We start from the raw sequence: 141,875 nt of genomic DNA, 5'->3' as shown, positions 1-141,875 counted from the left end.
AAATGAAAATGTTATGTATTATTTTTATTGGACTCAGAGGTTCCCCAGTCCTCAGTCAGGGTCCTGCTGCATTAGCACTGCACAAACACAGGGCTCAAGAGCTTACAGCGACTGTAAGAAGAGCGAACGAAGGAAACCACTTAGATCCCGGCACAGTCTGAATACTCTGCTAAGAAGCACCTTCAGGACTTGTAGCTGGGAAAGCCATACACATGTGGTTTAACCCAACAAGAAGGAGGGGCGGCCTGATGAGTCCAGGAGCTGCATTTTTCTTCAGCAGCATCAGTGCCAGCTAGGTGCAGGGGACGGCCAGTGACTGCCAAACAGGCTGTTTAAGAGGCCTGCTCTGAGGCACCACGTGCTTCACGTATTGCTTCTTGCTTTTATTCTAGGGGCTCGGGGAGTTTGGTCACCGGCTGTTACTGCTGGATCTGCCATCAGCTGCTGCAGCCCTGGCCTCCTGGGAAAGGCTTTCTAATGAGGATGAGGCCTCGGGGCTCTGATGTGGAACAGAGGCTGCTGTTGGAGAACTAAGGAGATAAGATCAATAGGAAATGCAGATTTGCAACATATTAGAAACATGACAGCTTCCACGCACACCCTGAGGAAAGGATTTTAACTCTCTTAAAGGAGTGGCAGAAAGCCTATGTCTCATGTATATACATTTATATAAGTGTGTGCCTAGCAGTAAGAAGCAACCCGCCACCTCACCTCTAAAATATTTGCTGAGGATCACAGAAACCTTTGTGGAGTTGGTTGGGCTATTTAAACAGCTTCATTTTCTATTTTCCTGCAGCAGAACCGGGCTGTCCCCATTCACACCGAGAGGAGCCTCAGGTTGCAGTGTGTGGGGGAGGGTAACACAGCCAGTGGCTGCAAGCTGCAATAGCCAGGTGCAAACAAGGAGCAGACTACAGGCTTTTAGCAGCCAGGATAAGTGACTGCTGAAAGTGCTCACAGAAGGATGGGAGGAAGCAGGTATCACTCGAATCCTGCAGTTCAAGAGTAGAACTTCTAAATTGTCACTAAACTTCAGCCACACACTGCTCAAGCTTATCAAGTAAAACCTGAAGCGAGGCTCCTGGACTGACCAGAGCACTATGATAGCCCCTCCTGGGTTGTGAGAACTGTGTACATTGCTGTGATGCACTAGAAACACTGTAAGGAGTAATTTGGGTGTTGGCATCACATCACCTGGTCTGCAGACACCTGCTTTCCAGCTGCCTGCAAGGAAGGGCTGGGGCAGCCCAGTTCTGCAAGGAGCCCAAGCCAGTCCAGCATTTGCTTTGGGGTATTAACAGTGGCTGATGCAGGAGTGATTATGTTATTAGCAGCAAAGGAACTAACAGCTTGTTCTGTGCAGCATGCATGAGGCTGTGCTGCTGGCAATACCAGCTCTTGGCCAGTCACCAGCGCTGCGCCTTACCCTTGGCAGGCCCCCTGCACACATCTGTCACTTTCTCTTGCAAGGGCTGCTGTGATGTGTCCTGCGGCCCTGGAGGCTGAATGCTAAATGCATCAGACAGTGCATTTGCTGCTAAAAATATCACCAAGCAATTTGCCTTAGAAAGGAGAATGTTCCCCCTGGTTGGCAGTTAGACAACTTTGCCCTGACTGCCCCAGCCAGAGATGCATTGTGAAGTCCTTTTGCAAGGCCATTTCAAGTATTACAGCATGATAATGTTGGCAGCAAGGTTTGATCTTCTGCAGAATGGAAGATGTGGGTGCTAAACCCTCGCACAGGGCAGCTGAGGCAACAGTGGCATTCCTATAGCAGGTTGATGTGTGTGAACACCAGTACAGCTTTAAGCATGTACATCAAAGTGTATGATATTAAATGGGCTCTCAGACTTCAAGCTCTATTCTTTAGGAATGATTACAACTGAGGAAATGGCAAATTAAATCCCCGTTTATTCATCACATTACTGTATTGTCATCTCTTTTCTCCTAAATATGTAATAATTGCAATACGCAGTACTTGGTAGTGTTTTTCATCCAGCATTTCAGAGCACTTTGATGAAGCACCGTATCATAGCTAAGAAGTTGGGCCAGCAATACATCCTCTCAGTTAATCATTAATGAGCTTGGAGTGCATGATATAGAAAGGCTAAAAATAACATTATGTGGGTATAATGCATAGGCTTGATAATACACATAGAAATAATCTTGCTCTCCACCTGACAAAGAACAAGTGCAGCACACCTTCCTGCAGCCTCAGCACTTTCCATCTCTCAAAATCAACCTGGCAAAAGCTGCGCTTGTCAGGGGAATTTGGGAGAACTTCCTGTTCTTGTAACCCTTTAGATACCAGCTGAATGTTGAGGCAGTTTTTTACCTGCAACACTCCCCTAAAACAGCAGCACAGCCCAAACACCCTGCAAAATAAGAAGCACGGAAAACACAAGCTCCACAATTCTCCATTACCAAAATGTTCATTTAATGGATGTGAAATACCTCATTGTATCATTTTTAAGTTAGGCTTTTGTTTGTTTAGGAGCTTGATGCAGAGCTCCACCTTGACAATCCAGCTTTCATTACCAAGATGAAGGCAAAATTAATGAACAAATTAACTCACAGATGCACTGAAACTATTCTTCACCTTGATTCTCAGCCCCCAGTCAGATATAAATCCTCAGCCCTGAATTAATTATACTTAATGTTCTCCTCTAATTGGGCTGGAGCTTATCTCCTTCTGCAGGAGCAGCAGCATCCAGGGTATAGTGCACTCACCCACCTCAAGAAAAATTACTGGCATGGTAAGCGGTGAGCTGAGGGACTGGGGAGGTGTGCTCTTGGTGGAGTAGTTAATGTTTGATGGACAGGTGATGGAGTAGGCTAATATTTGAACCTTTGGAGATTTAACTTCAAACACCCGCCGGGATTTGAGTCAACTCTGATCTGTTCTGGCATTTGCCACGTCAAAGGACTTCTACACAACAGAGCAGATTTCAGCCAGGCTGGCAGTCTCACCAGCCATCCCCACCAGGCTTGTAGAGGGCATCGTGTTCCCAGTGACCTGACAGTCCTGTCCCAAAGAACAGCTGAGTGGCCCAGGTGTGCTGCGACAGGGTGAGCACAGCGAGTTGACTCCAGCAAGTGGAAAAGGGTCAGATTCAGCAACACTGGGAATGAGCTTTGGCATTCCTGAGGTCCTGCTTGAGTGCTCTGTTTCTAAACTATCGTTTTTCTCTGGTCAGAGGAAGCTGTGGTCTGAAATGAGAGACTTGAAAAAGGAGCCTACAAGAGATCTGGAGAGGGATTCTTTATCGGGGACTGCAGGGATTGGACAAGGGGTAATGTCTTTATCATAAAACAGGGAAATGCCTTCTCAGTTTTACAGCCTTCTTGCCAGCCTGTGACAGGAGGGTGTGCCAACTTGCCGACTCCTTGCTCTCCTCTTAACATTTTCTGTGCATGGAGAAACTTCCAGGATGCACAGAGGATTAGTAGAGGGACCTCTTGCAGAGTACACAGTGGGAACACTGACAGAAAAGATTCCAGAAGTAAAGCTGAAACCGCAGGGTGGTTTGTGCTAGGGTGAAAATGTGGAGTTTGGGGATTTTAGTGCCCTCGCTGTGATGCTGCACTTAGTTGTGGTTTACTTAAAGAGCAGCGTATGACCCATGTGTACCTTGTCACATTCAAAAGATCTCATATGAAAAGCTGGATGCCCTCAATCGTAGCCAGTCCCTGGGGACTGTCACAATGCTGAGCTGCATGAATTAAATAGCTGAGAGCAAAGCCCACGGCTCCTCTGACACAGCCTCAACCCTGCCAAGAGTGTGAGGCTGCTCCAGCCCTGTCCTCTCTATATGTCCCAATGGGACCAGACCTTTATAGTGGGACTCATCTCTCCAGTGACTCCAGAGAAACTATAGTTGTTTAAATCAACACCGTATCTGGCCTGTTGTCTTAAATCTCCCACCCAGACTTGGTTTTACAGATGCTCAGGGTCGCAGCAGAGTCCTCATCTATCAGAGTCAGGTTGCTCCTCTCTTCTCTTAAATCAGACAGGCCCAACCAAAGGCAGCGTTTCTGTGGAAGGCTCTGTAGGCTAGTGCCCTTCTCTTCCCTTCTAATTCTTCATTAGAATACGTAAGTGATTTAACTGAATAGAGGCTGGTGTTCCCCTCTCCAAAGGAAAGGGGTGTTGTCAGATGAGGGGACAATGGCACAGGTGGATTTGTCTGTATCTGATCCAGGGCAAATATTTATCTCCCTTTCTTTTTCTGCACCTCTCACGCATGGCAGCCAGAGGCAGAACCTCCCCTGGCCTCTGGGCGGCGGGGAGGCATTATTGTCCCCACTTTACAGGCTCACAACTGGAGCAAAGGTGACTTAATCTCAAGTTTGGGAAAGCCGACGGTACCTTTATCACTGCATCCAGGGGACTTTGGTCAGGAGCAGGCAGAGCAAATAGCTGCTATGGGCTGCCTGCATCACCCCGTGTCCTCCCATGGAGGCTGGCCCGAGTGCCAGACCCATACTGGGGAGGTGCTGGCAAGGTGCGTGAAAGAGTGTCTGCAAAAGGAGAAAACTGATGTTAGCCTTTTATTGCAAAACAACAGGCTACAGCCACTCTTTTTTTTCTCATAATAATAATAATAATGCATTACGTCAGGTTACTCGGTAGTTTTCACTAATCCATGAGACATGCACTGCTGACCTCTGAGGTAATTTTGGATCAACCTCAAGCCAAATAAAGGCAGATTTGTGGCTGCAGGTGAGAGATCCTCTGAAAAACCATAAATGTAACCACAATGTCCTCTGGTTTTATTTGAACTCAGCCTGGCCTTCGTCAGCTTTCTTGGCACTGGTCCAGAAATAAGCCAACTTAATGATTTAAAGGCATTACACTGTGACATGATGTAACCCAGCACACGATGGTGGTTTTGTGAAGGCAGCAAGTAGCATGTACTACAGGCATCCAACCGTGGGACGCCTCTCTTGGATGACACCTCACTCCTTGGAGAACGGCCATGGTTTGACTGGAGCTGCTCATGGCACGGATGCGTCCATGAAGAGGGTCATAGGCAGGGTAGAAAATGCCACTGTGATATGGTACATCTTATTTTCTTCTTCCTGAAGAGAGAGCAACATTTTTTTGGGGTTTGGTGGATGAAAGAAGAAGGCAAGGGAGGAAGGAGACAGTCCTGTGAGGGCAGCGACAGTGCCCATCTTACTCTATGACGTGACAGATCAGGTTCCCATAGAGCAGCGTGCTCCTTCAGCAGCAGTGGCCCTAATGGCTAGGCTCTGCCTGGAATTTCCCATCACTTCCTCAGTCACCACTACCTGGGCTCATTAGGTAAATCTGCTAGGGGTAAACTTATCCCCACTGTAATCCCTTTTCTGAGTAAGGTCTGAGCCCCTGCCTTAATCTTGAGCCTATACAGAAAATATTTCCCAGCCTGTTATGACTACAGATCTGTCTGAGCTGTAATAAATCAGTGCAGCTCCAGTGGAGTAATGCAAAGCTTGAGGGAATGCCAGTGGGATGGATAGAAAAGGCTGGCCCAGTATTCCTTTAGCAGACATTAATTGCTGCCAGCAATGGGAAAGGGAACATCAGCCATGCTGGGATGGTGCTGCTTGCAGCACAGGCTGAAGCTAATGCCTGAAGGGGAACAACTTTTTTACATGGTCTACTAGTGATAGGGCAAGGGGGGGAATGACTTTAAAATATAAGAGAGGAGATGTAGGTCAGATGTTAGGAAAAGCACAGGCTGCCCAGAGAAGGCTGTGGATGCCCCATCCCTGAGGGCATTCAAGGCCAAGGTGAATGGGACCTTGGGCGGTCTGATCTGATGGTTGACAGCTCTCCCCATGGCAGTGGGGTTGGATCTACAAAGATGAGCAAGGGCAGAGCACACAGCCAGCCACAAACCCAGCGCTGTCCTGTGACTGCTTTCCCTGACATGCTCACTGCTTTTGTTCAGGCTGATCATGCAGAGTCTTCTGGCTGCTTCTCTACCAGTGCCTTATGCCTTATGGGTTCAAAGCAACTTAGTACTTCATGTGATGTGAAAGATTTGGCTCCCTACTCAATGAGTTTCCACATCAGCTTAATCCACTAAGATCCGTTGTCCCTAGACCTCCTTCCTGATGGCCACAGCCTTTCAGTGTGAGGTGTCACACTGAGGGGAGCCAGAGCTGCCTGAGGAACTCTTGGAGCCTTGAGTAGATTTCTGCTGGAAATATCTCTGGGTTAAAAAGGTGTTAGACTCTCTCAGAAGTGCTCTCTCCATCTGCTTTTTCATGTAAAAACAGGAGGTGCCAGAATCTGCTGAGAGGCCTATGGAGAAGCAGTCAGGAAACATCACTGCTGTTGTCCCCCCCAGGCTCCAGCCCAGACAGTGTTTTGCAGATGTGGAATCATGAGCACTGCCATAAACATTTCAGGACCCACCTGCCAAATAGTTCTGGAGTTATCTATTGAGAACAAACCTGCATAAATGTCAAGGGAAAGAAAAATCAGGGAGATAAATCCTCATTTTGTGGGTGGGTGCAGTGGATTTGTTCATTCCATCTAGTCTGTGATGCGCACAGACTCTCATCTTCACACTCTCCTACAAACTCAGTCATTTTCTTAGCTAGATGAAGCATAAATTACAGGAATATGAAACACACACACATGCTGTTATTCTTTTTTGCAGTGTCTCTTCCTCTCACACAAGGGGGAGTTAAAACAGATGCACACACAGATTTCCTTTCTCTAATTTCTGTGGTTTTAGGCCCAGTTGTGTCACCCACAGCCCTCACTGGAGATTAGCCTTGCTCTGGGAGCTATGCTACATTACTTTAACATCTGGGACAAGACCATCAGGACCAGTGGATTATTTACACATACACATACACCTCTCTCATCCCAGCATGGCCAACAACAAAGAAAGAGTAATAGCAGCTGAGAGGAGCAGCTGGCTACAGGAGGGTTTCTGTATCCTCACTAAGATGATGACCCCATTGCTCTCACATTGATTTCACTCTGGTGCCCCCTTTCCTTGAAGTAGTTACTGAATTATGGAAATATTTTGAATCTAGGACCATAAGCAGGCAGATGGCCACCTCCAAGAACCCAGCCCCTTCAGGAGCTCCTCTTACCTAACGTAGAGAGCTCTTTTCCTCTGCATAATCCTCATTAGCTCATTTCACCTGTGCTATTAATCACAACCAACTAATCATCATGCTGGTAACGGCTGGAGGGAACTGGACCCTTTAATCTTTTGGAGCTTGGGTTTGCTCATCCATGAAGCTGTCCCTCTTGAGAGCACCCTTCTGCAGCCCTTCCTCTGGGAGATCTCGTGCTGTGCTGAGGGTCAGTGCAAGGCTCGGGCTGGAGGGAGGGAGCCCACATGTGGGGATTTAAATGGGCAATGAATAAATTCCTTTCATTATTTCATTTATCTCAGTGAGAAGACCTGAGATTCTTTGATCACAACTTCAGTGGCTCACAACCTGCTGGGCAAAGAAATAGGAAAGTACAACCTATGCTGCATCAGGGACACTGCTAGTGCTGTAATTAAAAGATAGGTCAGTACAGCTACATTAGCTATGGGAATATGGGAAAAACACATCAACACTGTTCCTGCTGTTAGTATATTTATCCAAACACTACATCTCACTGTTTATATAACTTATCTCAGTCAAGGAATGGATTTGGACCATACCACCCTGACATATGGATTTTATTTGCTAGAATGGGGATGCATTTTTTCTGGGGTAGCCCAGAAAACTTACTACAGACAAGCCCTCTGGCTGCTGGCTTTATCGTCTGGAGAATGGTCTCAATGTACACACACATCCTTACCCATAAGAGAGGCCATCCTGTGAGGAGGAGGATGGTAAAGAAAGTGTCTGTGAACCATTTCCAGCACCAAGGGTTCAGTCTGATGTTAAAGACTTGCCATTCTATAGCTGGCTGGCTCTTACTTCTGCCACCTCCAAGGGATGCTTGAAAGCTGCCCAGCCTGGGCAGGAAACCTGCCCTACCACAACCTCTGTTTTAGTAACAACTAAAGGAGAAAGAAAAAGGAAAAAAAGGAAAAGAAAAAGTAACAGGAGAGCTCTGTTTTAGCCCCATCTCTGTCTGCCACTGATTCCTATGAGATTTTGGGCAAGGTAGGGAGCTTCTTTGCATCTTTGTCTTCCTTGTTTGTGTAGCATGGGATAATATTTCCCATTCTCACAAGACTATGATCATAATGAATTAGCATTTGAAAAGTGCTTTGAAATGGAAGATACTTTTGGAAAACTGAAGTATTATTACTGGATTGAGTGAGTGGCTCACAAGGTAGGGAAGCATTTCACCATTTCTCTTCTTTTTCCCTGGGGGTGGAATTGCCTGGAGAGTCTTATGATTTCTTCAGATTTATTCATTATTCAAGCATTTGGTACATATTAGGTAACTAAAACAGACCCAAATTTGGATATTTACCCCATGAAATATTGGATATATGAAATGCAAGGCAAATAAATCACCTGACACTGGGTTTCTTCCCCTACTGGCACCAACTCTTCTGGCATCACTGCCAGAAGATGGGCATCTAAAAGCTGTTTTCCATTACTCTTTACACAGGATTCTGAAAAGCACTCCAGCTTTGCCAGTAAAACAAACTATCACAAGAGTCTCCAGCAAGCAATGCAAGGGCCCTGGACAAGGCTGAAACTTGTGGTATTCACTTGTGGTCTCATGATTAATCCTGCTAAGGTAAGTGGAACTGCTCCTCAGCAGAATCAGGCAGGCACGTAAATGCCCGACTGAAAATAGTTCCCAATTATTATTTCATCAACCCAAGTGCTCTTGTGCTCTATTCCAGTAAATTCCTGCATGTTGTTGTACTGTCTTCCCCTGTATGCTCTTAATGCTGACTGCTGCTGAGCTCTGATTGGAAGAACACCACCTCTGTGATCCATGAAATGCATGTTAGTCAACAAAAAATGTATTTCCTATTCCAAGAAACCTCCAGTAAATTTGAAAAAAATAATAATTATGGGGAATATTTTGAAAGCAGTGTTGGAGTGGCCGCACTTTTCTCCATATCTTCCATTAGCTCCAGCTAGAATTGCTCATCTGCCCTGGGCATCGTGCTCTGAATATCACCTCTGAAAGGAGTACATGCTGGACATGGACATCCCCAAAGGTGTTCAAGGCCAGGCTGGATGGGGCCTTGAGCAACCTGAACTAGTGGCCACTTTAGTGGTTGGCAACCCTGCCCATGGCAGGTGGGTTGGAACGTTGAGGTCCCTTCCAACCCAAACCATTCTATGATTCTATGAGATAGTCAATCATCTAGATGACCTGCAGATCCCTGCCTGCTTGGATATGTACCCCTGTTGTCCTCTGAGGCCTAGGGCATAATCTCCACTCTAAACAGACCTGAGGGAAGTCCTACAGTTGCAACCTGCATCCTGCACTTGTGCAGTGCCAGGTGGGGAAGTGAAAAGAGGAAGACAGAGGTCAGGACCCTGGACCATTTACTGTGATAGTATACAAAGTAACTGCTCCAGATTTCAAATCCCGATGCTTTGATTTCTAAAATAAATGACTTTTAAAAAGGAGCCCTGAGAAATGGCTGCACACACAAGGGGAGATGAAAGCCATGGAGCACTGTTCCACAGCTACCTGTATGGACTGCCCTACATTCATGGGCCATTTCATAGCATAGGTAAACAAGATCCTCCTTAGCTACCCGATTAACAAGTGCCTGTCCATGCATAGAATAATGCACAATGTGGCAAATCCAGCTCCTGGCTCAGGCCCCCACTGTTGATGCATGTTCTCACCACCCACCCCTCTGGTCTTTGTCTCCTTTCCTCAACAATGTGATTCTGAAGGATTTCCATAGAGTTAGCATGTCTGTCTGCTGAACTGTATCTAGGATTATTGGTAGGAAAGCTGCTTCTGTTCCAAAGTGAGGAAGGGCAAAAGCAAGACTCCTCTGTGCCATAGCAATGGGGTCTACCAAGCGAAGAGATACAGTACTCACTTCAGAACAGATGATTCTGAGGCATGTTATCATCTTTATGTTTTGAGACTGTTTCTGCAATATTCTCAAGGGAGGAGGGTGCTGCTAAGTGCAACACTAAAGCTACACAATCTCTGGTCCAAGGAAGTGCTGGAGTTTCTTTAAAGAGGAAAGGCAATGTTAGTTGCTGTTAATGATGGTGTGCCTCTGTGAGTGGCAGCCCTGGGAGGTGCCGGCCACTCTAAGTCATCTGTACCAACTCACACCTGCTTGGAGCAGCTGGCATAGCACAGGGACACCATGTGGCTCCCATCACAAGTGTCATCAATGAAACCTTTCTTTTATTATGCTTTGTGCTGCCTGACATCAAAACTGAGCCCCTGCAGAATGTACTTTCTGCTAAAGTCACCTAACAACGCTGCAGTTGGATGGGCAGCACTGTGAAGGCCAAAGCTGTGCCATGTCTGAGGCAGCTCCATGCTTATTTATGCCAGCATCTCATCTTCATGACTGCTTCCTCATACTTTAGCCTCAGAGACAGACAGTCTCAGTTTAAACCTTTTGCTCCTCTTCTCCTCTAATTGGTGGTTTGGGTTGTATGTGCTAGGGCGTTTTTTCTCCCCTTTCCTTACAAAGCTCACTCCCATGAGCGGTGATAGGAGTACAAGCCTGTGTTATACATGGGAGACCCAGCTGCTCACTGTTAATGTTTAATGACAGCTCAGCAAGCTGTCTCAGACCCCATTTCAACTGGTCGTGTTTCATGCAAACTGTTTTCAGCAAACACTGTAAATCTGCAGAGTATTAAGCTGTTCAGAAATGCTGGGCCAGACTTAGAGGAGACTAGAGAAAGCTTGCTGTGACTTACCTCATCCAAAGCTTTTCTACATCCAGACTTAATATCTTTTGCATATGCCAAACTCTCTGCGTGATGCTCCGGTAACAAACAAGTTGAGCATCCAACGACCTGCACCAAAGGGTCAGTGCTGAGCAGGACTCCCACACAGGATGCTTTTCTGTCAGTATTGTCCTGTATGAGAAGCGGTGTCAGATGATTTCCAAGAATAAATTAATGTGCTCCATAATGTTAGGCCAATTGATATCAGCAGAGAATTCAGACAGCTAATTTTCTCTAATTTCCCTCTGACTCCTGAGAACATTTCCTGCCCTCATCCTTCTGACAGTCCTGTGGTTCTCCTCCAAGCATCTAACCAGGGGAGAGACAAATCTAGATATGATGTTCAACAAGCTCAGAGCTTACAGTCTTACAGATATGATCTAAGGGACTCAAATGATCTGGTATGACTTAAATGCTCATCAGAGGAATGGTAGGTCAGCTTGGCTAAGAATATGAACCTTAAGACCAAACAGCCTTCATTTAAATCCCATTATGGCTGTAGAGATATCACAGATCCAGGAAATTCTGATGTCCCCACCCTCCACACCCACCTTAACCAAGGACTGTTGATTTTCTGTTGATGTTACTGCTGCTCACAGTCAAGAGTGCAGCCTCTAACTGAGAGCAATTATGAGTATTCTGAAGAACACACAAGATTTGGTCCTGGATGCCTCGATGTTCTGTGAAGACCTTGAAAGACATTTAGAAGGTTGTTGCTCTTGCTGTGGGAGTGAGGTGAGCTTGTACAAAGGTTTAGAAAACTCTGTGTGCACAGCAGTGGGCTTGCTGCAGCGGAAATGCATTGCAAGGGGCCAAGTCAGCACAAAAACAACATGGAGCAAAAGGCTACCCAAGCTGTGGGGACAAGTTTAAACACTTTCCCTTCTATTTTCCCCATTTTGAGACTTCTAAATGCCTGCCGAGACATACTCCATCCATAACCAGAGGGGAGCTGAGAGCTGTCAATATGAATATCGCAGGCAAAAGGTCAATGACAAGCCCCGCTCTGACAGGCTCTCTGCAATCACAGGCAAAGAAAGGATTTGGAGGCTGGTTCTGTGGGGCTGCTTCTGCAGGTGATAGTGTTAATACATACTATTGCCCTCCAAATGAAGGTGCCAGCCCCTGCTGAGGATGCTTCCTGAGCTGGTGTGGAGGTTCTTGGCTACTCACTGCAAACTTCCAACCCACTGCACAGTGCTCGGGGTGGTGCCACTTCCAGCCTTCTTCTCCCTTCCGCAGATCCTGTTTGAAAGCATCCCTGTCACAGGAAGGAGATGCTCTCCATTGAGCTAAGGAGGGTTGTCAGCAGCCACTGTAAGTAACCATAATAATCTGTAAGGTTGTGTGCAGCTCTGATGTGCAAATGGGATTTTGAGAAGCTTCACTAACAGGATAACGCAGGCAGTGTTTAAGCGGAGTTTCAAACTGATCGTAATGCTTCACTTGACAAATGTCTGGTTTTGAACATTTCTAAGCCTTCAGGGCTTTAAATAGGGAATGTCAGTCTCCTGCAGAATAAATCCTCAATATTTTGGGCTTTTGCTTAGGGAGAGGAAAAAAGTACAGAAATCTAAGCGGAGAAGAAGCCAAGAAGAATCTCTTATTTTATTGCTTTCATAGTACACCACCACATACCATTTATTTTCCCTCAGAAGCTGGGGGCATATCTTCTTTAAATATTTACCTACTTTCTAGGGGCATGTGTGCACTGTACTCACCGTGCTGACTTGTACAGTAGATGTATCCACCTTACTTTTGATTTAATACACCTAATATAGCCAGTATCTAATATCAGGCTAATAAAACCAAGGTCTAATAGCTACAGCAGGAGGTCAGGGCAGCATGTAACTACCCTGGAGAATATCTTGTAGCTCTGTGCTGCACTGCAAGCCCTGCAGTGGTTTCAGGGACCAACAGGCTGCACTGGGTATGGAACTTTGTCAAGGGAATATTTTTGGCCACATAGATTACTAATTCCATTTGGAAATGGAGTTGAGTCTCCTAGATCTCCCTCTGTCTTCACATTCACCAGTTCTGTTCTCAGTAATGACACTGCCTTGCTTTGTGTGGACTCACTTACACCAGCCCCTCTCTCAGCTTTCCTCTGTAGGAAGTGGAAAGAAGCAGAAGCCCACGGGGGTGTGAGGGTCTGAGCATTTGCATTGGCACAACTGGAAGCTGCAAGAGAAGTGTAAATTATTCTGCATTATAATGGCCCCATCCCTTCACCTCCTCTTTCCCTGAGGACAGGTCTAGCATGACCAAACTTCCTGCCTACTGATGTTTTCTCTATTCTCTGTAGCGCTTTGTCTGTGCTCTGCTGCATTTTTCCACCTCCTTTCCCCAGCAGCCAGCTCTACGCATGTACTCCAAGCACACTCTCTGCTGGAGCAGCATGTGTCCCTGCCCTCCCTGCTGCCCTCCTGCTGGCTGCTCTTGCTGCTAGACACTCCTTCCACATCTCTGGGGAATACTCAGCACTTTGCTGTCTACACGCCTCATGGAGCTGCATGGCAGATGCCCAGCAAACAGACTCAGGCTGCCCACATCCAGAGCTCTCTACAGCACTGCTGCAGTGAGTAGCATTACCCTCACAGCTCAGTTACCAGCACTTCACTCCCCTGAAGCAGGAGGTGAGGATTTCCATGAGCCTCTAATTGACTTCGGGGAAGTATTTCCCATTTTCGGTGGTTTCCCTGAAATTTAAGAGCTTATTCATTTAGCTATTTATGAAATAAGACTTGAGTGCTCTTGGGAAATTTGCCTGCAGTCTCTTCCCAGAATTTACAGTGGATTCGTCTGAGTTGTCTTTAGATGTGAGTGACATCTACATGTGAGCCAGACACCCTGGGCTCAGTTTACAGAGATAAACAGGCATTTGCAGGAAACAATCCATCTTATCATACGGTACAGAGAACAACCCAATAGCCCAAAGCAATCACAAAATGACTGCTTTCCTCCATAAACTATAAATTCAATCTAGAAAACCAGCTCAGTCCTTGACATAGATTGAAGGATTCAGTTGCCTACTGCTTTTTTAACCACCCTACCTTATTTCAGACATTCACATGGGCAGGTCTTTATATATTTATATCTGTAGGAAATAAATGTCTTTCTGGTTTGTCACCTGGATACCAAGCAAAAAAAATCTCAAAGTGCTCAAAAAGCATCATTTTTAGACAACCTTCCCTCTCATACATACGTTGTCTGTCTATATTTGCTCAGGGAATTCCAGCCCTACAGAAGCAGATGGAAAAGTTCTGCTTTGGAATCTTTACGCTCCTGAATAATTTTCCTTTCATTCTTCATCATGACTTTCCTGAGCAAGTCTGAAAACAAAACTACAGTTTTTGTTTTGTAATCTTTCCCGATCTCTGGCAGTCTTTTCCTTAATGCTGCACACCCCCTCCTACTCACGTACCTCTCCTTGCTCTTCTTTGTTCAGACACACAACTGACTCCTAACATTTTCTACAGACTTTCAGTTGGTCCTCTTGCATTTGTGCACTGCTTGCTCAGCAAGTGTTGTACAAACATTTGAGCCTCGGCTGCAGAAGACTTGTTCTTCTTTTGGTCCCATCTCTGGGCTGTGAGATGTCATCCCATGACCATTAATGCCGGTGGCTTTCGGAGCAGGTGTTTCAACCTACTGTAGAGTGTTCAGAATCTAACGTGCTTCCTGTTATCAGCAGGATGACAGTTGCTGGTTTTGGGGTAGCTACAGTAATTTCCCTCCATCACACCAGAATATATATCTCCTGTTTCTTAATGTAAATGGTCTGCTTGCTATAGCTGAAAAGAGATAACTGGGGCCACAATGCTACATGACAAACAGTTGATTTTATTAAAAAGAAAATAAATCAAGTGAGTTCCATGGAAACTGCCAGAGTAATGTGCGGGGATATCATTCAGGTTCTGCAGATAACCACCCCTACCAGGAAATGTATGCAAGATGTCACGTTACAAGTGTTACATCATCGGGGAAAAATCTCAATGGTTGATCATAGCCCCAGGGGGATGTCAGTGCTCCCAGCTTCTGTGCAGAGAGTAGTCTTAGAGAAATTAACTCTTTCCTAAGTGATACGCACCACAAGACCTTACCAGTGTTCCATCCACTTTGCCTAAAAATAGTCATCTCTTTCTTACTTCCTATCTTTGTCTGTCATTCCAGTCATAAGTGACATGATTTTGCAGACAGTTGTCTGTCACACTTCTGTGTCACATAGGACTTTTTCTCCTCCATTTCACTACCGGGTTTTTGCTAGATGCTTGATGTTCATCACAAACCATTCCCACAGAAGGCAGTAAATGTTATCCACTGAATACAAAGCAGACAGTTTCTCTGTTGTCCAGAGTGCAGCCCTTTGTCTTACATGGTGAAATGTTCCCTGTGCATCACCAAAAAGACCCATCTGTGGTAATGCCCAAGGCAATGTGAACATGCCTCTGTTCTGAGGGGAGCAATTGTAAAACAGATTGTAAAACAGCAAGCTATGCTGGTTACTGCTGATGCTAAGGGACTGTTGCCACAGGGATCAGCACCTGGGCAGAGCATCCTGGAGAGGAAATCCCCCTTTGTCCTAAGGGGGGGTTGCAGAATTGGCTGTGCCTTTCCTCACGTTTCCACAGACTCCAGGCAATGTACAACCTCATTAAAATGTATTTTTTCAAGTCGGGAGGACAGTGAATAGAATATACTTTCTTTTATTCAGTAATATTTTGTACACAAAAACACCGTTCTCAGGCCTCAGCAGGTGCCAAAGCTTCTGAGCTGTTCTCTATACTGGAATTCTGTGTGTTGTGCCTGAAAGCTGAAGTCCAAACACTTCCTGTTTTTAATGGACTCACTATCCCATTGAAAGTTCACCTGTGCCCCAGGCCAGCCTCACACAGGGCAGAAGGAGGACAAGAGTCCCTATAACATCTTCCCTTCTATCTGTTATTTTTCCCCATTTGTTTTGCATCCCTCTTTGCTCTCTTGGCCACAAATTACTAAGCAACTTATTTCACTGTATTCCCTTTTTTCCCTATTGCATAACTATGCTGCTCTATCTCTCTGTCTCTCCAGGCTCTCCATGCTGTCTATTCCACAGGCAGCATGGTCCACCTCCCTCCTTATATACACTATCTTCAATTTGTAATCTGGGTACAGAAAGGCACCTCTGTCTGTTACTCAACCATGCACTGGCCCTATTTCTGCCCTTGTATTTACACTGGGATGTCCAGTGATGTTGGGCATAGATGTTGTGCATACGTGTTCTAGAGATCTTCCTCCTCTCCTCTCCTCTCCTCTCCTCTCCTCTCCTCTCCTCTCCTCTCCTCTCCTCTCCTCTCCTCTCCTCTCCTCTCCTCTCCTCTCCTCTCCTCTCCTCTCCTCTCCTCTCCTCTCCTCTCCTCTCCTCTCCTCTCCTCTCCTCTCCTCTCCTCTCCTCTCCTCTCCTCTCCTCTCCTCTCCTCTCCTCTCCTATCTCCCCTTCCTTTCTTCCTGTTTCTCTCTCCTCTCTTTCTCTCCTTCCTCTTCTCCTTCTCTCTTCCTTTCACATTCAAGTATTTTGTTCTCTTTGTGCTATTCAGCCCCACAGTCTCCAAACAAGTGACTCCCCTCCAGAGGAACTGAAGTCCCCTCAGCACAAAGTATATACTGTGCTGCCCCTGAATGTCTCAATTCAGAAAGCTTTGAGCTCCCATTGTTTGCAGTTCACAGAGTTCACCTGCATTTTAGTCTCCTCATCTATTAAAGAAAACAAAGTGGAGAGGAGAGAGAAGGAGAAATACGGCTGTAAAAGCAGCAGTTGCTCAGAGAGCCCTCATGCTCCTGGTACCAGTTGTGGTCCAATCAATCAGTCCTGAATAGCCCACTGGAGAATAACTGCTCAACATACCCAAATTTATTTTCTTTAATAACAGAATCTGCCTGTGACCCCATGCGTATTGCTGACACAAAGTAAGGCCCATTCAAGCCTTGCTTCCTGCTGTGTGCCAAGCAATGGAGCATCATCCTCTTGTTTCCTGCATACAGCAGCTTTAAATCACTGCTGGTCACTTCTGCCTGCGAGAAGCCTGGTGAGACCTAAGCAGCAAGACTGATATCGAAAGCAAAGGTAAAGAGAAACCACAGCTATAGGGCAGGGCTGCTTTGTGGATAGAGTCTCAGGATGCATTATGTCCTATGTAACATGTTTACAGTAAAATGCGATCCTTCCTGCAGGGACGTTAAGAAGTTCATCTGAGAAATGTGGAGGGGTGGGTTTGAGGAATTTCTGGAGAAGGAATGCTGCCCAACCCTCAATGTTCAGCTATAAGGCAGGTATTTGAAAGGTAAATGAAAGATCTTTAAAGAGTAGATTAATATTTGTTAGAGCTGAGAAAAACAACAAAAATCCTGTTATTTGTATTAAATATATATACACATATATATACTTCACTGTGGAAGTGAAGTTCAGATAGTTCACACTAAGATCTATCCCTGGCATACAGGTTCCCTTCCCCAGCAAGATCTTGAGTGTACTTGGGAGCTTCATCTCTCTTCAGTTGCATGTCTTGAAGCTGGGCCAAGTCAGGGAGCTCAGGTGTCCCTCAGCCCTGTCTGAGTGTTACCCTCTGCACAAAGCCAGTGGTGTCCCTACTAAGCCTCCCAAATTGCAGGAATGACCCCACAGAGCAAAGTTCTCACCCACCAAGAGATGACCTGCTGTCTCTGGGACAAAAGGACGGAGCTGGGCAAGAGCAGGAGTGAAGAGGTGGAATGGGACAAGCTGGAGCACAGGGACGGAAAGCCCGTGTAGAGGCTGCACTTGTGGCCTGTAGGTATGTCAGGTATTTCCAGGTGAGGCCATGCGGTTGTCAGCTGGACTGCACTCATGCCCTGGCTGACCATGTGGGAACTCTGCCTCCACTAAGTCCCTACCTGCCTCTGTCCCCAGGGTTTGCTCTTGATGAGCAGTAGGGCATGAGGGAAAAGGAAAGGAGAGAGATGGTGAAAAAGGTTAATGTGCATCTGGCCCTTATCTTGCTGCAGGGCTGGGATGAGCTGAGTCATCTGTCCTGCACCGTTTAGGCTGGGCACACCCCACTGATGGCTGAACATCCTCAGCAACTGCTACTACTGAGCAACTACTACCAACTACTGAGCAGGTAGACTTGTTCACCAGGACCTCTTGTTCTGAATGAGGCTCAAAACACATCAGTAACTGTCTTGTGATGGCCAGGACAGTGCCCACCATCACCTAATTGCAGCAAGAAGAAATGACATGGGAGATAGAATGGTATTAATGAAGTACCATCAGCACATGGAGCACTAGAAGCATCATTTTGGCAGGGGAATCCAAGACACAGGAGGGCTGCAGGCATCACGCTCACCTGGCAGGGCTACTGCTGAAACCCATGGGTCTGTCTGTGGGGATGGTCTATCCATTGGGACAGCCTATCTTTCAATGACATATGGAACAATTAACGGACTTCCAGCTAAAAAATTGGCACTGGCTGCAGACAAATGTGTTTTTCCAGTCATTATCATGTTTGCACTTGGATGTAATCCAAAGTGTGTAAACCTTCCTGGGGACATTAATAGGCTTTTTATTGCCTGTCCCTCAGTATGGCGGGAGACTAGAGGCTGATGCTGTTTGGCTTTTCATAAGCTTGCCTGGTCTCATAATCTCATGTGAAAATTATCTGGCACGAGTTCTGCAAGTCAGAATAGCAAAAGTATAATTAATTCCCTGTGTGAAATGAAAACAGCCAGTTTTCCACAGAATCAGCTTGAACATCAACAAGTCATGGAAGTAATATGCAAAGAGCAGATGAAATTTGCACACAGATAGCAAATCTACAGTATTTTTACAGGGCAGCATTTTTTTTTTTCACATGCAGCTGGATAAAAATGTCAATGGAGTTCTGAAGCACTTTTCATTCCCTTTATGTATTCAGCTAAAAAGAGCCTATAAAGACAGTCTCTGATCAGTATCTTAATGCAAGGAATTCATAGAGCGTATATGCTCGTGTAATGTTATTCGTTTTTTTCTAGACACTACCATTTTGCAGACAGGTTCTGTTCAGATAGTATAGAATGGAAATTATTTTTCTCTAACCAAGGATTGAGAGTTAAGACATGTCTGAAACACAAGGCCATCCTTTCTACTACCAAGGTTTTCTGTCCCCATAGCAGATTAGGTGAGTTTGTGTCTTCATTCCTACCTTGTGCTAACTCCCACGTTACTCTTCAAGGGCTGAGGCCTTGAGCATGAACTGCACCTGATAAATGAACTCCAATAGCTCTAACAGAGCTCTTCATTCTTCTTTGACCCCCCCACAATACCCACCAGTCAGCACAGTTGAGCTGGCCTGGAGACCTGCTTGTACATCTGCAAACCAGCCAAAATGTCCCTGTGGGTTAATTCTACTACTCTACAGGTCCAATAACGTAATTTGGAGAAGATGTGTTTCCAAAGGAAAACCTGAGTTGTTCACATGCTGGAGAAGTCAGGCTTCATTGCTGCTCATAATAAGTAGTGTTGAAAAGTACCTTTCATGTCTCCATCTGGTTGTTTTGCTACAGGTGAGTTGTAACACAATCAAGAGTTATGCTCTGATAGTGCCAAAGACAACTTGTCCCTATTAACTGGGCTCTGGTGAGTATCCAGAACAGATGTTACAGATACATGTCTCACCTCTCTGAAATTCTTTCGACACTTCCTTCTGCATTCTGGGATAGTGGTGAAATTCAATATTAGCACTGCCATTAAAAAAGCAAGTATGTGGTTAACAGTGAAATGAATGTCTATTTTTCCTGTCTCTATACATTGGATAATATATAGGTAGCACAGGTATACGATCTACATGTATAAATGTAAATTCTTGGGAGCAATCACCACATTGTATATTACAAAAACAGTGTTGGTATTTGCAGTGTAGTTCTATGTGACAAAGTAAGCCAGCAATTTCAAAAGAAGCAGTCTACTGAGGAGAGCATATGGTGAATAATTATTTTGCTTTCCTCTGTCTGCACATTGGCTTGTAATTGGGAATAGGAGAAATAGAAATCTATCCTTGTTCTTTACCCATTTCTGTTTTGCACTTCATGTATCTTAGAAGTTTCCTTGGATCAAGAACTGCTTCTTCTGCCTCTTCTTGCTGAACAGTTCTTAGTGAAAGGTCATGATATAGCTCCTCGTGTGTGTAAAATGTAGCAGAAATATGAAAGCAAAGATCAAAGGCAGTTCTGTTCCTCAGATATCTTCCCTGACCCTTTAAACTGGAGAGGTGCAGAATGAATAATAAGGAGCAGACTCTGCCATCAATTATGCAGAGTAAAATCCAGAGCAAGTTGTTGTAAATCAAGTTACTTCAGAGTTACACAGCGTAACTGGGAGCAGATTTGGGACCTGAGTCTGCAGGCCAAAGAATCAAACTGCAAGAGGGAAATCCCATCTCCCTCTCTCTCCACTTCACCCGAACTCCCAGGCTCTTCAAATAAGCAGCCCCATCTGCCTGCTTTGAAAAGCACACAACACTAAGGCTGTCCTAATCTGCCCAGCTAGAGCAATCCCACTTTCAAGCACAGCTAAATGGATCACAGATAGATAAGGGTTTTTATTTAATTAATGTGGCAACATGTGGCCTAAAAGAACAAAACAACATCAGCAGCTATAAAAGGTGGAGGGAAAAGGCTTGAATTGTCTGAATGCAAAGCTTACTGGGAGAGCAATAAAAGCAATAGACCCAGTGCTGAGTCAAAGGTGTCAGGACCAAATTTAGATAATTTATTACCTATTTATTGTGTCTCTTCTCCTTCTCTTCCCATTACATGATGCTTCTCCCCTTTATACAAGCCTTAATCTTACTAAATATTTGCAAATTGGCACCGCATCCGATCAAAACAACAGAGGGGGAATGAGCAAAATGATCCAAGCCATGATATACTTCTTATTGCAGAGATAGCGTTTCACAAGATTAAAGGGGATTTTCTAGGCAATGGAGACAAATCCAGCACCAGCTTTCTTGAGCAAACGTCACAGATGCTTCGCTTGTTAACATGCGGCACTGAAAACAAAGGAGATGATCTCTAGCTGTAGGTCTCCCTGTTCATTGCAGGGGAATGAGGTTAGATGGCCTTTAAAAGTCCCTTCCAATTCAAATGATTCTATGATGCTATTTCAGTTATTACATATTTTCCCACTCGACCCTTCAAGTGTTCATTTTTGAAAGGCATCATGTGCTGGCTGCTGAGGCCCGGGGAAGTCAATGTAACAGTATTTGAAGCAGAAACTCCAGCCCGATGGCAGCACCTGAGGAAATGATCAACTGCAGAGACCAATCTGAGGAGTAACACCAGGAACCAGGGCGAGAAAAGGAGAAGGGGGAGAAAAAAAAGCAGCCCCATATCCCTCTGTCATGGGAATTTTATGGGCCACAAGTCCCAAGAAACTCCATTCTGGTCCACCCACTGAGATAAAGCTATTTGTAAACACCAGATTGTGCTATCTTTCTTGCCACCCTGATTGCTAATTAATCAGAAACAGAAGTGCCTGGCTGAGAAATACAAAGTGTGTGTGGGGGGAAATGAATGGAAGCTTGCCCAATAACTGCTGTCCCCAGTTAGGAAACAGTCCTCTGAAACCAACAGAATGCACAGCAAAGCAAAAGGGGGCTTGCAAGACTCCAGGATATATAACTGCTGAATTCCAATTAGCTCTTATACTATTTATTACAGAAATTACAATTGTTGAGACTGAGAAGAGCCCCAGGGCTGTAGCCCTGACCCTGCCCACCAGCACTTTCATTTCTCTTGCTGTGCTTCCCTCTCCTTCGTGGTCTTCCGGGTCTGAAGTACAGGTCAAATTTCAAGCCTCGTAAATGTTAAGGCTCTCAGCTGTACACTAAAGGGATGCAAAGTGCCCATAAGAAAGCTGCCATGATGCATGGCGGCTTTCTTACAGGTTTGCTTTGAACTGTCGCTGATCAATGAGGATCCATGGCCGCTTCCTGGCCTGCCAGGCCTGGTTCGCACCAAAAAGCTTAACCAGCAAAGGCGGCCTCCAGTCAGAGCAACCTGGTCCTAATTAGAACTGATCTGTTGCACTTTAAAGGGGTTTAGTGGCTGCTTTAACTAAGCCTTCAAACGAAGAACTCCAAAAATCTGGACTGGATCCCAAACAATAACAGTGCTTATCAAGGCGTCTTTCTGTCATCAAGCCTGTCAAATGCCTCCTGTCCATCTCTCAGCATTATTTTGACGCTGCTGCTCCCAAAAGCACTGACCGCAAAAGTTGCTGCTTTGGATTCAGGAGCGTAAAATGCCTGATAACATCTACAGGCTACACCTCACATCCTTACAGTAAGCCCCAGCATGACAAGGGGGAGTTTGGCCTATGTAAAAATGATATTAGAGTCCAACCGCTTTCTTCCTTTGCGCTTTTCCCAGTAAAGGTAGAGGCTATAAAATATCATACTCTCTACCTAGCCTGGAGTAACAGTATATTGTGTCCCTATGCACTGAAGTCAAGCAATAACAGATGTATACTGTTGAAAGCCTGGGATCACAACCCTTCAAAATACAAAGAATACTACAAGGTCATTACAGATGTTATATGTGCACACGTGCCTTTCACATCCACATGCAGTGTGGGAACACATTCAGAGTCATTTGGATAAAATCTACTGTGTTTCCATTCTGACTGGGTGAATCTTCTATTCTGGACACAACAAGTTTGGAGCTGCACTTTAAAGGACGTGGAGACCCCTTCTCAAAGCACTTAGGCAATAGAACAGTATTTTGGACTAATGCACAGGTAGCTCAAGAACAAGGGCATGTAATGACAAGATGAGGGGAAATGGCTTTAAACTGGAGAAGCGGAGAGTAGATTTAGACTAGATATTAGGAAGAAATTCTTTACTGTGAAGGCGATGAGACACTGGAAAGGGGTTGCCCAGAAAGGTTGCGAATGTCCCCTCCCTGGAAGCATTCAAGGCCAGGCTGGATGGAGCTTTGAGCAACCTGGACTAGTGGGAGGTGTCCATGCCTATAGGAGGGGGGTTGGAACCAGATGATTTTAAAGGTCTCTTCCAATCCAAACTGTTCTACGATACTATGATTCTATGATCAACTGCTATTCACCTTAACTTAGAGTATCCTGAATGGTGGTCACATTGAAATGAATGCGAGCTCGATTTAAAACAAAGAAAAGTATTTATTTAAGCAGTGGGTTTGGGATCTCTGTTCTGGTTGGCTGCAGTAACCTCAAGGTTTTAGGCAAAAATGTAGTAACAGTGTTAAGCAGATCTGTAAGGGAGGACTAGGCAAGGGTGTACTTTTCTCACACAGCTGCAGTCCTGAGGCGGTGGATTAAAACAGACAAAAACAAACAAACAAACAAAAGAGGTAAAAAAAAAATAATCAAATAATGTTTTCCCGTTCCTTAGCATTTTCTGCTTGAATCCCTGTGTGTCTTCTCGGATGTCACCAGCCCAGGCTTTGGTCTCTTTCTATGTTAGCCAGACTAGATAAACATACGTGCTGCTAGAGCTGTTTTCAGGAACTCCTTCCTCTCTCTCTGCAATCTCTTATCTTCCAGAGGAGATTGCCAGGGGGCACTTCAAAGCACTTTGAAGATGGCCAGGGCTCTGCCTGTAGCTGAGCAGATGCGGAGCCCTCACCCTAAGATGTCAACAGCGGCTGCGTGCAGGCATGCAGTGCTGCCTTATCGCCGCTCCAGGCAGGGACTTTACCCCCATGCCATCACGATCCAGTCTTCAGTCTGTGCAATATGCTGCCCGTTTTTCCCCAAATTCATCCACTTTGATTGTGGAAGATTACGAAAATGAGAGGAAAGAAAAAGGAGCAGTTTTTCTCAGCTCAGAGGAATAGCAAAGCCTGAAGCCTGCTGAGTTTATAATTAAAATGTGGAAAGGCCATGACAAAGCTCAAAAGATGCAAGAATGTGATACAGGGAGCATAAAAATGCTGAGCACCAGGCTTCAGGCAAAGCGCTGTTTTGAATTAAAAATAAATGAGAAAATTGCCTATAGAGAAGGGAGTGCGGGGGGAGAGGCAGCCGTGGAAGGAGAAGATGAGTGGGGAGTGGTTGTTCCAATGCTGCCTTCAGAGAAATCCTCTTCCTCCACCAAAGGAATGCAGGCTGCCCAGGGAGGTAGTGAAGTCACAGTCCCTGGAGGTGTTGAAGAAATGTGTGGCACTGAGGGACATTGTTAGTGGGCATGGTGGGGGTGGGCTGATGGTTGGACTAGGTGATCTTAGTAGTCTTTTCCAACCTTAATGACTCTATGACTCTAAGCTACAGCAAGGCAGGGATTGCATTAATCAACAGATGAAGCTTGTCCTCTGAAATGACACTTCTTTTGCCCCCAGATAGTAAGCCCAGAACCAAACATGTTGAGGAGGCACAAATGCTTGGTAATGCTCTTGCCCACACTGCTGGTATCTGATGGATGCCTGCTCTGGACCCCTCTGCTCCAAGCTGAGGAGCCAGCAAGACTCTGGGGGCAGGAGTCATCCCTGCAGATCAGCTGAGCTGCCCCTCACACTTCCTCCCTACAGTCCCCTTGCTGATTTAAAAAGCATACTTGCCAAGCTTTACACCTATTATTTTCATATACATCACTGATTTATTCTTCCTGCTAAAACAGAGTCAGGAAATAAATCAGTAACATTGAAGAATGCTGCCTCAGACGGTAAAATTTGTTGCATTACACAACTGTTTGCTCCTTCATTTATACCACAGAGAACTGTGCTAAATGAGTAATGAACATCCCTAATCATATTACATCTTCCCACTCTCTGAAAGCAGTGTCAAAAGCTTAATCTTCTGGAGGTCCTGTTGGGTCTTGGGGCCCTGCTGTTGGCTTGAAAAACATCCTGCAAGAGCAAATGCAAAAACATTAACTACGTTAGGACAGCAGGGCCGCAGGATGCCAAAAATCCACATCATCCCATTTCCTGGCTCAAACCTGCACAGACACTTGGGGAAAGAATGTAGGAATGGAGTAAATACAGAGTGATTTTTCCCCACAGTGTGCAGCAGTATTTCCTCCCAGCTTCCAGCAACCCACAGCATTGGGACTTCCTAAAGAAAAGATTCTATTTTTGTACCTACCAGCCCTCACTGAGGCTGTTCATTTCCTCACACATTTGTCTAATTGGGCTTTTAATCTACTTGCACCTAATGCAAGTCAAAGTAGTTTCTATCACTCCACATTGCCTCTTCATCAGCTCTTCCCAGTCTTATGATGCCTTACTCATTCCTGAACAGCTATTTTCTTCCTCTTCCCATCCTGCTGCATGACAGGGCAGCACTGAAGGCAGGAGGAGCTGGCAGAGGCCTCTTCTGCACAAACATGTGAGCACGTGGTGCTCCGTTGCGTGGGACTCACATGCTGAAGTGATGTTCCATGCTTAAGTGTAATGCAGATGACAATATTGGGTCAGCCTCACGTGGCCACAGCAGGCCACCTCCTGCAGCAGTCTCTGCCTCTCTGCAGCCAGCAACTGATGTCTAGGAAGGAAAGAAAAAAGCAAAGAGTGCAGCCAGGTTTCCTCAGAGATCCTCTCTCCCACCTAGGTCTGAATGACCATTTGTCACATCCCAGCTTAACTTGACACTCAGTCATACCCTAGAGGTGTCCAATCCACAAAATACATAAGAAAATAATGGTAAAAATGAAGCATATTTCCATGCAAGGATAAATCTTTTTTTTTTATGAAAAAAAAGAACCAAAAATCTGCCTTTGGGAACCACCACCCACTATGAAGTGGCAGCAATTTGTGTTTCTGGAAAACTTCTTGTACAGCAGGCACACTTCAGCACAATCGGCCACAGCTGCCATCTCATCCCATAGCTCACATCAGGCAGTGGAGTCTTTTGATCACAGCAGTACATGCACAACATCACTCAGGTATCGAGGATGACTTGAGCTGGCTTGGCCTTTTCTGGAGCTAAGAATGGGAAATCACCAGGCTGCACAGCAAGTAGAAACACACCACAGCTCTTATGCATGGAGTCTTGGCTGTGGGCCCTCAGTAGGACAAGGTAGGATACAGGATGGGATGGAAAAGGCTCCAAGAAGAGGGAACTGGCTCTGCTCATCCAAAACACCCTCTCTGGCATCACCAGTGCAATAGGAGCAGGAAAGGTCATGCTGGTCTGAGTGTTCCCAGTGGGGCACATGCAAGATGCCCACATGCATCCCCCCTTCGCCATGGGCAGCATAGGCAGACACACACACGGATCAGCATTTATTTCCAAATACCTCATTTATATCATTCTCACATGAAATATTTCTTTCAGAATATAGCTGACATTTAGGTTTTGTTTTTTTTTTCATAAGGCACATCAGATTAGACTACATAGAGACATCTTCCCCCCACTTGCGATCATAAAATACTGGCGATTTTAACAGTAATAATTCTAAAACCTAGACCCTGTGCAGCCCCTCATAGAGCAGTATTCATAGTTATTAGACCTCAGTTTACATACACCTAGTAAAAGGCTGTAACAAGCCGTATATACATCACATCTTCAGAAACAGTCACAGCTGGCTACATTTAAAAGTAACGCTACTCCCAACTATGAAACAGGCTGCTTATAAAATATAACCTACTGCTTCCAGTATGGCGTGATACAAAGCAGTATGACCTTGTAGAAGGAATAGTGTTGTTTTTGCAAGTGGGAGTTGCTCAGAACTTAGCCTGTCTCCATCCAAACTCCACATTTTTGATCAGCTGAGACCATTATACAGGGAAGCAAAGCACCCAGGAGAAACCTGGCTTTAAGATTTGCTCCAAAGATGACATTATGACTGCAGGTCTGAAATCTTGTCAATGCATTAGAATAATATAAAGGCTCAGATGTTAACTTCATGACCAGTAAACATTAAACTATTATGAACCAGATGCAACCAGAGTCAATGCATCCAGCTTCTGTGCTATGGAAACTGCTTTTCCAGGCTGTTCCAGTGCAGAAGCCAACACATTCTTACTGAATCAGGCCCTATGTAAAGATTTCCATTCCATTTTCAAGTTTTCAGCCACGGAATGTTGCCCGCTTCATACTCATTTTGCTGTAGTGGAGGAAAAAATATTGCCTGTGGATTTTGTGCCAATACAACCTAGAATCCATTTATGTAGTGTCATTTTCTTTAATGGGCCAGGAGGTAAACTGCGGTCAGCTTTATCAGTTCAAATGGCTTCCACAGTTCCTCTCTATATCAGGCATTGATTCATTTATGATGAGAAAGGGTTGTGGCTTCCTGCAATCGCAGTTTAGTTTAAGACTATGAAAAAAGGTCACTTTAAGGCTATAGCCAAAGGGAAAACAGGAGAAAAAAAAAGGAAAAGAAGAATAGAATCTGATCTTGAAATACCTGGGAAAGAGTAAAAAAGTAGTCGGGGCCATAAAAAGACAGACAGACAGCACAGACTAAATGCCCTCTGCAGAAAAAGTTAAAATACCATTCTTGCAGAGTCATGTTATTCTTCCAGTCTCTCAAACCCACAGGGACTGAAATTAGGCTTAGCCCAGTAGGAATAGGATTTAGTCAGAGGGTGGGTCGCACACAGCTCGGCATTACCTTGATCACTCAGCTACATTTTAGGCACATTTAACCTGCTGGACTGATCTGGGGAAACGTTTGTCAGTTGCATTTTCAGTGTGGCCTCAGCCCATTTCCCCAGCATGAGTTTGGACAAGATTCGACCATAAGCAACTGTTGTTTTTAGGAGGGAAACATTAACCTGGTTGAAAACAGCGTAATAAAGAGGACACAGCAGCCTCAGTCGCTGGAGTCTGATCTGTTATCGCCTCGATCTGCCTGCTTTGTTGTTTGTTTAGCAGCCTGAAAGGTAAGGAGAGGCATTCTGAAACTCTTGGCTGTAGACTTTAAAACCAACCAGATGCATTTTGCATGGTGCTACACAGATATTTGTTACATCTTGTAAAAAAAAAAAAAAAAAAAAGTAATAATAATAAAAAAAAAAAGGTTAAAAAAAAAAACCACCCAACCAACCCCACAGCATTTACATTCCTTTCTGCTGAAATAGACCAACTGTCATCACGTCCACACAAAGAGAGAAACCCACTGCCATCCCAAGCAGTGAGCTCAGTAACGCTCCTCAGCTTCCTTGTGACACCCTGGGCAGGAGGGGAAGAGGACAGAAATGACCCTCGAGTCGGGAGGTGACAAATGAGATGTCAGTGCTGTAACATATCAGGTTCCCTCACAGCATGCTGAAGGTATATATGTGACCTTTCCAACCATAGCATTTGCGTATAGATTACACCTCTCGCATACCCATTTTAAAGCGATCCCTAAGACTGTTGGTTTGGGAAGACGTGGAGGAGAGAGCAGGAGTGGGTTTCTTTAAAGCTAGAAAGGTCCGTTAGGAGGCACAGTGTTATTTTCCCTTTAACCGTCCATGTACACAGCTCTACATTTCTACAATCCTCCTGCGCAGCCCTTGCAGCGAAAGGCTCCCGTCTGTTCCTCCCCATCAGGTACACAGGGTAAGACAAGAAGTCGAATCCTTTGGACAAATCCTTATAGCTTCACAGACACGTGGTGCACTTCTTCCGCAATGAAAGATTTTAGTCACAAAATTCAACGCCAGATCTGATTTATAGCCATGATTTAACTACAAATCCTTCTGCCATCCTCGCGAGGGCAACGGAGATACCAAGTAGCAACATATACACATACATACAGACCTAAGCTACACACCTGGGACAACACAGAATGAGATTTCAGCTAATATAGCCTCTATTTGATTTCCTCAGAGCAGCACTCGGGTCCTCGCAACTTCTATACAAAACAGCAGTATTTTTTCCACCAGGATTTGGAGAGGTTTTTCATCTTGTCTGGAGTCCTACACTTGGATTTCTTTGGTTGCTGTTGGGTATCTGAGTACTGAATTCCAGCCACAATGGCCGCATCAAAGACCTCCTTGAGGTTTTTCTGAGTCAAAGCCGAGCACTCGATGTAGGATGCAGCTTTTATTTCCTCAGCACAGAGCTTTGCGGCCTCCTCTGGGACTGGCTTCTCCTTGCACTTGTCCAGCTCAATGAGCACCTTGACGTCCTCCCGGAGGTCCGACTGCGTCCCCACCAGAATGATGGGCGCCTTGGGGCAGTGACATCGGATCTCAGGGACCCACTTCTCACTGACGTTCTGGAAGGATGAAGGGCTGACAACGCTGAAGCACAGCAGGAAGATGTCTGTGTTGGTGTAGCACAGCGGCCTCAGCTTGTCAAACTCATCCTGTACAGAACAACAATGTGTTAGCACATAACAAACAGTGTAGGCCGCAAAACGACCCCAGCTTCAACCCTTGTCCTCTGGGGAGACCACAGTACCAGAACATGAGCCCAATTGCAAACCCTAGGCCCGGCCCTGCCTAGCCACAAGCTCCCATCTGGATGAGCTTTCCTAATGCTGCAGCTTTAGGTGTTTATGTATTTCCTTTGCTACTTCCACATCAGCCCTATTTCAGACCAAAAAAGGACCAGCAGAGCCACAGAGAGCAATGAAGCTAAAAAGGAAGGTATGGGAGGTTAAAGGTACACAGACCTCCGAGGTGCTGTCCTGCCTGTATACCCAGATGAGAGCACAGCAGACAAGTGGCAGCAAGCACACACCAGGCCGGAAACATTTTGAAACCAGCACTACTTAACAACATCCTACAGGAGAGGCAATAATTTCCCTGCCTTTGTGCCCGGGGACTTAAATCCTGATGGCAGCAACAGCGAATCACAATGCACGGGCTTAACATGCCAATGGCATGGAATAAGAGCTTTACCTTTCCCTCCCACCCATGCCACATCAAACAAACTGCAGAGAGGCCTCCCGGTGCTATCTTTTTTTTTTCCCCCCCTCCTCTCCCCTTTCCTCTTTTTGTTAGAGGAAACTCCCAACAAAGCAAGGCCCTTCTGCTGCTTCAGGAGGTTGTAGCAAGAAAGCCAAGCATCTGAAGGTAATAAAGGAGCAAAGAATGCAGCAAGAAGCAGAGGGTTAACTAACTGCACACAGCCCTTGATGCTGACAGCAGGATGAAAGCAGGGTAACACCAGCAGCCTGAGCAGGTAGGATTTGCCTCTACCAAGTGACATTTTAATTAAAATGGACATGTTCTCAAAAGCTCTGAATTTAAAGCGCAGAGAACAAACGCGGCTGAAGACATTTCTCCAACACCAGCATTTAATTGCAAGTCGTGTGTTCATTTTCAAGATGGGAAATTCTGCTTTAAAGCCCGTGAGGGCCCAGGATATGCAGCTTAAAGCTCGCTGGAAGCCTCACAAGTCTCGTTCTACTTGAATGAATTTCTTCCAGCAGCAACTCCGAGAGAGACAGCAATTTATAAAACAAGAGTCAAGACAGCAAGCTTCATTAGCTCTGCTGATTCCCTGATTAAGGCTCACAGGAGTGCGGGTTCTCACCATTTGACTGGAGGAGCCCTGTGCTCACTGAGCTGCAGCACTGAAGGACGGGGCCATTTGCAGCGAGGCATCTCACCACCTAACTGCCTCTTCCTGCAACGTGAGAAACCTCAGCAGCGCTGGATTCAATGGGCTTGAAAGCCAAACCCAGATCTTAAGGGTTCCTGCCCAGAAGGAACGGCACCCTTTATGTTCCAAGTGCACTCCTGTGGCTTCAATGGCAGGTACACAGACTGCAGGGCTCTGTACCTCTTCAGGCTGCCGACACTGAAATAGCTGGAATTTCACTCTGCTTGGAGTGCTCTTTCAGCTGCAGATTCCAGCAGCAATCTCACCTAGCCAGGTGTATTTTACTCAGGATGACTAATGCTGTAGAAACTCCCCCTGTTCCAGGGCACTTGGACAGCCCAACACCAGAACCATTCTGTAGCAGTGAAGGTAAGCAGACTAGCTGGCACCACCTGGCCTGGGCTCTATACCCACAGGCTGTCACCGCACAGGTGGCATCACCTGCACACTCTGCTTATGAGCACACACAGGGATCCACCCTGGCATCACACCAAGGGACACCTGATGCTACTACCTGCAGAAGGCAGGTAATAACCTGCTTGCAGGTTTTCAGGTTGGGTTTGTAGGGCAGACGGAAGCCCTACACTGCTACCAGGACTGCGCGGCCCTCTAAAGTCCTTCCTTAAGTAGGGCACCTGCTTGCAGAGCACCTAACTAGGTTTGTGTGCTAAGGCCGCTGAGATTCATCCATGTGGCTTTGGGGATGCCACAGACCTGGATCTACAAAGCAGATCACGAAACCAGTTCCCATCTCCTTCAGAAACAAGTTAAGTAGCAAAAAACTTCAAGCTATGAGGGGCTCAAACAGTACCGCATGTTTTTATGGCACACACAGGCCAAGAACATGCAGAGAACACAAGAGATGGGGGCTCTAGTCAGGCAAACGAGGAGCTGGTGAGCTCAGAAGAGACAGCACTTCATAGTAGATGGGAATTGAAAGCGCGAAGTCTCCACGGATGCCACCAAATGGTATTTTCTTTCTCCCTCAAGTCCCTTTAACAGCACAGTTCCACCTCTCCATACCTACAGCTATGAACGTGTAAACGTCTGTGCTCCAAACAAAGTAATCCTCATTTCCGTGGTTATTTAACTAAGAAAATGAAGGCGGTGATAACTGCTCTCAGGGAATACCAGGTGGCCTTCCAGACCCCGGGGTCACCACCGGGGCCGCTTTGCGTGACCTCTTCCCCAGGGACCTCCCCGTTCCCTCCTGCTGTCACTGGGTTTGGTGGCTTCACTGACCTGCCCGGCTGTGTCGCAGAGCTGCAGTCGCACCGGCTTGCCATCCACAGACACCACGGCTAGAGGGAGACAGGAGGGGGAAAGAAAAGCGTGTTGAGTTCAACTTGCACATTTTCCTTTAGGAAAAAAAAAAAAAAAAAAAAAAAAAAAAGGAAAGGAGAGATACGGTCTCTGTCTTCACAGCCTTTCCTTTCGCTTAGGCTGGATGTAACAGCTCACAGGGCTGGAGCCGGGTCTAGCACCAGCTACCAGGCACGCAGAAGCCCTGTGGACTCTCTGCTTCATAGCCCCGCTCTGTGCCTTTCCCTGCTGTAGGGGCCTTATTCCACGATCCTTTTACGCGTTCTCAAGCACACAGAGCCCCCGCCGGGCCGAAGGCACACGGAGTGGAGCCTCACCCTCCGCAGCCGCCTCTGGCCGGGTAGAACCACACATGTCCGGCGTCCCTCGAGGGGGACGAAACTCCAGCCCTGCTATCTCCCTATTCAAGCCGCTCCGCTGTAACGTGCCGGCCGCGGGCACCCCGGGAACAACCCCCCCCACCACGCCGCCGCTGCCCCGCGGTCCCGCTTACCGGAGAAGTTGTCGAAGGCGGTGGGGATGTACTCGGTGGGGTACCCGTTGGTGGTGTAGCTCACCACCAGGCTCGTCTTCCCCACGGCGCCGTCCCCCACCAACACGCACTTGATGCTGCGCCGCGGCTCGGCTCCGGCCCCCGCCCCGCTCCCCGCCGAGGTCCCGGCTCCGCTCCCCGCCGCCCGGCAGCGGCCGCCCAACGCCGCCCCCAGCGCCGCCGCCGCCCGCCCGCTGCGCACCCTGCGCGGGGGAACCGGCGGCACCTCGCAGCCGCCCGGCACCGGCTTGCTGATGTAGCCCGCCTCGCCCTCCTGCTGCGGCGGCATCCGAACGGCGCCGCGCGGTACCGCCGGCCGGGAGGCGGCGCGCGGCGCGGGGCCGCCGGCCGGGGAGCGGCGGGGAGCGGAGACGGCGGCGACGGGAGAGCGGTGCGGAGCAGCCGCGGGTCGGCAGGAGCGGCGCGGCCGCCGCGAAGCCAGCACCGGTGGAGCGGGCGCTTCCCGGGGGAGGGAGAGAGGGCGAGCGGCTCCTACAGCGCTGCCGGCGACGAGACCCCGGCTGGCCGGGCCGTGCTGTGCTGTGCTGTGCTGTGCTGTGCTGCGCTCGCCTCGCCCCGCGCTACCAAGTCCGAACCTCCAGCCCCGCTCCGCCGCGTGACATAGCGCCGAGTGGGGAGGAGCCGCGCGGTGCGGCCGGACCCAGCCCGGCAGGCGGCGCCACGGCACCCGCTCCGCCCGCACGACGGCTGCGGCTGCCGGTAGGGGCGGCGGGAGTCACCATTGGATGGAGCGGAGGGGGTGCGCCGCCTGCACCGTCGGGGCCGCCCGCTGTCCGCTGCCTGGTGCGTCCCTTGAGTTATAGTGATGCTGCTGCCAGCCCTCGTGGGGTGCCTGAGAGCACCTGCTGTGTGCTGTGCTGTGCTGTGCTGTGCTGTGCTGTGCTGTGCTGTGCTGTGCTGGGCAGGGCTGGGCAGGGCTGAGCCGCAGCTGCAGCCTGGGCTATCAACTCACTTCCACTCTGAAGAGATTGAAGAAGAGTTGAACTCTAATTACATCCCAGCTGTATTTTGTCTTAGCGTCCCACACACCGTGCATGCTGTTGGTGCTATGAAGTGGTACGCCATGCTGGAAAGTGCTGAACATCACTTTGAACCAGCTTTGTAGCCCTCCTCTGGACATTGAGGCCCTGGAACGCGTCCAGAGGAGGGCTACGAAGCTGGTGAGGGGTCTGGAGCACAGGCCTTATGAGGAGCGGCTGAGGGAGCTGGGACTGTTCAGCCTGGAGAAGAGGAGGCTCAGGGGAGACCTTATTGCTCTCTGTAACTTCCTGAAGGGAGGTTGTAGTGAGCTGGGGGTTGGCCTCTTCTCTCGTGTAATCGGTGATAGAACTAGAGGGAATGGTTTTAAGCTGCGTCAGGGGAGATTCAGGCTGGACATTAGGAAGTGTTACTTTTCAGAAAGGGTAGTCAGGCACTGGAATGCACTGCCCAGGGAGGTGGTGGAGTCACCGACCATGGGAGTGTTCAAGAAACGTCTGGATGTTGTGTTGATGAATATGATTTAGCCGGGAAGTATTGGTAATGGTTGGACTAGATGATCTGGTAGGTCTTTTCCAACCTTGATAATTCTGTGATTCTGTGATTCTGAATGGTGTCGAAGGATGATGTGAAAAAGCTCTTCGCTGCAAACACTGCAAGTGATAAATGCCATGTGTGCATTTTCGAACACCTTCGGTGGCCAAAAACAGTTGATGTATTGGTTAGATAACTACAACTGTCCACATTGTTCCTGCACTGGCAGGGCGGGAGCAGCCTGGGAGCTGCATATCTGTGCTATACTGTAATGCGCCCTGCCAGATACAGTAGCCCTTTGTATGAGAGGATGATCTAAGCTGTTGTTATGCAGGGGGGGTTCCCACCCACACCCTAGCAGCAAGCTGGGGCAACCCCAACAGTGGTGCCATCCTGCATGGAGGATGCTCTGAGTGACAGCCACTGTCCCCAAAGCTGTCAGCCCAGCTCTACAGTGTGCACCCATCTTGCAGGTTGGAACACAGCTGTTTTCAGAGCTGAGCTGTGGGATAATGAAGCTTAGTTCCATGCATGTCACTGGTGTGCTGCTGGCTGTCCCAGGGCTGATCTATTATCAGCTCCCGCTCTATCATACGTGCTTGTGTTAGTCGAATACTATTCTTTGAGGAAAATGACAGAGAGAGGAAATTATTTTATCAAGACGTGAAGTAGGTCATTGTTATATCCTGGCTTATCATTTTCCCTGTGATACAAAGAATCTGAACGGGGTGCTGGCCTTGTAGAATGAAAGCTTTCTCTTTTTTTTTTCCTTCCTGCAGAAACTTGACAAGCCTGACACGGAGCAAGGCAGTGGGTATGACGTGATGCAGTGCTGCTGGTGCAGGGCAGGGTACAGCCTGCTACATGGGGCCGTCACCAGGCACCCACTCTTTGCTTTTCCAGCAAGCCCACAGCTGGAAATATATATTATATATATTATATATATATTTGCCGGGGCTTTTTTTAAAGAACATGTTCATCACTGATGATATAAACCTCAAGCAAGTTTTCACTACCTGGGGAAAGGGCTCAGGAACCAGCACACATTATTAACACAGTAATCTCCCCCTGCCCCTCCAACAGAGTTCAGATTGAGAAGGCACTAACATGAACTCAAAGAAATGGATTGTTGAAGTCAACCTGTAAGCAAAATAAAACTAAACAAAGCAGAATTGCTTCGAGCCTCTCAAGTCCCTAATTAATTCAGAAAACAAATTAACTCTTGCCTCCTATCTGCAGTACCTCTGCAGGGGAGTCGCTGTGGGAGGCGATCCCTTTATCTCACTTTTAACATCCTTTTCAGCCCATCTCAGACCACAGCTGCTGGCGGGCACTGTGTGCCCTGAGCACTGTATGGCAGTCACCAATCTGCCCATCCTAGAGCTCCTCATGGCTCAGGGCTGGCCCACAGCCTGGAGCACAGGGATGGAGCTCTGCTGCAGGGATGTGTCCTTGTGCTTCTGCTCACAAGAGATTTTTACATGCTATTTTTGCCTCGGAGTTGCAGAGACAATCTTGAGTGAGGCAGTTAACCCCAAGGCCTAGGCTGAACATCTCAGAAGGGAGGGAAGAAAGAGGAGAGGAAAGTAGAGGAGAGGCTTTGGCAGCATGCCTCATGTTGGGGCATCCCGAGATGGGCCACGCACACTCTATGTGGGCCAACATCTCAGAAGGAGGACAGCACCTTCCTCCTGGGGAGCCTCTGCCAGCAGGGCTGGAAGGTGAGGGGCAGAAAGACCCTCCTGCCCTAACTGTCTTCTTCTGCACTCACAGGCTGTTTGCCTGTAAAGTCTGAGAAGTGATGGTTGCTCCATGTGTTATCTGTTCTGGAGCCAGCCCCAGCCTCTTGGTGTCAAACTTGGATGATTCCCTTGGGCAGGGCTGAAAAGACTTTTTCTTTTCCACTTTTAAAGATCTTCTCTGAAAGCAGTTGCTAGGATCTTTTTGGTGAGAATTAAATACTTGGAACAATCCAGCACAAGCTTCAGTTTTTTCTGGAAGTGAATAGAGCAAACTTCCCTATGAGCTGCCCTACTTTACAGCACAGAAGTGCACCACAGGACAGCTTCCACAGCCTCACAATGGAAGGAGCAATAGCTTCTCCATGCTGTGTGGCAAAGCAAAGGCAGCAAAGTAAATGCCAGGATTCACTGGGTGCAGAGCAAACAGCTCATTAACCTCCACATTCAAAGCCTACCCTACCCTGCTCTGGTGCTTGTAGGTGGAGCTCTCAGGTGCCTACCGGTGTCCGGCCCAAGTCCAGCTGCCTCCAGCCTCTCAGCTGCCATAGGTATGTGCAATCAGATATGGAAGCCAGCTGCTATGTGCGTTATTTTTTCCTTTCAAGCTTCCTTACTCTATCTAAAATGCTACAATCTTCCACAGCTTTCAGGTTCTCTGTGCCTTTGAAAAAGAGTGCCAGAGCAAGAACAAAAAAGGCTGCAGCTCCCCAGCTCCAAGAGCAGAGAAGAGGGGTCTTCACCCTGGGATGACCTAGAAGCTTTGAACACCAGACACTGTTAGTTGTAAATGCAAGCCAGTACAATGTACTCGAGATTTCCCGTTGCAGTAAAGGCACTGGGAGCAAGAGATGGATGGGTTGCCAGCTGTATCAGTATGATAAGACAAGCAAGGACACAAGAGCTTTCATTTGGAAGCAGATTGAAACCTCTGCAGTGACACAGGGCAAATGAGCACATAAGCCACACATGGAACTCTGAGCAAGGCACCATGGGCAAATGTTTCTTATCTTTAGCTGACGTCAATAGGAATAGCAGCAAAGTGTTTCCTACAGAGCAGGGGGAGAAAGTCCAGAAGATTTTTCATCTTGTTTTATAAAATGTTACTGCTGTCCTTGGAAGCTTTTCTTTGACTATGAGCAGACAGAATCACCCAGCAAGTTCTCCCAGAGATCTGCTTGCTTGTATGGGTTTAACAGTGCCATGCCTGCAGGAATTCTGCCTGCCATCTCTGCTGCATCCCAAGGGCAGCCTGGGAAGTACAGCCTGTCAAGCAGCACAAAATGCAGCTGTGATAATTACCCCACTTGCTCTGATGCCATGTGGAACAGGACTCTGGGAAGGGCAGGGTGTGGTGATGTGGGGCTCCCTGCAAGATGATGCTCCCCACAGCCGCCTCCCCATTTCCCAGAGCTCCTGCTCCTTCAGCAGTCCTTCTTCTTTTAAATTATTTTGATGATAAGAGGTAGGTGACCCAGCAGCAAAAACACTGCCCATCAGCCAGGACAGATCAGGGGAGGCTTTCTCTCCCTGAAATACCAGAGGAATAAGCCTATGCTCCTGCAAAGTGGGAGTTGTACCCAAACCACAGGGAGCTGTCCTGAGCCTCCCAAAATATTGCCCAGCCTACCCTTAACATCTGCCTGCTGTTTTGGGGCTGTATTTGCAGAGCAGGGCCTCACACAGACAGCCTGGGCTGCATACAGACTCAGTGGGTCTTGCTGCTGTGAGCAATGGTGTAAGCCTGGTGTAAGAACAGCCGATCCCAGAGGCCAGCCTGCCAGGGGGGAACAAAGAGATGGTTATAGGCTTGGACAGAAAAAATAAGGAAACGAAAAAGAAAAGAGAACAAAGAGCCATTGACAAGAGGCACAAATAAGGTAGGTCTTAAGTGTCATTCCCCATCTGATAAAACAAAAATGTCCAGAGCGACAATTAAGAAAAAAAAAAAACAAACCCTTGCAGGATTAAATATCTGTTTGGCTCTATGCACTGACTGTACTCAGAGCTCTTTTTTCTTTCGTGCTCAGTTATCTTTCCTCTCACTTCATATGGAGCTTCATGTGTGGACGATGCAGGCCTGTGTTTCGGGAGCTGCATTTGTGGAACCTGCACTTCCAGGAGCCTGGAGCAAAGCAAAACAGCAACATGGATGCCAAGGAAAGGGGAACGTACTTAGGCTGACCCTATAAGGTGCACCAAAGTTATAGGGATGAGAGTTTGAGGAGGACTCAAAGTCAGAGACAACTCCAACAAGGGGTTAAAGGTGGCAAGACAGTACTGAATAAAAGATACACAGCAGGAAAGGACAGGAGTGGGGGGCACCACTGTGGGCTGCTTGGGGCAGACAGAAGAGGACCAGGGTGGTTGGTGGCCATCAGGCAGCAAGGAGAAGGACAGGGCCCCTCACTGGGCTGTGAGCGGTGGGGGGTTGCATGCAATTTGGCTTTACCATGCCAAGGAGAAGGGGAATAATCCATTCTCCACAGAACATGGAGGTAAATAAGGCAAGAAATAATGAGATTAAATTGCAGCAAGGGAAGCTCAATACAGCTGTCAAGAAAAACTTCCTAATGGTAAGGACAGCTGCATATTGCAATTGCCTCCTGGGGCCATGGCATCTCCACCAGAGTGAGACGCATGGGGCTGTCAGGAACAGCTGGGTACAACTGCACGTGTTTCTATGGAGCAGGGATGTGCTGGAGCTTCTTGACAGTTTCTCTTCCAACCACGCTTGTGGGAAACAATTGAAGGAGTGCCAAGCTCAGTGGCACTGCAGTGATTTCCATTGGTGATAGAAAGAAAGCTTGGCAAGCCTACGATGCACTTCAGTACTCTTTCTCTCTAATCATAGTATCTGTTTGCATGGCAGTAGGTGTACCTGCTCAATATTCCTTTCTCCGTGCACTCCCCTGACCTTCTCTTCTCACCATGCAGATCACCAGTGTGTCCCTGAAGAGCAGGATACAATGTCTTCCTGGGAACACACCTGAGAAAACAGGAATTTGAAGGTCAATAAGTAAAAAATGTGGGGTGTTTTATCTTCTTCCTTTTCTTTTTTAATATATATATAAATAGGACCTGAATTCTGCAAACCTACAAGTGGTTTACTTCACTGTTAACCCAAGGGTAAACATCTTCACACTTAAGGCCTGCCTCCTCTGACTGGAGCTCCCCGATTAAAAGGTCTGTGCTTCTGTATAGGATGTACTTCAAAAACCAAATGACAATAAGAAGTTCTCCTACTTAAGCAAGGCACTATTTCACTTCTTTCACCACAACCATAGGAAAATGGTGGTGCTAAATACACTTTGGGATCAAAGCCCCGTTAAGCAGAACAGATTCTCTGCACCAAACTGACAGGCTTCTTGCAGATTTGTTGCTATGGTGCTATTGCCTTGAGAAATTAAAATATCCCTCATCAGCCTCCATGGGAGCCTACCCAGAAAAGTAACCACCACAAATCAGTAGAACACTGTTTTGGCTGCGGTCACCGAGCAGTTAATTTGTTTTAAGCTTTAATCATCCTTAACTTCATGTTTGGCTGTTAACCCACCAACTGATCATTAACCGCATGTAATGAATGACTGATTTCTAAAGGATTGTTCCGAAGTAAGTTGTTTTTTCATTTGTTGCCGAACGACTTTAATATCTCCCATCAGCACATGGGCGACCTATTGATTCCTCCGTAAGAATCTGAGGTGAAGCAGGGAGGTACTTGCAGGTTATCAGCCTGTAAACAGGCTGCTCAGAGCTGATAAACTTGCTGGGGCTGCATCCCGCTTTCCAATTTCACTCAAACCCTTCACAGAGGCAGGAGTAACCTGGCTGTGCTGTTGTGGGTCACAGCTGGAGGTCTTTAATCAACATTCCCAGTGAAACCAGCAGGAGTTTGGTTGGCCTGAAAACCAAATAAAGATTTTTCTGGTATTTACTTTGGTGCTTGTCCCTTTCATAGTAGTACAGCTGGTTATGGGTGAATGTGATGTTGCTGTAGAAATGATCAAATGTCAATTGGACTTCTATTTTTTTTCTCTCCCCAGTTTTAAAATGCCTACAGCTGAAATGTGGCAACTCATTTAGGCTGTTTAGAGGCATCTGCTGGTAAATGAAAGGACGTAAGCTAAGTCTTCTGAATTACAGTCCCTATGGTCAGCCATGAGACCATCCTCCTCTCCCATCTTAAGGTCTGTAAGGCACAAGAAGCTGACTGGCTCACTGAGAAGTGAGCATTTATAATGGTGTTTTCTTTATTCAAATGATTTCTGCTATTTAAGTGATCTTACTTTCAAGTGAACAACAAAAAACCCAGTGTGAAAGTATTGAAATGCAATGTTTCTATTGACTCCCACTGCTATTTTTGTTGTTTGCCCGCAAACATTTTCCATGGTTTCAGTTTTCAGCTCCTTTTTGTGACCGTAAGGGTATTCCTTCCATTTCAAGTGCCTTCTATTTGCAGAAAACAGCAAGCAGATACTTGTGCCTGAGCAGAAAACGGGGTGAAGCTCCAGCTAAGACAGGCCATGGAAACACCAGGAAAACATTCCTAGTGCATCACCACCTGGTGCTGTGGCTTCAGTGCACAGCAGGGCTCTGCTGTGGGTTGTTCAGCCCAAGCATGCCATGGGCCTCCTGTGAGGAGCTGCCCCAGCAGGACAAGAAAAAAGGATAAGAGTAGGCTGAGAACTGGAGGGATGATCATTTTTTTTCTACGTACATTTATTGAATTTTCCAGTTGCAGAAATGCAATCAAGTCAATTCACAGTCAGCAGGAAGAATGTTCTGGTGTAACAAAAGCACAAGGTTTCCAGCAATCATTTCTACTGCTAAAGTCTTGCAGAAAAATATCTGTTACCATGCATAGGGAGGGAATGTTCCTGATGGGGACAAAGCTCCCAGCAAAGTCCTGGGTTGTAGCTCTGGGACCAAGGAGATGCAGAGGCTGCCACTGCTGCTGCCACTGCTGCTTTTAACCATGCTGTGTCCTGCATCGCGGTGGGACCAGCAATGCACCAGTGACTTCTGCTGCACTGTGTACATTTGTAAAGCTGTCTCCTCAGACTATACCATGTGCACGCCAGAAAGAGTTTTCCAGATCCCAGTGAGCTCCTAGTTCTGCCAGCAGATTTGATATGAGGGCCTTAGACATCAAGCCTGAGTACAGGGACAGCCACCTCTGTGCTCACAGTTATCATTGCTTCTGAGGGCAGTGGCCACAATAAAGCCCAGATGTCTAAGCAGCAGCACTGCCAGCAGCCCTGAGCCAAGATGTGGAGAAGCCTGGTTTGCGAGGTGCTGAGTGTGGGGCTGCTGGGCTAATGAGCAGCTCTGCTGGCCTGCAGGGCTGGTGAGAGGCTGGACATGGGATGCGGGAGTGAGAGCATCTCCGGGTGCAGGATGTGGTGTGCAAAGCAGGGATGCGAGATGCGGGCTGCAGGATGAAGGGGTGTGGGGATTTCGGGACGCGAGGATGCAGGTTACGGGTAAGCAGGGGTGTAAGGCTGGAGCGATGGCGAGGTGGAGGACGGATTACGGCGGCGGCGGCCGCCCTCTGCTGTCAGTGCGGCCGCGGTGCCGGTGGCTGCGAGGCCGGGACTCCTCCGGGAGCTGCCCCGGTGCCACCCGCTGTGCCCCAGGTCGGCACCCGCTGCTGCGGAGCCGCCCCCCTTCTGGCCCGCGACAGCAGCTCCCCGCCCGCCGTCTCCCTGCTGCGGCCCGATTTTGCAAGATGCTGACGGATCGTTGTGGGTTTGGGTTTTTTTTCTTCTTCCCCCCCCCCCCCCCCCCCTTTGTTTGTGTCAACACTTGGCGACAATGGAGCGCGCATTTTCCGTGCGAGCTGTCCCGCGGTGCCGTCGGGTTACTGATTTATCCCATTAGTCACAGCTTAGAGGTCAGAGTAGCACATTCAGGGGCTATTTGTCCACTAGCTGGAGTCACTCACTGCTGACAAAACCGCCCTCATTTCCAGCTCCCTGCGGCTGTGTGAGAATCAGAGCTGCGAGTAGGAAGAGCGCCCAGAGCCCCCTGCGCCCCTTTTGCCAACTGCATCCCGAATAAGGCAGCACAGCGAACCTGTGCCTACAGGCAGCTCCGTGTTGTTCCATGGATCTTTAATTTTCATCCATTTTTAAAAAAATTATTATTATTTGCAGAGCCTGATATTTTCTAGCAGAGGTGTAAACCATCTGTCATGAATTGAAGGCAACTGACAACAGGGTTGATTTTCTTAGCTGCCTTTCCCCTACAGATAACCCAGAGGTCCCCCCAGGGCCTGCAGACAATAGGTTGCAAACTGTTGGCATTGATAGATAGGCTTCCTCCCCCTCCGTACAGCCTGGAAAAGTGCTTGCCTGTCTTGTTACTTAAACAAATCAAACGTTCCAACCCCAAACAATGCTAGAGCTAATAATGGAAACAGGGACTGCTTTAGGGTTTGAGTCTCCTGCTTCCTGGTCCTTTCCATTCCCACCCCTCTGCTCCATCCAGCACTGAGATTGCATTCCATTTAATTATGAAGTGTGTGAATATGTGTGGCGAAGAATTACAGAAATCATTCCAAAGATAACACCGTCTTGAACTGTGGCATTGATGCAGGATTTGAGCTGGCAAGGTGGGGAATTAGTCATCTACAGCAGCAGCAACTACAAAACACCGTATACCTTTCCCTCACCTGGCTGACTCCATAAATGATCAGCTCCCAGGGATGGGATCCAGTCATGGGAAGAACCATGGCTGCAGCAACAGTGTGAATACAGAAATACAGAAGCAGGGACACGTTTACTGCTGCAGGCTCCTAGAGGCAAGCTTGGCTTACAGCTCCGGCACCCGTGTGCCAAGGTACTTGTGGTTCAGACGTGCTAAAACCTTTGCACCACAAAATACTGGATCTGTTTTGAGGGTGAGAAAGCATCTGGCTAGCAAACTAGCTATGGATGTTTGGGCCTGGCTCTGTTAAAAACCTTGTTTCTTTCAGAATATTGGAAGTAACAAAAACTGCCTGCAGTAAAATACCTGATAAACCTTTCCTCCTCTATAGAGAGCGTAAATGCATGTAATTTTCCAATTAGCTCTTGCTCTGAGCAATTATGTTGATCAAATAATTGAATAAGTGACAGGAATGTGAATTCTGGAGACAGTTAATTTCCTTCATCTGCCAGTTTATAGCTAGACTTGCATGAACACATAAACCAGGCTAACGTGTTATTTATAACTTTGGAAGAACAATTATAACAGGCATGAAGAGCTATGCTTTTGGTGTGCAGAGAGGAAGGTTTCTGCTAGTAAATTACAATAATAGCATAAAAAGTGAGTTTGCTGTTTATAGCCAGAATGTGGGACAGGAAGGATGCAGGGCTTGCTGATGAAACAGTGAGTAAGGTCAGAGGCAGTTCTAGCAGGACTGGAAGTGGTGCTGATAATAATAATAGTACAGGGCAGAGAGGCAACTAAAGCCTTACTGTCACGTTTAGTGATAGACGGCATTTGTGCCGCCCTAGGGACTGTCAGCACAGCTCCACCTCCTATAGGCACAAAAGCACAAGCTACACATGGGAGCTTTCTTCAGAAGTATCTTTTATAAAAAGAGTTAGGAAAATGACATGTTTGTTTTTCTTCTTAAAGCTATCTTTAGATTGTCTTAACCACTTGTACCTTTTATCTGAAGCCCCTGTAGCAATCTGGCCTTCCATCCAAAAGGAACTAATTAGCAGAGACATACAGTAATAAAAGTAGCACGCAGGCATGAGCTGCTGCCTCCCAGGGAGCATTACCTGGATAAGCCCTACGCTGGCTGCAAAGAGGAAAATTGTGCAATTAATTGCTTCCTGATTAAAGGCATTTGCAGTCTGGCCCTTACATCTTCAAGGCCTAAAAACAGGCACCAAGGTTAATCTGGAGTTTGCCCACAGTCGTCAGAAGACCTGGCCTCAGACTGCAGCTATTGGTGCTGTAATTTTGGTTTGAGAATAAACACTTCCCTGTCTGGGCATATTATGCCCTAAGCTGAGTCTTCAGAAAGTCAAAACTAAGGGGCAACCGAAGGTCTTGTGTGTGTTTAACTAAATTTCTAAGCCAGTTTGGTTAAAGTAGCACCATTCTTCTGTGGGGACAAGATCCTAGGGGAATTAATTTCCTGGGCTGTGAAGCAGAAGAGGCAAAACTCCCCTGGATGCTTCAAGCTGGGAGGCTATTTAAATGGTAATAAACATCAGGGCAAATCAAGAAATGACCAGTGATTACAGACACAGCAGGAGAGGGGCTGTCCTGTGTGAAGGGGCCAGGCCATGGGTAGGCCTGCTGCCTGCTGCACCCTAACAAGATGGGGCCCATCCTCAGAGAGGCCCGAGACCTGCTGCCATGGGAGCTGCTGGGTCTGCAGGCCGGTTGATATGCAGGGAAGCCATCATGGGAAAACCAAAGGGCAAAACAAGGGTATTTTAGTGCACAAAATTCCATTCTTGATGCCTCCTGGGAAGCTGCAATGCTGGTGATTTATGGATCCTAATGCTCCTGCTGGAGAAGAGCTTTGTTTGGCAACGCAGTTTTTTACGCTTGAGTTAGGGTGTCACAGGGAATACACACTTTGTTTGCTTGCATTCTGCTGTTGCCCCAGTATTGCCCCACCATCACTTCTTTGCTAGCTGCCTTTGTGATATTCAGCAGAAATATGCTGATCTTCCAAGCAAGAAAAACATCTTAATATCTAATTAGCTCCGAGTAGAGGAGTGGGCCTGTCAAGCTCAGGGTAAAATGTTACACTCTTAACCATGCACTTAAGCACCTTGCTGGATGGAAGTTTGAGCAACAAAGGTGGCAGGGCTTCTTTGAGAACTCCCAGCCCTCCTCTCCACATACCCAGTATTAGTGAGAGCAGCAGGGTGTTGGGTGGCCTGAATTATGGAAGGCTGATGTACAGAGAGCAATTTAACATGTGATTTGGCAACCTTCCTCTACAAAACCAATCTGGCACCTCTGCAGGAGAAGTTACATCGCAGGGAAGGAAAACAATCATACAATTGTTTGTGGGGGGAAAAATAATATAAAAATGAGCAGAACGCAGAACAGGAGCTGCTTATCAGAGACTCAGATTTTGGGAGGAAAATGCCCTGAATCCTGTGGAAGGAAGGGTCCTCTGCAGAGCTTCAAGTGCACTTCTGACAGCCCCATCCCACAGGAGCTGGGGCAGGGAGCTGGGCCCCTTCCTCTTGTGAAAACAAGGCCTGGAGAGCTGAAAATGAACGTTAACAGGAGTCCCCAGAGTGCAGCAGGGCTTTGAAGCTGTAATTAAACAGACTTGGTCTTAACAATCTGACTGGCACGGGCAGTTGTGTGTGAACTGTGATTTTATAAACAGGAGGAATTACTCAGAGTCCAGACAATCAAAGCTTGGAAGCGTCTGAGGTGGGTTTTTCCCTCACCTCACAGTCAGACCAAGTGCCATCTGAAGTTCAGATCTCAGTTTTGCCCAAGCCTGCAGGTGTTTACATCTGCATGCCTTATATTGCACCTCCACAAGAACTTGGATTTTATCTTGTCTAGGGAGCAGCTGCATGACTTATTTTTTAATGACTAGAAATGATCCTTAATTAAAGCATTTATAAGAACTTCCCCAAAAGCCGTGAAGTAAATTTGACCTTTCCTCCCTAGTCCACCTCCCTGTGCAGTGCTTTCAACAATCACCTGCACCATTTAGCACATCAAAATGAGATTTCCTACAGCTGTGGGGTCAAATTGTCCTTTGGGTAATCTAAGCCCATATTTAAGAATCCAGATCCTGCTATTACATGAAGGGAATTGTATCTTTCCCTTCTTACACGTTGTTAGCTCTTGTCCTGATCTATTAGTGCAAATAGAGCACAACTGAATCTGCTTGCATTAACCATCAGATGCCAGTTATGGTCTGCTCACTAATGCGGAGCTCATGTGAGACACCCACTGGTAATCATGTGCCATCACAGCTCTCTTCAAGTAGTTCAGGGAGCAGATTCTCTTAATCCTCCCAATATAATTTTCTGCTTGGTTGTGAAGCAGGATGTTCTGCACATGGGAGGGAATTTAATCATGATCCAGGGATAGTATAGGGAGGGAGAGAGGATAGACAACACAGAGGTACAGAACAGTGATCCAAAATTGTCAGAGTTATCCCATCCGGTCATGTAAACTGGGAAATGTTGTTCAGTGGCCAGTGCAATCCAGGCCTCCTGGTATCATTTGCTCTCTGCTGTGTCAAACTGAGGATATCTGCAGCAGAGAATCTTGCTTAAGCTGTAGCCCTGAAGTCAAGGATTATATCATGGGGTATGCTGCAATCGTTTGAAGTTTCATTAGCAAAGTTTCCTAAATACCCAAGAAAAAAATTGCTCTCTTTGTTATTGTGGTGGCTCAAGAAAATTCTCATCTATTACACAAGTTAGCATCAATTGTGTTATAAAGGGCTTACGTTTATTTCCAAGGTAGTGCAGATTTAATGCTCACGTCTACCCATGGCACGCTAAGTTTCAAGTGATAAAACTCCACCTAGTGAAAAGATGGGGCTTACTGCAACATTCAGGCTGAGAGTGTAATAATGGAAAAGTTATCTCTGGAAGGTAGCAAGCCTCACAACATTACACACTCCCAGTGACTGACCTGAAGATCTTCAGTATCACTGAAGATTTATTAATGGACGTGATCTTTGAACCAGGCCCTTAATATAACATCCTTGTTCTGATGATGATCTAAGAACAGAAATAAATCAGTGCTGTCATATGTCCCAAAAGTTTTAATATATGGTTCCCACTGTTCAGAAAAGCTATTGCATAAAGTTCTAATACATAAATTTGCCTGAATAATGATTAAAAAATATACATACACTGCCATTTTGTCAGTGCAGCTAAAGGAAACCACATTTTATATGTAAATCCCTCATAGGGAAACAAACCAAACAAAAAGCTTAGCAAAACTTCAGCTCTCTTCCCCAGATCAACAGAAGTGCTATTGCATTATTTAATGGTTACTGCAGATTTCCATTTGAATCACGCTGCTTCCACAGGTGAACAGCGCAGGAAAAGAAAAGTGCCGTTTCAAATTGCTGTATGCAAATCCAAAATGTATTTATTACACAATGACTCTCAGCACGTGCTGGCACTATCTGTTAACTGAATTAACATACAAAGTGGGTTTAATGCTATTTACACTTCATTTTCCTTAAGCCAATGTTTTTCTTTCATTATGACTTTAGAATAGATTCACAAGTCTCAAAATATCAGCGCTCCTTAGTTTATAGAACTCAAACTTGTGTGCATTGCTGGCAGGCACATGAATATAACTTTTGAGCACCCAAACAAAAGGCCAGATACCCCGATCCATTAAAGCCAACATCCACGTACGCCTACTGCTTTATGATGGCAACAGATTATCAGAAGGACGTGCATGCCTTTAATAGACTGATTAAGGGAATGGTGATAAGGACATAACAAAGAACAAGAGAATGAAAACTAGCCACCGAGGCAAAAACTGCATTAAGAAGGCCTGCAAAATGAAGGGGAAGAAGCTGTGCAGCTTAGAAGGCGATGCTGATAGCCTTCTAAAGACAGTATTTGCATGAGCCTTATTTCAGGTTCACAAATACAGCCCAAGATAGGCATCACCAATCCAAACCAAAAAGTATTTGAGTGGCACAAACACCATCTACATTCAAGTTCTCAATCAAATGCAGTCCTCGTGTGTTCTGTAAAAAAGATTGTTCTACTTGGTTGGTTATTGCTGTATTACAGGAGGGTTACAATATGCATTTTGTAGATCATATAGTTCACAAAAACCCCTATAGCCAGTGTCTTTATCCTCTGCTGCTTCTATAGGGCAAAACTAGAGTTCTGTTCCTTCCAAATGAAACAGTATCTTCATTAAGACCCCCTCCCTGACTTGAACGTTTCAAGAGCATTTATGGCTCTGTGCTGTGGTTTCTACCTGCAGGTAATGCTATCAAACAAAGCTGATGTGAAAACCCATGTTGTTTATCTCCACTGCTGAGTCACATCTAATGGTGGATGTGCCTCACCAAATACCACACCCTGGGAGTGTTTCAGCACTTCCCTTCTACCAGAGCACTGCCTTAAAAAAAGAACGCACACAATGATGTGACAAGAAGTGATCTTTTCCTGCTCAACAAAGTACATGTATTTCAGATTTTTCACGGACATTTGGCCAAAAATTGTACATCATAATACTTCCCGAGTCACAAGCACTACGTTAACCATTCTTACAGGATATGCTGTACAAGGACACGTGATCTCAATTGCTACCTCTCACTTTCCTGCACCCACCCCCCCAAAAAAAAGAAGTGTTGAACCCTTGAAGCCCTTGATTGTAACTTCATTCTCTGCAATCCTGCAACCAGACTTCCACATTTTCTAGGAACTCAAAAAACCCATTTGGTTCATATATGCAATGTACAACATTTTCACTAAGTGCTTTCACACCCCATTCATAAGAACTGCTCGTTCACACCACAGAGGTGGTACTTTCTGGATTTATACGCATCAACCTTGAAGCATTTCTGAGATCCTGTAGCTGCTTGGCTGGCTTTCCAACTCCCTCCTCAAATCTTTTTTCCACAACAGGAAGGACAGTTTCATAAAGGAAGGATGCATTCTGCCTAATGAATGCTTTCTTCTCAGGGTCCTGTTCACACCGTAAACTGTAATCAACATGCTGGACCGCCACTAGGATGATTTCCACAAGGCTTTCCAAAAGAACCATATGCAGCTCTGGAAAGTAAAGCTTTAACGCTTCCTCCAAGAAGGCCATAGTCTGCTTAGTGAAAGCTACTACAGTGTAGCTAAGGTTGACCCAGCAGTCATCACCAGTGTATTGGTCAAAACTGCCTACGCCGCAGCTCTTCATCTCCTCCCTGAGTTTCCCCAGAGCCTCCGGAGTCATCAGGTTCATCCTTCTCCACATCTCCTCAGAGTTGCGGTGCTTGGTGGCCTCGATGATGATATCCTTGTAGCTCTGCAAAGCACCTTTGATATCCTTTACCAGAAGGGCGTGGATGATGAAGGTGAGATCCAGTCCAATGTCACTGAGCTGCTTGCAGTGCTCTTTAGCTACCTTGGGTATTAAGGAAAAACAAAGTGTAAGTTGGTAAGTTGGGTAAACACAGCAAATATAAAGGGGGCGTGCATCAGAAAGCAGGGATAGGTTAGTCCTGGTTCAGTTCTGCCTCACGAAACTACTTATTACTGAGAAAGTTAAAAGCAAATTAAGGACGAACATATTCTGCATTTCTGGTAAGGGCAGGGTTTTTCTCACTGTGTATTTTCATCTTAATGTTTTGTTGGTTAAACTTAAGAAAAATAAACCAATTCCAAATGAATACGAACAGTTTAATTCAGAAAACCCTTCCAGAGCTGCACTCAGTCAACTATGCTGGGGTTAGAAATGAAGATCTACAAGCTTTGTTCAGGCCACCATGGGCACTCTTACCTTCACGCACTCCGCTGCAGTTGACAAGCTCTCCTTACTGTCAAACACTTGCTTACTAAAGGCATCCACAAACATCCTCATGGAAGAGCGGGCCCACACAACGAAGGCAGAGTAGCAGCCGTTGTTGCCAGCGAAGTCTGTCTCAAACTCTCTGGCCGTCTCTAGGAGGCTGGTGAAAAAGACGTGGCAGAGTTTATGGATGTAAAGCAGCGTGGCACCTTCAATGCGCAGCTGTCTGATGGCCGTGTGCACCGCGGCCGCCCGGTTCTTCAGGAAGAGCTCACACGCCTTGGTGGACTGGCCCAAGCGAATGAGCTGGGACACGGCTCGGCGCGTGGCCCGTGGTCCTCCTCGCAGCGAGCGGTCCGGAGACAGCTCAAAGACCAGTACATCCGTAAGCTGCCGGACCCGCTCATCCACCTTGGCCCGCAACTCCTTCACGGGCTGGCTCACAGGCTTGTCTCCCAAGTACTCGTTGAGTTTATCGAGCAGGTCCACAGCCCCTTCAAAATCCCGCTGAGCGATGCAAACGTCCAGGTCCTCCGGCAGCTCCTGGATCCACTCAAGCGAGAGGTCGACCACCTCCTCCTCAACGGAGGGCTCTTCTTCCTCCTCGTCCTCCTCCTCGAAGGGGTTGGTGGACTCGGGAGGCGTCGGGGCGGGCCGGGGCAGGGCCTCCTGCTCCAGGCGTCGCTTCTCGCTCAGGGCTCGGTTGCGCTTGGTCTCCTCCAGCACTTCCAGCCACTCCTTCTTGATCTTGGCGTTCTCGGCCTGGAAGATGCGGCTCTCGGGGAACATGAGCAGCTTGAACATGTCCTTCATGGGCGGGTTGTCCTTGACGTTGACCACGGCCAGCCCTTCGAGGGGGTACAGGGCATCATAGCGGTAGGCACCGCGGCGGTTGGGCAGCGCGGTGGCCACCAGCAGACAGTCGTTCATCAGGAAGGCGTGCACCCGCTGGATCTGCGCCATGTGGTCGGCATCGTACTCCAGCAGGTCGCCGTTGTACACCAGGTACTTGCCGGGGCTCTCGGGCAGCAGGTCGCGGCATCCCTCCACTTTCTCCAGCAGGGTGGTGAGCGTCCGCTGCCGGCCCTCCTCGCTGGCCGCGGCCTCCTTGGCCGACAGCGGCAGGAAGGGGTCGGCGGCGGCGGCGGCGCGGCGGGCGCCCAGGGCGGGGTCGTCGCGGTCGGCTTGGAGGAGCAGGGCCTGAGTGACGGCCTCCATGATGCCCTTCTGCTCGGTGAGGATGTGGCTGAGCTGGTACATCTCGCTCTCCAAGTAGCTGATCTCTCTCGCCGTCTCGATGAACTGCCGGTAATTCTGGTAGACGTTGCGCTTCAAGCTCTGCGCCGTCTCTTCTTGCAGCGCTTGGATGCGCTGCCGGTGCTCCTGCAGATCCCGGTCTCCATCCGACTGCTGCGACAGCTGCTTCACGTACTCCGCCGCCGCGAAGCCCCCCGACTCCAGCTGCCGCCGCAGCCGGCTGCCACCGCCGCCCTCCCCCAGCGCCAGCGCCATGCTCACACACACCGACACCGACACCGACACCGACACCGACACCGACACCGACACCGACACCGACACCGACACCGACACCTTGGGAGGAGGAAGGGGCGGGCGGGGAAGCGCGGCGCACAATGAGTGCGTCAGTGCGGGGTGTGCATGCGCAGCTCAACGGAGCTGGTTGGCGCAGTCATGGCCGCACGGGGAGTGATGGCGGGTGTGGAACGAGAGTGGCAGCAGGAGGAGGATGACTTCGCTCTGGCGCTGCAGCTCCAGGAGCTGTGGGAGGCGGAGGAGGAGGCGGCGACGGCTCGTGTAGAGGCCTCGCCGGACCCCTTGTCCCTCCGTCCGCTGTCGGTGGTGGATGAAGCCTGGGAGCTGCTGGATCCCAGCCCCGACGTGCACGGCCTGTTCGTGCAGTTCAACCAGGCGCTCTTCTGGGGGCGGCTGGCGGCCGTGGAGGTGTCGTGGAGCCCGCGCATGACCCTGTACGACATGGGGGGGTGAGGGGGAAGGCGGGGCTGGGAACCCCCGGGTGCTGCTGATGGGGTTCTGCACCCTCCTCTCATTGGGAGGGGCTGCTCAGTATTGAGCCGTGCTGTGACAGTTCTCAGCTGACTATACATAATAAGAGCATCGCTTACGATGTTTTGTTCCCTGGTCTCTTTCAGCTGCGCTGGAGTGTGTAAATACGAAGGGAACAGCGGGATGTGTTCTATCCGCCTGAGTGAGCCGCTCCTGAAGTTAAGGCCGAGGAAGGACCTGGTTGAGGTACACGAAGGCTGCTGACATATCCAAACTGGAACTGTTCAATGGAACAGGCTGCCCAGGGAGGTGGTGGAGTCTCCTTCTCTGGAGATATTCAAGGCCCGCCTGGACACCTGCCTGTGTGACATGGTGTAGGGAGCCTGCTTTGGCAGGGGGGTTGGACTCGATGATCTCTAGAGGTCCCTTCCAACCCCTACAATTCTGTGATTCTGTGAAACATGAAACAGATGGCACCTCACCTCCCACATCTTATGTTTCATACTGGAGTTCATACATATGGTGACTCAGATATTATGAATGCTCAGGTTTGCTTAATGAACAGAGGTGCTGTAATTTCAGCCTCCTTACATGTAGCTCTTTGTTCGTGGGGGTGTGACCTCCTTAGAGGTCTGACGAGCTTCAGGATTGTTTCTTCTTATTGCAAGGACACTCAGCATTGCACTGGAGTAGAATTAACAACTTCACACATAGAATAATTATTGTGGACCATCACTCAGTGTTATATGGAAGCAGAGTTAATGATCTCACAGGTAGAATAAATGTTGTGTTTTTATGACGTATAAAGATGAGATCAGTGCAGAGATGAATGAAAAAGATAAAACATTTCAAGCTTAGTTTTTAAATTACATGTAATGCTTACCCTGGAGCACGTCCCCTATGAGGACAGGCTGAGGGAGTTGGGCTTGTTTAACCTGGAGAAGAGAAGGTTGCGGGGTGACCTCATTGCAGCCTTTCAATACCTGAAGGGAACTTATTCCCAGGAGGGGAGTAAACTCTTCGAAAGGGCTGATAATAGCAGGACACGGGGAAATGGTTTTAAGTTAAAAGAGGGAAGATTTAGGTTGGATGTTAGGGGGAAGTTCTTCACTACGAGAGTGGTTAGGCCCTGGAACAGGCTGCCCAGGGAGGCTGTGGATGCCCCGTCCTTGGAGGTGTTCAAGACCAGGTTGGACGGGGCCCTGGGCAACCTGATCTAGTAAATGTGTATGTTTGGTGGCCTTGCCAGGCAGGGGGGTTGGAACTACATGATCCTTGAGGTCCCTTCCAACCCGGGTCATTCTGTGATTCTGTGTGATTCTGTTCTGTGATTCTGTAATGCTCTTCCATTAATAACTGATGATTTTCATTGTTTCAGACACTGTTGCATGAGATGATCCATGCTCTGCTTTTTGTTACTAACAACGACAGAGATCGTGAGTCTCACGGGCCGGAGTTCTGCAAACACATGCGTCGCATTAATCGTTTGACTGGAGCCAATGTCACAGTAAGCAAAGTTCACTTGATGTAAAATATATATATATATAGTCATGAATATATAGTAAGAATTCTTCTGATTGATTGGAGCTTGTTGTATCTTTTTGTTAACACTTAGATCTATCATAATTTTCATGACGAGGTAGATTCGTACCGGCAGCACTGGTGGCGATGCAACGGCCCCTGTCAGTATAGAAAACCTTATTTTGGGTATGTGAAACGTTCAATGAATAGAGCACCCTCTGCACGAGACTTTTGGTGGGCTGAGCATCAAGAGAAATGCGGAGGTACGTTCACAAAAGTGAAAGAACCTGAGAACTTCTCTAAGAAACACAAGGAGAAAACAGAGGCAGGAAAACCTCAGGATTCCAAGTCAACCAACAGAGGTATTTAAAATCATTTATTTCTTTGTTTTCCCAACTGTTCTTATCCAAACAGTCCCTTGAACTAACATCATGATGTGAGCTTTGTATTGAATATTACTATTAAGTAGGAAAGAACAGGGCCTATTTTGTTAATTTCCAGGCTTCTCAACTGAATTGTTCATGAGGTTTATTCTGCTGCGGTGTTTTCAAGCTGAAGATTTTCTCACGTAAATTGGTGGTTTATTTTTATATATGAAAAAAGTTGTTAGATTTTTGTGTTTTCTTCTTCTTTGCAGGCCTGGTCCACTTGGGTGATAAGAAAGATCCAAAGCCTTTTAGTGGGAAGGGGTATCGACTGGGAGGAGCAGGCAGTGGACTCTCAGAGAAAAGCTTAACGTTCAGCAGCAGTGTTAAAAACAGCGAGAGCTGTGATTCGCAGCATCGTTGGGCAGGAAGCACAGTGCCAAGACCTAAAAATGAGATCAAGTTTGAGAAATCACCCCGTCACGATACCTTCTTTCCTCTCTTTAGCGGTGATGCTAGTGAGAAAATGAACTTAGCTTCAAAGCGGGAGTTCCCCAAGCTCTCTGTTGCTAATACAAAAGCGTACAAGAATGTTAATGGGTCGCCTGTTAAAATTGCTCCTGTTGTGGAGGAAAACTCAAAACAAGGTTCTGCAAAAGGCAAGAGGGTTTTGCCACCATCCTTTAACAGGTCACCGAAACAAGTTTGTTTTCAGCCGACTGCAGCAGCTCAGGCTCCATCTGAGAAGAAAAGTGTGGGAAATACAGTGCAGCAATGGCCGAGAAAGGAAGACAAAGTGACCTTTGAAAGCTATTTTGTAAGAAAGAACAGTGATGGGACTTTAAATGCACCTACGAAAACTGAAGCTGAATCCGCAGTGTGCTCCCCAAGATCCAGCGCTGCTGAAAGGCAGGAAAAAAACGTCAGTTGTCCTGTGTGCCAGACTGAGGTTTTGGAGTCTAAAATAAACGAGCACCTCGATTCTTGTCTTGTTTGATCACGGGAATACTCCTGGAGGGCTGAAAGAGGAATAATAAAACTGCATGTTTTTAAGGCAGTTTTTAACATGAAGATGTTCTAAATCCTGCTGACTTATCTTTGTTCCTTGTACTATCATGTGTTGGTTTTAATGTATTTTTGGCTGTTCTTAACCACCCGTAAGAGAAAAGAATTGCTTTACTTACTGCATCAGAGTTAAAGAGCAGGTATCTTTAGAACAGCAAGTACTTTGTTTAAGCCATCACTGCACATTCAGGTGGTCCTTCTCTTCTGTGACCTCAGGAATATATAAATAAGAGAATCTCAAGGGCTTTCATTGAAGGTGGGAGAAGCATAGGCACCAAAAGCATAGTAAACGATCCATGTTAAGCCTGACATGGGTTCGTGGAACAGGAAAAGAGAAACTCCAGAAGCTCAGTAAGGATGCTAAGAAATCAAAGCATGCTTAGAAGATGAGAGGGCTCTAAGTTTAAGGGCTCAACTTCAAAAGAGTTAAAATAAGCTTTGTTTTCAGAAGGATTTGAAAGTCGGCCTTGCTGTTAAAAGGGTGGGCAAATGCAGGCTAATGATGCTCAGTATTCTGCGTGCCTTTTGGCCAGGGGACCCAGCTGGCCTTCCAGCCACTTTTTTGCACAAACTCATTGAGAGTTCACTATTTTGAATGCTGCGGTTATTAAGTACATGAGTAACTACCCTGCATCGTGTTGACGTTGGGAAATAGAAGTTATGAGCAGTGTTGGTAGTAGTGTTGGTAAAGACTGTTATTGGCCGCGTCCTAAAAGCTTCCTCTTACTCCACTGAAAGTATTTAAGTGGTCAAACAATTAATGGCTCGATTACTTAAGTATAAAACTGGTTATAAATATTTTTGCTAAAAGAAGAAATATACTTTTTCATATGACATTGCTACACCAACGTTCAATGGCTACGTTAGCCATAGGTGCACATATATTTGCCTTTAAATTATTTGTAGTTCTTTTCTAAGACTAGGAAATAAACTGATGTGGGATAGAAGCTGCTAAGAGATGGGCTTGCTCTTAAAATACTGGTATATTTTAAGATGTTGACACTAAGGTTGTTTAAAGTGGATCTGATTGTACTTACATGTTCTAAATAAACTGGTTCTGAACTCTATGTTTTCAGTAAGCCTGGTTTTCATATGGCATCGTGGCCATCTTACATTATTAGTTGGTGCTTATGCTTATGTTTCCAGTCGCAGTCTAATTTAAAACCTCCTTTCTATATCAACACTTTTCCATCTTACATTTCCCTCTAAAAACAGATATTGCCAAATACGTGTTGCACTGACCTCTGCCATCTCCACTCTACGTTTAATACAGTTTCACTTTGGATCCACCCTCCTTGATTTTTCTCTTCCCTCGGCTGATCAGCCCCAGGTCTCTCAGCCTCTGTTGTGTATTCGTACATGTTATAAACAGAACCACCAGGTGAGAGGCCTTTTGGAATTCCCCAACAGGCCGTTAGATGGCACTCCTTACACTTGAGGAATGCTTATTTCACCCTTCCTAACCTGTGTGGGGGAAAGGCAAGAGTGGACTTGGTACGACCTTATCCCACCTCCACCAGTGCTCCAGGCTGAGGGCAGAGCCACTGCCGAGGTGGAGGAAGAAGGGTAGGGGTAGGTCTGCAACCAAGTGAGAGCTGAGAAGCAAGATCTTCAACTAACTGGCTCTCCTGTGTGTGTTTGGCATCTCTGCAGGACTTGGAAGATGACACAAGAGCTCCGTCTTCTAGCTCGGGGTTCAGTGAATAACAACAAAGGTGTCCTTTCATGGTGTACATGTACCGTGTCTCTTGCATACACTGCAACAAAAAGTCTGATTCTGTGTCATAATTTGGCATTAGCGCAGCTAAGGGAAGGAAGGGCAGAGCTGTAAGGAGCCAGAGAGGCTTAGAAAGCACAAAATGCTTCTGCTCCTTTATCTGAGCTTTGGGGGGTGTGACAAGCTCAGGAAAGGGGAGGTGTGCCACAAGTGTCAGAGATTAAAAAAAAATAAAGAGAGAAATAGTCCGTGGCCTTAATCCCTTGTTTCCTTTCTAGCTTCTGCCAGGCCAGGCTGTTTAAGACTAGATTAGGTCACTAAGAAGGTGCAGCAGCTTGGCCTGAATACCTCCCCCTGCCCCAGTCATCCCCTATCACTGCTGCCATCTCAGTTGTGTTTTTGCCCTGAAGTCTGAGAGCCGTAACCTCGTATGCTGGGTAACGCAGAATGGATGAAGGTGCAAGAAGAAACAAGCTGAGTATCTGGCTTCCCTGTCGCCCAGATTGGAAGCAATGAGTACTTCTTTCTTTAAATGACATCAACTTTTGGGCCATCGTTTGTATACTACAGCTACAGGTCAGCTACAGGTCCTCCGTGCCCTGACAGTTTCTTACTGCCCTTACCTTCCTGTTTGGTTTCCTTCTCTCATGGTGTCACCACCCAGTCAATGCATCGGAGGCTCCAGGAGGAGCCAGGCAAGTGACCCCACCACCTCCCTGTGCAGCCTGTGCCACTGCCTCACTGCTCTTTCTGAGAAGAAATGTTCCCTAATATTCAACCTGAATCTCAATGTAAGGCTGATACCTGTCACCCCAAAGCATTCCAAGCAGTAGGTGATGCCGTGATTTGGAGCATTTTTGGAAGGTGTTTTGGACACCAACACTCCCCAGAAAGAACAAGGAGACCTGAATTTGGAGGAGGATGTCTAAAGTTCCCCTAGTCCAGGTTTTCTTCTAATCCTTTTTCAGGCAGAACTCTCCTAGGCCAGATGAAACTGCAGACATTGAGCCGCTCATAGAGCTGTGGTCAGGCTGTGTCCAACCTGGAGCAGATCCCAAGAGAGATGCTGCTCTGGCTTCCTCAGGAAGGGTGGAGGAGTGGAGGTCTCTGCTGCTGGGCAAGCGTCTTCGGCACTGGGTTGTTATACAATGCCAAGCCCCTTGGCTTTGTGTTTCTCTGCTCCTCCATCCCATCCCAGGTAACACTGACACAGCAAGGCGAAGCTGCCTTATCTAAACAGCTTCCACTACCTTATCAAGTACCAACAACACAACCAAAAAGCACGTCCTTCGGCTGCCGTAAGCTGAAGCAGATCAGGCTCCTTTGGGCTACTGACAACGCTAGGGGGACCCAGCTGCTCGCTGTTCCCCCCCCGGCTCTGCACGAGGTTTCCGAGGTATTTCTGCATTCCTGCTACGTGCGCCGCAGATAAGAGCTCATGTGGGCAGGTTTGCTGAGTCACGGATGAAAACGATCGGGCAGGGGAAAAAAAAGCCCAGCACTTTGTGCTTCTATGGCCTCGTGTAAGTCTAATTTGTACTGCAAAATACATTCCCTCGCTGGGTATTTCATACCTGAAGTTGTATATAGCACAAAAATTTAGGTCCGAGGAGTTAATTGACTCTGGTTTGGGCTCGTTCGTTAAAATGTGACTGCAGAACACGTGCCCATCGTTATGTCATAGCTGGGGAAAGGACCGAAGGGAAAGTAAATATGCCTCATGTGGCAGCTGAAACCTTGCCATCAGCACATCTTGTCTGCAGGAACGGCGTCCGCTGGCCTCTCATCCCATAAAACACATCCTATTATCATTACACAAGGCCCTGAGGCCCTTTACCAAATATTAGCGGTGTCCTGTACCGCATTTGCCTCAGAGAAATGGCTTCTCTTCAATGTCTGAAGATGCTCAAACAAAAAGAGGTCTCCTGAAATACCTCTGAGCTGCAGTAACTCATGCCATGTTGTACAGCAGGTAGGTTAGGAGCTCTCCTGAAGAACACACAAACTACCACCAATAGAAACGTAATCCCAAGCTGTGCTTTTAATAAGAGGAAAAAGCTCCCTGAAGTCCACATCTGGAAGGCAGACAAGGAAACAGCTCAAGTAAAATGTTCGTATCTCTTATCTTCAGACATTAAAGTATGTTGTTTCGCAACAGCACCCATGAAGAGAAAGGCAGATGGGATGAATCAGCAATTGCCTTTCCAGAGGCAAACATGCAGCACATCCTCTTATCTCGTTTCTCTCCCATGGAGACACCTATAACATCTTTGTGTGGTTATGTTCCGTGTTCCCCACACCCACCCCACACGTTTTATTTTGGTCTCATACTTCAGTCTCTTCCTGCCCTGTTTTACCATTTCTAATTCAACCCTTCCTTCCTCCTTGTCCTGCTGTGGACTTGAGTTGGTGCTCTGCACCTCATCTGCTCCTTCCATTTTTAGAGCCAACTCTGAGTACTGATTCACACATGGGAGCTCTGGGCTCGTGGCTTGCTTTGCTCAGGAAGCGATACATGTGTTGTATATTCACTCCTCTTCAGAGCTACGCAGAAAAGCATGATGGAGCTGAGTAAATGGCAGCAAGTCAACAAAGCAAACCCTTTAGAACTGGCTTTGTACTGTACAGCAGAGGACCTTGAACCTGCTTCTGCCAGCTGCCCTCCCCTCCCACCAGCCAGGGGCACAAGCTCAGCAGAGCTTATACCTCATGGCCAGCAGACCTTCAGCAGTGATGTAAGGCCTCAAACAGGCTTTGATGCAGTTGCAGCAATCACTCGCATTCAAGCTTTGTTCACGTTCCCCAAAAAAGGTTAAATATTTCGTATGAATGCCCCAAGTTTCTGCAGATCCACCCCCACCCCCAGAAAAGCAGATGAGAGCCAAACCCAAGCGAGTCACAGGAAGTTCTTCAAAGTCTTGGCCACCAAGTACTCACTCCCATGAGGCATTTGCAAGCACACTCAGCCATCTGCATGCCTACAGGCAAAGGACACATGCTCGGTTTCCGGGTTTCTCAGATTTTGTGCTTGCCTTTGACATTCAGCAATCTCCCCTCTTCTTCAAAGCATTCAGCAGGCACTGAAGTGGTACTTCCCAGTCCGATTGTACTTATCAGTGTGACTTAAAGAGATTTGGTCCTTCCACCCCTGACCTCAAGGCGGTCAGTGCAGCCAGATGTTTTGCATAAGATATTTGCCTCCAGCACTTGGGCTGTCGGCTCGCTTCCTGTCTGATTTGCAAGTGGCTTTCTTTTGAGCAACAGCCAAAAGAGCCTTCATCGTTCCTTGGTGCAGAATTTGACTTTGCTATGCAAACTGATTCCTCTGCACATTCTGCTCAACAGTGTGATCTTTAAACGTCACATCCATCCTGGGTGGCTGTGAGCGCTACAAGCCTTCTTCCACATTCAGCACAACTATGAGGCCCAATGATACGCATGACAGGGTCCTGGAGGAACTGGCTGACGTAGTCACCAAGCCACTCTCCTTCATATTTGAAAAGTCATGGCTGTTACACAAAGTCCCCAGTGATTAGAAAAAGGGAGAGACATCACTCATTTTTATGAAAGGCAAACATGGAGAACTACAGGCCAGTAAGCATAACCTCTGTGCCTGGGAAGATCATGGAACAGATCCTTCTGCAAGAGATGCTAAGGCACACAGTATGTGAATGCAGCCAAGACAACTAGCATGGTTTCACCAAGGGCAGATCAGCGGCCTCCTCTGATGGAGCAATGGCTTCAGTAGACAAGGGAAAGGCAACTGCTGTCACATGCCTGTGCTTGTGCAAGGCCTCTGACATGGTCCCAAACCACATCACTATCTCTAAGTTGGAGAGAAACAGATTTGAATGATGGCCTATTTGGTGGATAAATAATTGGTTGGACCACCTTAGCCAGAGGGGCTGCTGTCAACAGCTCCATGACCAAGTGGAGGCCGATCACAAGTGGTGTCCTGCAGGGGTCTATCTTGAGACAAAAACACTTCAGCATCTCTATCAGTGACACAGACGGTGCCATTGAGCGTACCCTCAGCAAGTCTGCTGGTGAAATCACACAGTGATGCAGCTGACACAACAGAAGGGTTGCCATTGCCAGCAACCTGGACAGGCTCAAGAATTGGAAACAGAAACCTAATAAGGATCAACAAGGCCAAGTGCAAGGTGTTGCAACTGGGTAGAGGCAATCCCAGATTTAGGCAATCCCAGATTTGCATACTGGGAAGAGAATTCATTTAGAGCAGCCCTGCACAAAAGCGCTTGAAAGTCCTGGCGAGCAGCATGAACGAGTGGGTGGCAGCACTGCCCAGGGGAGGGAGGTTGGAACTCACTGATCTTTAAGGTTCTTTCCAACACAAGCCATTCTTCGATTTGATTATTCTTATGATAAATCCTTTCTGAAGCAGATTTACGTGTAGCGTTTCTCACACGTATCAGAAAGTGGTGAAAAAATAAGGAGCGCCTCTATGCAGGTCATCAACCAGTTTAAACTCAGTGCTGTTTTTGATGGAGAAAATGATGAGAGAAAAAAGATCATGGCACCCACACAACGAAGACAGTTCGGAAAGAAACAGATCCTTCTCCAGAGTAAAAGTGGCTCTGGTTTAAAGCAGAAACCCCACATGCCCTGCTTTGTCAGGGGCATTTATAAATTAGTTACTACAGCGGTTTCTAAAAGTTACAAAGATCACAAATAACCACATTGTTTTCAAGAACCTTTATACATCATCTTCTTTTAATTAGATTAGCTTTACAAGCAACTTGAGAGCTCTTTCATAATGAACACTGCTTTTCAAATTACACAACTTTATAGGCAACCTGTAAATGAATCCTGAATTTCTTTGCCTGCTATAGATAGAGGTCTCATATTTTACAGCCGGCTAACATCATGAATAAAAATAGCATTATGAAGCTTTGTCTTTAACCAGGACTAGACACGTACAGATCAAAAGACAGTTTAAAAAATGTTTTTAAAACAAGGAGCTGCTTGGTGATGCTCGAGATTGAAGATTTGACCGACATGAAATTAAGAGTTTCTAAAGGACACTGAAGAAATGGCTGACCTGATTTGTTGACCCTATGGTAATGACTTACACAGAACGCAAAATTAAGCACTTTTTAAACCCGTCTGGCAAGCACAAACCTACAATGTGATCAGAATTTGATACGTCGTATAACAGCGGAAGTTTGAATTACAGAGGGTCTGAAATGAGTTTAAAGGCTTATGCTGTACATTTCTAAATTAAAACCAACCGAACCTCCATTAAAGAAGTATTAAAGATGAAGTAAAAGAGGTGACTTTTTCGCTTCTTTCATTGATAGCCTAAATGCGCTGCAGACCAGACAGTAACGAAGATTTGCACTCCTTGGCCAGGTTGGCAGAGGCACTTACAGTAAAGGTATCCTATCTGTTTGAATTTTTCTCTGGGAAGAAACGAGGAAAGAGGAAGAAAATTGCAAAGGGCAAGAACGTGTTAAAGAAAAGGCGAAATCAAAACCAAACTGGGATTTCCATTGGTTCTCCTAAATGATATACCGGTACTGAATTTTTTCCCCCTTCTGTCAGTTTGTTACTAAACAATTAGCTTTTTTTTTTTCATGTTTTACATGAACAATAGTAATCTTTTTAATAAAAAATTACTGAGCTTTCCATAGAAAAGGTCTCTAATTGAATACAAACTATACAGATGCTAAAATTGTCACAAGTTGTAGTATATACAGAAATATTTCTGTACACTCACATTGTTTTGGCTAAGTAAGGAAATAAGGGACAGGTAGAAAACTGCAGTGGGTTAGTTGATCAACCCCCTAACTCCTATATATATGAATGCAGTCTTTTATAGGTTTGCTTTTGTTTTCTGAAGCTTTTAAAGCTCAGAGGAAAAAAGAAAAAAAGAAAACAGTGTCCAAACCATCTATCTCTCAAAAATTAAAACACCTAAATTCCTGCATGTCACTTTTATTCTGTGATGTCCCCTTCTCCATAAAAAAAAAAAGAAAAGAAAAAGAAGAAAGCAAAGGTTTTCTTACTAAATGTGTGTCTCAGTGCTGATCAGAGGCAAGTGCCTATCTGGGGAAATCCTTCAGCACAGTGAGAATCCAAAGATGTACTGCAGAAGGAGCCTACAGTGATGCGCTTCACCTTCAGTGTGCTGAACATTTCCTTGACACTATATGGTAGATCAAGGTGTCAACTTACTGAAAGGCTGCATGGGACAGCAACGTTTGGAAAGGACAAGTTTTTGTTTTTTCAGAGTGAGTTCTAGATAGTCTATTAACTTACATACAAAGGAAAGGGGGATGGCGAGTATTCTTTAGAAAAGGGAGAAAGCTCAAAATTCCTGTCAAGTACATAAGGAGGTTCTGGGTACCTCTAATAGCCTAGGAAAGCCCTTGTATGTTCTCGTAACTTGATGGTATTCACCAGGTCCCCAAAGCCAATGACAGCAACCGATAGTGTCGAGTTCACTTAGTGCCAGTCACTTAAAAACAGAACAAAACAAAAAACAGAGACCGAAACTTCCCCTCTGTGGATTCAACGCACAAAACCACAAGCTGAATGTTACTAATAGCAAGATATTGATTTGCTTCTGTTAATAAGGTTCAAGAGGACACAGTCAAAAAAAAAAACAAAACAACAATACAGCAGCAATCTTTAAAAGTTAAGATTAGTGTGAGATATGATATAAAACAATCAGGTTTTTAGCTGGTAATTAAAGTGCTCCTTCTCTGACTTAAGGTGTAAAGAAAATTAAAGTGATTATCAGTTACTGGCAACCCTTACGTTAGGTCTTTCATGGCAGAGGAGAACAGTATGAACAGTTTTACAAAAATAGATTCATGTTATTTTGGAGAATACTGTAGATTTTTTTTTTTCTTTTTTTTTCCTGTTTTTCTTTTTTTTTTTTTTTTTTAAGACTCAATTTTGATAAACTGTACCTGGTCGTACAAAAATTACCCAAAATTCAAACTTTGACCATATAAAAAAAGGAGTGATTAATTCGATTCAGCTGGATGACAGGTCTGGCAAAATATAAGGATGAACAAATTCTATGTAGGGCACTTGATTATGTCCAGATGCATATGTTGCTCCTTACTGATTGCTTATCTTCTTCACATAAGCAGTCACAGGCCTGGAGTGACAATCACATAGTACAATGCTTCAGCAGTCAAAAAAATCTTCTATTTGATGCAACATGGAAACACTGTATGCTTCTTTATTAAAACGTTGGTTTGTTGTTGATTTTCCTTTACCTTGTTATTCACATTCAAAAGTTAACAGATAGCATCAAGGTTTCTCAGGGAGAATAGCAAGAGGAGTGGCTAAAACAAAGGCTTATAAAACGCCTTTCCCAACCGAGTCAGAAGGTTTATTAAGTTCAACCCTCACACCTTTTTCACCTGCAGAAAGATAAAAAGGAATTGAGTATTATTTTTTAGCATTTATCAAAGTAAGGTCTACAGAACTGCCACACCACTTTCTAGCTTAGTTGTAAGAGAATCTTCAAACCCAGTATATACAATCCATTCAAACACATATTTCTGTGCACCTGCTCTGCATGCTGTGCTCTGGAAAGCCAGTAAGTTGTGGTTACTTGCCATCTCTGAAAGCATTAATTTAATTGGCTGCTGAACAAAAAGCTGGATGCTTCCTGTCACGTGTGTAGTTTTGAAATTAATTACCTCAACCTTCACAAAACTATAAGAACAGCCTTTTAAGAACTTAAGAGCAGGTCCACTATTCTGACTCAGAATATCCACAGTCTGTGGGTATTTATCTTTGAAAAGAAACACTGAAGGATTCTTTAAAATGCAACATCCCACTTGACTCATTGCTAACCATAATAATAATGATTCACCTCTTCTGTCCTAACAATTATCCTGAGTAACCTAAATGCACCCTATGAAAACACTAGCAGACAATATTCCATATCCATTGGAATTTCACATATACTTGCATAGCTTTAGCCAAAAACTGCAATTTTAACTGCGAATAAAACTGCGATTGGGATAAATAGGAATAACTGGGTAATAGCAATCTATTCTAGAGCAAACTAATAGGAAAATTAAAGCTTCCTTCTTCCTTCCTGATCCCTGCAGCTGAAGGGGGTGGACAATGTAGAGAGAAGGAGCACAGTCCCTGCTCATCCTAGCCATTTCCAGCAGCCAAAGCTGCATGGAGACAAACCAAATGGCTCTGACTGTTCTCCAGTAGCTTTATAAAGGCACAGGGTCACGTGTGTGTGACGTGAAGGCTGACTTCCAGTGCCGACACACTTCCCACAGAGCCCCGTGGGGCTGGGCACGCGTCACCAGCATTCCTGATAGCCTGGGAGTGCCACCGCCACCCCAAACTCACCACGACCCCTGCCCCTTGGTTTCTTGTCCTTCCCTGCAAGCCAGGCAGGAGTAGTATTTCTCTGACTGCTCCCAAAAGGCACTGAGCCACAAGCACACCACAGGCAGTGGAATTGCAGTCCAAATAGTACAGAAGTGCTCCAGGCACTGAAAATCTGTGAACAAAATCTGATTTGGAAGTGGCTATGTGTCCAAAAATCAGCATCTTCAGAGCATTCAGCGAAGCCATTGTGAGACATGTACTGCACCTGCAGTACACCTGACTGTGCTTTGTCTTTACCACAGCAAGCACAAAATCGTGATGCATTTACAAGTAGGCCAAACGTCCCAAACCATTTCTCATTATAACGTTAATTTGAACAGGAAAATTAGATCAGCTTCCTCTTGAGGGAGAAGTCAGAAAAGGAAAACAGATGCCTGATACGTGGAATTGAAAATGGAGGAAGTCACTCCATTCTTTGATTGCAGATTTTAATTTTAGGTTTTTGTTTCTCCGACACTGAGACTTTAGTCAAGTCAGATCACCATATTCCATCAGAAGTATTTACACGGCGCCCAGTCCTGTGGTGCATTTATTAACCACCACTCCTACCAGAGCGACACAGGCAGGGAGAGGCTGCATCCCCCATTTGAAAAGCCTGACCAGCCTCAGGTCCCAGAGGAAGTGTGTGCAGAACAAGGAGCTGACCTGGATTTCCCAAGTCATGGGCTAGCAGCTTAGCCACTGGATCACAGTCTCTATAAAGCCTGACTAGATGACTTATGCCTTGTTTTTTCCCCCCTTATTGTGTAGAAGGTGGGCTGAGGACATCAGGTTGGAGCGCTCAGCTGTTCTTCCATAGAAAAAAAACTAGCCAACCAAAGAACAAGAGATATTAACAAGAGTTTACCTGTTAGATATTTTACTTTAGCTCGTGCTCTTTCATCTGCGTCAAAATACCACACTGTTATTGCGTACCTAGGGAAAGGGATAAAAAATAATAACAACTGAAAAATTCCTGAACTGTAAGGAAAAACATTACAGTGAAGCACTTAACATGAAACTCAATGAGACCACACTTCTGCAGTTCAGCAGAAGAAAGCTTTCATGAAGGGAAAGCAAGCAGTACGCACTGTCTGCTAGTAAGCATTGTCTGAATAGCCGCTGAAAGGTTGATGCTGACACTGTAAGTACTTTTTCCCCCAGTGAGTTGCTATTACGTTTCTTGCCCAGAAACTGGGCAATCACTCTGCCCCATGACCTCATCTTTAGCTTTACTCGGTCAAGTCCATTGCTGAGTCACAGAGCAAGAAATTGTTTTTGGACATTTGCCATAAGGGAAAATTAACTGCCCCTTCTTACACAGCTCCTCTGTTTTTCCACTGCCCACAGAGGATTTAAGTATGAAACGCCAGCTATTGAGAAAAGACATTAAGAAGCTTTAGTAAATGGCATTTCACCCTGTGCTCAGAGCACAGAAGGGGGAAGGGAGAGCACTGCAGCCTTGGGAAAGGCTCCGAGTAAGAGGACATACAGACTGCACTTTCAAATTACTTCTTGCAGAGGTGCTTGCTTTATCTCAGAGCCCCAGTTAATGTTCACTGCTATGTGTGCAACAGGAAGTTTGGACCAACAACTCCAATGACTTATCTATTAACACAATCTGGCAGCGTTTACTCAAGATGTCAGGCAGCAAATGAATGTACATTTAGCATCACCATCTCCCCTAAACAATAACAAAAGGGTTTTCAGGTTCCATCTGTGACTCAAACTGGGAAAACCCCTTATAGTACTCTAAAGAATAATAAGAGATTCATGTACCAATATATAAACTCAGCAGCACAGCAGAAGCCTTATCAGCCATTCAAATAAAAGAAAGAACAAAATTTTTGCTGTACTGCAACCAGAAGTTGACATCCAAAGACCCACCTAGGATCAGGTCATAATTCATAATTGCATCCTCATTGGGATTCCCTCACCTTTGCTAAAAGTAGCATCATGCAACATATCCGAGCCCATCAGTCCTACCTTGTAGCAAATGCTGGCTGTACTTCATGAGGGTTGCGGCGATCAGACCAGAAGAATAAAAGTCTATCAAACTTGGGTTCAATGTCAGCAAATTGGGCTTTACCTTCTGGAAATATCCGAAGGATGCCTCCACTTACCTACAAATTCGATATTTAAAACCAATGCGTTAAGTACGTAACAAGACATTATTTTCAAAGTACCAAATATCATGTACAAAAATATTTCAGAGGCATGGAGCTGAAATTAAAGCCTTATCACACCCAGTTAGCTATATCCATTTGCCACATCTATCTAAATCACTGAAATGCTCGGATAATCCTTATTAAGAAGTCAGTCACTACATCTACAGAGAGTTTTAAGCCACTGATAGTGAATTCTTTGACCACTCAAACGGTGCTATAAATATTTATCTATTCTAAACCTCATATCCACAATAATATAAAGATTTGTGCTGATCTGAACTACACTGACACTTTGAAAATAAATGCCTCATCTACAGAACTTCTCACTAACTGAAGAATCAGAGGCAAAGGACATCCAAGTTAACGTAACACAGGAATGCATCTAGGCAAAGACAAGAAAGGATGTGAACAAAGCAAAGACACATTAGCAAATACACGTAAAAACGTATAGAAAGAAGTTGCATACCTTGGCATCCCAGTCTTTATTAAGATAATATATACATGTAACACATCTTCCATCTCCGTTTGGGTTATCAACATGGCGCACATATCCTGTCCCATTGCCTGGGTAACAAGCCACCATGGCCTACAGACAAGGAAGCAGAAATGATGGTTAATTTTTCCTCTGTCGGGGGAAAAGCGTACATTTTATTTGTTTTACCTACTATGTAATCTACACATAAGCAACACATAAACTGAACTAGAAACAACAGTAAAATACTTATTTATTTTAAATCTAATCTGTCTAGGTAAGAATAGAACACAAACTGGTATCTGTGACAAAGGCATGAAACACGCTGTGAGGAAGAACGTTAAGGTATTGTAGGTGAGGCTGCTCTCATGTTGCGGGTAGTAGCTCAGTCTTGGCACCCTTGACTGAGATACAGGAGAATGTCTCATACATAATGAACGCTTCTCATGCAATGCAGACTGATTTTCCAGACTCAAGTTCACAGACAGCTATCCTTTACATCCTTTACATCCTGTTGGTTTCCCCACCACCACCTTTTCTAGTGCAAAGAGTTCCTCCAAGAGCATTTTTGTTTGCTTGTGTTTTCCACTGTACATAGGAGGTCTTGGAATCCTTGTTGAAATAAGTCTACACATACAACAAAAACATCCTTTCATTCAAAGAGTGAGAAATTTAAGAGGCACTGAACAGTGAAATCACACACAGAATGACCTGGGTTGGAAGGGACCTCAAGGATCATGAAGCTCCAACCCCCCTGCCTAGCAGGGCCACCAAACTTCCATCATTCAACATTCCATCAACATTTACTAGATCAGGTTGCCCAGGGCTCCATCCAACCTGGCCTTGAAATCTAATGACCCAAGGACTTTAAACCATTTCCAGTACAGAAGTACTTCTGCCTACATAAATTCCTATGCTGCACTGTCCAAGATGCAGTAGTCTTTCCATCAAAGTGATTTAATTCATTAGAATCCTGACATGTGTATGTGCACATGAAACAAACTGGACACTCTGCTCACTGATAGTCTGAGCAGCTCGATCAGAACCCAGTATGCAAGCACGGCTCATTTGTGGAACATCATGTCTGCACATCTTTGGGCTTTTCCTGGAAAAAATAGTATTTCTAGGCTTTTGAAAGAGATCAGATCAAAATTTTCCTGGCTGAGGAATTTCATGCACACCCTGCCATCACGGTATTCAGATGCCTGCAGAGACCATGTAACTTCCACGAAAAGCCATAAGAATTCCAGGGAAATGTAAGAAAGCAAAAATCTGATATACTACCAATCTCACTGAGTATTCGGTGGGGGGGGGGGGGGGAATAAGTAACTCAATGATACCAGTGTGGATTTAGCCTGGTTGTTATGATCTGAAGTTAGACCCCCCCAGATTTGCAAACTTCAGCATTAACACTCCTGTAAAACATCAAAAATAGTTTTCCCATTAAAATACTGTGAAAACGTAGTCCGAAGTTATTTCAAATCAAGAATATCTGTGCTTTTTTTCTTTTAATGTATACTCCAAATTGAACATTTTTTCTTTTCTTAATAGTAACAAGTAAAGCTTTCCAATTTGCATTAGTTCCAGGAAATTGCTGTGTAGGCTCCAACAGTAAAATATTTGTACGCAGCCTGTAAACAGTGGATTTTGCTACAGCAGCAAACATCTTAAACCTTCATTTACAGATATACTGTAATAAGAAGCAACGCTATGGTAGATCTTTCTACAACCTAAAAGATAATGTTTGCCAAACTCTGTTCACATGAAACAGAACTAACTACAGTGATACAGCATTGCAGTGTAAGTACTCCAAAGTATAACAATTAAATATGCTTGTGATTTAAAGGTTCAGCATTTCAGCTTCTCAGTTTCTTTACTGTAATCACAGTGTAGTCATCATTAAAAGCTCTCGTGTTATGTAAACATACTATATATACCAAATAACGTGAACTACTATTAGGCAAAACCATTACTTATCAGTCTTGCAGGAAGATAAACCCACAAAATCAAAACAGTGAGTTTAAGATACCAAATAATGTAATAAGAGTTCTGTAATTTCCTTTCTTAGTGAGAAAAAAAAAAAAAAGGAACAAAACAAAGCGAAGCTGGGCTGAAAGAGGAAGGTGTTTGGTTTGCACCGAAATTAAATCTCTTGAAGAAAGGCCCGTGGTCCAGAGCCCCCACTGTGCTCTCATGGAGTGCACACAGTGCTGGACACAGATCCTGAGTTTTGCTGGAGCCAAGTCTGTACCAGCATCCTTAACAAGACAAGTACTTTCAGTTTTACTGATGTACTGGGAAAGCAAACGCTGACATTTGTCATTCCTCTACACCCAAGAGAGGCAGCTGCTCTAACTCATCCAGAATGAAGAAAAGATGGAGGTCCAATAGCCACAGCAGTTTCAATTCTCTCTGAAATCACTAGGAGTCAGACTCAGATATGGAAAGGTCTCCAGGCATGTACATGACCTATCTGTCAGTGCCTTGAAAGACCCCAGAGTTAGAAGTTTAGTAAGCACAGTTCCCAGGTCTTTCTAGCCAACACCCTATTTCTTTCCAACCCTGAAGTTGCTGAAGAGAGGACCAGCAGCTGGAAAGTCCAGGGGCAACACCAGCTGCTGTCAGCATAGCACAAACATCAGCCATACTCCGTGTTAGAAATGTTTTGTAACTAATGAGTCTTACTGAACTGCAAGAAAACAACAACAAAAGCTCTTGTTTTTCACTTGAGAGCCTGAAACTTCTGCTATCATTAACTGCAAGAGAGAGTTCTGCAGAGATAAGTTATCTAATATGCATTTGTTATAACAGTAACAATGACTCAGCCTTTAGTGACAAATTGGAAAGCAAACAAACCGGCCCATCAGCCAATGCAGCACAATGGATGTTCCCCAGTTGGCGTGACAATTCCCTTTCTCCAATTGAACCGTGATAAGGAAAGTAACCAACTTTACATTCTACAGGACATGAGAAACGTGCTGCCTTGTGAAACAATGCAAAGTGAGCTGACATCAAACTGCCACGTACTGCAACATTACTCGCGTTTCTCTTATGTGGGAAAGGATGGGAAAGCTACCCATGCAAATAATGAAATTGTGTACTTTTCTGCTCTCTTATCAGGTACATAAGCATGCAAATATGTACGTCAGGAAAAGGGAAATGTTGGGTTTGTGATTTCTTGACTCAAGACACTGCTTCCATTTACATAATAGACAAGGTCTCCTCTTTCGTGCTTCTCAAACATAACAGCTCTTAAGTGTACGGTCATCTTAAATCCATTCCGTGCAGAAGTGAAGTCACCACTGAACTGCTCTGCAGAACACTTTCAGCGTTAGCCTTTAATCCAGCAGCACTCTGCCTGCGCACTCATGCCTAGCACATGAGAGCTGTCCTAAGATACCCTCTGGAATTTATGAGTAATTGAAAAAGCATGAAAGCGCCCTCCCCGCTCTGCAATCAGCACAACTTGTATCTGTCAAACAAAATTAATCACACACTTAAGCAGCTGCTGATCGCTCATTCACATGCAGCATTCGGCTTCCAAGGGTTCAGCCCTGGAAAAGGAACTGTAGGTTATCACCCCAAACAAGCAACATTAAGTTGTTAACAGAAGAATCGAAACCACAGATCTTTGAGCATATCCACCTTTAACTTGCCAAAGGCAACAGAAGGAATAATCCATTGTCCGTGCAGTTTTGCACACACTGTAAAGAGGTACCAGGCAAGACTCTGGCAGACACAGCACTGCAGTGCAGCACAAAGTGTGAGTTCAAGGGGAAGCATCCCCAGCCTCGTTCTCCAAGTCTAACAGCCTAATTCCCAGATAAAGAGCTGCAGGTAAACACACTGAAAGCTCTTCCCTCTCCTCTCACAGCTGGATATCAGTAAGGTACCATTAAAAATAAATTCCTCCAGGAAAATTAAAAAACAAAATAAATAATTAAAAAAACAACAATAAAAATGGAGAGGACACGTGTTGTGCCACATTAACGTATTAATGCAAAATAACTTTATTGTTTAGCTCGGATTAAAGAAAACTGCATCAGTCAAGGAGATGTCACTTTTGCTGTTTGCTGAAGGAACTACAAATCCCAGTGAGCAAAACAACTTGTCCAAATGCAAGACTGATGACTTCCTAACAAAATTTATCAGATGCTCTCACAAAGGCTTGAATGGAAATCCTCAGTGCAGGTCATCAGACATATTAGTCAAAGTAAAAAACACCCACTGGAATGAAGAACTCAAGTAAAGAATAAAACATCTGACTCGTCCCTTTGTGGTCTGCCTAATGCAACTCTAGTTCAAGTATTTGTTCACCCCTGCCAAGCAACAGTTCTGAGGAAACATACCATCGTTTCAACACACATCAGCCCAGGGTTTTTTTTTTTGCAAGGTGTATAAAATAACAACTGAACTGAAAGAAAAGAAGAAAAAAAAAGCCTGCATTGGTACAATTTAGCATGAGCATAGTCAGGATTATTGACTTTAGCATGCTACTGTGGTACAACTTGCCTTGGATTTGTATGTTTTCTACTGCGGGTTCTTCACAAGCAGAGACAGAAACTTTCAGCAAATGCTATCAACTGGAAAAAACTATTAGCTCTACCCAAACCAGAGGAAGTTCAAAGAGACTAAATAAACTCTTCGAGACACAGCTAATCCAAGGATTTTAGCACCGATGTTCATCCTCCAAGTCAGTCTTTACGCTGATCACCTCCATGATCCAGCAAATAATCCAGAGAACTAGGTGTTTACAGTAGCCAGAACACTACAACTAGAAGAGCTGGAGAGAAATATCAGCATCTGCATCTTTCAGTTTCTGTCAGCTGGAGAACCCATGAGAAGAGAGCAAACTTGCTATGTATGGGCTTAAAAACACAATGGTGGCTCGTGTGTCCATGAGTGAGACCAGGAATCTAAATTTCAGTTAGAAACTAACAAAAACAAGAGACCCACCCACTGCAGCAGCTCTGAAGCTCTCCCCTAATAGTAAGGTACCACCACAGCCATCTAATTTATTAGCAGAGTAGAACAACTTTTATTATCTGCAGCATTTTTCTCTGCAGATACGCTAAAACCACCTAATTGCAGTTAAAGGGAAAAAAAAAAAAAAAAAACCACAAAAATCCTACTTAAAGCAGCAGCTATCTGGATCGCATTCTGGCAGGCACGCAAGAAAGCAGCTCTTCTAGGAAAAACCAACTGAAGGCAAGGACGAGAAGTGCAGGTCAGCCCAGGCCACGGGGAGGCTTGTGAAGGCAAGCAGCAGGGGTTTTTATCAGGAGAGAGGGTTTGGCAAAGCTGCCTGCACTTGAGCTGGCACGTTGAAGGCAAACTGAGTGAAGTTGAAAAACAAACTCAGATAGGTAGGGAGAGAGGGAAAACAGAGCTGAAATAACTTCTCCCACTATAAATAGAAGCAGCGCACAGCTATGTAGGTGGTTTATGTTTTCCACGGACTTCCAGGCAGTTCAGAAAGTAATGGCAGCCTGACCTGATTCGCCCTTCCCCACACTATTTAGTGCAAAGGCCATTGCAAGGCTTCTAGTTGCTTTGGTCAAGCTGTATGTTGTAAACAGGCCAAAAAAAAAAAAAAAAAGAAGTAATATACCATCACATTTGGCACAACCAATAAACAACTCTTATCACTTACTTCTAACTTTCTAATAATATTAAAAAGATATCATCTGAGAAATCACATGATTTCTCAGTTCAGAGAAAGCTGTGCTCAGTCAGCAGTCCGGCTACTTGGCAGCAGCCCGTTCAGTTTCTCCCCGAGTTAACTCACTCCTTTACTCATTACAGCTGCCTTCAGTTTTAAGGGGCAACTACCTACCTTAAAGACTCACTTCAGCCCTTCTAATAAACTGAGGCATATCAGAAAGCAGAAACACTCATGCTGTTTCACTGGCTGTGTTCAGCCCACCCACCACCACCTGCTTTGCATTTACACCAAAACCTCTGCACATAGCAGAGGTTGCTCAGTAAACATGCTGGGCACTTCTTGCTGTAGCTGCACGGGAGTCAGCACCTCCTCTTCAATATTCAATTCAAACTGCAAGCAACAGCAAGATCACATGAAGCTGGCTTCCAAACATCATCTCTTTCCTTCCCACGTGTTCATAGGATATAAGAAATTTTCATGAGCTCTTAAAATGATGATAAAATTCGTTTGCCAACTTGAATAACTCATCAGTTTTTCCCAATGGCAAAGAAAGAAATGCCATTGCTCGAGTTCAGAAGACAAACGTGGGATGCACTCATACTTCAACAGACAAATCTAATAAATGTAAAAAATAAAATAAAATGACATATTAGAAAGAGAAGCTCTCATGAAACAATCAAACAGGAGCCATTAACCTCGGGGAGATCTTAATGATGCTTGGATGGCTGCGCAGAGAGAACTTTAGCAGAGCCCTGAGGAAACTGGGGCATCTGGAGAAAGACCTCCAAGGGTGAATCGATAAGTGACTAAACCCAGTGTTATAGGCACAGACAGCAGGAAGACCTAAAACATGCTTCCAACGTCCCAGAGAAGAATTCTGATGTTTTACAGCCCCCAACTAGTCCAGCACTTAACTGAGGTAACAACACTTAATATTAACAAGGCTCTCACTGCTTTCGTACATCTGAGCTCGTTACCAGTCTCAAATGTCCAAATGCAAAGAGATTTATCACCAAGTCAGTCTGCAAACTCCAGGGGAAAAATCGCAGGTGGTATCTTCCTTAATAGTTAACACACTGGCATTTCCCAGGCTGTGAGCCAAGACGTGTCTATCCTTAATTTTATACTAGCTTAACCAAAAGGTTTTGTTTTAAAACTAAATCAGTGAAATTAGTGCAAATACCCTTGCAGTCTTCCAATCTGATTAAGATCTGGCTTCCCTTAGCTTAACCTAATTCCTTATTAGCAAAATAAAACTGGGTTCAATTAATAAAGTCTACAAAGAGTTGTGCACTGGCTTAAACAGGATTATTTTTTTTTAAAGTAAGGTTTATCTAACACAACTCTGGACATAAACAATGTCTCCAAGCTTACAATACTCTTATCCCCTTTAAAAAAAAACAGTACATTTGAGCTGCTATTTACTGATGAGATTCAAAGCATTAATAGCTTCCAGTTGTGTTGAGGGACATGGTTTAGTGGGAGCTATTAGTAATAGGTGAACGGTTGGACTGGATGATCTTTTAGGTCTTTTCCAACCCTGGTGCTTCTATGATTCTGTGATGTTCAACACAGTCTGCTACAAACCTAAAATCCAGCAACTCATGACAAACAAGCAAAAGCTAATCAAGGTTTCCCACCAAAGGTAGATGAAAATTACTGTTTCCAAGGACAGAAAGTTACCATTCAATAGCACAGGCACAAATACAAAACTCCACTCTGCAGCTGAGAAAGGTGTTTAAAGCCCAAATCTGTCCACAATCTGATTAAATAAGTCGACCAGAACACTTTCAAACAACTGCTGAAAAGTGTAAAATACATTTGAAGAACTGGCTGCCCTCCACACATAACTCCCCTTTTCTGTCCAAGAGAATCAGACTGGTGACTCAGTGTTTTGGCACTGTGTAAAAATGACAGAGAAATAAGTCAATCAACACAAATTTTAAGGGTCTGTTTTTAATTTAACACCATGACTGCTTTGAAATGAATAACACCATCAAAAAATAGTCTGAAACTGCTTTTTTCCAAGAAGAGGCAGAACGTTCTGCTCTCGCATGACTCCGGTCAATTTACTCACCATTAACCATTCAGAAAAAGTCCAGGGATGTGGCATCTCTAACTAAAAATAACACAGCACCGAAACAAACTATGATAGTACACTAAAATAGTGAGAGGTTAAGAGTCATTCAGATTCACTACTTAAAATATATTCTTAACAGTGTCTTGTGCAGACCAAATTTTCAGATCTAACTGCATGACGCCAGCAGACACACGGATGATTCCATCTTACTTGAAACAACTATTTATTTTGCTCCTTTAAGTGGAAACAAATCAGGAAAATGAAATTCAACTTGCAGGAAACGTTTCCTAATATAAAGATTTGAATGTTCTGTGACTGCACAACCAGACAATAACGGGATTGTATCTTCAGCAGTTAGCCAGATAGAAAGCTAATTGTATGATATAAGCATCTTAAATCTTCAGCGCCTACATCAAGCATTCAAGCCAAGGTCGTAGCACACATAAAATTTAATCTATAGAAGGATTTATTGCCACAAACATTACATTAACTAAAAATGATTTTAAAATGATGCTTGCAAGGGGTCATGGAGTATTCAGCAATGCCCACAGGATTCCCAACCTGACAAGTGCTTTAGTGGACCAAAGCACTCACTCCTAATTCAAAAGAATTATCTGAATTCTTAGAGTGTTTATAAAAATAAGCAACTACACAGTGAGACGTTAACAGGCAAAGTGCTGCTTTAATTCATAGTAACCTTTTGTAGAAGTCTCACTGAGGTTTAAAGCCAAATAACAGCAAACGGTCTGCAATGTGCTTTCAAATCATCTACAATTTATATGCAAGAAATGCTGACTCTGTCCATCTTGCTTTTTGCAGGCTTCCATACATACACTGTCTCTATTCAAGCTCTTCTATACAATCCCATCACCACAACATAACAGGGCCTCTCTCAGAACTGGTATAAACAATATTTGGGGTTTTTGGTTTTAACCAGATGACTCTGTGTACAGACTTCAAACATAAACTGGTATCTGTGCTCAACTCACAGCACGGCTGTTAGAAAGTCTTGAGAAATAGCTATGGCCACACAGAATTACAGGCTGCTCACAAATGCCTGGAGTAGGTCTTATGATGTTGACATCAAGTCATTAATTCTGCTTAGATAAGCATTCAGTGGCAGTGAACCCAGCCCTGAATACCTCCAAGATGACTTCCACATGAGAAACCTAAACAAAAGGTAGAAACACCCTGACCACAGACAGCTTGTTTGTCACTGTCAGTTTCAGAGGTGAAATAAAATACCACGAAGCCAGCCCTGGGCACATAGGGCCACACAACCATCAGTCCCCACACACATCTGCTACTCCTGCTCACTGCCCCACTACCAGGCCCACACAAGCGTGTGCTGCGACAGGAAAATCTACGCAGGCACAATGAGCTCCCTGACAAGACTGGCTTAGGAATGTGATTTATTTGCTTTACGAGTACGTGGCCATGTGCACAAGAGAAAGATCTGAATGTACCAAGCGCTGAGTCCAGGCAGCCAGAAAAGCTTGAGGGAAATGTTTGTCCCAGTCTAGTCAATACAGAACCCCACCGTCTCCTTCAACACCAATTTTACAGCACAAATCTACAGTAAATTAAAGCTCGCAACAACAATAGCATTTCTGGTTTAGGAACGGCTGTTGTTCATATAGGCTTTCCCAGGCCTAGATCAGGGTATCATGTTGGCCCATTAGAAATGAACTGCAAGACGTATTTACGCAACCCACCTGCAAGATACACAGAACATAAGTTTTGTTTTTCAAAGCCTATTCCCTACTTAAGGTTGTAACCAAGAAAAGGAAAGAAATAAAAACTGCACTCAAAGTATATTTGGAAACATCCTGAAATAACTCACGGATACAAATTCCCTGCCGTCCTGTGCAGCAGTAGAGGAAATCAGTGATGTAAAGATGATATATAGTGGAGGAAAAAAAAAACAACAAAGAGAATAGTAACACTGCCACAAGTCAGTATTACCAGAAGGCAAAAAGTAACACCGAGTACCACAAGAGCTAAAGTGAAACAACAATTGCTTCTGCAAAATACTAGAGTTCTCTATGAGAAATAAACTTCCTGCTCAGGTCAGCAGGCAACCACCACAGATTTCAGAGTTGGCAGAAACTAACCTTTCAGCCACAGACGGTATTTTACAATGAAATTTCTCTACCATGACTGAAAATAAGCACAGTCTCTTTTAATTTAATATCAGTGGTGATTAACAGCTTCTGAGTAAGAGACAACACTTCAGGACATTTTCTTTGGACAGGCAGGTGATTTACTAACTTCTATTACATGTAGTGGATGGCTCTGTATTTCTACAATAAGGATAACATAGCTTCCAAAACTGACTTTGTATCTTGCCTTCATTTGATCTGAGATCTGCAAGCAAAGACAAGAAAAAGCCATTCTGAAAAGAGAGCATGACGGAGGAGAAAGAGAGGGAGAAGGAAGAGCAGAAAAGAACTCATGGAACGCGGCAGCACTTGCCAAACATGCACTGCAATAACAAAGAGGAGCAAGTTCTTAAGCATCGGTTTTAATTGTTCCTGCCCCATCACTAACCCCATGAAACAAAACTGCAAGCACTAATAACTGAGATACCCCAGAAAACCTCAACTGTAATTCCTTTTCTGCACCCTCCAGCCCCTTAACCCAATACAAAACATCTCAGATATAGGAAGCTACTATTAGCACAAAGAACTGTGACTGAAAATGAGAAGGCATGCTCATGCCTACCCACTAGGTACAAAAGGCAGATCAGCTAATCTGTCTCCCAAATACAAGATTTACATGGAACGCACACTGTAGCATTGCAGAAAGCCAGCTAGAAACAAAAATAATCAATTCAATTTGCAGGTGCTGTAACAGTAGGTAACTGCAGGGCTCCTAACTAAATTCTTCCACTAGTTTTAGCTGGAATTGACTTACTTAGTGCTTTAAATCATTAATTAGCTTTTTGCTGGAGGGTGGGTACACACAGAACTGTTATAGTGAACACTGAGCTTGTATTTAATTGTAAATTCATCAAGGGAAAGCATTGTTGTTGTATGTTTTATTCATACAAGCAAAATAGAATTCAAGCCTATAGGCATATGTACACATAACAATGTACAATGGTTACTAAAGATCTTTTAAAAACTAAATTCACAAGTAGGAAAACAGAGTTTACAATGCCACATGGAAATGCTACGGGCCAGGATGCTGACCCAAGCCAGCAGCACCCAGGGCTGCAGCAGTATCCTCCAAGTCCCCTGCTCTGAAAGGCAGCTCTGCCCACAGGCAGACTGACTGGTGCCCCACTTCTGGCACAAAGAAGCCCTAAAGCATAAGCAAAAAGCCTGGATTGTATTTAATTCCAAGGACCAACACAAGCAACACTAGGCAGTTACATGTGCTACTAGCTTTTGTCTTTGCATGGGTGCATCTTCAAAGTAGCAGGATGTGTGCTTAGAAAGAGGAAAAGGCACAGTAAAACCTAAAACTCATAGACGTCAACTCTGCAACATTTTGGTTGCAATGGGATAAGATTAAGCTATACAAGCTAGTTGATCGGATCTTCATCTACGTTTGTTTTCCTGCAGGTCAAAGTCTTTCATAGTTTTGAAAAATACGTTTCTAGGACTAAATGGGTAAAAAAATGATAATAAGTTTCTCTCATTTCTACCTACCAACCTTATAATATAACTTTGGCCTAGCTGTTGGCTCATGAGAAGTTACCACTCCTGCTGTTTTCTCTGAGGAAAATGACAGTCAGGACATCAGTCTAGGAACTCCTGTGTTGTTCTTGAGTCTGTGCCAAGGTTAGGAGGCCTCAGGGAGCCACTATACGTCATTTTCCCCACAGGCTGTAACGGAGATCTAGTCAAAGCATTAATTTTGATGCAAAAATTAGAAAATTTTAAGTATAAAGCACTTTTAAGTATGGCCCTTACTCTCAAGGCATTCTAAAGTACTGGAACAGACAAACACAAATAGCGAGAGAACCATGACTTGAAGTAGCAATTTCACAGCAGCAAACTAACCTCTGTTCAGTGAAAAACAACAGCTCCCAACAGGATCCCCACAGGGTCTGTACTTTTCACGTGACCGGGAAGAGGGAGGGAGTAGCAGGCCAGCAGCGTTTACACGCAATAAGGAAATACACTGTGGGAACCATTCCAACACTGACTGCAGAAAGGTGCACAGAAGGTTAGAATGACATTAAGTACCTGGACAAGAAAACTGCAGGTGCCATTCAGCATAGAGGAAGTGCAGAAGAGGGACTAGTGGATCCACAACACTGCGTAAATGGATAACAGGACTGTACATAGGTATAAAATAACACCAGACAAAGAAATGTGAAAAAAAATGGAAAAATACTTCAGTTCTGGAGGGAAAAAGTATCAGCTGAAAAATGTATGAAGGAAAGTATCGAGCTTAAAACCACTAGAAGATAAAACCACTGCAAAATGAGCTCTCACAACAAAGAATCTTGAAGACGCTGAAAATCGTCAGGCTGTAGGCTTTAAACAAAAGGAAGTTCCTTCCCCATCTAATCAAACTGCAGGACTCATTGTTACAGGATATCGCAGAGGCCAAAAGTACAAATGGCTCTTAAAACCAAGATTACGTAAATTAATAGCAAGTACGTCCATCCATCCGTGCATACGAAGAGCAGTGGTTCAGATCCAACCTCTGGCCAAGGAAGTTCGTGAATTGCTGGAAGCTACACACAAGCATCATTTTGTCAGTATTTTGAAGCTTCACCTACACTCTGATTATAGATTACTTGCAACAAATGCAGGACGGTATGAAGAGAACACATCCTTAGGCAAAAAAGAGACATTTGATAGGGAAGAACTCTAATAAACACCAGAAGGAAAACTGCAAGAAACTGAAACAAGACTATTGAGGCTGCAAGAAGAGTGTAAGCTTCCAGCAGTAGAAACAGTTACTATTTGAACAGTATCAACAGCTGTTTTAGACATAGCTTCATTGGAAGTTTTGTTCCCAGTAAGACTGGGAATTCTTAAGAAATACATCAGATGACTACAGTTCTATCACATTTCAATTTACTACTGAAGATGATCAACTGGCATCTCACAAGAGGCAGGCACTCTTATCTTTCAAATGCAGTCCTCGCAGAGGATAACCCACTGGAGGGGTATCTGCACTGCCAATATCCAGCAGGGCCCAGGAATTGAGCAAAGCCTCATGCTCTGCATGCACAGCAGGGTCAGGCAGCCCTGCTCTTGGTGCCTGCTCCTTCTCCATCCACTCAGCAGGCAAGGGCTCTGTACCAGCAGCCTAAGGTCTTGAGGGGACCATAGGTAAGAGCAGCAGGTATCTGTGGGGAATGAAGATGAAAGAAAAATGGATAGGATTAGCAGGGTGGAGGACCATACGCTCAGGGGCTGCAGGGTTTTGATTTATACAACAGCCTGGAAATATACATGAGGCTGTCCCCTGCCTGCTGGGAGGTTCCCTCTGTGTATTTCTGTGAAATACGTAAGTGGGTGGCATTTTTCTTGGGTAAACTAAAACATCCTGAAAATAACTTTGCCCAGATGTCTGTTACAAATTCACCTCACAAAACAGAGTAAGTAATATGGAGAATATTAAAGAAAAGTGCTTTTTGAGAGTGGCTTTGGAAGCAACTCCTGCTCTAAGTTCAAAAGGATCCCTGGGGCATTATACCCTCTTACTACAGAAGTTCCCTTACAAACTTCAAAACACTTCTAGATAGAGGTAAGCCTGCTCAATAGATAAGAAACTGATTTTATTTTCCTTAAGCTTTTGGTTAAACCAACTTGTGAAGCACGCACATACTTAAAAACAGCAAGCTGCACTAAGCCAGGACTGTGTGATATGCACATGTTAACTGTAAAATAGGCAAACTGGGAGAAAACTGTCATTAAGCTGCAGGAGTGACTGTGGGTCAATTACCACGTGCATAATGAAAAGAGATTCAAGCTAGGAACATTTCAGACTGTTTTAGCCAGCTTCAATGATATGATGCCCAATGAAACAGGCCTGCTGAAACTGAGCAAGTTCAAGATGCCCTTATCAACTGGCCACAGCTTCCGTTCTCACAATGGCAAGGCCGTGTGCCAGCTGCTCCAACAACAATGCAGCAGCCAACTGAAACCAGAAGGGCCCGACGCCTTCAGCTGAGTACCAGCCACACACAGCAGAAGCTGTTCACACAGCCTGAAGACCACAGCAAGAGCAGATGTCTGAACAGGACAGAGGGCAGCAACAGGAAAAATACGCTAGTTGTCAGCTCTGAGCTGCACGTTCTATTCTTAAGATTTATTGCTTTAATTCAACTAGTACCTTCAAAGGCAGTTCTAGCTACATATCTGCAGCTTTCTGAACTACATTAACATGAAGATAACAGACCCTGGCACTCCAGCAGGCCAACAACAACAAAAAGGCAGAAGAGAATACCCAGAGAAGCCTCCATCCTCTGCTGCTCTGCCAACACTTTCGAGCTATCACAAAGTGATGCGAATTGACAGTACAAGCTCCTCTCATAAACAAATTTAAGATATATTTACAAATAAAAAAATACATTAAAAAAAAAAAAGACCCTCAAATCTTCCATCAGTTGATTGCATCTAAAGCTTTGCTAAGTCACCTGACCATCTTACCATCAATTCTCATTTGCTGTACCCCACAGGCACGGCCTTCACACGTATGTTAGGGCACCGTGCATACAACACGTACATTGCTGCTCTATACCACGCAAATCCATACACAGGCGGGTGCTCAGATTCCTACCCAATACCTATTTATAACATTATATGCTAACAAAAATACTCTGGAGTCATTTTGAGTTAAATACCAAAGAACAAGAAAGTCTTCAAGTGCACGCAGCTGTTACGTGCATAGAGGCACTGCTCTATTTTTGACAGACACTGTCCTGGAACAGAGAGTGAATTAGCTTTCAACCTGAAGCTTACGACTGCAACTTACCAGCTAGTTCTGGAACAAGCTCACACTGAAAATATGCTTCATCAGCTACGGTTAACCAATAATCTTCGGAAACAGGGAGGAGTTTACAAGGACTTAATGAGCACAAAATGACTTCTGAAAAAGACCACAAAGACCAGCATTGGTCCTCCTTGAGTGCGTAATAAGCAAACCATGAACGTGAACGGCAGAAAGGATATCATAAATAATGATTACTTCATTTAGTAGTAGCTAGGGAGTCAAACAACTTTACTGCTTTGCGGGGTAGTGCAGACAGCACAGAGCAGCAAAGCAGCAACACCATGAGAAGCTCAAGTGATGCCACCCTCTGTACACAGGGGTCAGTCATGCACAAGTACCCTCGTGGTTTGTACACCTCTGGAACAGCAACAACTGAAAATCTAACTGCAGCTGTATAGCCCAAAAGGACTGGAAACACAGCATGCAATGAGCCAAACCTGCAATTCACAGAGCGATCCCCGTGCACCAAGAAACGGAGAGGAAATGGGACAACAAAACTAAGGCATGACTAAAACTGTCCACTTCAGACTGAGCCTCTGCAGCTACAGAGACAAAGCAAGGGGACGTGGCTGAGCACCCCCCCCACCCTCCCAAATCATTTAGGCTAGAAAGGTTCAGAGAAAATGTTTTCTTTCTTGTGAATGTTCTATCAAGTAAGATCAGTAAAGTTTTAGTGTAAAATTGTCACAAGGAAGACTCCTGAAGGATAGAACAACGTGTTTCTGATGGCAGAAACTGAACCTCACACCGAACATGCAAGGATAAAAGACGAAGAAAGCATGAGGAAAAAAAAAAATGATATAGGAAGCACAGATTTCCTAACTCTTATTCAAAGTTTCATGGGCAAATTTTGAGATAATCAGTCCCTAACTGTGAAACTAAGGCTGTAGTTTGGCAAAGGCTTTAAGCTGGCATAAATTAGCATTGCTGTTGAAAGAAAGTCTCAGCATCTGCCAGTCCCCTGCGCCAGCACAAACATCCAAACACTGAACCAGGAGCTCTTCTTTTGCCAGTTCATTTTTCAGATGGATCGGTTCCCCACACCAGTTCACAGGATGGCCATGTAAATACCTGCACTACTAAAGAAGAGTGACGAATTATTCAGCCTGAAGTGGTCGGTAAACTACAGCCTAAGTCACGAGGATATGGAAAAGCTGAGAGGAGCCACAGGCAGTGCTCCCCATCCTTGCACATGTTATATTACCCTTCAGGTATGATCACTACACTAATATGTGCAAAGGGTTTTACTGTTATTTGTTATTGACAAGTGTACCCACATATGCACCTGCTCCTGGAGATGAAGCTGTAGGCAAAACTAACTTGGTACCTTGGTATCCACAAAAGCTTTGAATTTATCTTTTAATTTGTACCAGCCATAAACAAGAGTCTTTTCTGGACAGCCCGATTCTCAAGCAGAAGATCATTTGCATTTAGAAATAACAGCCTTTTGAGATCCAAAACATGAGAAAGGACAAATAAAACTGTACTCAGCTCAGAGCTTTAGCCCAACAGGAATGTAAAGTCTGCGGGCTGCCCTAAGTATCCGTGAATCACCACATAATCCTTCACTGAACAGCACACATGTCTAGAAGAAAACGCGACTGCCAACAAAAACACCATCAGGAAGAAAAATCCTTAAGCTAAAGCATCTGTAAAACTCTATCGGGTTCAAGGAATTCAAGCAAGTACTGAGAGACCGAGAGAGATCTACCCACTTTCTCCCACAACTCAGTGGCCAATTCTGGTCTGTGCAAGCATCCATTACTAACAAATTAAATCAGCAACTTTGCTACCCAGAAATAAATTAAATGCAAGAGTGATGCAGAATGATCTCTACAAATGGACACGCCACAGACAGATTGAGGGGAAGCTCTTCCCCTCCACAGCTGTTGCTCAGCTTTAACTTCATCTTCCCTCTGCCCCATCCTTCTCAACACCCACATGGCTGCCAGCTTCTTATTGCCTACCTTTGATTTTCATCTGCCATCTTCCCACCGCACACATACTCACTATGACTTCCTGCAGAGTAAGATCTGGTGGAAAGAACTCGCAAAGCAAACTTTTAAGCCACTGGCGGCTGAGGAGCAGCGAATGCAGTGCCACGGTGCTAGAGATAGGAGAGCATCAAAACTGAGCAGTTTGAGTTGTAGTTATGTCAGGCCACAGAGGAGTGGGAATGAAACAAAGCCTAGAAGAACATAATGGCAATTGTCAAGACGTCCAGGAACTCCCCCCTCAATAAAAGGGCAGGGACAGGAGATGGGTAGTGCTGGGTGTGGAGAGAGGACAAGTAGGAACAGTTGATGGATCAGATGCTTCTTTATATGGTGATCATTAGGTCCCAGTCTGCAATTACGATCTCCCAATATTACTGTAACACTAGTAAAGGACACAAAGCTTCTGACTTGAAATCTCAGCTAATCAGCAGAGCCTGCAATAGAGGAATGAGATAACTATTATAATAATAATAAAAAAAATCATAAAGCTTCTTTCTTACCAGCCCCTGTGTGGACAGGGAAGGAAAACCTCACCTGAGTGAGATTCACCCCTTGGCTTTGGCGAGCAGGTTGGTGAGCCACCCTCAGCAGCTATCTTGGACAGGACAGGCAGGAAACAGAAATATGTGCACGTACAAGTGGAGTAGCCGATAAGGAAAGAGAATTAGCATTTGGGGAGGAGATGGAAGAAGAAAAACCTGGAAAACAACAGGAAGTAGGAGAAAGGCAGCAGAGTTCACATCTGCTGGTACCTGCCACGTTCTACCACAGGGAGGAAAAAAAAGCCACAATCTAGGAGGAGAGGGAACAGTAGAACAAAATAAGGGATGTACTAACTCAGGACTTCTGAGATGAGTAAATAGTGAGCCAGAGCGTCACGCTTGCAACTGTATAGTTACTCCTAAAGCAGCTGGCCTATTTTACCTACTACCATACAGTTCACAGAATGATCTGCTGACAGTCTGGGCTAGGTAGGATAACATCAGTTAGCCAATTTTAGACAACCCTGTTAGCTGCATCCAGAATAAGTTTAACCAATAGCAAGTTCAATGGCATAACACCAGCAGCTATATAAGTTAAGCCAGAACTAACCGTGAAGTGACAACCTTGGTGTTACCAATTCCATTTGATCTACTTCCCCCCACCAAAACCAACGACCATTCCTTAAAACCTTTGACCAACAACCCATTTATTCCTGTGAAAGAATCCAGGTTCTAGTTAAAGCTTGGAGAACAGAGCCCTAAGATTTTACTGGTATATTTGGTTAACAAAACAGTTCTGAAGACAGACTAGAAAAAAAGGTTAATTTCAGCACTTTATGGAGTGGATTTATGATTCATTCCCCCTAGTAGGATATGCTTGTTTACAGAGCTTGGGTTAGATATGGTAAAGGTTAAAGATTGAATAAAGGCTCCTGTGACTGCTATGACACGATGCCAACCCTTGCACAACATTCGAAAACAAAGATAGTATTCTAAGACGACGCACTGCTGAACCCAACAAAAATATCATAAAGAACAGGTTGCAAGTGCTTTGGGGCTTTTTGGGCTTGTTTTATACATAAAAGTCTATTTAAGAAAAATAATAACAAGGAAGTTGGACTTAAAAAAAAAAATACCACTCAGAACTGTCGGGACAAAATTATCTTCTCAAAGCTGGAATAGTGCACATTGGATTTCCCAGAAGATGAAGCCATGCTGGCCCCCACCCACACAGCTGGAGGAAGAGCAAGGCCCCAGGGGCTGGCATTCTTCAGGTGCTGGGAATTACCCGTCTCTCCAGTGGTACTGTATGCTGGTTCATTTACCTCACTAAAACAGTACACCCAGTTCTCCTCACACAAACTGAGTAAACCACAGTGTTGCAACATATGCATACAGAAGTAGTAAGATTATTTGGTAGTCTATGCATGCTGCATTTCTAGCCATTTTGGTCCTATTGTTTGAAGTAAAACCAGTAAAAAAATAGTACTACACAGGGACAAGTGCTGTTAAAAATTGCTGCTGTGAGTGCAAATCTAACATACTCATAAAGATCTGGGTACTGACTTTATTTGGTTAAGCAAACTAAGCCGTGCACTTTGTATGGTGAGCTAACAGAAAAGCTTTGGGGTAACTGCTGTGTAGTAGCATCATCTCTGCTGCACACTCATCTCTACAGCTAAGAACAAAATGAACTGCAACTCCTGCAGGAGTGAGACCAAACCTTGATCCAGAGAAAGCAGAGACGAGAAGGAAACAAAAAACAAGACTTTCCCAATAACCCAGAGGTGTCACCGTGTTTCCATCCTCCCAGAGCCAGTAGCTCTGTCCCAGTAGCTCTGATGGGACATGTCAAAGCAGCTCCTGCCCCTGGGCTCTACTCACTCTGGCAGAAGGGTGAAGGGAAGGTGCAGGCCTCCAAGGATGCAAGAAAGAGTCTGCTACCCCTGCAGACATTATGAACAAACACAGACAAACCAAGTCTGATTCTTCCACTCAACTTGTGCAGCCCCTCTCAGCGATACACCTTCACTCACTAGTTAATCTTTAACAGTGATGGACAGATTTCCTCCTACTTGTGCTGAAACTTTAGGAAACCAAGCGTTCCTGCAACACCAGAAGCACTGGTTTTGGGAGATAAGCAAGGGAACAGGAGAAGACAGAAAGTAACACATTTCTGTACCAGCGAGCAGCAAAGGGCTGCACCTGCTTCGGTCCCTGGAAACACAGGGATTTACTTCAATAGCAAGTGAAAACCAAGTGGTGCTCAGCAAACTTCACAACTGTATTGCTGCTGTATTGCCCTGGCACACGTTACTTCCAGCAGCACATCACTGTGCTCGCAGACAGAAACAGTGCTTCTCTTGGGAAACACTCAAGGCTCCAGATGTTTGCAGCAGGTGAGTCTGAAGCACAGGCACCTTAAAGAATCACAGAATGACCCGGGTTGGAAGGGACCTCAAGGATCATGTAGTTCCAACCCCCCTGCCTGGCAGGGCCACCAAACATATACCTTTACTAGATCAGGTTGCCCAGGGCCCCGTCCAACCTGGTCTTGAACACCTCCAAGGACGGGGCATCCACAACCTCCCTGGGCAGCCTGTTCCAGGACCTAACCACTCTCCTAGTGAAGTACTTCCCCCTAACATCCAACCTAAGTGCTCTTTTCCAGAATCGTAAAGGCTGGAAAAGAGCACTAAGACCATCCTGTGTAACCATCAGCCCACCCACCACATCCCTTAGTGCCCACACACGTTTCTGTTACACCTCCAGGGACTGTGACACCACCACCCGCACAGGCAGCCCGTGCCACTAACACACAACTTTTTGGCTTAGAAAAAAATCCGAGTCAACAGAGCAGGAGGAGAAATCCAGACCACGTTTGTGATGGCGTTCACAGAGCACTGCTTCAACTGGCGGTACGCGCAGATTGCATCGCAGAACAAAAAGAAGAAACGAGAAGTTCCCCCCACGTTGCTCTGCGGCAGGAGGTAACTCAGCGCATCCGAACAGACCCGGGGCTGTCTCTCTCCCCCTCCCACTCCCGCTTCCCACCAGCTGAGGCCCCGCAGCTGCACCAACAACAGCGAGTCTGTGCCCGGGCCGGCCTCGCCGGGCGCCCCCCGGCAGCTCACTGCCAGCCTTATACTTCAACAGAAGCAGCAAATTGTGAAGGGGCTGAAAAGACGGTAATGAATATTCATCGCGGTCCTTCACGGAGCGTACGATCTCATGCGGCGGACCTGAAGAGAATCGCCAATCAGGCCGACACAACGGGGCTCGCTTCTGCGCCCTCGGCCGCCCCCGAGCGCATCGGCGACCACGTGCGCTCGGTCCCGGTCCCGGCCGGCGGCCCGTCCCCACCCCGTCCCGCACTCACTTTCGTCCTGCCGTTGATGCGGTAGTTGCCCAGCTTGCCGTTGCAGTGGCGGATGAGATCGTCCATGCTGTTCATGAGCAGGCGGATGGTCTGGCAGCCCGGCTCCTTGCCCTCCACCCAGGTGATCTTGTCGCCGCGGATGTCCTTGGAGGAGTCGCTCTTCTGGCTGACCAGCTGCCCGTCGGTGAAGCGGCCGGTGTGATGCAGGGCTCGCACTTCTTGGGCCACCAGCCCGCCCAGCTCTTTGCCCAGGAAGTCGTCTACCACGCAGATGCCGTGCTTGTTCATGCAGGGCACGATGTACTCCAGCGCCAGCCGCTGCGGCACCAGCGACTTGGTCTGCCCGTTGGGACGCAAGGCGGCCCCGCCGGGCCCCGCCTGTACGCCGCCCGGGTACAGGTTCGACTTGTCCCGGTACAGCGACACCGCCTCCGTGGCGGGAGCCGGGGCCGTAGCCGCCGCCTCTCCGCCCCCGGCGGCCGCGACGCGCTCGTCGTCCTGCGGGGCGGCGTCGCCGTGGGGTTCGGGGCCCGGCGCGGCTCCCTTGGCCGCCTCCTGCTCCGTGCGGCCGCAGGCGCCGCGTGCGCTGCGGGAGCCGTGAGCGCGGGGCGGCGGGGGCTGAGCGCCGCGAGGCTCTACAGCGCCCCCTGCCGCGCCCGCCGCGCCTCCCCCGCGGCAGATGAGCTTGTGCTTCTTCCAGTCCTGCCGCTGGTGCTCCTTGCTGCAGTAGAACGAGCTGCGGCAGCGCCCGCACCGCAGCAGGTTCTCCATCTTCCCGCACAGCTCGCAGTACTGCCGGTCCCGCTCGCTGCTGCTGCTGCCGCCGCCGCTGCCGCCTCCGCCGCTGCTACCGCCGCCGCCGCCCTGTCCGGCGCCGCCGCCGCTGTCATTCGCCATGGCGCTGCTGGTGCGGCCGCAGCCCCGCTCCGCCGCTCGTTATGTAAGGAGGCGGGCGGGAGCGGCGCTACGCGGGCCCCCGCCCGGCCGCGCTGGGAGCGGCGCTCACTGCATCATGGCCGCCCGGCTCGCCGCGGCCCCCGCCGCCCTGCGCGTCCGTCGGCCCGCGGCCTCCCTCCCCGCTCCTCGGCGCGGCCAGGCGCGGGGCCGCCGCGGGGGCCCTCCGTGCGCCTCTAGCGCCGCTTCATCGCCGCCCCGCGGGAGGCGGCGGAAGGCAGACGGGGCGAGCGGGCGGCTGGCGCGGTGCGCGGCCGCTCTGCCGAGTGCGCGGCCCGGCGCGGCCGCCGCCCTGCCCGCCGCGCCTCAGCGCCGTGTCGGGGCGAGGAGGAGGCGCCACGCTCGCGGCCCGCTCTGCACGTACGCCACTTCCAGCCCGCCAGCGCCGGCGGCGCGTCAGGCGGGCGGGGCCGAGCTGCCGGCGGGCGGGGCCGGGCCGGGCCAGCAGCGCCGCACCGCACCGCGCCGTGCGGGAGGCCGGCGGGGTCCGACGTGCTGCGAAGCTGCTGACGGGGCGTGGCTGGGAACCTCGGGCCGAGCCCCCGCTGCCGGCGTTGGGAGCGGGCGGCACCGGCGTGACGAGTGGTTAAAGTCGAGCCTTGGGTCCGGCCGCGGTGGCCGAGCGGAGGGTCGGGCTCTGTCACTGTAGGCCCCGAAGTCAGCCGGTGGAGCGGGAGGCAGCGCCGTCCCCCTCGTAAATAACGTGTGGCTTCTGTTCGATCTAACCCGGCCCTGACCGCCGGAGCGAGGCGGTTTAAATAATGCAGAAGGAAGAGAGAGCAGATGATGGGGGCCGTGAAACCACGAGGTGCTGGGGCCGGCGCTACCGTGAGCGGGACAAAGCCCCACAGGAAAAGGAAGCTGGTTTGGCCGAGCGGCGGGAGCTGTGGGGACGGCAGAGAGGAGGTGACGCCATGGAGGGATGAGAGCCCCAGCATGGTCACATCGGCTGTCAGCAGCCACACCAGGAGCTCTGAGATGACGTGTGTGCTCCGTTCCACCCGGCTTAGCCTGAACCTTGCTGGCTTGCAGTAGATGTCAAGTGAATGCGATGTATCTTGTACATCCTGTGTAGTATGGCCCAACACAGTGTCAAGGTGCAGCACTCAGCAGCTCCTTCCTGGGCAGTGGGGCTCATCTGCTCTGAGGCTCATCCGGCAAGCAGAGCAGAAGCTTTGGTTGGCTGGGCTGGGCAAGGGCACTCAGCTGCTGTGTGTATCTTCTCAGCACAGAAATCCATCCTAAAGCCAAAGAGGCCCAAGAAAGGAGCCATGTGCAGACCTGGGGGTAGAGAAGCATAACGAGTCCTTTGGTTAGTAACTGAAAATGAGCAGTGTGAATGTTCTGCCCGTGTTCTGCCAAAGCCTTTCATGTGATTTTGGGGAAATAGTTTTTTTCTTCAGCACCGTAGAACAGACACACATACTGTTGCTTCTCACAGGCTGTTCTGAGACCAAGGATTGTGATGTAGTCCAGTAAGAGGGCTTCATTTATGCAATTAAAGCATGAGAGGTGCAACAGGAGAAACAAAGCGCACCAAGGCTACAAACACCCATCATACGCACACAGAAAATGGAAGGGAAAACCAGGGTAGATTATGAGAAAGGCAGGAGGAGGACTGAGAGGACAAGGTCATGTCATACCCATGAATCCAAGGTGAACGAAGTAACCTAGGCCAACTGAAAAAAAAACAACAACAAAAAACAACACCAACAACAAAGCCTGAAAGAACTGGAAAAGCTGGGAACTAGAACCAGATAGAGCTGCAGGTCAGTAACTGCTTTGTTCATGGCTTTTAAAGGAAGGAAAGAGTAATAGTAGAAGCAGAAGGAAATGGCTTATAGACAAGATTTAAGTCCAGAACATAATGTGGGTAGTTTTTTTATCCAAGTTTAATAGGAATTACTCTTTAAATCCAGGATTATGAGGTATGTCTGAAGTACCAGGCCAGGCGTTCCTCTAGTGTGCTTTGTGTTGAAGTTAATGTAGCTGAATTCATTGGGCTTGCAGCATTGTTAAGCCAGACCAAATGAGAAAAGAGCCAAGCCTGTGCTTTTCAAACACTTTAGAAATGCAAGCAATTATATTCTGCCTGGGAGAAGCTGAGGTGTTAACAGACCACTTCCATTTGTTGAGTACTCCTTCAGCAAACATCATGGAGGTGAATGTCATGACATTGTCCCGTGATTCTAACTCAACACTCAGACCATGAAACCAGTGAGAAAAGGACCAAGGTACAAATATGGCATCAGGCTAAAACCTGATGATAGTTATTAATTCGTGGGTTCATTTGGCTTCAGAACTCCTTTGTTCTTTTCCTCTTTCCCACATGTCAATTAAATGTCTTAATTTTTACATTTGCTAATGTGCTAAACTACGTCAAGTTCTCTTGACATAACATGTTCCCAGTGTGGTCAGAAGAAATAGCAAAAGCCATTTGAAATATATGAACCGTTTGCCAGTGTTTCACTAGGGGCACAAAACAATGTAATAATGGTTGTGTTCCAGTGACAAAACTGAAGAGTGGCAGTGGTAGGGAAGTTCTGGAAAAACAATGAGTATTTATATCACAATCGTGTCTACAACATGCTAGAAATGTTTTCCAAGCATATAAAGACTCTATTCATTGCCAGAGAGCTTGTTCTTTAAAAGACAGCGTAAGGGCAAAGCGTGACAGAAAGGAACATGCAGTATACAAAGCAAAATGACCTACAGGATGGCTGCCAAAACTAAGGGGGAGGGCACTGCTTCCCCCCTTTTCTGCAGGTAACTCTTCACTTGCTCCTTAATGTGACATTTCCAAGCATCTCGTGAGTTGTGTGTGTCAGTGAGTGTTGGAAAGGGGCTTGATTGGTGACCAGGTGATGATGAGGCACAATTGATCCACAGAGAATGCAGGTAAAAAGTCTTCAAAGCTGTCCCAGTCCTCACAGGAGGGTGATGTGGGGATAAACAATGCAAGGTCAGAGGGTTTTTTTTGTCACCACTTTGATATAGATCTGCTCTGTTTATTAGAAATGCCTAAATGAATAGATGGGTCGGGGAATTGCTTTTCTGTTTTCACCGAGTAGTAATAATAGCAGCATTTATATATCATTGCATGTGCTCTGTATATCCAGAGCACTGCCGTGTTCAGCTTGTGTAAGCAATCGGGGAAGGATCTTTGAGGGAGGAGGGGGTGCAGAACAGCAACACAAGAGACATCAAATTCACAGATCCAAAACAGCTTAGAAATAAATAAATCCCATTTTCAGACAGGTTGCTGTCAACAAGATCAAAGTCCCTTGGGACTCAAGGCTGAGGTTTTTGCTGGTGCCGGAATCTACCTGAAGCTGCACAGAATGTCCTGCAGCTGGGTGCTGTGTGAGGCATTGGTCAGATGGGGATGTGGCTGTGGTAGTGTCACTACTCATGTTTAGGACACGTGGCCTTGTAGTACTTGCTCTTCCCTTCCAGATCACTCCATGTCAGCTTGCCTTATTCCACCTACATCGTTATTCCTCGATCTCAACAGTGGCATTTTTCAGGCTCGCTTTTCATACCAGCAAGTGAACTGTAACAGGTTTGCTGCTTTTCCAAATAAAACTAGAGAACTGTTTGTCTCTGTTGGATTCTCTGTTAAGCTCACTTCCTTTCTAATCAGGACAAACTGTACAAAGTACACCCACAGGGCTATGCAAGCGTTCTGTTGAACGCACACTTTTCCTGAGGTACTCAAAGGGTTAGCAGAGTTTATTCATCTCTCAAACACTGCCCCCATTTCTGCAAAGCAAGGGAAGGTTCATCTAGGAAAGGTGGTGCCAAGCACTGTGGATTACTGACAGGCTCCGCTAGTGCTGACCCCAATGGAAAAGCATGCTTAGTTTTGTGCCATGACTTCTGGGCATTTTGAGGCGCTCTGCTGCCAGTATAAGCCCTGCTATACCCAGAGCTTTGTACTTTGCTGTTGTGGTTACTGACCCCAACACGCACAAGGTACCCCTGTACTGCACAGGGCACACACTGCTCAGCACAGGTGGCACAGCCCTTGGGATGGCAGAGAACCAAGCTCAAGAGCCATGGAGATATCCACAGCACTCTGGAGCCACACTGCATCCAGCCTATTGCTTGTTGATAGCATTGCAGAGCTTCCCTAAACACTTCTCGCCGAAATTAAAGTAACAGAATACTTTGGTTGTTTATCACCGAATATCATAATGTTGTATTGTTTAAAGGGAAAAAAACCTTTCATTATAATCTGAGATTATAAGGGTTGGGCTAAATTACAAGGAGAAGTATTCTCAATTACATTGTGTAAGCCTGGATAGCTCAGTGTTTAATACTGCGGGATTCCTCCAGGCTCTTCAGCTGAAATTGTTTGTTCTGTCCTTGAATCTGTTTGACACGATATGCCTTTACTCCCCTGGGAACACAGCCTGTTTTTATTACACCAACAGTACAGGTGGGGTTGATCAAGAGAGATTTATGCAGATTACCGTGTTTGGCTGCTTTAATTATTTTATTCATATTTAAAGAAAGCGAGTTACACCGCCGAGTTACAGCATAAGAAGGTGCTCTATAAAGACACATTTGTCCTCATTTTGAATTTGGTGCCGTGAAAAGTTCAAAAGCTTTTTCCACATTCTTTGTGAGGTTTTTCTCAAGAGGGGGTATTTCTGGCTCTGGTTACAGAAGAGCTCCCTGTCTTGCTAAAGATTGACAATTACGTACATTTTTGTTCTGGTCTCAAACTTAAGCAAGCCTGCAGGCCCTGGGGGTGCTTGAAGTCCGGTTATGGACAGCAAATTTCTTTCCAAGAATGTTTTTTAAACACTATTTGAAGTCCACGCTCTGATAGAGCGATAAGCAGTTCTGAAAAAAAGAAAGAATTCCTGTTTTATCTTTATATAGGTCACATTTATCTTAACTGTTCCAGAAGTTTTTCATGATTTTGATACAGACGAGTCTCCTGGCTTGCAAGGAAAACCTCTGTGGTGTTTCAGAGGGTCGCAACCAATCCATGACCTTTTTAGTTTGCATCTGATATGCGCTTCCTGCCCCTGTGTCATCGTGGCTCAGCATCGCGACATGCTGAAAGATCATCAAGGTGGAAACAATGCGGAGCAGCGTTAGGTTGATGTGGCCTGCCATGATAATTTGGTGTGTTCCTGATGTATTGCACATCATATTTTCTCTTTCCTCTTCTTCCAGCAGCCAGGCACGTAGTTCTCTCTTCTGCCAGTGGCTTACCTTGTACTTGGAAAAGAGAACAGCGACAGCTGGAGTGCTGGCAAGAAGGACAGTTTGCTTCCTGGGCCTTGGTTTGGGAAGCTTGAGAGAGCCTCAGCCCATGGCTTACAGTATATCCTGCTGTCTAACATATTGCAGTCTCAGTATATTTCTCCTGATGGCCCAGGAGCTATTATCCAGAGTGCAAGGGAGGAACTCAGGAACTGTTCCTGAAGCCAAGAAGACGTGTTTTTATTAAAGGACCGGACATCTTAGCTTTGAATGAAGATGCAGCTTCTTTTCCCTTTCTGCAGCTGGCTAGCACGATTTTTGATACCTCCAAAGTCTGTTTCTTGTGAAGACTCTTGTACTAGTGAGAGAGATTCTAAGAAAAGATAAAGCCTAGGACATTTGCTGCGGCAAAAAGAGAAACTGTCATGGTAATTTAAGAGAGGAAGGAAAAGACAACAGTGAGGGAGTTTTTGAACTGACAGTACTGCCCAGGTGTTATCTCTCAAGAGATTTTGTATATACATATATGTATTTAGATCTTTTCAAATAAAATAATTTCTCAAGAATGAGCAGAAGCTTCATTTCTGTTTGTTTTCTATGTGAACAATGGTGTCCTCCCCTTCTCTTGAACGATGGGAATATAATGTTATAGTTGATGTTTCATTAAACTACTTAGAGTGCTTGCACATAATTCCTGAAGAGCTTACTTTTCCCAGGGCTGCCTGAATACATGTTCATATGCATATGCTTTGTGAGCCCCAAAGAGTCACCACAGTCTAGGTGAGTTCCATGCAGTTCACACTCTGTTTCCACTTCTCCTGGGACACTACCAGTGTGTTCCCATTGCCTGTCAGAATACAGCATCTTACTGCTCTCCTACATTGCCCACCTCACTGTCCCACACCATTCCAAGGGCTTTCTGATGCCTTTTCATGCATTTTCATCCTTCCCAAAGATTCAGACTTATTCCATGCCATTCTGTTTGCTGACAGTGCTCTCGTGCCCTTCTCTATCATTTTCTTTGGTTTTGCTACACTTAAGTCAGGGTGTTGAGCTAACTGCTGGCCACCAAAAGAGGTGGTTGTGTGCCTTCCAGCAGCATACTCCTTCACCTTCCTTCCCTTAGCATCATGCTTGTCTAGCCCTTGGTGAGTCAGTTCAAGAGAATAGTTTTCTGTTGGATTAACAGGTTGGATTGGCTTACCATGCGGTTTGATGTGGTGCAAGAGAGGGTGTGGACCCGCAGGGCCAGGAGTCAGGGAAGGAAAGCAGGACCACCCAAGTCAGAGCAGTAATCTGACTCAGTCACATCAGGTAGCTTCACCCTACGTTATAGAACCTGACCTATTTCTACTCCATCAGACAGAAGCCTTTCTGTGTGACCTGTTAAAACTGTATGGAGAGAATCATCCAAGGTTCTGAATACAGTTATATATCTGTGCATGTTAATGGCTGGTGTCAGCTGATTCTTCTATCTAAGGGCATGAGGAGAGGTGTTTTCTGCTGTTGGATCCATGAACAGCATGCCAAGAACTGAAATGTTGGAGGTTATTTTTCACAATTTAGTAGATGAAAGGCTCTGTCTGTAGATTAGAATAGTTCTTAGTACTTCAGAACTGAACAGATGGGGAAATGAAAATTGTGATGCATATCAGCAGCCAGTATGATGGTGCTCCTGCATCTCCTTGTCTTCTGTGCTGACAAGAACAACCCTGCTTGAATACTTGGAGTCTAATATCAAAGTAGGAAACTTTAACGTGTTTTAAAGTATTTCCCATGCAACTTAACTTATACCAAGAAGAGATATTTGCTAAAACAGGAGCATAATGGATGCATAGGAATTTAAACTCATATAGTACTATGAAAAATTGTTGTTTCCCTCCCACAGGATTTAAGTCAAAGCTGTTCATTTTGTCAGTTTAAATGGTCATTCAGTTAGCACGGTACTGTTAATGACTGGTAAAACGTAATGCTGGAATGCTATTAATATTTCTAAAATTGTGCCTAAATATTAGGTCCCAGAAAATTAAACTTAACAGGAGTTGTTGCAAACAGACAGCTGAATATGAATTATTAACATCTTTGTTTTGCTCTTGGAGTAATAGTACATGCTACCGAACTGCAATTAGGGCTGGGCTGCATCTGAATCTTCTTATCATGCTGCATCAGTTTGTCCCTGTTAGAAGCATTACCGCTGAACCTGTTCCTTGCTTACCCAGCCAGCCAATTAGTCACCTAGAGACAAGGTGGCATTTATTGGTAGTGGAAGAACGGCCTTTCATTTTTGTGCAGAAGCAAAAAACAGGTCAACAAGCAAGTTACACTTTCTTCATCCACCCACAGCTCCATGGAATCAGAGAATCATAGAATTGCTCAGGTTAGAAAGGGCCTTAAAGATCACCAAGTCCAACCACAAATGAAAATGCTTATCTCTCCAGGGCACAGATTTCACTTATTTTTCCCCTTACTGTTTTATTACATTTTCCTCATGGCATTATTCTTTCTTTTGGTTATTGCTTGGTTTGTTCTGTTCTGCTTTGGAGTCTCCTTCTCTGGAGATATTCAAGACCTGCCTGGACGCCTACCTGTGTGACGTGGTGTAGGGAGCCTGCTTTGGCAGGGGGGTTGGACTCGATGATCTCTAGAGGTCCCTTCCAGCCCCTACAATTCTGTGATTCTGTGATTCTTTTCTTTTTAGACTTCAGACTACCTCTAGTGCTAGGACCATGTTTAGGAGTTTTCATTAAAAGAGGCTCCTAGAAAGGTTCCTCAGATCAGTTTCCTCACTGGGTTGTAGAAGGAGTTTTAACCAGAGGGAATAGGCAGAGAGAATAGATAGACTGTCCTCATCTATTCACTGAATTAAAAGCTTTGTTGAAATTGAGATGGGAGGCAAAGTGCCTCCCTTGTGCAAACACATCCTCCAGTAAAAGCCATGTGTTGTAGGCAGAAGTAGCTCAGGGCCCTACTTTTTATGTCATTTTATTTGTTAAACAGCAACTTATCAATGTGAGAGGCCAGATGTGGCTAGCTCATATACACACAAAGGCTTGTGTGTTTGTGGATATGCCTGTTTGCTGTATCCAGCTCAGTTGGTAGCTTATTTTAGACCATTTATCCACATGTGGAAGAGGCACATAAAGAAGAAGACTTTGAAGGTTTGTCGTACAGCACCAAAACATGCACTTGTGTGCTGCAGGCGTCTAATGAATGCTATTTCAGGTTGGATATTAGGATATTATTACCCTCAGCAAGAGCAGTGAGACAGTGGCACAAGCTGCTCAGGGAGGTGATGAGGTGGTGCCATGCTGCTTAGAAGTGTGCTTTGAGCATGGGCTGCATTGGTGTAGGAAATGTTCAAGTGCTCGGATGGGCTGTCCTGTGTGAGATGATATGCTGACTGAGTAACCGCAAAGGCAGCTCTAGAGAACATTCCAAGGGCAGAACACTTGAAACTTTGTTTCTAAATGATATGTAAATATAGGAAGCAACCAGCTGACTGCTGCAGAGGCTGGGAAAAAATGTCCCGCTTCCACCCATCCCATTAACATGGGTTTCTTTATGGAGACAGCAAATTAAGAAGTCTTGCCTACGTAGCCACACTTTGTTTCCTAAGATTTCATCTCCAATTTAGATGTGGATAAAAATTTATTCAGGTCAAACGTTGTGTGGTGTTTTCAAAAGAAATAACTTTACAAACATGATTGAAAAAAAGAATGGAGTCTGGCTTCTGACACCTCAGCATCATGCAAATATCAGAATCTCTGTCGCTATACATTTGAAAGAGGAATATCTATTGTCTGTTTGATTATCTGAGTGGAAGTCTAAAAAGACAGGAGAGAATCTCAGTTTGGGAGGCAGAATTCTGACCATGGAAGAAGGAAAAATTAAAGCCAATCATTTTCCTGCTCACGGACTGCATGTTGAACAAACTGAACTGCAGCTAATTTATTATTTGAGCTCAAAACCCATTGGTACACAATCGTTAAGCCTTTTTTTCTTTCTGCCTACATGGTTGTAGCATTAAGCGAGATCTTCATTTTGTTAGAGAAATATGGATATGATATATGTTGAAGCGCTGAGACGTTGCTTCACAAAATAATCATCTCTCCACCCCACTCAAAGTGTCATCTGGATACGAGTTACTCAGAGGTGCTGGAGACGTGCTTTCTGTGTCAGAACAGTGTGCTGAGTTTTTATGGTAGTGTTTTGAAATCAAAACAACCTGATCTTACATGTGCAGGAGTGTATAGTGCTATGTGCTAACTACAGGGCAAACTACAAGGAAAACAACAGCTAAGAACAAATAACTTGGTCCAGTGTATGGCTCCTCAGTACACTGTGACAAAATAGGAAGAAATGGGAGGGGATTTCATGGAGTAGTGTGTGTTAACTCCCAAACCCTTCCCTTTGCTTTTTGATTGAGGGAGCAAAATGACCCTACCCTGCTCCATACACAGAGCAGGCTGATCTTTTTTTCTGGAAGCATGAAACTCTATTGAAGGTCTACATCTTAACTAAAGCCTCACCCATGTTTGTCAAGAGTTCCTTGTGAGAGGAGGTGTTCTTGGACATACGTAGACTTTGAGTCCTGCTTTTTGCTATTTCTCAAGATGTGTGGTTCCTTGTCTACTACAATCTGAAATGCCAGAGTGGGAAGAGTTTTCTTTATGTAAACAAGACTGTTTACATGCACGGCGAAGCAGTCACCCTGAAGTTAGTGTAATCCCTCTGAGCAGCTTCACAGAAACCTTAAGGCTGTACTTTTTAAAGTGGTGCACACGGAGTGGAGACACGTACGGTGGTTTTCGGAATATTTGTTACTGTTTTGCTATGCGCTGAAATACACTGTTCAGAAGTTTGGCTGGCTGCACACTGGGTTGGTGTGAGAGTGCCTGAGAAGGAAGGGAGAGGCCAGACCCTGCTTCTAAGTGGTTTATTGACTACTAAACTCTTTTAGTCAGATAAAAGCAACAGCAAATAACCTGATACGTGCATTACGACAGTACACTGTCTCAGCATCTCCCTCCCTGCATCATGTTTCCTATCTAGGTCACTGTGCAGTATGAGGCCGTTGGTTTACCAGATAAAGTTTCAGTATGGTGACCCAGACGCAGCAATGACAGGCACATTTTCAGGCTCTTTATGCAAACCACCAATGTCCTGAGCCTGTTCCTGGCACATATCTCATCTTCCTGGCTGGTTCAGTGCTTGGTGCAACTTGCTCAGCCTTACGGACAGAGTTGGCTATACTGGCTTTTAAACAGCCTTGGAGATAAAGCCATCTTGCCATCAGTGTGTCACACAAATTCCATTACTATCCTGCACTGCTGTGTAATTAAATCTCCTTCTGCTAGGCATACTCTGGTTTAACGAGTTTCGTGAGTCATAGCAGGAAACCGAGAGTCCCCAAAACCAAGAATGGGCACAAACACCCCCTTGATAATTATCTTACTTAGAGAGAATAAGATTTCTGTCTGTCCAAGGCAGTGAACACCAGATCTCCTTAGATCCGTTGTCAGGGTGTCTCAAGCTGGTGTACATCAAGGTGTGCAAAGAAAGCGATTTTGCAGATATGAATTAAATGAAGATTTGTAGTACAGATGCTTGCAAGGAAGTGGTTTGGTGTGCAGCACACTGGTTTGAGAGTGCTTGAGAAGGAAGGAAGAGGTGAGGACTTGAAGATGCAGATGCTTATTCTCACTAACTGAAACCTGAACCTGTCTACACCACCGGACACTATTACGTGTTCAAGGAGAGCATTTCTCCTCTCTGTTGCACAGGCCTGGCAACCAAGGTTCCAGCATTTAAAGCAGCACCAAATCAAGTGGCTGGAGGTTGTAATGACACACGATTTAGTGCAATTCACATTTCATTTCTCCTGTGAGCTGTGAAGTTCATGCTGATTTTCTGTATCTCATGACTTTCTCGGTCTTTACAGGCTTGAGCTCTGATCTCTTTTTAATCCCTGGTATCCATGCTATTTTTAGTCTTGCAGACTATTTTTGGTTGATATATACAAGACGTTGTCTATTTTTAGCTAGCCTAACAGCCAAACAGCATCCTTTCTCTGGCTATGCGACCCACGCATGCATGTGAATGAGTGTGAGGGGCTTTCTTTGCTTACCCTTTGATCACCCTTTTCTACTAACACACTGATCTTGGTAGGAGAAATGCTCATCCTACATATGTTGTGGATGAATGTACTGTTCTGTATGAGCAGGTTGTCTTTCTGCAAAACCAGAGAATGTCTAGTGGGAGCACACCCCAAAGAACTCAGCGTGAATGAGCTGCTGATAGGGCTGCTTGCCCCCAGGATCACCTTTCTGTGTCCCCTGTCCCCATGGCTGTCGCACAGAGAAAACACACCGCTCCCACGGTGTAGCAGAGAGCCCTAGGACAAGGCAGCATAGGGTCCTTGAAGAGCTGTCATTAAATTCCTCCAGCCTGCAGCCTAATTGCTGTGAGCTCCAAATGGCCCCAGGAAGCAGGTCGTCCCAGGAAGGCTCAAGGCCAAGTGACCTGATTTTCTCTGGTATAATCCATGGCTGGCCACTCTGAAACTATTTGCACCTTTAGGAAGCTCAGAGCCTTCTTCCCTAGCAGAGTGTCTGCCTGGAGCATGCAGTGATTCCTTCTCACTCACCAGTAATCCTCTCTCTGCTGTGATGCTGTGCAACTCAGTTTTGGACTTATTGTAAGCAATAGTACAGCACTGGTATATGTTATACATATGAAAATGCCATAAAGCTGCTCTCAACAAGCACAGATTGAGTTCCCCCTGATATTAAACCATCAGACACAGCTGCTTGCCTTAGCTTTCCAAAACCTTCCAATCCCACCTTTGAGGAGTCATTGACACCAACCCCTGCCTGCATTTCTTCAACTTCACCCCTGCAACTTCATGTTCTATATCACACTGACTTTGCAGGAGGTGCTTCCCTTTCCCTTCCCAAAACATCCTTCAACCAGTCCACAGCAACACTGATGATGGCACTGCCCTTGGGCTGGCCTGGCAGTGACAGCAGTGACAGTGCCATGGTGATACAAACCACAGTGGTAGTGTATTGCTGAATGGCAATACCAAGTAGAATCACCTATAGAATATTGCAATACAGCAGTTATTTAGACATTTTAGCTTGTCTGTGATAGAAAATGGTACTGTTGTAACAATGCAGAATTGGCCTTCCAAACCTCCCAAGCAGACAGTAAAGTATTAGAATAGAATAGCAGATCCCAAATAATAACTGAAAAAAAATTAACAGTGCAAGTCACCTCTCTACCATCAAAAGTAGGGCTTTTGCCAGTATAAACTGGTTTGGTTACAAAACATCACAGTTCTGACAGCAATTATTATGCCAGGAAAACTTGTAGATCCAGACTGCCTACAAAAACATGACTGCAGCAGCCACTGATATCCCGAGGACTCATTATGCCAAAGTCAGCCCAGTTGTAACTCCAGATTTCATTGAGAGTTATTCCAAGAATGACTTTGACCCATTGGACTGGATTCTTTTTCAAAACAGGAGAGTAAAATGCACTTCTAGTAAAATGACGTGTTCTGGCAAATATGTAAAAAGCATTTATTTATCTGCTTATTGGCATATTTATGTATTTCAGTTGACTGTAGGGTGAAAATGAGTCACTTGTGAACTGTAGGAACTCTGTCATTCTATGGAATACTCAGCCTCCCTCAAGTGTGCTGCTCTGAGTGTTGCTCAGCTCCAGGTGGCCTCTTTTTTCCCTCCTAGGTAGCACAGCCAGGTCTCCTGGCAAAATAAAATGGCTAAACAGAACTTTTTTTAGCTTGATAAATATATCTGCTGTGAAGGTATCATGCAGCATGTCCGGATCCAAATGGGGCTGAGGTATGGGCCGGGCACCAAGCAGCTCAGGACTTAGACAGTCACATGCTCGGCAGGAGGAACTTGCTCCCAGCAAGCACGTAAGCAATGGAAACTTACAGCACGTAGGGCACAGCAGCTCTAATCCCTCTCAGCTACGCAAGCTCCCAGCCCTATGCTTTGGTTTCTACAAGTGCTCAGGTGGCCCCGTGCGGGGTGTGTAAGATTACCTGCTGAGGCAGGCCAATGTCAGCCCCAGCAGTTCCCCCCTTTGTGGGTCCTATCTGGGCTTTGTTGGATCTGCTCTGCTGCCCTCTGGATTTGCTATGCTCAGAAGAAGAATAAAAGCACTGCCACCTTGTTGTCCGGGAGAATGGAGCTGCTTATGGATGCTGAGATGCCAAGGTACAGGGAGTGCTAACATGAATATAGTTTGACTCTCACCATCAGCAAAGGAAGCAGCTGGGAAGCAGTGTTGGCTTTGCTACATACTGTAGCCAGGCTAGGTAGCAATGATACAAGAGAGGCTGGAATAGGAGGGGACTGTCCCTGCTCTCACCTCTGCTACCTCCACCTCCTCCAGCGGCAGTAAGACAGTGTGTCCAATGTCCCTGTGCTCCTGTTTGGCCATTCCCATCTTCCTGTGAGGGACATGAGCAGATCCCAGAATCACAGAATCTCAGAATTGTAGGGGTTGGAAGGGACCTCTAGAGATCATCAAGTCCAACCCCCCTGCCAAAGCAGGCTCCCTACACCACGTCACACAGGTAGGCATCCAGGAGGGTCTTAAATATCTCCAGAGAAGGAGACTTCACCACCTCCCTGGGCAGCCTGTTCCAGTGCTCCGTCACCCTCTCTGTAAAGAAGTTCTTCCGCACATTCGTGAGGAGCTTCCTATGCTGTACTTTCATCCCATTACCCCTAGTCCTGTCCCCACGCACTACTGAAAAGAGACGAGACTCACCACTATGGCTCCCACACCTCAGGTATTTATAAACCTGGATCAAGTCTCAGCCTTCACCTCTTAACAGTGGAGTGGCAAAAGCCATCCAGAGTAGGAAGTGAGGCAGAGACCCTGCTGCTGCAGGGCTTGACCCATGCACAAGGGCTAAATGCATGTCCCCATTGCTTTCCTAAAGCACTGCAAGGTTTATGCATTTTGGTATCTATCCTATGCACACATTAGTCATTTGTTAAAAGGCTGCTGGATATTCCCCCTCTTTATCTGTTGCACTGAACTGCTGTTTATCCTATTTCGGCGTTCGGAAAAATCTTGTCACCCAAATTACCTTAGCAGAAGGTGAAAGTGAGCATGGAGGAAACAAGGACAACTCCATTTATTCCGTGTGGATAGATTACTTGTTCTTTTCCTATGGAACAACTGTGGACGTTTTGCTTAGGAAAAAGAGAGAGAAAAAAAAACTGAAAGAAAACCCCAAACTCTTCAGCTGCACCAGCCCTGCCCAGCTGTGTGCATGTCACTGAATGCTGCCCCACAGAGAGGGCACATTCCAGATACTTTGCTCTTTGGGATTAACTGTCCCTTCCATCAGGTTGGCCCGGACAAACAGTGCTGTTGATCATGTAGTGCAAATCTTCCTGAGAAAGACTTTTAGGCTATTGATTACAAAAGACAGGCATTACACAACATGATTCAACCCCAACATGTTGCAGGCAGTTGCTGCAACAGATAGGAAATGTTTATTGATCACAGCCAGATATGAAGATACACATCCTTTACACTAAATGATGTTTAATATCTAGTGTAGAAAGATCAAAGTCACCTTTATGCCACGTGGGGGAAAGAGCTCTTCAAGGATATGAGAGGACGTACATTATCTAACATCCTACCTTGCACATAATGGCTAAGAACAAGCAGGAGGAGAATGTGCCATGCTTCTGCTTGTGAAATGCAGTGCCTGAGAAGCAGAAGGGCGTGGGTTTACTCCCACCTCATGCTCAGTGTGTAAGTGAAGGATCAGTGTCAGGAGCAGTCTCTTTTTGAGAGAGCTGCGGTCCAGATCTTAGGAGGAAGAAGTTGCTTTCTGCAGGGACCTCCCTCCTAAGCACAGCTGAAGACCAGCCAGCAAGGATGAGTCCCGCTGCCGTGAGGAGGCAGAGGGAAGACACTGCTGGTTGTTTGGGGCCACTGATAAGGAGAGGATGAGGGACATCCTGAAATGATGAGGTCGGGATTCCTCTGGTGAGTGGGTAAGATTGCAGCCAGCAGAAGTCAGCATGTACAGCAGACCCCATTATCTCCAGCCCAGAGGTGTATGTGGGAGAAAGGTTGTGCTGGGACAGTCCCTGTGAGATAACCTCCTATGATCCCATCCCTGAAGCTATGCTGATTAACAGTAGGATGAAAATAGCCTTTGGAAGTTTCACGCTCATGAAAGGTCAACCAGACTGGGACATCAAGACCAATGTCTAAAGGAGTGGGAGAAATAGCACCTTTTGTCCTTGAATGCTGGACTTCTGCTCTAAAAATAGACTTCTGAGCTATTTACTGGCACAATTGCATGTCCCTTCTGCCCAGAAGCAAGTTTACCTCTGAATGCTGTCATAGGGGCATCAGAGGGTTTTGAGGTGCCCTGGGCTCTAGCCAGGCTTGCATTCTATTGACAGAGAATTTGAAACATAGCCTTGCTCCACATCCACTGCTCTCAACGTGTTTGTTCTCAGTCCATCCCTTGTGAATGCTCCACACAAAGACACATCAGATCTCAAAGTGACCTAAGCTCAGGGCCTCTTCCACACCAGCAGAGCTATTTCTCTGTCAAACTGAGAAATAAATAAATCACGTGCAACTCCTCAGAGCAAAGGTCTGCTCTCTTCCTCCCAGCTGTGGCAGCTCTCACTGGAGCAGAAGAGTGCCCTGCAGCTGCCCACTCCTTCACTGACCACAGAGAGCAGCAGCTAAGGAGGAGGAGGGAGGATGAAGGGTTGACTTTAGAAAGGGTTTGGAGTCACTTTGGTTGTGGACTGCACTGGAGAGGTGGACAATTTGGTAATTCCAGCTTGGCCAGCAGTGCCAAGGTGACATGGGGTTGTTTGCTAAGGTCACCCTTGTGCTTGTGGGGTGGGACAGTCCTGTGCCAAAGCAGTTGAAATAAAAGCGAGCACTGCTGCAAGCACATGGACAAGGCCACTCCTCAGGAGATGATCAATAAGGCCTGATGCTCTCCAGCTGTGTGGGCTCAACTGGCATTGCTCACAGCCCTGTGACATGCACCTCACTCTCCTCTGTCTATTCCGAGCAAGGCCCTGGATGTTCATGAACAAAGCAGAGCGCTCTGTGATCTGCATTTGCATCTGGCTGCCCACCATTGCCAATACGTTGATTTTTATGTAGTTGGTTCTAGAAAGGTCACATTAAACTTTTAAAAGCACATATTTCTTTCTCCTGGTGGTGGCTGGCCCACCACAGACATGTATCCATAGCACAGATGATGAATGATAGCTGAACACCTTCTTTCTCTCTCCTTCTTGCTCTCCCTCTCCCTGTGATCTATGTTTTGTTGTCCTGGCACAGGCACTTCGTGCATTCCAGCCAGGGCTGCTGCTTGCTTCACAAACCCTTGTGCTGCTACAGCCAAGAGCATTGAACTGAGGCAAGCACAGCACGGGGCAGCTCAGCAGGCTGCCTTTACAGCCTGATTCTTCCCCCTTGCTTGGCAAGAGGAAGCACCTGGGCTGGAGAAATGAGCCATTTAACTACCACTGAAGATCAAAATGAATAGCACCTTTGGAAACTGGCAAGTGTTAAGCAATGCCTGAGGCAGCAGGAGAAATAGAAAAGGGTTTTGTATTTTGCACGTCATTCTGGAGAAAAGGGAGTGACCTTCCTTGAGGGCTGGGAGACAGAGGTTCAAAGATTTGCTTCATTGCCTGTGCAACCAGAGAGGCACCTGCTTGTGTAAGATCAAAGCCCAGGAATGCCACACTGGGACATAGAAGAACAGAGGTGGGAAAGGCCCTCTCAGATCGCTGAGCCTGCTGCCCTCCATCACTGCAGGCAGCAGCGTGGCACAGGCCCCTTAGAAACTAGCTACAGCTTGTACTGAAAACTGGTAGCATTTGTTTGCTGCTGTCTTCTTGTGTGAGATGCCTGTTTTTTCATGCCTCGGATAACCAGGAACTTTCCTCTAATTTCAGGGTTCTGTTGATGGTCGGTTTGCAATGAGATGTTGTTGTGTTCCACTGTCCTTCAAGTTGAATAGTTTGGCTTTCCATGCCCTGCTATTTAAGGACAGAAATTATAATCTCTCTCACCCTCTGTTTACTGAAATTCTTTCAGTGTGTCACAAGAGAGGCTGTCCAATCCACATTATTTTCCTGCACATCTCTTCACAGTGCCTCCTGCAGTTTGAGGGCTTTCTGAACGTATTAGGTAGCTAACTCAAACTCATAAGGTGTCTCTGTGCCTTTTTTACAGTGCTATCAGCATCACTTAAGTCTTTTTCTTTCTAAATAACTGTATGTCCTGAGATTGGATTTGCCCTTTTTTTCCCTTTCTTCTTTTATTTTATGCCTGTGTTGCTCTGGGGGCTCACAGTCATCATATTATTGTCAGGTTATTTTCTGGATTCAAATTCACCTCTTCATGTATTTCTTGCTTGTTGCACATATTCTTCTTCTTTGTTCCCTCATCTATGATGTTTCCTACAGCATTTCACTCTGTTTGCGTAACTGCAGCACTTAGAAAACTCTCCCTGTGATATCCATAACTCCTTGAGCGCTAGCAACACCCTCCAGCTTTCTGCCATTGATGGATTTCATCACACATCAGTCCAGTTTCACAACACTTCTGTATTGTGCTGCTCTATTTATTTATTTATTTTAAATATATTTAAATTATTGGTAAAATATCAAAAAAACCCAAACAGATCTCTGTGGAACCCCTTGATTTCAGCACGAGACATTTCCAACATTACTTATCTTCTTCCTCCCTTCACGCAGTTCTTCATCCTTTATGATCTGCCTACTAAACTCCAGCTTCTCCACTTTGCCTTTTGATTATATAAGCAGTGGCCCTGAATCAAATGCTTTATTCAAGTCCAATAGCTGAGATCTACCATGCTTCCTTGGCCTGAGTGATTGGCTTATCACATCTGGAAAGATTGCTTAGTTTGGCATCAGCTAGATTGGAAAGTCCCATCTTGTGTCTTACCCTACTTCCCAACCACTTGTAATGTGCAATTGGTGATTAATCATTCTTCTGAGTTTGTTCTAAGGGTCACAGCCTGCAGCTTGCTAATGTCTGGTGAGGACACTTCCTCATAAATCAGACACAGGATTTTTGCATGACAGATCTAAAGAATACTCTATGTCTTCTTGTGCTTTTAATACAGTCTAATTCTTGTTTGAACACTTAGGTGAATTCTTGCCCTTGGATGTGCAGGCAGATTCATTGCCCTTATTCAACACCTTCCGTACATTCTTTATGTGTTCTTATGTATTTTATAACTTAGTTATCTGGTGGTGTGCTGTGTGAATGCTTTGTGCCTTCAGGTTCTGGGGAGCATGGGTTGTAAAATTTGCAAAGAGTTGCTGGACTGGCTGGTGAATATAGAGGTAGTGTTTGAAGGGGGAGAGCAAAACAAGGTAAATACACTGTTTCTCCTTCAAGTCATGCAGGTTCCTTGGGAGCTGCTGAGTTGCAGTGGTAACCTGATGTCAGGGGAACACAACAATTAGTTTCCCTCAGAGAGATGATCTCCCTGCCAATCTGGCAGCAACTGTATGGGTGAAACTTCAGCAAGGACACACTTTTATTATCCCTGTTCTAGATGTGGAGTCCCCACCAGCAACTGAGATAGAATAGTCACCTCCACCTCCTGATTCCTTTCCTTCTTTCTTCTGCCATGTTTTTCTCATTTAGGGAACTCTTGCCACTTCCAAAGTACAGTGATATTTTTCACAGTGATCTCCACAAGCTCTCCAGCCATTTCTCCCTTATTCCCTAAGCAAGATGCTACATGACAATGAATATGTATCTCTAAGGGTTTGCATATTGCAAGGGCAGAATTCATAAGAAAAACTTTTGTGTAATTTTCACTTTTCCAGCTTAGTTTTCTTCAGTTCTCACTGTTCCACACTAACTTTTTGAGGATTATTTCAGTGGTCTGTGTTGAGTAATGGAAAATTCTGGAGTAAGCTTATTTCTAGCTTTCATCCTGAATTGGGCCTCTCTGGTTCAAGAGTCTGCCTCCCTGTCTCCCTGCCAGGCAGGTGATCCACTGTGTTTCATCTAGCATAAGAGATTCCCTGCAGTTAAGCATCTGACTAAACCACAGTGGGGCACAGCCCAAGATAACAGTTTAAAGGGATGTGGATGAGGCCAGCCTAGCAACCATGTTTGCACTTGTGCAAGTGATCCTGGTGGTGGAGGGTGTGTGTCCTAATCATGTGAGCAAACAGCAAAGGAAACATCTCTTTGCAAGGGTGAAGGGGAGGTCAGAGACATGAACGTTGTGATTATTTGCTAGAATAGGGCCTTCTGGTGTTCTCTTTGTGGTAGGATATAGACATAAATTTGGGGAGCTGGGAAGAGATAGCCATGGCCCTGTGGATGTAGAAATACATGAAAACACTCTCCACCTCTTAAATTCTGTCTCACATCACTTGAAAACAGGCTAAATTTTCATTGCCTTGGCTATTTATGGGACTGTCACAGAATAATTATTCATGCTTTGAAGGATGTTGTCTGCATGCACTTGAGAAATTACTATCATATAACCAGCCTAATCCACTTCTTGACTGCCAGGTACATAATGCAGATGTCTGTCATCACCAACTAGTTCTATCCCAGCCCAGTCCCTCAAAGGTATTCTCAATGCTGACTTGTGATTTTGCTGCTTTAGTCATTACTGTGTTTCCTGGCCTTCCTCAGGGTCACTGTCTCCTCTTTCCTCTTCATTTTGAAACGGGGCTTTTTAAAGGACCTGGTTATCTGGCACTCTCAAAACATGGCCAAGGTCAATCTGTATTCTCCCCGTACTGTTTGTACAGCTGTGGGTAATCACACAGGCTCTGAAATCTCTTGCATTCTTTAAGCTCTCCGTCTGCTTTACGATCACTGTCCCCTGCAGGCATCCCCATAGAAGACACTTTGATTTCTGAGGAATAGACATGTTCTTCCAAGACTTCAACTTGTACAGGTGTATGTGTAATGCATTTTTAATAACGGTGGCTCAAAAGAGCTTAAAAGGAGGCTTAGCACTGATGCTGATGACTTCCATATGGGATGCTACCCTTGCTCCCGACACCTGGCCATAAGGGCAGCATAACCAATGCCTTTTTAAAAGCAAACAACCACTATCTGCACATAACTTTTCACCCACTTTAGTTCCCCCCACTTTTTGGCACTGTGAATAGCACACTGCTAGTGCAGTGAAAGCCCCTTGCACAGAGACTCCAGGATGGGATGGCCCCTGTTGTGAAGCAGAAAAGTAAAACAGCATTCTTGGCCTAGATCATGATAATTGCACTGCACACTTAATAAGAATCTGACCAGATCTGCAGAAGGTTTAGGTGATTAAAAACCCTGGCTAAAAATAAAGCTATGCTGATTGCTAGAAGTTCTAGATAACAATAAGCTACGTTGATAGCTATAAATGCTATGTGATAATGGAGCTCTAATTATAGTTGTAACTTTGTGATGTCCTCACTCTACCCACGATCCCTAAAGAACCTGCCTGTCCCCACAGTGTCGGGTGACAGGGAAGTATTCTTGTCATGGAAACAGAGGAAAGATTCCACCCATTTCAACTGCATGTTCTTAGAGTGATGAATAGAGTTGTGCGTGTTGTGTATAGGTAACCTGAAAAGCTCCAAGCTCCAAGCTCACGTAATGTTGTGTTCTACCCTTATGCAGGCCATGTTGAATTTAGAAACTGTTAATGAGGGCATTCATGACTGGGAAGGCATTAGGATTAATGTTTCTGTTTTTTGCAGTATTGGTTCTCTAGGATTACTGATATAAGTAAATTTTCCTGGAGGACAGGAAAATAAAAACTTCATGCTGACATGTTAAGATGGGGTTGTAAATGTACATATCAAACCTTTATTAGTTTCCTGTCTGGGGCCTTTGCTCTTTGACAGAACAATAAAGTGTTCAGTCTTGTAATGAACACAGTTTTGTTATGATTCCCATTATCAGGTTGGAGCTGACCACACAGCACAGCAATCAGAGAAAACAAGGCTAGGATTTTGTAGACGTTGTCAAGTACCAGACTATGACCAGTTCACCACATTGGTATCGGTGCGGTAGATTCTCCAGGGAAGTTTTCAGCCTTTCCATCAGCATCTTCAAGGTCATCAGCCATGAAACAAAATTACAGTCTGAGACTAATTTCTCTTCACTCTTGTCTTTGCAGCTCATTTTCAATGGATGTAGGTCTGGAGCACTGTGGTACTTCATCTACTTATCTTTAATTATTTGTCTCCATGCAGCCATGTATGGGAAGAGAAGGTCATTCTCCCCTGAGGCCCAACGTAAACACTTGATTTCTATGCCTGGACCAACCTGTCTTTGCCTTTCTACAGAAAATTAGGAGGCTCATGAGCTCTCTGGCACAGAGGCTGTGCATAGTCTGCTGGTGATAACAAGACATTTTTACTAGAGCTCCTGGATACCAAAGGCAGGACTAATTCTTTATTAGCATTTGAACAATGAGATGCAACCTGGACAGCATTGGCCATTACAACCCTATGGAGCAGAAGAAACTTGTATGTAAGGAGCAGCTAAGTGCAGAGGGGAATAAATCTGTATGGGAAGACAGATGGAAGACTACCAACACATGTAGGAGCAAAGGTGTACACGTTGTCTTCTGTGCAAATGCCTTTAACATGAGATTTCTCCAGCCTCAATGAAGAATAAATAACCCAGAAGAAACCCAGATACAAATAGCTGGTGCAAATGTAGCTACTGTTTGCAGAAAGGCAACCAGATGTGCTTCGGTGTTAGCATACCAAGTATCTCATCCTCTAACCTAATAAAAAAGAGCAGATGATTCTTTATCTCTGCCCTGGGGAATGGCTCTCCTCAGTGGAGTGGTGGATCAGCCATGGAGAAAAGAGCCTGGCAAAGCCAAAGAAGGCCCCTGAGACCAGCAGTATCAGCAGAGTTCATGCTCAAGGGGAATTTCTTAACATTCATTTTGCTCCCTGCACTGCCAAGGCCACCATGCACGCACCAGCCACTTATGTGAGAGTTGCAAAAGCCAGAGGGTTTTGCACTGAAGCGTGTAGGAGGGATGGGTATTTCATTTGTTTCTTTATCCCGCAGAACAAGGGAAGCTTCTTGTTGGGGTTTGGAGTCTGTCACTGGGAGTGGCTAATATGAGGCGTGAAGGTTCACCTAACCTGTCATTTCTTGTGTGGGTGTGTTTTGCCCTAGAGCAACCTTAACTGCTTTTTAACAGAACGTTTTGGTGGGAATTGTTAAGAAAGCATTTCTCTAACTATCTGAGCCTTGCTGTTTTTTTCGCCCTACCTATACCACAGCATAAAACATTCTGTACTTTGGGAATTCTCAAGACCAGATAGTCATCTCAGTGGTACCCAATTTAGACAGAATTATTTCTCTTTTACATCAGCATGAATGAGGGTTTCCCATATGTAATATAAGATTTTGCCTCACTCACCTGCAGACACAAACACCATTCTCAGCCTCTTTCATATGGAGTTAATAGCAGATAGATCAGATTAGCTCTTTGGCTAAGAACCATTACCTCAAACCTCCAGCATTAGAGAAGACCAAGAGAGTGAAGGGAAAAAATGTATTTGGCACTGTTTTTCCAACGGGTACTGAGTTCTGTGCATACTGAAGAGCATCTCAAACTTCTCAAGACTGTGAAAGCAGTTTTTGTAGGTAGAGTGGGTTCTGCATAGGATAAGGACTGGCCACAGGGCTGTGCTTGTATTCAGAGCTTTATTATCTATATCTATCTATATAAAAACAGCATAGCTTACTGTTATCAAGAATTTTTAATAGAGTAGCTTATTGTAACACAGATTTTTGGTAGTTAGCATACCCTCCTAGTTATAGAATCATAGAATCACCAGGGTTGGAAAAAATCTCTATGATCATCCAGCCCAGCCACCCACTTATCACCAATATTTCCCACTAAACCATGTCCCTCAGTACAAAACCTAAATGTTCCTTGGACACCTCCAGGGCTGGAGACTCCACCACCTCCCTGGGCAGCCCCTTCCAGTGCCTGACCACACTTCTGGAGAAGTATTTCCTAATATCCAACCTCAATCTAGATTTTTTATCTAGAATTTTTAGTCACTTAGAACTTCTAGTCCCAGGAGCCCTCTGCAGATTGGTTTGACTTCTTAATAATTAGTGCATGGTAAAACAATCATGAGCTAGACTTGGAACACACACAAATGCACGAGTCACTTAGTCCTTAGAGGAAGGTGGTGATGGTGGACGTGTCCCTGATCACTGGCGGATCATGGGGTTTTGCCATCAAGCAACAGCTGCTTGATTTTATGGCAATATCTCAAGCGCTGTTATGCTTCCCTGATCCACAGTACCACCACATGTGCAACCCATTGCCTGGGCTTTCACAGTGCTGGTGGGCAAACCTTATCACAATGAGAAAAGGAGGCTTTCCTGTCCTATAGAAGGTGTCACCTAGAGACCCATTGCACTGGCATTTCTCCTGCCTAACTGAAGCTGCTAGAAATGAAAAGGACTGTATTGCCTTAGTTGTAGTCAGCAAGGAGATCATGCTCAGAGAGGAGCATGGCAGAGATGGGGAACAAATGTTAATCTCTGCACTTCTACTGCACAAAGGGTGTTAGTGTTAATGCTGACACAGAAGAAAGATATTCTCACCTTGAATTCCTCCAAAGCAATTCTTTTATGTGGTTGCCTCAGTAGAATGAAATTGTTATGAAATTGCCAGCACACCCACCCAGACATAAGCCAGACACTATTTGTGTTTAGAAACAAATTTTCCCTATGGGTACATTATTCATTGCCTGTCACTTGCCAGTTTTCCCTGGGAAGGTATAAACTAAACATTGGAAGTAAAGACAATACACACTTGGGTCTCTCTCTTTTGTCAGCTGAGTGTTGCAGCAAACCTGTAGGTTCACTCAGTCTTCCTCTGTCACACGCATTAACGTATCAGCTAAATATGTGGAGCATTACCAGAATCTCCTGCTGATCCACTCACAGGCTTCACCGTGGTGTATTTGCACTTGGCAGGATTTTGCTTCTTTTAAGAGAATTCCCAAATTCAACTATTTGAAAATCATTTGTGATTTTCAAACATTATTTGCGGAAAAGAGGAAATCATCTTCCTGATCCATCCTGCCAAAAGACTACGGGCATCTCTGCAGCCTGAGAAACATAACAGGTTGTTGTTATAACAGCTACAAACCAGATGACCTCCCATTTCCTCTCATCAGCCAGCTGCAAAAGTCCTGTAACAGTCTCAAACTGAACATCTGACCCCAGTTTATGCAACTCCCCTGTGACGGTTTCATAAGCTTTTTGTCACTTCACTCAATTGTTTGTTGAAAGTATTCACAGCTAGATCGCCTAATGCAAATAGTTCACTATGACAGATAGCCTTATAGTTAGGCCCTCCATCTCCAAGGCAACTTCACAACTTTGTTCCAAGAGTACGCTGTGTCATGAAATAAAAAGGAAAACAATAGGATACGCAGAGACAATTCCAGCTCTAACAACCCATAGTGCTACTATATTAGCGCTGACTTAAAGAGACATTCTCAGGCTAGTTATTTCAGTGTGGGAGGGTGTTACATAAATAACCTTTCTCCCTGATGTTATGTAAGCCATATGGTGTCCATGAAGAGGATGTTGAACACTTTGCACTTAAACTTGGAACTTGGGATTATAAACAGTTTCCAAAGAGTTACATTGAAGTGATTGAGAGTGTGAAGATGGGGGGATTTCATGGCTCCACCAAAGCACTTGAACCCTACCTCTGTACAATTCCCTTCCTTAAGGCTGCAGGCATTGAAGAGGCTTCACTAACATGGTTTTGAGCTGGATAAATCACTGCTCGTGTCCAGCTGTGTCCGCCTATCACAGTGCTCAGCTGAGCTGGTAACGGGCTTGGGCTTCCCAGAGGAGGAAATATTCACTCTTTCCTTTTAGCATCATTTCAAGGTGGCCTCTGTGGACAAAACTGCAACAGAGAAAGAGCCTCACTGCAGAGTATCCTGTAGGACCTGTTAATGTGGGTCCCTACTGAGAGTAGCAGATTTCAGCAATAAAATGAAGTTTCTCAGTCCTGTAGCGGTTGTATTCAGTTGCTTTGCTCACTCAGAAAGGCACAGATCATACGCAGTCCACTCAGTCCTGCTCTTTCCTTACAACCCTAAGTCCTAAAACCCATTTTTTCCATATGAACGTTGTTGCCAGCCTTGTCTTAGGATCTATCTTATGCAATCTCCCAATGCAGCTTTAGTCTCTGAGAAAACTTTGCTTGTTTGTTGCAAGGTTGTTTGGTGTTTTTTCTTTCCCTTATCTAAACATCCACACATTCTTTTCCTATGTTCTCCCCCAGAATGTTGCTATTCTTTCTTCACTAGAAGGGGAGCCAGAAAGGTCTAACCATCATCAGGAAGAAAGGGAAAGGTTTTACAAATAACAACCTGTTCCTAAAGAAGAGTAACACTGCCACACTTTAAAGAGACTGTCTCAAGAGAAAGCAGTTCTTATTGCTGAGGGGTGTCAAGAGCTGTCAGTTATCTCTGGGCAAGTGCAGAGTGTTGCTGAGTTTCAGTGGAAGCTCAAACCTCCACCTCCCACAGTCTGCTGGAAACTTTCCACTGCTGGGAAACATGTGAACATCATTACTCTTTCCACTATCCCAAGACAGCAGCATAACTAAAAATGCTCTGCTTTTTGTCTGAATGGCTTCTGAGAACACAGAAATAGCACTGCTGGAAAAGAAAAAAAGTAATTGTTTCTAAAAGCAGTTGTGTATGTCTTCTAAAATCAAAGGCTGAGAACAAATGTGTGCAGGGTTAATGCTAACTCAAATCATTCCATGTTCTGATTCTGCTACTCTGAAGCTCCTGTACAGCTGGGAGCACAGCTATCAAAGGTGTTGTGCATCCTGATCTGTGAGTCAGGTCTGAGGAAGTTCTGCTGGGATCCTCTTTGTACTTCAGCATTCAAATGTGACTAACATCTGTTTTCTTAGGTTAGGAAACTGGAGAGAGGCTTTATGCCTCTGAATGCTGCTCGACAGTCATGTGTTCTAGGTATTTGGCAATTTGAGGGTTTGGTGATTCTCCCTGGCTGCCTGAAGACTGCTTAGAGCTGTTGTCAAAGCTTTATTCACATACTATCTCAATTAGGTAACGCATCACCCTTCTGCTGCTGTAATTTGGATCTTTGCATAGGGGTACCTCTGCCAACAGGATTGTTTCTTCAGTGTTAGAACAGAGCCTGCCTTCTGCAATTAACTTTATAGTACAAACAAGAGCTATTCGTTCACATGCAATGCCTTCAGCACCTCTGATGGTCACCTTGGTATTGCATGCTCTGTAGCTTACAGATTCCCATTGTGGTAAGGCTGACCTGCACAGGGCTGGGCCAGGGTCAGCGTTCCTGGTCTCAGCCTTGTAGACTCAGCCACGTTTCATCTCCTATCCAGGACTGCCCAGTTCCCGGCGTAGTGCCAGTTCTACCTCAACCTTTTCCCGTGGGCCAGGATGTTTATCATCGCTCCTGGAGACGCTTTCCCTCTGTCACGTTGGACCGACCAATTCACCAACAGGTTAAACCATCATTAAGGGTGGGGAGGAAGGAGAGGCACACACTCACACCCACACACAGAGGCTGCACAGAGCTCCGATGGGTCTTTTCCGCGAGCAGGACCGTGCACCTCACAGCATGGCAAGGCAGCCGGCAACCTGCGAACCAGGCTCCTTTTGGTTTTGGGCCCGTTGGGCCACGTTTGCGGTTAGACAGAGTGGAGCAGCGGGACCAGCAGCCGGCCCATCACAGAATCACAGAATGACCCAGGTTGGAAGGGACCTCAAGGACCAAACATACACCTTTACTAGATCAGGTTGCCCAGGGCCCCGTCCAACCTGGTCTTGAACACCTCCAAGGACGGGGCATCCACAACCTCCCTGGGCAGCCTGTTCCAGGGCCTAACCACTCTCCTAGTGAAGAACTTCCCCCTAACATCCAACCTAAATCTTCCCTCTTTCAACTTAAAACCATTTCCCCGTGTCCTGCTATTATCAGCCCTTTCGAAGAGTTTACTCCCCTCCTGGGAGTAAGTTCCCTTCAGGTACTGAAAGGCTGCAATGAGGTCACCCCGCAACCTTCTCTTCTCTAGGCTGAACAAACCTAACTCCCTCAGCCTGCCCATCACCCTACACTCCCCCAGGCACGGAGTCAAACCCCGCCCAGCGCCTGCAGCACCACGCGGCCCACCCTGCCCCGCGCCTGGGAGGCCTCCAGCGGCACCTCAATGCGGCTGTCTATAGCAGGGCCTGCTTAACACCATGGCGGGGCCTGCGCTCTGCTCCTACTTGGCGGCCACCGAGCCCAGTATCGCCCACCATCTCACCGGGGGTCTGCTCCGCGCCTCCATTCCTGTGTCTGAGGGGCCGACAGACCGCGCAGCAGCGGGCCTTGCCGTCAGGCAGGATGGCAGGCAGCTGAGCGCGCTGCGTTGGGGCCTTGTCGGCTGGAGGGGGGGAAGCGGCTCGCTGTGGGGACGCCTGGTTCGGCGGCGGCAGCGAGATGAGCGGCAAGGAAGGTGATGGTGCGCCGCCTGCTGCGGGACGGCAGGGCTCAGCGAGACGGAGGGGAACGGGGCAGCGGGGCAGGAGGGAGGACGGAGGATGAGGGGAGAGGGCCGGCTCGGCTGTGTGGTGCCTTAGCTGTTCCTTCGGCCAGGCCTGTGGCTGGCTCTAGCAGTCCCCGTCTTTGCTGTTGAAAAGTATGTAGTAAAAAAAGCTGAATTGAGCCTGTAAAGTGGTAGGAAGTAGCTGCCAGATCTTGCCGTCAGCCTGTGTGCTGCTCAGGTAGAGCTCCCTCCAAATAGAAAACAAACAGTGTGGCTTTCCTTTGCTTTTTTGATCTATTTTCCTCTGATTTTCTGAAATTCACGTTGCTATTTATTGCTCCTCGCCCCTCTATTTCTCTCCATTTTTTGCCCCTGTTTCAGGAGGGCCTGTTTTTATTGCCCTGTGAGTTATTTTGATGCTCCAAACCTTAGCATTAAGGTAGAGGGCTGAATTCTCTTCAGTGCTTGTGTCTGTAACGTGCTCAGTGCTACAGGAAAAACAAAGCCCCGAACCCACGGCTAGACAGAAAAGAAGGAAAAAATGGTTTTCAGTTTCCTCTTTTAGAAAGTAACAACGCCCACTTCTGGTTCGAGGTTGGGATAATAAACAAATGGAAACATGGTAAAATCCAGTGTTCTCCTGTAACTTCTCAGTAGCTTCCTTTTGTTTTTCTTTTAAGGAAGTTAAGAGAGCTCCACATATTCAGAAAGGTATGCTGGTATGTGAGTGTGCCAATTGTTGGCCTCTGCTAGGAACACAAAGCTTGCAGCTGTCACAAGGTGGAGATGAAAAGAGATGTGGTTACAACGTGAATGATGCTCTCCTAGGTGAAGGAGTGACTGAAGGAAGGAACAGGACCCAAGTGCAAGTTGATAGTAAAAGGCAATCTAGAAGAGATGGGTTTTGAATGAGGGTTTGAAAAGGGACACTAAGGCAGAAGTGCATAAGGGCAGCTAAAGGAAACAACTTTTGCAGGGTGAAAAAAAAGCTTTTAAATGAATGCAGTGTAAAGAGCTAAGGTGCTGCACCACGGGAGGTAAATCTAGATAACTGGATAGTGGCAGTATGCCTAATTTATGCCTTGAGTACTTTTCTGATTGCTGAAGACCAATGACATAAATTACAGTCTCTTAGGAGGAGAAGGCTGAAGGGAGACCTTATTGATCTCTTCACATACTTGAAGGGTGATTGCACTGAAAGCAGGGTTGGCTTCTTCTTTCTGGTGACAGGGGGAATGGCCTTGAGTTGCACCAGGGGAGGTTTGGGTTGGATATAAAGAAAAACTGCTTTACAGAAAGGGTTGTTAAGCACTGGAATAGGCTCCCCAGGGAGGTGGTTGAGTCACCACCCATGGATGTGTTTAAAATCTGTTTGGAGGTGGTGCTCAGGGCCATGATTTAGTGGAGGGCTGTTATAGTAGTGTGGTTTGGTTGTGGTTGGACTCGATGATCTTTAAGGTCTTTTCCAACCTGAGTAATTCTATGATTCTATAATTATTGTTCAATAAACTACTACCTGTAGGAGTTTAAATATTTTCTTTCAAGTTGAATATTGAAAATTCTAATGCTATAGGCCCTTCTTCACACAATAATTTCCTTGCAGCTATTCCTTTATGGAAAGGAAACATAAGGATATGAATGCCTTGTGACAAAAGCACTTGGGATCCTATGGTCATCCATTGGAATTGGTGGAAGTTGACCCAGTATTCACTAGGAACAAGTAGTGTGGTATTGTGGAGATGACATCAGCTGCTAATAGAAGTTCTCTCATTGTATCATGCAAAATATCAATAGAGCCACAAATCTGCTGAAGACAGCATTCTGACATTATGTGTATTCTGGCAAAACTAGTTTATTTTTAAATGTTTTTATTTGTGTGTTCTTAATTTTGGTTAATAGGATCAGGTGGCTTCAGAAAACGAAAGCACGATAATTTTCCGCATGGTCAAAGAAGAGAGGAAAAAGAGAATGTTAATCCTTCTTCTCCTTTGATGACATCTTTTAAATGTAAGTTAGAATTTGGAAAGCCAGATTATGAAAAGTGTGCAATGTGGAATGTGCTAGGAACTGTGTTTTTCCCTTACCTCCCAAATTATTATTTTTTTCCTAAGAAAGATGAAGAAATAAAAGCTGGATGACTGTTAGAGCTAATGCCTTAGCACCATATAATTTCCTTGGTGTCTTTTAACAGATGTTAGAACAGCTGTATGAGTCAGCTTGGCAGATGATTAACATTGACTCCAGCACTTTTATCTGGAATAATGTGCATACGCTTGCACTCTAAATTGAGTAGTGCAATTGTACTTTCAACTTTAATTTTTCACTCTCAAATGTATCCATTTTTTTCTTGACAATACTGTTAACTTGAATTCAGAACATCCCTTATTCCCCTCCTTTCTCATGAGATCTAATCAGCAGTGTTTGATTAGTCTCAGAACAGAGTAAGGGGGGCATTTCATCCTGACTTTTCAGGGTTGCACTGTTTGTGTTCCACTAGTGTTTATAAGCCACAGAGTTATGAAGTATTTCTTTATAGTTTATTTAGTGGACTTGTGAGTCTGTGCTTGGTGCATACCTGCGCTGTAAGACCTGCTGTGTTTTGTTCAGAAATTATTTTGTGCCTTTTCTCAGTGGTGAGCGGCAGGGTTGCCTTGCTGTGGCAGGCAGAGGGCAATGGTGGTCTCCACAGCTATGCCTTGTTCAGGAGCACTGCCCACACTGGGAAAAGGCTGATTGGGGCTGAGGCCCACAGCTGTTACTGTGGCACAGGAGCTGAGCTTTTTGCTTACACTGTGTATTGTGATAATCATGCTTATTTCTGTAAAAATTGATTCTGCAGCATTTCAGCTGGAACTCGACACCAGGCATGACAAGTATGAACGGCTTGTGAAGCTCAGTCGTGATATAACAATTGAAAGCAAAAGAACGATATTTCTACTCCACAGGTATATCAGGTGAGTCCTCTGGCAGTCCGGAAAGCAAATGGGATCCTGGGGTCCATGAGGAAAGCGGTGGTCAGCAGGGATAGGGAGGTGATTGTCCCTCTCTACTCTGCTCTTGTGAGGCCCCATCTGGAGTACTGTGTCCAGGTGTGGAGCCCTCAGTACAAAAAAGACATGGAGATTTTGGAAAGGGTCCAGAGGAGGGCCACGAAGATGATCAGGGGGCTGGAGCACCTCCCCTATGAGGACAGGCTGAGGGAGTTGGGTTTGTTCAGACTGGAGAAGAGAAGGTTGCGGGGTGACCTCATTGCAGCCTTTCAATACCTGAAGGGAACTTACACCCAGGAGGGGAGTAAACTCTTCGAAAGGGCTGACAATAGCACTTAGGACACGGGGAAATGGTTTTAAGTTAAAAGAGGGAAGATTTAGGTTGGATGTTAGGGGGAAGTTCTTCACTAGGAGAGTGGTTAGGCCCTGGAACAGGCTGCCCAGGGAGGTTGTGGATGCCCCGTCCTTGGAGGTGTTCAAGACCAGGTTGGACGGGGCCCTGGGCAACCTGATCTAGTAAAGGTGTATGTTTGGTGGCCCTGCCAGGCAGGGGGGTTGGAACTACATGATCCTTGAGGTCCCTTCCAACCCGGGTCATTCTGTGATTCTGAGTCACACTGAGTGTTAAAGTGTCTGTACAAACCTAGAAACTGTCTTTCAGTGTTCTGTGTTTGTGACTAATAGCTGAGATATTTTGTTGAGGAAGATTAATTTCCCATAAACATGCTTTAGCAACTGAATGCACGCACCAGTTAGAGAATTAATAGATACTGGCTGAGGTTTTTTAGTTGGTTTTATTGGAATGTTAAGCAGGATCAAAGTAGTAGAGTGTAACAGCAGATGAGAGCTTATCAGCTTCCAGCAAGCTGGCAGAGAAGAGCGTGCAGCCTTCCTTCAGATTAATTGCCTCTGCTGTTATTTCCCCTTTTGGGTTCTTGTAACCTCACCTTCAGTCATCAGTGCAAAAAGCAGCCTTGATTGTTCACTGCATTCTGCAATCTAAGAGACTTGTGCATAAAGCTTTGAACTTCTGTATGTTTTGTGTCCTCCTAAGCCTTCAGGCAACCACTGGAAGCCACAAACAAAGCAGGAAAAGAATGGGAAAATGTAGAGCTTCATGTACCCAGCTGAATAAAATATTTACTCGTCCTACGTGTAACTTCTATAAACAGCTCTCCCTGTTCCTTCTCCCAGATTTATTTTTTTCTTTCTTACCTGCACACATCTGTTTTGGTAGTATCTATTTTTAGTTACCATAGTAGTAACATTTATAAATAGATGTTAGGAAATTGCCCTCTTTTTTACTTGGTCTTCTGTGAGGAATTACTGCGATAATTCTGGTAACTGCCTCAACCTTGGCTGTGAATAGCTGTTCCCAGTGTAGGGAAAAGAACAATAATGAGATGCTCGTTAATTCTGAATTTTAGATTCCTGTTTTTAAGATACGTGTGTTTTTGTGAGAGTGGAAGCTTTCCGTGCTATATTTTGCTTTCCCAGTCCTTAGTTTTTAGCCACTGTTATGTCTTTACTTTCTGAAATCAGTTTGCTTTTAAATGTTTTCTTGAGACTAGTCTATCTGTAGTGTCCACATAGCCAGTAAACCTAATAATGTACTACATAGAGTTTGAGATTGGAACAGGAATGGTTTTAAAGGAAATCGGTTAAACTAAACATACATGCCAAGTATATATTGTTTGTAAATCAGATATTTCAGCCGTTCTTTCATAACACAGCTCATTATTACTGTCTAAAATGTATGTACTTAATGTGTGTTCTGTAATGTACTGCAGAATACCAATACTTTTGTTTTAAAGAGATTAATGAGCTTCTACAAAGACTGTTCAATTTCCAGCATACTTTTATGAAGCATTTACATGTATTTCTCATTGTTCTTATGTAAGCAATTGTTAGAATTATTATCTGGAATAAATATCGTGCTACTAGAACTATGCTTGGCTGGCTGATTATTTTCATGACAGGAGTCTGCATAACCCATCTTTCAGAGTCTACAATAATTGTCAATGGAAGTTGAACCATTTCTGATTCCAGTATTTGCTTTATTTTTTTCCTTCAAGTCTATGAATGTGTATTAGTGATAGAAAACTTGTAACGTTTTTCTTTAACTGTCTCGTATTCTGAAAGCTACTGTTTCAATTTCTGCTTTGTGATTTCAGTGCTCCCAGTGGTGAAGAAGTACTAAATGAATCTGAAGTCAAATTAGATGCTGTCAGACGGAAGATTAAGCAGGTTGCACAAGAGCTAATCGGTGAAGACATGTATCAGTTCCACAGAGCTATATCTCCCGGTAAATTATTTTACAATACAGAAAGTGCTGTTTTGCACTAAGCTTGATATCTTGCCTAGCAGTGGTTCCTCTTCATGCAGCAGGTTTGAACATAGCACATTTCTGTGGTTATAAAGCGGGATTCAGATTCATCGTTGTCATTAGCAGAGTTAGTTCTGATACTGGAGAGACTATTATCACACAGTCTTGTTAGCGTTGCTGTTAAACAAGGATTTGCTGCAACTGGATTACTTTGTACCCTGACCTACACTAAAGCTGGGAGTGGTTCTAATGAATGTACTGGTCAGTTGTCTTTGACAGTGTGCTACATGCTCATTTGCCCCAGTTGAACAGGTTGTAACTTCAGGGAGGGAGAAGGAATGACTAGCTTGTGAAATTATACCTATGTGAATTCACAAAGTTCATGGCTTAAAATCCCTAGATTAGCATTTCTTTCTTCTGAAGACTTGGAATATGCAATTTGTATGTTTCAGTTGCATCTTTTTTGCTCTTCTTTGTGAAATAGCAATCTATATACCATCCCTGAGACACTAAGTACCAGTGCTTTCATCACTTTTGCTGACAAAAGATACTTTTTTGCTATGGAATATGATTCTTACCTAAAATTCTTTTGCCTTGTTTATAGCAATATATAAGTAAAGTCTGTAACTGCTTCCTTCCCATCTTGGTCATGCTATGGAAGTATCTTGTATTTACCTATCTTATGATAGATATATCGGTTTCCTGTGCATCTTTCCTTGTTCAGACAAGAATTCTTCAGTAACTTCAGAGGATTTCAAGGGAGAGCTGCTCAGATTTAATTTTTAAAATTATTTTACTTTTATAAGCTGGTGATGAATACACCTATGAAGAGATGTAATTTACAGGACAAACAGTGTGCAAGTTAACGTTTACTTATGTGTGTGAACTTAGGGTCATCTAAGAGTGAGATGCTCTTAAGTGAAAGCTCAGTTTGGCAGTCCTGAACTTGCCGTACTAGTTTTCAATGGTTCTAACTCAATTCCACAGCCTGCCTGTGGTGCTACATTTGGTTATTCAATTTAAGTTTGAGCAGTTACTCGTAGGAGAGACATTTACAACCTGTGTGAATCTTGCTGCCCTCTGTCGCTTAGTATTTTAATGAGGCAATGAAAAAAACACGGCTCAAAACCCTGTCAATACAAATGACCTCAAACTGTAAACAGTGATTGTTGAAGTGTTTGGATTTTCATTTTAAGTTCTGTTTATAAATGTTGAGAATCTAGTCCTTTCATTCAGTTTTATGAAATAAAGTTTTTTGAAAGCTTCCTTAAGACCTATAAACATTGTCTAAATAACCTGTGAAGCTCGTAGACAAGCTGTGACTCAAGTAATATTCTTTGCTATCTGTGTAACAGCATCGTTTGAGGTGTATAAATCTTTGTGAGTCCTCATGCTATGAGTTATCAGCTTTGCCACATGGGCAGAGTTATTACAAGGTAACCAGCTACCACCTGTTGGTTGCTTCACATGAATTCTACCTTATTTCTTAATATGAGGCTTAGCGTGGATGAATTCAAAGAGATATACATACTTCTGTTTTTACCTAGGGGAATCTTAGCTGGAGTTAGCTTGCATTTACCTCAGATATAGTAAGAGCATGCCTACAGAGCAGACAGGGAAACTTGTGGTAAATTCTGTATGTACCTATGTCCTATAAAGAAAATGAACAAACCTCTTGCTAGCATTCTGCTTACAGTTTCTCTCTTCTGATTAAAATAAAGTAGGTTTTAGTTTTTAAATGAATGCTACCTTGCCAACCTGAATAGTTAGTGTTTTATATAAAAGATATGTAAACATAATTTATTTTCAGGTTGCTATTACTATCTTATCAAGTTCCTGTTCAGGTTTGCTTCATAAACAGTTAGCTACACTAATTCACCTTTACTGATTTGTGACTTGCATAAACATACCTATTAATGGACCACAATAAGCTCTTCACAAAACATTTCTCAAAACAACTGGAAATACCCTGTCAGTTGCAATTCAACATTTCTCAAACTTTTCATTGCTGTTTTAAATATCAGACTTCTAAAATAACAAAGATATGTCCGTCCGTAGATTAGGCTGAATATAGACTTGTAGTAGAGGAAATCAATTGCCTGCTTTGTATGTTGCTTCCACAGCTGCAAAGCTTTTATATATGCAGTATATCCCCAACACTTGCATGTGGCTTGCAGTGAAGTGAGACTGTCTTAGAGTTACAGGAAATCTTGATAGTCTTAGGACAACTAAAGAGAATGAATCTACTGACTTATGAGGTTTAAGAAACAAGGAGGAAGGCAAAGAGGTATTGGAGCACTAGATCATGAGGAAGAATAGGTGGGTAGAAGTAGCTTTGCTGTCCACATTTTCTTTTGATCAGGTATGCAAACAAATGCCTAAAATTTAGCAATTCTGTGGACTAATGTAGAAGACATAAAAACGCAGCCCTCACATTAAATTTTTCCAGCCCCTGTAGGTTGTTATGGGTTGGAGTAGGACCGTTTGAGTTAGAAATGGAAATGGTTGTGCTTTCACCTTTGTCTTCTCTTTAGATATCATGAATCAGTGGCAAGTCTGGAATCTCCTAAGTTATATAATGCAGCCTAGCCCAGAGATCTCCCAGTTGTTTCTGCAGTTAGGTAGTTCTTTCCTCATTAAAAAGACTGTGTATAAAATCCAACTGAGGTACGGTGATGTTCATTCCATTTCTTTAGGTCACCTGCATGGTCTACTGAATCATAGAATGCCTTGGGTTAGAATGGACCTTGAAGATCATTTAGTTCCAACTCCTTGCTGTGGGCAGGGTTGCCACGCATCAGCTCGGGCTGCCCAGGGTCCCATCCAGTCTGGCCTTAAGCACCTTCGGGGTTGATGCATCCACAGCTTCTCTGGGTATCATGTGACAGTGCTTCACTACCTTGCGAGTAAAAAATTTCCTCCTAGTACATACTCTAAATTTCCCCCCTTTTACATTTCCCTTTGTCCCGTCATAATCTGCCCATGTAGAAAGTCAGTGCCTAAATTTTGGCTCTTGCTTCAGATGGTTGGAGTTTGTGTCTGCTGGTGCTTGTCATGCATGTTTTGTAAGGGAGCGTGTTAGAATATAGGAGTGTGTTATTGAGAAGACGGAGATTGCTTTTAGGCATTGATTATATGAGCTTGTGTCTATGCCAAGTATGAAGCGCAAACCTGTAGCATGAACCTTCCTCTCACCTTGTTTGCTGAATCCACTCTTCAGTTAGTCACTGGGATGCAAAAAAAGGGTTGCACAGACTTAAAGACTTGTAGATTTTGATGCAGCTGACACTGGGATCAAGGTGACAGATGTAAAGATGCTTGCTGTCAGGAGAAGCCGAGGTAGAAAACCTAGAAGCATGAGGCAAGAAGGAACAGTTAGCTGAAGAACGACTGCGAGAGGGAATGTCTTATCCTCCCTGACTGCAGTGTTTATGAAATACTGCAATTGTAAGGGAAAACAATGATAGGAGTTAAGAATGCTGCTTTTGCTTTTTGTTTTTAAGTCTAGTGGTTTTTAATTGTTGCCTTGCTTTTTTCACAGTGGAAAAGTTTATATGCCTTTCTGAGAACAAACGTAGCTAGGAGAAGTGCTAGATTGTTTAGGTATTTCCTGAAGCTGTAAGTCTTGACTTTCTCTTAGTTTTCAAATCTGATTTTGTGTTCTAAGGAATTTCTGGAGAATTTGTTAAAAGGGTTTTCGTGAACAAAAACATTGCAATTAAAGTGTTCTTTTCTTCCAAAAAGAATAAAGAAACGCCTGCGTCCCATATCTCAAAAGCAGCATGTCCAATTAACCTCAAACTTCCTAAAAATATTCTCCTTTGTCTTGAAACCAAACACGAAACATCCTCCTGTTCCCCACCCTGTGTCTCTCTGAGTAAAAGGCATCAAAACTGGGCTCGTAATGGAAACTGCCGTAGCAGCCTTAGCTAAAGAGTCATGACTATCTGCATCATAAAGCTGTCTAATACATGTTTTATTCAGTATAATAACTGTTCACCTATAAATAGAACGGTGCTATGAGTATAATGCTTGGGAATATTGTTTGCCACTTGTAATTGTTAAATGCTTTTTTTGGGGTTACTCCAAACAGTTGTTCTTTTGACTTGAAGATAAAACAATTCTGGCAGAGCACTAAAGGAGTTTCATGCTTTCCCTCATTAAGATTAGTGCTAATGGCACGCAGGACGTTTCCCCAAAGGACACTTGCATGAGCTCAAACACTGAGTATAGCACTAATTGAACAACAACAAAAACTGATGACTGTTTTCTACGCGTTTCTTAACAGTACAGATTGTCCCAGGGGACGATTAAACAAGCAAACAAAGAGATACTGAAATAATGAAGTCTTTTTTTAATGTGGAGCTCTCCATTTGTTATGTTAGGATGTTCGGCTTTGTTGATATTTTTAAAGCTTTACTATTTGTAATATAGAATTCCTGCTCTTTGCCCCACTTTGCAGTGTATACCTTATATATCCTGTGAGGAAACGTGTACTGTTTCTTTAAAATTCTTGAGAGATGCTATGCAAGAAAAGGGCTGAGAAAGTTTATGAGTGTATGAAGTAAAGGGGAGAAACTTTTCAGGATTTGGTATATGTAGTATTATATTATTTATGAAAAACTCCAAAGTAGTACTGTAAAATACCAGTGATGGACAGGAAAAAACCTGTATAACGTTTAAAAACAGAGTATGCTCTGTAACACTTTAGGATTTATTCCAAGTATGACCTCCATCTGGTCTGCATAAATGCAAAACTTGTATATTGCGGAGGGGAGCTAAGAGTCTGCGGTAGGTTGGTGTTGGGTGGGAATGAATGGAGCTCCTTTCTAACATGGCTTATTAAATGAAATCTCTAAATGATTGAAGCAAGCCTTGCCAGTTTTTGGCCCTTAACAGTATGAAATGTGGACCTGTGTGAGAATTGTAAGGCTGTTGAGGTGGCAAACCATTTCCTATAGGAAACCTAGACTGAGGAAGCTGTTAAGAGCAATCACTTAAGCTACGTGTAGGTGTCTTTACAATGAGGTCAAGATTTTGCTAGGGACGAGTATATATTGTCTTCACAGCTGATAGCTGCACGTAAATTCCCATATGGAATGAAGAGCCCATATTTCTTTCGGGGCTTCTTTGCTAATACAGCGTAGAGTGATGATAACAGATGTAACTGGAACACTGTTGGCTGACCTTTCTGTTTGCTGTGTGTCAGTACTAGCAGTAACAGTGAATGGAGTGGGTTGCTCGGAGGAGCTCATTAGCTCTTTATCATGTCTGCACTTGCTCTGAATGGGATTAGATGATGAGGCTGTAAAATGTCAACACCTTGTCAAAACTACTGCTCTGTGACTGCTGATGTTGGTGCGGGGAATTCTGTGTAAAAGTTCAGCATTGACGCAGTGGGTTTATCTTGTGCAGACACTATTTATGTTCTGAGAGTATGTTATAATGTAGCTTGTTTCACTATCCTACCTTATGCCATATAAAGTCACTTCAGGACTTTTACTGTAATGCAATAAATAACTTGTGTTGGAGTGGATAAAGCAAATTGTTCTTTTTCCTATATATATGCAAAACAAAGTTAAGGCTAAGAACAATTATGTACCTCTGAAAAAGAACTTTTTTTGGTCTTACAATTTAAAACCTATAATAAAGTAGGTGACATACAAAGGAAAAGCTTTTTACTGCTTGAGGAAGGGTATCATGAATTGTAATCATCTCACCCAGGAAAAAAACTTTCATACACCTCAAACTTGAAAGGAAAACTGTCCGTGGAGGAAGCAATCAGATTTCTGCAAGATGGTGGGAAAACATAATAACACAGGAACAGGATGTAGCTAAAGAATTAAGTTCATCTCTTTGCTGTTGTGGGTGAGAGGTAAAACGCCAGAAATGGAAACAAAGTTTCCTGATTATACTGAAAAATTAATGGAATTTACAGTGAAGAAGCCAATATTTTATCAGACATAATTTTGTTAATTTGTGTGTTCTTACTTTGTGTGTTTCTTTGTTCTTGCACAGCAACAAACTATCAAACTGATTTTTCAGTAAGTAAATTGCTTGTTTGAAACTTGCTATCTTCAGTGTATTATATTTTACCACTCTTGGACTATTTCTAGCTCATGCCTATTTTCTAGGTTCTTCCAAGGAAAGTGAAAAATCAGTATGGAAACCATGTTGAATTCAGCAAGTAATGGTGGTATATCCCTCAGATCTACAAGTGGGGACAAAATAGAAGGTTGTGAGCTTATCTTCCACAACATCTTCTACAAGGAAACTGTTGTCTATTTGTACACTTGTTTCTAGAAGTAATAACATAAAAGGCTCAATTAAATTGATCTCTAAATGAGAGCATAAAACTCTGCAGTTCTCTGCAGGGTTTGTGTCTGTTTGAGAAATAATTTAACTGTCATAGGCACTTATGCCTGTTAAATAGGGAGCCTATATTTGTTTCTTTAATTTTGAGGAATGCAGACGAACCTCTGGTTTACCTTTCCCCTGGCTGTGGTGTGTATGCAGCTTTAAACTAGCAAACAATGCTAAAGCTTTAGCATCTGAAGTGTATCACACATACAGCTGGAAAGGAGCAGAGCTGCAGGATGGTCATGGGTATGTCAAGTAAAAACTGACTAATTGATTAAAGCATTCAGGGTTTAATGAAAGAGATTTTCACCAATTTAATTATTGATATGATTGTAAACCAGCTTAGATGAATCATTGCTAGATGCAATATATGTTCTGGTTTCAGTTACCACCTTGAAGTGATTACTGGTAGAATACATACAGTATCTTTCTCTAATAAATATTCCTATATGAGCTTGCACTGATTGTCAAAGTGATTTCAAAACTGAATTGTTAAAATGAAGCAGTTTATCTGGAAATGGACTTGGCTGTGTTTTTCTCTTCCCCATTTCCCTTTAAAAATCAAAGGCTGAACAAAGCTCTGCATGGCATACATACATAGACATGGCTCTGCATTTAAAGTATTACTCAGTGAATAGAAATAGCAAATTTATTTATTTATTTATTTTCAAATTCATAAGCTTTTATGGACATCAGCTCTAGTGCTTTTATTTGTATTTGTTAGTTATTCCCCATTGCATAAAATCTGTTCTTCAGGAGGAATCTGAAGCCTTTTTCACAGCAGTGTGTAGGTGGTGAGTGTTTCTGTGTATAGCTGGCTTTAGAATCTTTCTGTAAGCTGTTATAAAATTAACCTTTGACTTCATACAGCCAACTAATCAGCTGTTGGATTGTTTCGCAGCCTCATTGTTAGTTTAGTTCAATTTTTACCATTTCTGGATGGAAAGAAGTGTGAATCTAGGGAATTGGTGCTACATCTGTAGACAAATTGAAATGAGTGAGGTGTCAGCTTTGTCGTAATAGGATGCTAATGCTGGAGTATAATTATTTTTAGTCATAATTTCTTTATTAATACCTTCAAAATTATTGCTTGTACTTGTTTCAGCTGATACACTTGATCCATTTACTTATTTTACCAGTTCTCATTGGTCAGCAGGCTTGTAGAAATCCATTTTTAATTGTTGAACAGATACTTAAATGAAAAAATCCAGAAAATGTTAAGAGGACACTTTCCCCTTCTTTGATCTGTCATTTCAGTACATGCATGCATACACATCTTAGGTAAAATTAGATTGTATTTACCCTAATCTGACTCCTTCAATTAAGGGACTGTTTACCCATTTTTGAAATAGAACCGTCTTTTCCTACCTCCTACATGTTCATTTGACTCTTAGAGGGAGTGCTGCAATGAGTTGAGTGTTTGAAGAGAACCAATTCCATGCTGGTACAATACTAGTTTTGTTTGTTGGGTTTTTTTTATTCTTTTAGAGAAACCTCCTGTTATTTCTCAGATTCTGTATGTACAGATGAGTCTTTATTATCAGATGATTCAACTGGAAAGAAATTGCACAAACTTTTAGGCATGAAATTTACTTGTCAGTAGATGTGTGCTGAGAAGATACCTCTGTGTAACTTTCCAGTTTGTGTGTGGAAAATATATTTTCAAAATCTAGAAGGAAGACATTACGTGTGTGATAGTAGCTTATCACTAGTACGAGCTGTTTATACAGGGTAAATGTAATAAAATATCAAAGTATTTTAACTTTTGTGTAGCTTCGGCTTTGTAATTGTAAGCAATGCTAGTGGAAGTAATGCCATGCTTTTAGTTGTGGTTTCCTATGTGTGTTCTAGGGAAATAAAATGTGTAAAACAGTTTTACAAGCTATTACTGGCAGCTCAATCTGTAAATAATCCAATTTTGGAATAAATCCAAAATAAAAGCATGAGGGGAAAGGTACTGTTAGTACTTTTAGACAGTGGGTAGTGAAATGGGATGGAGCTTTTCACCTTGGGGATTATTTGCTTAACATAGCGGATGTCCTTCCATTAAGCTAAAACATAACATATTCAAACATCCTTCTACCTGCATATAAAAACACCTTCTTTCAAGGTCTTGGGTCGCTAAAAGGTTACGTTGCAGCTACTTTTGGAAGGACTTAAAATACGAATATTTTTGCAAAGGAGTTGCTGCCAGTCTATTTGTGATGCTAACAGTGTCACATAAGGTTTTGTAAACTTACTTGTAAATACTGTGAGGTAGATGCCCAAACTGTGCAAAGTGAAATGACAAACCAGAATGTGTGTACAGTATTCATATAGTGGTGTTAAAAAGAAGGGAGGAAAACAGTGGAACAAGTCAATTTGGATAGGAAAGGAGTAGGTAAAAATGTGTGTGTATTTGTGCTTGTGTGTGTATATACATATATATGGAGAGAGAGAGAAAGGAAAATAAATGCATATAAATATAAAAATGAAAGAAGGAACCAAATATCCTGAAAAAGGACAAAATGTGTGTGTAGGAGTTAAAGTGGAATGAGTTGAAGCTGGGAGTTAAGATTGATGGAGAAAACTGTATACTGGAAGGTTTGAGAGCTGATTTATCTCTTTGACAACTTGGGTGAGTGCCACTTTGATTCTTCATATCTGGTAGTCTTCACAGATAGCAGATTATCATAGATGTCATTTAAAGTGCTGTGGTATTGGGTAACTTACAACTTTTCCATAGAAAAAGCCAAAATGTCATAATAAATTACTGGTTGTGTTACATCATCAGCGTAAGTCAGAAGATAAGGTGATGAAGTAAATCTTCCTTTCTGCAACTTCTGAAGTTACTAATTTTAGAAAATCCTGAGTAGTTTTTCTCTATTAGTCCCCTGTGACTTCTGCTCAGAATGCTTTACCCAAACTCAGTTGATTAAACTATTGCATTTAATTGGCCTTACAGCTCCCTGCAAGAGAGAAATAAAATGAGTGTGGCTCTGGTTGCTGAATCTTATTCTGCTTTTCAAGCTGCTGCTGTATAGGGCCATGAAGGGTGCAAACTGAACTGCCTTCCTGAATTGCCTTCCCTCACTTTGCAAATTCATGTTTCAAAGGAAAAAATGAAGGTCTTTCATTAAGCTTTTGTGATTGTAACATGAAAAACATTTTCCCCTGAGGTCTCCTCTAGCTTTCTGGGGATCGTTCCACTTTCCTCTCTTACTCAAGACTGTGTTCCCTTGTCGCTGATTTAGACTTTCTCTTTGATCCGGATGAAGCCTGACTTTTCTGCTTCCTGGATATCTCTGTAGGCTGAGATTCTGGCCCTGGAGCGGTCTGTTGGGGTTTCTAAGATTATTTCAATGGAAACAGGATTCTACTGCTAGTTACCTTGGGTACCTCCATCTTTTATTTAACTTGACATATTGGCAAAGCTGTTGTCTACTCGTGGCCCTTTTCAGAGTGTTACAGCAATGTGTCACCTCTTTGCTTTTCTTAAAGCAAAACCATCCCCTTGTAATTGTTCAGAACTGTTCTTCTGCTAAGATCCATCATGTTACAGTCTATTCCTTTAACTTCCTCTTTTGGCTCTGTCTCTGCCCCTTGGTCAGATACACATGTATTGTTATTGTCTTCAAAACTTTTTAGCTTAGTCCTGCCGTGGCTGTTTGCTCCAGATTCATTTCTGCTTTTTTTTTTTCCCCCCTCTATCAATGCCAATTTCAGATTTGTGCTTGGGAGCTTTTCCCACATGCTTCCCCCAGATTTGCTCTCTACATATAAGTAAAAATTAACAGAACCTATGAATCACCGTCTCAACATTCAAGCTATATTTTTTGATCTCACTTTTGCTAGTTGCGCGTACAGAAAATTGCCATCTGCTGAGTTGATAGTGAGAGGTAATTGTGACAGGTGGCTGCAGATGGCATATAAATCTGGTACAAGCTGTGTTTGTTATCCTATCTTTTATTTCCTTGCTGGCACACCTTTTGTTCTTCCTGCATTCCATATTTTCATAGTGTAAGTTCTTGAGGATAAGGCTGTCCTTCATTGTATTCACCTTGCCAAACACTGCAGCTCTGTCTGGGTTATTGTAATTATTGTTATTAGGTTTTGATCTGGATTTATTTGCAAGAAAATATGCTTTGTCCTGAACATGAATTTTACCTAGCCTGTGTTTTTTAATGAGCCTATTCACAAATTCCTACAAAACAAATAAATGGGAAATGAAGTTTTAAACAAGCATTTTCTGTTGCAAATAACATGAATGAAAGGAAGCATTACCTGTATTGTGTGGACCATCTGCCTCACTTTTGATTTATCTGCAGTCTTTTTTTTTTTTTTTTTTTTGCACTATGCTCCATGTCTTTGACCTTGTGTAATAATCTGCACTCTCCACCATATAAATGCAATGCTTTAGGAGCTTCTGTATACGGAGAAACTTCTCAATATGTTTCTGGGAGTGAGTAGCACGATACTTTCTACTGATGTACTGGAGGATCTGAATGGAAAATGCACTTGGAGTGAACACTTGAAGATGTCGATCTGCTGTGCTTTTGCTCTCATATGTCAAAAGTGTGCTATGTTAGATAACTTTCCAGTGTTATTTCTGGATTATAGTTTCTACTTTCTGCTGGTAATGTTAAAATAGTCTCACATACGAAGCATGGATCATTGTTCTAAAGTCTGAATCGTTTGCTTAATAATTCAGTGGTTTTTTTGGTTGTTTTTTTTTTTTTTTTTTGCAGGACTTCAAGAATATATTGAAGCTGTTTCATTTCAGTATTTTATCAAAACCCGATCTTTAATTAGTGTTGAAGAGATCAACAAGCAACTCGTATTTACAGCAGAAGACAGAGAAGAAACAACAAACACGGTAAAAGTTTTTCTTTTCTCATATAACGTATATCTTTCTGAATGGTAACACAGTGACTGAGCTTAGTCCTATTTTTGGCATTTGATTAAATTAGTCCAGTTAATGGAATGGTATTACATATACATGTGGGCTTTGACTCAGTCATTCAAAAGGTACTTTTTATTCTGAGAAGTTTTAAACTAGATCAGTGGGCTACAAGTTTATTCATTTCATATCTACTTTAGGGCAAAATGAACACCTTCTGGTAGGGAGAAGGATGTGGGATTGTAAAATACTGAGAAACACATGTAGAAGAGGGATTTTTAATGTATGTGATTGTATCTGTAAGATCTACCAGTGTATAGTAGTGTAGCAAAAGTTGGAGGAGACCGATGAATTTGAGACCAAATGAAATCTTCCTACTTCATACTAAGATAACCAGGGCAGGCACTCTGTTTAGCTTCTGTTAGTATTCATTATGTGTTTTAGCTAGGTCATTTGTAACATTCCTAGAGTTGCTCTTTGTGTTTTCAGAGGACAAACTCGTGTACTCTTGCACCTTAGCCCTCGTGTTGTATCTGCTATTTCTTCACATGACCGTACCTTTACCCTGCCCTACACAGAATTTGCACAGACACTACTGCCAATGGCCACAGTAAACTGGGCGTGTTTTGTTGGCGGGGCTCAGGAGATGGCTGTGGTAAGGTACAGAAATGGTCATGCAGTGCACATGCGAAATAAAGTAATACACAGCTTGAATGTTTGTGTATCTTTGGACAAGACCATTCAATCAGAATTTAAGTCCATCAGGCTGAAGTCTGCAAGCCAAAAAAAAAAAGGCAAATGCAATGCTAATACAAAAATATTCTGTTTGTATACAAAAGTTGTAGAAGAATATTGTACGGATCATGCTTTTCAGAGCGGAAATCACATCTCGATGGAATGGATACTTTGATATCTCACAGCATGCTAGAGGAACGATTAGCGTATAGTACTTCTGAAATCAGAATGTGGAAGCACTGTGCACTAGAGTGTTTGTAATTCCTATTGCTTTACAGTGCATTAGGTAAATTAATGTGCATTTGAACCATTTTAGATTCTTTTCCATAATTCTCTGTAATGCAATTTGTTCTGTTCTGTCCTCAGCCCTCCAGTTCCCAGGATAAACAACCACACACTTGGAGCCTGAAGGTGACACCTGTAGATTACCTGCTGGGGGTGGCTGATCTAACTGGAGAGCTGATGAGACTGTGCATCAGCAGCGTTGGAAATGGTGACATCGACACACCTTTTGAACTGAGCCAGTTCTTACGTCAGATTTATGACGGTTTTACTTTCATTGGCAACACTGGACCTTATGAAGTATCTAAGAAACTGTACACTTTGAAACAGAGTCTGGCAAAAGTAGAGAATGCCTGCTATACGTTAAAAGTACGGGGCTCTGAAATCCCAAAGCACATGTTGGCTGACGTGTTCTCCACCAAAACAGAATTGATTGACCAAGAGGAGGGTCTTTCTTAAAATAAGGAGACTGTCACAGCCCAGAAGGGGAGAGGACTTACACAGAGGAATCTTGTTAGTTATGATTTTTAGGGTTTTGACCCTCTCAGAACTTTTTAGGTAGAGACATTTTTAGTTTTATCTATGAGAAGATTGTTTGCAATAGTGATTTGTAACCAAAAATACTTTTTATGGTGTTCAAGAGAACAAATGTTTGACTTTGTCCTCTCGGCATGGAATTTCCTGTATTGCTCCATTGTATCTTCTTTCAGAATGACCAAACGTTCCACTGTGCTTTGCACCGGTGACTGTCAGTAGTGCCGGTCACCTCAAACAGGTGTGGTCACTATTATCACTAATTAGCAGTGGAAAAAAATGGGTAGGTACTGGTTGTTCAGCATTAGCCATAAGTTTCTGCTGAGCTTTGTTTTCTGACTGGGTTCTGTCTTCACGTTGTATCTAAAATGATGCACCTATACATGTGAAAGTTTAACCTTTGACTTGAAGCTGAGGTGGTCTTGAAAAGATGCCATATTAATGCTTTTAAGCATGAAACTGAAGCTAAGTCAACTTTTCTCCAGTTGGTAATGAGGTTAATTGCACCAAGCATGTATTACTGTGCTCTCATTGTTCTGGAGCTCTGTTAAAATTGAGTTCTGTTTAAGTTGCGCAGGTTCTTTAGATATTTTGGTATGAGTTAGAAAATCATTTAAAAATGTGGAACTTAATGGTTTACATTTTGGGAACACGTTGCAATGCAGAATCTGCCATTGTTGTAGACAAAAACAGAAGGAAGACCTCCCAAGTATGCTTAATGCACATAGATTGGTTAAGGCAAGTGCTTCTTGAACAAAATGAAGGAGGCTTTGTGCTGGAAGTCTGTTCTCTGTTGTTCGTGCTGCCCTGAGGACCTCCAGTGGGGCTGGGCTAGTATAAGTATAGAAAGGGTCAGCCAAGCTTTAAATATCTGTTAGCAGGAACTATATCATGTGCATGTTCCTATGGAAAGGAAATTGCAAACAGAAATAAGGCAGACATTCTGACTTCCAGGTTTATCTTTGAGGTGGGTATGTCACCGCTGGCAAAAAATCAGGGCTTTCTGCCGGTGTCTGAAGTTATGGAAGTCTGATAATGTACGTTATGCTAAAGGAAAACAGATAAAACAACATGATCTTTAGACTCCAGGAAATAGGCCTCCCAACTGCAATTGAAAATACTGCATGTTTTTTATTTCCACTTCCATATGCTGTGATAGTGCCAATATTTTTCCCATGAGCGTGTCCTGAGTAGCACGGATCATCTGACACATGGGCAGGAATGGGTAAATACGTTTCTGTCACGTTTTTTCCCGTTGTTTCCACATAAAGCAATATGTGGTGGGTGCTTTCCCCCCCCCCCCCTATTATTACTGTTGGTTTCTTTTTTTTTTCCTTTTTTAAACAATAAATTCTGAAAGCAGTCACTGCCTGCATGTTGGGGTTTATTTTGCTGTTTTTAGTCCTAGAGGTAAATAAAGGTGGGAGGTTTTCCTCCTGATGTGCAGAACTACTTTCTCAACCGTTTTATTCAGGGAAGACTAATAAGTATCTGGGTTTGAAACTGTGTGACCCTCTTGAGATAAAACAAACAACCAACAAGGGATTCAGATGGCTGAACAGTTTTACACCAGTATAAATCTGCAATGAAACATATTTTTTTTTTCTCCCTTTTTATTTCTTTTTTTTGGAAGGGGGAAGATGTGAGGAGGAGTAAGAAAGGAAAGTGAAGCCTATTCATAAGCAAGCCTTTTTAAAATGCTTTGTTAAGGTTCATATTCATCTGGTATTTCACTTGAAGCAGGTATAAGAGTAGTGCCATGTCTTTTGGCATTGCGTGTGGGATGAAAGCCTATCGTATCGTTATTAGATGTATTATCTGATACTAAACGGAGGGCTGTATGTTGTCTGTCCCTGTAGCTATTGGGCAGAAGCTGAACATTTTCATGTCACAGTTTGAAAAGGGATGAGGTGAGTGACACTGAGAGCCTGCTGCTGAATGAGCACACAGCGGCCACTGCTTTAGTCAAACAACTGCTACCCTTGTACAGTCATTCATGATTTGGAAACCACAGAATTATAAAAATGGTATTTTTACCAGCAGAATTGAGAGGTTTCTTCACAGAGTGTGCTTTGATTCCAGTACCAACCTTAGCATTTCACTAAGCCTAGAGAATTCTTAACGGCAGATGAGATTTCTAAATTCCTTCAGGCTGCCTGTTTATAATCAGAAGCTGTAATAATCCCTAATAGGGAGGAAAGTGTATGTGTGGTGTATTAGAGCAGCGGCACAGATGGGAAATAGCTAGCGGCCTGCAAACCTCCTGCTCAAGGAAATATTTTCCCCCCAAAACAATTAGACTGCGGCTATTTGAAAAGTGACAGACATTTATCAGCAAAACAAGCTGCTAAACAAGCAGTGGCAATTGTCCCATTTCTTATCCCATTGCTCTGTGGAGCCATTGATATGCTTGGTCTACAGCCAGAACAGGACTACGTCATAGCAGATGTTTCACGAGGGCAGCTCTGTGTGCTAAAAACCATCTGGCTTTCTGAAATCTTTCTCAGAGGTGATATTTCTTTATGTTTGACTTTTGTCCTGGCTACTAATTTGCAGAGAGGAAAATAGATCCAACCGCATTTAGCTTTCCAGAACTGCAGTGAAGTTATATAAGAGAAGCTTCCTGTTGACAGGACAAGTGTGTGTATCTACTCAGTCTTCCTTACTTGGATTTTTTTCAGTGAGTTTATCCAAAGTAAAAAGCAATTAATAAAATTAGAATGGACTTTATATTATATATTTTGCCTTCTGGAATTCTACTGACCAGACTCTGAACTCTCTACAGACCAGAGTTTCTGAACTTCAGAGCAAACAAAGAAACAGCCAAGAAATATAAAAGGAAGGTGGTGGAGGAAGGAGATGAAGTGGAAGTGAGAGGACAGGACCTTTACCAGAAGACTGCAGGATAGCAGTTTGTTTTACCACTTCTGATTTTGGAAAGGGAACTTCTCAGAACTTCAGGAAGTCTGAGGTGCTGACAGTAAAGGGTTAGTTGGGAAGGGAGAAGGCAGTAGAGCGGGAAAATGGAAGGAAGTAAGGTGAAAACAAAGAGAGGAAAAGTGGCAAGGAGTGGGAGAGCATGGAGGAGGAGCAGGATGAGCTGCAGGACAGAGTATGCGCTTAGGGTGGGAATTGGGGAGGACATGGGACAGGAAGGCAGCTCTGCAAGAGGCTGGAAACCACTTTGAAACTGAATAAGTCAGCTGTAAAAGAGACTTGGTGCCAACCTGTAGGAATGGTCGGACCACGAGATACCCAAAGCATCTACTCTTGAGTAATGAATAACGGGAACTTAATTTTATGAGCTGTGAGAGTCTGCAGGTCCTGCTTTGAGCAGGGTTTGCGGGATCCAGCTGTGCTGTCACAGATTAAGCTCTTTATTCCCATACCCCATCTCCCATGCTTGTTCTCCTTCATTCCTGTGCTGGTAGCCATAGTCATTGATGGGTGATCTACCAGTATTTGCAACTGCTAGAAGCAAAGGTAAAGGTATTCTGTAACATAAAGGAATGCTTACTGTGACCACTGCTTTCCACTTGTATGCTGTTCATCTGTCTGTTTCGCTGTTGTTGCTGCTCAACTCTTTCTTCCCTTTCTTGTATTTCTTAGGCTTTACTGTTCTTTTGAGTCACTGTCCATGTCCATCCCATGGTTCAATCTTTTCCACGTCTAGTTCATGTCTTAGGGTAAAGCATCTCCATGCAGGAAGAAGAATCTGTTGGTTTCTTAAGCGGGTTTGACTACTCACACCTCCATATCTGAAAACGTCACTCTGCTGTGAGGGGAGAGGTCTGCTATTCTTGCGCTCCAAGGACCTGGTGCTATGTCCTATGGCAGCCATGGTCTTGTATGTCAGGATGGGTGGGTAGGCACATCTCATGTTGCTCTTGCAGCTGTGCAAACCTCAGTTATTTTGAGGCCCACAGGCATCACAAGCCAAGAGAAACGGTCTACAAGCATGAAGGAAGCTGCTTCTCCAGTTCTTAGGAAGGTTGTCACTGAGGAGAATTCCCACCAGTTCCACCTTTCTTTACCTAACTCATTGCCCCTTTGAAAGGTCTGTCTGCAGACTGCAGCAGGAGAGACTTGTCTATGGGTTCTTCTGAAGCCAGTCAGTGTCTCCCTGAACACTGGCCAGACTTGAGATGGCTCCTCACAGCTCCTCCCACAGGCTGACACCACTGGCCCTAGTGTCCCTCCTGCCCCACAGTGAGGGGGGCTGAGTGCCCAGCCTGCCCTACTGGATTTCACAGACTGGTGTCATGTGGGTTCATCTTCTTTCTTTCTACTGTTCTTTTCATTCAGATGTTTACTCCTCCCAGAGAAAGGGGCTGTTGTGTAAGCTCTGCTCCTCCATTGCCACAACAGGCCAGATGACCTCCTAAACCCATCGTTTAGATGCTGTTCTTTGGCTCCTGGTGCAGAGCAGGTTTCATGGGACATGGTCTATCTTTGGGCACTTCTCCCACAGCTCTTGGCTTTCTTGTGGGCTTACAAATCCCTTTTCATCTGAATGGGTCCCACCACTTCCGTTTAGTTCCTTCTCAAGGTCTTCTCCTCTCAGGAAAAAATACCTGGCAAAACTGACCATCCGTAAGTGGGTCTGGAAATAGCCCAGGTTTTGTTCAAAAGAACTTTCTGAGGACAGGAACCAGGTGTTTGAAGGATGCAGTTGTATGGACAGTCAGGGTTTCAGTGTCACGGGAATATTGTTAAGTGCTGGCAGTCTTGTGTTAGATGTGTGAGCATTAGGGGGTGGATCTCTCTTCTCAGCAAGGGCTTAGGCTAAGAAGATTTTGCTTTCTATACCGCTCACCTACAGGTGAAGATGACAGACAGGAGATGCCATGAAGGAAAAGGAGTGAGATGAAGTGGTGTAAGGTCATATAGCAGGAGCCAGGTGTTTTGGCTTGGCTCTTTCAGCTTCCAGTCCAGCTCATACGGCTGCTGATCTGAGCACTTATTGCACTCTGGAGCTGGTGAGCTCATGGGGCAGACCAGCCCCTTTTAAGGGGCTGAAATGCGAAGGTCCCTTGCATACTGTCCAGTCATAAGCCAAGTGTGGGCAGCGTCCTGCAGGCAGATAGCAGCATTATGAGCAGTCATTCTGAACTTCCAGCCGGCTTTAGCGAACTGCTGTGCTTTATGCTCTTGGTGGAACATGCTTTCCTGCTGGTTTCCCACCCATTGAGCTGCCCTGGGCTGTTGGACCCCCAGACCTTGCCCCATCCTGCAGCTCAAGGCAAAGCCAGAGCTGGGCCACACTTGGGGCACAGGCCTTGAGTGAGCAGTGCCTGGTGCCTACAGACATCTCATGGGAAACAACAGAAACAGCAGTCCTGCTCAGTTCTTCTCAGGTCTTCTTTTGCAGCATTTTCAGCTCAGCATTTACCCATGGCTGCTCTTAGTTCTTCCTCTGGAAGAAGTGCTGCTTTGCAGGAGCAAATAATTTAGATTCTAATTTCTTAATGGCCTCTACCCATGATGGCGTCTACCCACTGACTGACAGCTGCACAGATGTTCCTAAATTGCTTGAGCTCAATTAAGGTTCTTACCTGCATCTAAAAACCTGTATCACCTACTCAGTGTTGTGGTAGTGTTTTGCTGGGTCCTACTTTCAACACGTGTTGTATGAGAGAAGGGGAGGTGCCAGCGCTTGTGCAGGGAGATAGGAGTTTGTGACTACCATTAAATAGAAGGTAATACTCATGGTGAAGGACATAAGAAGTTTAAACCCAGTCTTACCAGAGCCTGTTCTCTACAGAAACCGACTGGTCCAAGTGGAATAGCTGCAGGCTTTCCGTTTATTTCAGATACAGTCTTCATTTCAGCTCTCTGGTCCTGCCTTCTTAGTGACAGGATGCCTCTTTGGAAATGGTTAGGGAATGTTTATTTATTCTGCCATCTAGTGTCCATCTCTAGAAATACACGAGGCTTTTTGTTCATTTCCAGTCACAAGTTATTTGTTGTTTGCCCTTTATGCCCTTATAACAGTTAATGGTGCAGCATAAGCTTCATTTTTAGACTTAGGTAGATCTCTGGTAGTGATAAATGATGCGCAGCACCTTCAGAGATTCAGAGATTTGGGGAATATGGGTGAATAGTGTATCTCATTGTGTGTGTGGTGTTCTGAAGAGAAAGAAAGAAAGAAAGAAAGAAAGAAAGAAAGAAAGAAAGAAAGAAAGAAAGAAAGAAAGAAAGAAAGAAAGAAAGAAAGAAAGAAAGAAAGAAAGAAAGAAAGAAAGAAAGAAAGAAAGAAAGAAAGAAAGAAAGAAAGAAAGAAGGAAAGAAGGAAAGAAGGAAAGAAGGAAAGAAGGAAAGAAGGAAAGAAGGAAAGAAGGAAGGAAAGAAGGAAAGAAGGAAAGAAGGAAAGAAGGAAAGAAGGAAAGAAGGAAAGAAGGAAAGAAGGAAAGAAAGAAAGAAAGAAAGAAAGAAAGAAAGAAAGAAAGAAAGAAAGAAAGAAAGAAAGAAAGAAAGAAAGAAAGAAAGAAAGAAAGAAAGAAAGAAAAAAAGAAAAAAAGAAAGAAAGAAAAATGCATGAGAAAGTTTGGCCATGCATGTAATTGCAGACCTGTGAATTACACAAATGCTTTTGTCTGAAGCATTGCACTGAAAAGCATTGGTGCTAATAAGGATTCATAGACCAGAATCCTAATTCCTTAATATATATTATGATCACGTTACTCAGATAAGAAAATTTAAGTCTTTTAGCTGAAACTTCTGGTATAAAATCAAACAGTCCTGCATGTGTGAACGTGTCTGTGTGCCTACCTACACTGACCGTGCTTGCCAAAGAAACCCACTGGGTAGACAGCAGGTGTCCCCAGGCCACCAGGAGAGACCCAGCACAATCCATAGGGCATCACCAGACACCTCATCAGGCTTTAAAAGGGGATCACACACCCTGAGCTGTGTGCTGGGCATGACACATATGTCTAAGAATATGTTGGAGACGGCTATTGCTACCCAGGCACCTCTGCAATACAAAGCTGACCCTGTAGTACATCATAAGGTCACGGTCCTATCTAAGCATCTTTGGCTTAGCTAACCTGGGGGCCCAATTCCTCATTCATGTAAACTGTTTGCTGGATTGCAGCCACAGGAGGAAGGAGGTGCTGGTTTGTTTTAGGGCAGTTCCTTTGCCTTTGGAAGATCACAGGTTTCAGAGGGATTTCCGTCATTTTCTACCACAGTTTAACAAATACTGAGATCTTGTATGAGCCTCTTAATTTATAGGATGTAACTTGCACTGTGAGTAAAGGAAGGAGAGTGCTGGAGTCCCTCGAGTCTTTTGGATGAAGTCAAGTAAAATTCCAGCCGGGGTTGTCCATAACAACATTCTGAAATGACTGGCTCTGTGGGAAACTCAACAGCCATATCCTGTGGCTGTCTCAGGCCAGAGCTCTCCCTAGAGTCACCAAGAGCTCTGTGCTGATGTGATGCTTTCTCTGGGTAGCATGGAAGCCCCTAGAACAGCTGCAACAAGGGTTCTCTGTGCCCCACAGCCTTCCCCTGGCCTGTCTGTGGCCCTGCTTCATTGCTGATGCTGGGCTCCTTTGCTTTTGGGAATTGCATTTTGCTGCACTGTTACCAGCAGGGTTTGCTGGTGCAGCACCTGAAAGCAGAACAGCTGGAGTGTGGGGGTGTTCCTGTGGTTTTGCCTTGTTTCCTGGGTACTTCTTCCTTGAAATGC

General features: G+C 44.8%; 6 protein-coding genes and 2 long non-coding RNA genes across 11 annotated transcripts; 3 read left to right on the top strand and 5 right to left on the bottom strand.

The window, feature by feature from the left end:
* Positions 1–26,099: 26,099 nt before the first annotated feature.
* Positions 26,100–32,840, bottom strand: RHOU (ras homolog family member U). The gene is made up of 3 exons (XM_015857909.3): positions 32,190–32,840; positions 31,616–31,674; positions 26,100–29,129 (listed from the first exon to the last, which is right to left on the bottom strand). The coding sequence occupies exons 1-3, from the start codon at positions 32,515–32,517 to the stop codon at positions 28,674–28,676; spliced, it is 843 nt and encodes a 280-aa protein (XP_015713395.2). The 5' UTR covers positions 32,518–32,840; the 3' UTR covers positions 26,100–28,673.
* A 13,404-nt stretch (positions 32,841–46,244) lies between these two features.
* EXOC8 (exocyst complex component 8) lies at positions 46,245–50,630 on the bottom strand. The gene is made up of 2 exons (XM_015857846.3): positions 48,968–50,630; positions 46,245–48,592 (listed from the first exon to the last, which is right to left on the bottom strand). The coding sequence occupies exons 1-2, from the start codon at positions 50,486–50,488 to the stop codon at positions 47,984–47,986; spliced, it is 2,130 nt and encodes a 709-aa protein (XP_015713332.1). The 5' UTR covers positions 50,489–50,630; the 3' UTR covers positions 46,245–47,983.
* Positions 50,631–50,636: 6 nt separating this feature from the next.
* Positions 50,637–55,016, top strand: SPRTN (SprT-like N-terminal domain). Its single transcript, XM_015857847.3, has 5 exons — positions 50,637–50,961; positions 51,145–51,244; positions 52,377–52,505; positions 52,614–52,881; positions 53,157–55,016. The coding sequence occupies exons 1-5, from the start codon at positions 50,666–50,668 to the stop codon at positions 53,879–53,881; spliced, it is 1,518 nt and encodes a 505-aa protein (XP_015713333.2). The 5' UTR covers positions 50,637–50,665; the 3' UTR covers positions 53,882–55,016.
* Positions 55,017–60,367: 5,351 nt separating this feature from the next.
* EGLN1 (egl-9 family hypoxia inducible factor 1) lies at positions 60,368–88,148 on the bottom strand. Of its 2 annotated transcripts, XM_015857848.3 has the most exons (5): positions 87,252–88,148; positions 66,680–66,799; positions 66,032–66,168; positions 64,914–64,981; positions 60,368–63,066 (listed from the first exon to the last, which is right to left on the bottom strand). In XM_015857848.3, exons 1-5 carry the CDS (start codon positions 88,146–88,148, stop codon positions 63,002–63,004), a joined length of 1,287 nt encoding a protein of 428 aa, XP_015713334.2. In that variant the 3' UTR covers positions 60,368–63,001. The 2 variants fall into 2 exon arrangements, with proteins under 2 accessions (XP_015713334.2, XP_085397446.1); XM_085541320.1 differs by lacking the exons at positions 60,368–63,066; positions 64,914–64,981; positions 66,032–66,168; positions 66,680–66,799 and adding an exon at positions 86,965–87,114.
* Positions 79,448–81,489, bottom strand: LOC146761358 (uncharacterized). The gene is made up of 2 exons (XR_014943922.1): positions 81,376–81,489; positions 79,448–79,744 (listed from the first exon to the last, which is right to left on the bottom strand). It is a non-coding gene; the product is annotated as an uncharacterized LOC146761358 (long non-coding RNA).
* On the top strand, positions 88,147–93,993 carry LOC146761357 (uncharacterized). 2 transcript variants are annotated; one of them, XM_085541323.1, is made up of 2 exons: positions 88,147–89,974; positions 93,396–93,993. In XM_085541323.1, exon 1 carries the CDS (start codon positions 88,147–88,149, stop codon positions 88,852–88,854), a length of 708 nt encoding a protein of 235 aa, XP_085397449.1. In that variant the 3' UTR covers positions 88,855–89,974; positions 93,396–93,993. The 2 variants fall into 2 exon arrangements, 1 of the variants encoding a protein (XP_085397449.1); XR_014943921.1 differs by having other exon boundaries at positions 89,851–89,974; positions 93,399–93,529.
* Positions 93,994–115,961: 21,968 nt separating this feature from the next.
* On the top strand, positions 115,962–135,631 carry TSNAX (translin associated factor X). Of its 2 annotated transcripts, XM_015857906.2 has the most exons (6): positions 115,962–116,046; positions 117,976–118,083; positions 118,916–119,030; positions 121,241–121,371; positions 132,480–132,607; positions 133,733–135,631. In XM_015857906.2, the coding sequence occupies exons 1-6, from the start codon at positions 116,031–116,033 to the stop codon at positions 134,105–134,107; spliced, it is 873 nt and encodes a 290-aa protein (XP_015713392.2). In that variant the 5' UTR covers positions 115,962–116,030; the 3' UTR covers positions 134,108–135,631. The 2 variants fall into 2 exon arrangements, with proteins under 2 accessions (XP_015713392.2, XP_085397442.1); XM_085541316.1 differs by lacking the exon at positions 133,733–135,631 and having other exon boundaries at positions 127,527–132,575.
* LOC116653243 (uncharacterized) lies at positions 122,333–140,348 on the bottom strand. Its single transcript, XR_004306789.2, has 2 exons — positions 137,700–140,348; positions 122,333–124,740 (listed from the first exon to the last, which is right to left on the bottom strand). It is a non-coding gene; the product is annotated as an uncharacterized LOC116653243 (long non-coding RNA).
* Between the last annotated feature and the right edge of the window lie 1,527 nt (positions 140,349–141,875).

The sequence above is a fragment of the Coturnix japonica genome, chromosome 3, assembly GCF_054131305.1.
Source record: "Coturnix japonica strain WE chromosome 3, WE-NBRP24, whole genome shotgun sequence".
In the NCBI taxonomy this organism is placed as follows: Eukaryota; Metazoa; Chordata; class Aves; order Galliformes; family Phasianidae; genus Coturnix; species Coturnix japonica.
The sequence above is the reverse complement of the archived record's forward strand: the minus strand, read 5'-3'. Positions and strand labels throughout refer to the sequence as shown.

Bases quoted from the DNA above. Each gene is read 5' to 3' on its own strand.
- RHOU (XM_015857909.3), bottom strand. From the start codon at position 32,517: ATGCCGCCGCAGCAGGAGGGCGAGGCGGGCTACATCAGCAAGCCGGTG. The intron at 31,675-32,189 runs GTAAGCGGGACC...GTCTCCCTCTAG, and splicing joins CGCCTTCGACAACTTCTCCG to CCGTGGTGTCTGTGGATGGC. The intron at 29,130-31,615 runs GTCAGTGAAGCC...TGTTCTGTACAG, and splicing joins TCTGCGACACAGCCGGGCAG to GATGAGTTTGACAAGCTGAG.
- EXOC8 (XM_015857846.3), bottom strand. From the start codon at position 50,488: ATGGCGCTGGCGCTGGGGGAGGGCGGCGGTGGCAGCCGGCTGCGGCGG. The intron at 48,593-48,967 runs GTAAGAGTGCCC...TTAATACCCAAG, and splicing joins CTGCAGCGGAGTGCGTGAAG to GTAGCTAAAGAGCACTGCAA.
- SPRTN (XM_015857847.3), top strand. From the start codon at position 50,666: ATGGCCGCACGGGGAGTGATGGCGGGTGTGGAACGAGAGTGGCAGCAG. The intron at 50,962-51,144 runs GTACGACATGGG...GGTCTCTTTCAG, and splicing joins TGGAGCCCGCGCATGACCCT to CTGCGCTGGAGTGTGTAAAT. The intron at 51,245-52,376 runs GTACACGAAGGC...TCATTGTTTCAG, and splicing joins CGAGGAAGGACCTGGTTGAG to ACACTGTTGCATGAGATGAT.
- LOC146761357 (XM_085541323.1), top strand. From the start codon at position 88,147: ATGGCGCTGCTGGTGCGGCCGCAGCCCCGCTCCGCCGCTCGTTATGTA.
- EGLN1 (XM_015857848.3), bottom strand. From the start codon at position 88,148: ATGGCGAATGACAGCGGCGGCGGCGCCGGACAGGGCGGCGGCGGCGGT. The intron at 66,800-87,251 runs GTGAGTGCGGGA...CCTTGTCTGTAG, and splicing joins GCATCAACGGCAGGACGAAA to GCCATGGTGGCTTGTTACCC. The intron at 63,067-64,913 runs GTAAACTCTTGT...ATCTTTCTGCAG, and splicing joins TAAAGTAAAATATCTAACAG to GTGAAAAAGGTGTGAGGGTT.
- TSNAX (XM_015857906.2), top strand. The intron at 121,372-132,479 runs GTAAATTATTTT...TTTTTTTTGCAG, and splicing joins CCACAGAGCTATATCTCCCG to GACTTCAAGAATATATTGAA. The intron at 132,608-133,732 runs GTAAAAGTTTTT...TTCTGTCCTCAG, and splicing joins GAGAAGAAACAACAAACACG to CCCTCCAGTTCCCAGGATAA.